Source organism: Bos grunniens, chromosome 15 (genome assembly GCF_055505025.1).
Source record: "Bos grunniens cultivar Pamir isolate PY7600 chromosome 15, Bosgru_T2T1.0, whole genome shotgun sequence".
NCBI classification, from domain to species: Eukaryota; Metazoa; Chordata; class Mammalia; order Artiodactyla; family Bovidae; genus Bos; species Bos grunniens.
In genome coordinates, this window is record NC_141179.1 from 47,505,250 (window position 1) to 47,646,893 (window position 141,644).

General features: G+C 43.3%; 7 protein-coding genes, 1 long non-coding RNA gene and 2 pseudogenes across 21 annotated transcripts; 4 read left to right on the plus strand and 6 right to left on the minus strand.

Annotated features, from left to right (window-relative positions):
- Positions 1-3,774: 3,774 nt before the first annotated feature.
- On the minus strand, positions 3,775-14,679 carry CCKBR (cholecystokinin B receptor). 2 transcript variants are annotated; one of them, XM_086338378.1, is made up of 5 exons: positions 14,361-14,679; positions 6,176-6,427; positions 5,775-6,024; positions 5,320-5,492; positions 3,775-5,195 (listed from the first exon to the last, which is right to left on the minus strand). In XM_086338378.1, the coding sequence occupies exons 1-5, from the start codon at positions 14,509-14,511 to the stop codon at positions 4,657-4,659; spliced, it is 1,365 nt and encodes a 454-aa protein (XP_086194504.1). In that variant the 5' UTR covers positions 14,512-14,679; the 3' UTR covers positions 3,775-4,656. The 2 variants fall into 2 exon arrangements, with proteins under 2 accessions (XP_086194504.1, XP_086194505.1); XM_086338379.1 differs by lacking the exon at positions 14,361-14,679 and adding an exon at positions 8,196-8,251.
- Positions 14,680-18,621: 3,942 nt separating this feature from the next.
- On the minus strand, positions 18,622-23,818 carry LOC147357896 (uncharacterized). Its single transcript, XR_015141531.1, has 2 exons — positions 23,626-23,818; positions 18,622-18,853 (listed from the first exon to the last, which is right to left on the minus strand). It is a non-coding gene; the product is annotated as an uncharacterized LOC147357896 (long non-coding RNA).
- A 5,952-nt stretch (positions 23,819-29,770) lies between these two features.
- CNGA4 (cyclic nucleotide gated channel subunit alpha 4) lies at positions 29,771-35,229 on the minus strand. Its single transcript, XM_086338380.1, has 6 exons — positions 35,119-35,229; positions 34,886-34,987; positions 34,577-34,683; positions 33,629-34,274; positions 32,510-32,859; positions 29,771-30,790 (listed from the first exon to the last, which is right to left on the minus strand). Exons 1-6 carry the CDS (start codon positions 35,178-35,180, stop codon positions 30,330-30,332), a joined length of 1,728 nt encoding a protein of 575 aa, XP_086194506.1. The 5' UTR covers positions 35,181-35,229; the 3' UTR covers positions 29,771-30,329.
- A 4,617-nt stretch (positions 35,230-39,846) lies between these two features.
- On the plus strand, positions 39,847-66,017 carry FHIP1B (FHF complex subunit HOOK interacting protein 1B). 12 transcript variants are annotated; one of them, XR_015141533.1, is made up of 12 exons: positions 39,847-39,946; positions 52,058-52,386; positions 52,516-53,154; positions 53,507-53,665; positions 53,862-53,948; positions 54,155-54,322; positions 58,144-58,223; positions 58,431-58,636; positions 59,028-59,807; positions 62,278-62,479; positions 62,616-62,778; positions 65,492-66,017. XR_015141533.1 is itself a non-coding variant. In XM_086338381.1 (12 exons), exons 2-12 carry the CDS (start codon positions 52,249-52,251, stop codon positions 65,854-65,856), a joined length of 2,964 nt encoding a protein of 987 aa, XP_086194507.1. In that variant the 5' UTR covers positions 39,847-39,946; positions 52,058-52,248; the 3' UTR covers positions 65,857-66,017. The 12 variants fall into 12 exon arrangements, 8 of the variants coding, with proteins under 8 accessions (XP_086194507.1, XP_086194511.1, XP_086194509.1 ...); XR_015141536.1 differs by having other exon boundaries at positions 59,028-59,225; XR_015141537.1 differs by having other exon boundaries at positions 58,431-58,594; positions 59,028-59,225.
- A 26-nt stretch (positions 66,018-66,043) lies between these two features.
- C15H11orf42 (chromosome 15 C11orf42 homolog) lies at positions 66,044-70,432 on the minus strand. Of its 2 annotated transcripts, none has more exons than XM_086338390.1 (3): positions 70,361-70,432; positions 66,733-67,531; positions 66,044-66,369 (listed from the first exon to the last, which is right to left on the minus strand). In XM_086338390.1, exons 1-3 carry the CDS (start codon positions 70,430-70,432, stop codon positions 66,182-66,184), a joined length of 1,059 nt encoding a protein of 352 aa, XP_086194516.1. In that variant the 3' UTR covers positions 66,044-66,181. The 2 variants fall into 2 exon arrangements, with proteins under 2 accessions (XP_086194516.1, XP_086194517.1); XM_086338391.1 differs by having other exon boundaries at positions 66,247-66,467.
- Positions 70,433-75,447: 5,015 nt separating this feature from the next.
- OR52W1 (olfactory receptor family 52 subfamily W member 1) lies at positions 75,448-78,709 on the minus strand. Its single transcript, XM_086338389.1, has one exon. The coding sequence runs from the start codon at positions 76,534-76,536 to the stop codon at positions 75,574-75,576; it is 963 nt and encodes a 320-aa protein (XP_086194515.1). The 5' UTR covers positions 76,537-78,709; the 3' UTR covers positions 75,448-75,573.
- A 22,353-nt stretch (positions 78,710-101,062) lies between these two features.
- On the plus strand, positions 101,063-106,165 carry LOC147357901 (olfactory receptor 52B2). Its single transcript, XM_086338392.1, has one exon. It carries the CDS (start codon positions 102,470-102,472, stop codon positions 103,436-103,438), a length of 969 nt encoding a protein of 322 aa, XP_086194518.1. The 5' UTR covers positions 101,063-102,469; the 3' UTR covers positions 103,439-106,165.
- Positions 106,166-111,983: 5,818 nt separating this feature from the next.
- Positions 111,984-112,459, plus strand: LOC147357902 (large ribosomal subunit protein uL23 pseudogene; annotated as a pseudogene).
- Positions 112,460-114,689: 2,230 nt separating this feature from the next.
- LOC147357903 (olfactory receptor 52B2-like) lies at positions 114,690-115,791 on the plus strand (annotated as a pseudogene).
- A 12,556-nt stretch (positions 115,792-128,347) lies between these two features.
- Positions 128,348-129,313, minus strand: LOC147357904 (olfactory receptor 56B34-like). Its single transcript, XM_086341971.1, has one exon. The coding sequence runs from the start codon at positions 129,311-129,313 to the stop codon at positions 128,348-128,350; it is 966 nt and encodes a 321-aa protein (XP_086198097.1).
- Between the last annotated feature and the right edge of the window lie 12,331 nt (positions 129,314-141,644).

Consider the following 141,644-nt stretch of genomic DNA (forward strand, 5'->3'; position numbering starts at 1 on the left):
CCTGCCTTTCCTTGCCCACGTGCAGTGTTAGCCCTGTTCCCTGACACTTAGATGGAATCTTGTATCCTGTCAGGTAATGTCTTGTGTTCTGCCTTTCCCTCATTACTTGAAGCCCATTTGTTTCACCCTGAGAAATTTACTCAAACCAGCCTTACCATTTAAATAAATGTAACTTCCTCAAGAGCCCTTTCATGTCTTATCTCTTACTACTGACCCGTCAGGTGAGTATTCTGGAGCCCCAAACTGTTTTACTAAGACAAAGCGCCTAATTTGATTAAGACAATGTGCCTGTTTGGTTAAGACAAAGTACCTAAGACAAAGGGCCTATTTGGTTAACTATTTCCTTTCTCAAGATGTGGATACACGGCTGGGCTAGAATTGTTTCCAAAAGACTGAGCCCTACCTAAAGGGAGGTGTTAATCTTCATGACTGGTGCTAGCAACAGACCAAGCATCTGACTGAACCAGTGCCCCATAAGGTTGGGGGACAGTGAATGAGATTCAGAGAACAGGAAGCAGACAGAGAACCACGGTTAGAATCTGCAATAGGGACTGCCGCTTCCAGCATGGCCCCACTTATAGGCATTACATCCCAGCCCAAAGCTTTGACCTCAGATGGGGCCTGCTTGCTTCTCCACCCTTTCCATTTTCTTTTCTTCCTTCCCACCTCTCCTCTCACAGAGATAACTTGAAGGAACAGTCTTTCCTTAAAGAATCCCTTGCTTTCCACTAATCAGACCTGAGTAACCAGATTGTATGGTTGTCCAAGGCTCTGGCTTGAGTTGTCTGTGAGAGTTGTCTGGCACAAGACCCCCTGTGCCTGTTCACTGTGAGACTGTCTCTTTTCTGGTTTGTCTCCATATCTGAGACTTAGCTGGAAACCTGCCTTCTTGGAAGGTTTGAGGGGGATGAGATTTCCAGCACAACCGCCATCCTCAAGTTTTGTGGAACTGGCCTCCCTTTGGTGGCTTCCTTCCAGGCATGGAGATGCTAGAACTGGGGCTTCTGAAGGATCAAAAAAAATAAAAAAAAAAGCCTCTTGATGAAAGTGAAAGAGGAGAGTGAAAAAGTTGGCTTAAAGCTCAACATTCAGAAAATGAAGATCTTGGCATCCGGTCCCATCACTTCATGGGAAATAGATGGTGAAACAGTGGAAACAGTGTCAGACTTTATTTTTTTGGGCTCCAAAATCACTGCAGATGGTGATTGCAGCCATGAAATTAAAAGACACTTACTCCTTGGAAGGAAAGTTATGACCAACCTAAACAGCATATTCAAAAGCAGAGACGTTACTTTGCCAACAAAGGTCTGTCTAGTCAAGGCTATGGTTTTTCTAGCGGTCATGTATGTATGTTAGAGTTGGACTGTGAAGAAAGCTAACCGCTGAAGAATTGATGCTTTTGAACTGTGGTGTTGGAGAAGACTCTTGAGAGTCCCTTGGACTGCAACGAGATCCAACCAGTCCATCCTAAAGGAGATCAGTCCTGGGAGTTCATTGGAAGGAATGATGCTGAGGATGAAACTCCAATACTTTGGCCACCTCATGCAAAGAGTTGACTCATTGGAAAAGACCCTGATGCTGGGAGGGATTGGGTGCAGGAGGAGAAGGGGACCACAGAGGATGAGATGGCTGGATGGCATCACCGACTCGATGGACATGAGTTTGGGTGAACTCTGGGAGTTGGTGATGGACAGGGAGGCCTGGCATGCAGCAATTCATGGGGTCACAAAGAGTCAGACACGACTGAGCGACTGAACTGAACTGAACTGAATACATTAATATATATTTCTTATAAATCACAATATTGCAGAAGACAATGTAATTCTTCCTATTTTACAGATGAGACTGAGACTCATTGAGATAAGTTGCACAAAATCACACAACTTTTAAAAGGCAGGACCACTGGTACCCAGATCTTCAAGGTTTGAAGGAAGGCAAAACAGCTTAATGGAAGGAAACAAAGCTTTAGAGGCAGAAACCTGAGCTCAGTTCCTGTCTCCCTTCTAGCTGCAGGGCCTCACGCAACTCCCTTAAGCTTTCTCAGCTTCACTTTCCTCTTCTGTCAAATGAAGAGAAATGTTCTGGAGAAGAGTTTTGAGAATGAGATGAATTAGTATATATAAACTCCTGTCACACAGAATCAAGAAGCATTGGATTTCACCCCTACCCACTCCATCACTCCACCTTCTAGGCCCAGGCTCAGTCATCTTCCCATGACATCATGCTGTTCCCTGCCCAGGATGGGAAATCAGGCAGGAACATAAATAACTATGCTAGAAGAGAGAAAGCAGTAAGTACTCTATGAGCAGACAAGCTTTGTGAGGATGACCAAGCAGGACTTCACGGAGACAGTGATATTAAAATCTAGACCTGAAATGTTCTGTCAGATCTCCAGAGATGGAAAATAGATGGAAGGACCCCAAATTCCACATCAGGTAACTAGATCGGGCACAGGGTGACGGATGTGTTAAGTATTCTGTAGAAGAAAAGACTGTGCAGTGTGGGAAATGGCATTATTCAGGCTGTGCCTATGTGCTAGGTTCTAGGGTAGCCCTGGACCACCATACTTGAGCTCATATTCCAGGCTGAGAGGCTTGGAGTATGAGCTCTCCGTGACCTCATGAGCTATGAGTACCAGCCCTCCCTTGCTGAGCTCCCCACCACCATCTGACGGACATTAGGAACCCGGGCCCAAGCCGGAAGGACTGACAGTGGGGGAGCCTCTTCAAGGCTGTATCTCCTTCAGAAAGGATGGTGGGAATGAAGATCAGAGAGTGCCGTGAAGGCTGTGGGCAAACCTACTCCCACCCCCTGGAAAAGCTGGCATGAGTGAGCAAAGCTCAATATCTTGCTTTCCACAACTCCGACCAGCTGGGATTCTATTTTTAACCAGTACTGTCTTAGTTGACAGCTTGGAACGCCTTCTCCCTCCTTTTCTTCCTTCCTCCTGCCTCTTGCAGCCGAGAGCCCTGCAGAAAGGATGGATAGGAGCAGCTCAGAACTGGTAAACAGACCACTCTCCTTTCTCACTGCCCTTTACTCCATCCAGTGTTTGTTCAATGTTGTTAGTGGGTGGATTTTAGAGGCATTATTGGCTGTGAAGCTAATGGAGCTTACATCTCAGGGATCCTCACTTGCAGGGATCTCTTCCAAGGCCCTGGACAGTGTCCTAGCAATTTTGTAGCTGTAATTTTGCATTTTTTTTCTTAAAAAAGGGACGCCCAATTTTATAAGCTCAAGGCCCACAAAGTTTGGGTCTGACACCAGAGGGTATGGCTTCTCTTCCACCTCCAGCTCAGTGTCTACTTCAATAAGATTATTCCTGTCTTGCTTTAATTTCTTGTATGACCTTGAGCTGCTTTCTTTCTTGTACTGGGCCTCAGTTTCTCCACCTGTTACAAGATGAAGTGTCAAGGAGCCCTCTCCTAGCATACCACACCTCTGTCTATTTCTGTGCGTTCCCTCGGTGAGATCATCTGTTCTTCCTGGTTTGTCACTGTATGTGTGCAGGGGTGATTTGCTATCTCTGCCTCTCTCTGGGGCTGGATCAGTCTTATGGTCAACAGGGAGACTGATTTCCAGGACTTTCATTTAGGTTCAGCACCCCCCTACCTCCTTTCCCACTGCACCTCTCCTTGTTGCTGGCCAGTAAAAGGTGCTTCCACAGGTAACAGTGCATTAAAAGGCCCGACTCTAATTCTGTATATCTGTTATGTTCTGGCCCCATATTATTACAAATACACAGTGAATAAACTGAGTCTTAACATACAGTGCTTCCTTTTTTCATTAAAATTTTAATAAGCATCTATTAATATAGTACCCTAACAAGGGGACCACTTTAGGACAGTGTGCTTAGGAATGATGATGTGCCATGCGTATTCCACCCCTAACCTTATTCTCAGCTTTGTGACTCTGGTGTGAGGTGGGTCCAGGTTGACCACTCAGAGAGAATTCACACAGCCTCATCTAGACTCAGACCATGGGGTTTTTGGCAGGTGGTCATGCACAGGAGTGAGCAGCAGGGGGAGGGACCTGACAGAGAGGACTCCCAAATCCCATGCCCCCTCACATGCCCCAGAAAAGTCCAAAAAGGAAATTGAGGGGGAAACCAAGTCATTTATCATTTCTTGAAAAAGTCCGGTGAAGGGATTATTTAACTGGAAAGGAATGAAGGGACTTCTTAGTGCAAAACAGCTCGTTGGTCCGGGGAGTGTGAGATTAGGCAGGTTGGTGTTTGCAGCACTGATGGGGAAGGGCACTGTGAGGTCAAACTATGGGCACAGCGGAGCATCTCAGGAGTCATTCCTGTGCCAGGCTCCAGAGCCCTGAAAGATTCAATGCCCCTGCTATACGTGTGAGAGGCAGGTCAGCCCCTGTCGGTTTCCACAGTGTGGAGACAGTCCACGGCTAGGGACGCTGGGTCTGTCCAAGGTCAGTGCCATGGCTCTGTGTGCCAGGCTCAGTCCCTCATTGAGTGCCTCCTTTTCTGTGTGAGGGTCTGGTTTGTTTCCTTAGTGTCAGGTAAGCCACCCTTTCCTGGCCATTGGGGTTAGTCAGTCTCTCGTGTCAGCTGGTCTGCGTCTCTTGTGTGTTTGGACGGGGCTGAGCTGGTAGGAATCCGTCTGTCCTGCCTCAGCCCCGCTCCCGCTCCACCCCTCAGCCAGGCCCCAGCGTGCTGATGGTGGTATAGCTCAGCCTGGACAGTGAGGCGATGGAGGGGGTGGGAGGGTCCTCGTCCGGCAGAGGTCTGGGGCGAGCCCTTGGAGGCCGAGGACAGCAGCGGGTGCAGGTGTCAAGGCAGGCCTGGCGAAAGCGACGGTGCATGAAGCAGTAGACCAGGGGGTTGACACAGGCAGAGGCGTAGCTTAGCAAGTGGATGAAGGAGATGGGCGCACCCGAAAGTGCACGATGTGCGCCTGGGCCGTCGAAGGCGCGCCACGTGTTGGCGCTATACACCGGCAACCAACACAGGAAAAAAAGCACAACGATCACCAGTAACATCCGCACCACGCGCTTCTTAGCCAGCAGCTTGGCCTGGGCAGGCCGGGTGCCGGATCCTGGGCCAGGCGTGGGCGCGGTCAGCGCAGACATCTCCAATGCAGGCCGGGAGCGCGGAAGCTGTACATAACAGCCGTCGCCGTCCTCACCCGCCAGCCGGGTCTCAGACCGGCAACGTCCGTTCGCCTGGGCAGGACCTGAGCACAGACAGTGGGCGGTCAGATTTGGAGGCTGAATCCTTCAAAGCCCGCACATTTCCGCCCCACCCACTTTATGTCCCGCCCCTTCCCAAAGTCCCGCCCTCTCCTGGATTTCACACACCTTGTCCTGTGCCACCGGGCAGCCCTCCCTGACTTCCGACCCGGCTCTGGCTCTCGCTGTCACTGTCACCGTCAAAGCGAAGCCCTAAGTAGAGCTCACGGGAGATAAGCCCGTAGGCCACCGCCATAACCACCCCAGGCACGAAAAACAAGAGCAGGAGCAGCAGTACCGACCTGGAGACAGAGCGCAGACCAGTCAGTGCGGATCCCTGTCCAGCTATAATCACTGATGGAGGAAGACTGAACTGGTGTATCTAGGGCTGGTGACCACGTCCTAGAGGTAGAGGTAGGATTCGGGGTACAGCTGGTAAGGGCTAGAGAACTGGGGAGGAGCCCCGAATGGGGATCCCAGGGTGGTGGGTCGTGATAATTGTTGGAGCAAGATTCTGGGTAATGCTTCTGACTGATGGAAATAAGAGAAGGGAATTCTCAGGAATGGGTAATAGGCACCCTCACCAGGTTTGGCGAACCCGCGCACTGGGCCACCGGTGCATGCATTGCAAGACACGAGGCCCCGCTGGCTGCACGGCAGTGTACACTGGGTAGGGCACCATGAGCAGTCCCGACAGCATCCACGTGGCTACGATCACACGAGCCGCGTGGGAGCGCGTCTGCCACACGCGTGCCTGCAGTGGTCGGCAGATGGCGCTGTACCGCTCGAGGGCGATGGCCACGAGGCTTAGCGTGGACACGCTCACAGACACCCCTAGGAAGGAAGAGGAAAGGGTTACCTAGGAAACTTGCGCTACACATTCCCCAGTGTGACTTCCACACTCCAGACGAAGACAAACCCCTACATTCGGCAAGGACTTTAGGGGAGGAGAGGGCTAAGGGAGGCAGGGCGATTGTTCACCTACCCATGAAGTAGGAAACCGCCTTGCAGACGACTGTGCCGAAGATAAACGTGCCCATGAGATTGGGTAGGAGGGTGAAGGGCATGCAAGCCACAGCCAGCAGAAGGTCGCTGACTGCCAGTGAGAGCAGGAAGGCATTGGTGACAGTCCTCAGACGGCGGCTCAGCCCCAGGACCACGATGATGAGCACGTTTCCTCCAACACTCATCAGAAAGATCACAGCATACAGGGTGACCCTAATGGCCAGCTCCAATTCTGGGTAGGAAAGAGGTGAGGTGGCAGCAGGGGGTCTGGCCCCCACTCAGCTGGGCTGTCCAGTCTCACTTATTCCCAACTCTTCAAGCCCTACTACCCAGCCAGATCCCCTGATTCCCAAATCCTCCCCCTTCCCCACTGGCCCAGGACCCACTCAGTAAATGGTGAACTTGAATTTGTTACCCTTTTAACCTCTAGAAGCCTAGTTGAAGTGGCCTAACTCTACCCTTCCTTAAGAAACCCTATCTGTTCTCAAGCTTTGCTCCAAATCCTTCTTTCTCTTTGCAGCCAAACTTCTTGAAGAGATTATTTGCATCTTTTCATCCACTCCTCAATCTATTACAGTCCAGTGACCTCTTCCCCATTACTGTTCATAAGTGTTCATTACACTTCTTTTCATGGTTACTAAGCTTTAACTACCAAATCCAAAGGTCCCTTCTCAGCCTATTCTACTTAATGACCTCCTGGTATCATTCAACCCTGCTGACTGCTATCTTTTGAGACACAGGTCTGATCGTGTCTTTAATGTCTTAAAAAACAACAATAATCACTAAACAGACAAGCCAAAAGACCCTTTACCTACTCTCAACTGTCTTCAGCTTGTCATCAAGATTCTCCCAGAACTGGCCTTTTCTTCCTCTCACCTCATTCCTGCAATGCACTCATTTAAGCCACCAGATGACTCAGTTTCTGGGAGGCATCAGGTGCACTCATGACTCTCCTTTGCTCACGTTGGTTTCTCAGCCTAAACTGCTCTTTCACTGCTCCCCCACCACTGTTCATACCCTCCTCCCCCCATTGAAAGTGAAAGTGAAGTAGCTCAGTCGTGTCTGACTCTTTAGGACCCCACAGACTGTAGCCTACCAGGCTCCTCCGTCCATGGGATTTTCCAGGCAAGAATACTGGAGTGGGTTGCCATTTTCCTTCTCCAGGGGATCTTCCCCACCCAGGGATTGAAACCAGGTCTCCCGCATTGTAGGCAGATGCTTTACTGTCTGAGCCACCAGGGAAGGACTCTCAATATTAAATTTGTTTTCTGTTATCTGGTGAACTACTTAACCATTGTCATTCAAGACTAGGACTGACTGCTCCCTCCTCTATAAGGCCTCTCTGGAAACCTTATTTGGAGCTAATCTCCCCTTCCTCTGACCCATGCATGTTCCCTACACACCTGTTAGAACGGCCTTTACTTTCTGCCTTGTATTTTAATTATCTAGAAACATTCTCTCTCACTCCACAAGCATTTGCAGAGGATTATCTTTACACTAGGCACTGGGGACAAAGATGAACATGACAAATGCCCCGAGAGCTGTCATCTGAGAGCTCACATTCTAGAAGTCTAGAGGGAAACTCAGACATATAAATAGATATCTGTCACACAGTGTGGTAAGAAGTGAGGTTGAAGAATAACAGAATGCTCTGGGAGCTCACAGGAAGGACACGTAGCACTGCTGGGCTAGACAAAGGGCTGACCCCGTTCACTTGTGTCATTGCCTGTTGGGGGGAAGGATTCATCACTGGGCTGCCATATCACAACCAAGACAAAACTGATTTGAATTAAACTGGACCCAGTCACCCCTGCCCATGGCCTCAGTGTGAGGGAAACTGGAGGTTGGAAGGAAAGAGGGCAGGGACAGAGCCTACCAGGTTGGGGAGATGGAAGGGCCCAGAGCTGCATCATTCTCCATAGCCCCATACATTGGCTGACTTTTGCCTTAACTCCCAAATTAAACTGTTTTTCCCCCCATATCAATAGTTACATACTTACCCAGAAGTTGTTGTAGACTTCAAGGAAGTACTATTTACAAGAAATCTCCTAACTGAAATGCCTGCAATGCAGGAGACACAGGAGATGTGGGTTCGATTCCTGGGTTGGGAAGATCCCCTGGAGAAGGAAATGGCAACCCACTCCAGTATTCCTGACAGAAAAATCCCATTGTCAGAGGAACCTGGCAGGCTACAGTCCATTGGGGTCGCAAAAAGTCAGACATGACTGAGCAACTAAGCAGTACAGTACCCTCTCTGAATCCGGGAATGACATTACTTTCTCAGAGCACACAGCAAGTGAGGAGCCGAATCAGAACAGAATCTTGTCTCTACATTTCCAAAATGCTTTGTCTCCTGCTGCTCCCTCACTTCTCTGTCATTCATCACGCTGCCACTACCAGACTCTACCCTGGCATTTCTTACCGTATTATGATGTTCATGTTCTGTCTCTGCCACTAGACTATGAGCTCTTGAGGGCAGGGGCAATGCCCACCTTGTTCTTCAGCATGTCCCTAGCATTTGGCATAATGCTTCCTGCACAGGAGGTGTTAACACCTGCTTGCTAATGAATCTTAACTGGATCTCTGTCACTGTCCACATACACGCATCTGCTCTGCTTCTCCTCATCCCTCCTTCATCTCTGTGCTTCTAAAGCTCCAGCATGCACTCTCCTTGCTGCCTCACTGCCTCTGTTTCTTTGGAGACCCATGTTGGAGAATCTTTTGGGTGGTACAGGGGAAGGGGTCAATAACAGGCTGTGATTTGGGATGTGTTACTTTTACTATTATACACAAACTATCTATGTCTCATTTAGAAGCTGGGATCCCTCTCTGCAGGGGAGGCTTATGGAAGGTGTGCGTGTGTATGTGTGTGTATAGGGGGAAATAAAGAACATTTGGGAGGGGGGATCTCTGTCAGAGAGGTCCTTGGACCCAAGAAAATAGAACAGGTGGTCTATCTTGCATTTTTGTGTGTGTCTCCTTTCAGTTCACTGCCCCTCTATGCCCTTCTCCTCTCCTCCCATCCCTTATCTCTCTAGTTCTGTCATCTCTCTCACATCCTCCTCTGTTCTCTGGATGTTTCTCTTCAACTAGATTTTTCTTTTTTTTGGCTGCACTATGGCGCCCTGGCAGTGACAGCACTGAGTCCTAACCATTGGACCACCAGGAGTTCCCTTTCTACTAGTTCTTGATTCAGTAACCACACCTAAAGTTTGGATGACACTATAAATTGTGAAAAGCTCATTTCTCATTCATTCATCTGGGGTACAGCCATCAGTGCCTTGACAGTCTACCTGTGGGTGTCATTCTGCTGGGGATGAGTATGTGCTAAATCACTCAGTCATGTCGGACTCTTTGTGACCCTATGGACTGTAGCCTGCCAGGCTCCTCTGTCCATGGGATTCTCCAGGCAAGAATACTGGAGTGGGCTGCCACACCCTCATCCAGAGGATCTTCCTGACCCAGGGATTGAACCTGTCTCCTACGTCTTCTACATTGGCAGGTGGGTTCTTTACCACTGTGCCACGCCAGCAGATCAGAAATCAGACCAGGGGACTCAGAAGACTGAAACAGTTCAGTTCTGCTTCTGGTGTCTAGAGCATCTGCATTTGTTCTGTCCAGATGAGGGCATACAAGTGTGGGTACAAAAATCCAGATGAGTCACATAAAACAAGAACAGGCTTTTCTAAGAAATGATTCCACAGAACAGTGAAGCTGCTGATGCCTCAGATCCTGCCGTTCACTGGTGTCTTGGATTTGGTTACCCATCACACAGACATCAAAGTAGTACCCATGCTTCTGTGGTGAGCATGGGTATTATCCAGCTGATTGTGAATGAGAGCAGAGTAAGCCTTGGGAATACTTGAGTATTAGAGATGATATCTGGGTGGGTGAGATTGACACATATTTCTGTGGGCAATATCTGGAGAAGGGTAACAGCTATGTGTCTATAGGTAATATCTGATTGAGTGTGGGTTACCTTTAAGTTTAGATAATATCTAAATAAGTGTTGTAACATTTGAATGAGCCAGGGTCTACAGATAACATCTCATTTTGTAGGTAACATCTACAGGAAGCATGGGTTACATTCAGAGGTCTGTATGTGAATGAGGGAAATATCCAGCTGATGGTGGTCCTAGATGACTGAGCAGAAGTAATATGAAATTGTATGTGGGCAATATTTAAGTGAGTGTAAATATGAGATGTTAACAGATTAGGATGTTAACCTGATTGAGTAAAATAACAGCGTCTGAGTGACCACAGGTAGTATTTGAGTCTTTGCAGGTATTATCTGAATATGTAAGAGTTATATCTATGACTTTATAGGTAATACCTGGAGATGGGTTCCTTAAGTAAGCATGAGTAATATTTGATTATATGTGGATAATAAAAAGTGAAAGCGTGTGTGTTTGATGGATGAGTAACATCGAAATGACAGTGGGTAATATTAAAGTAAGTGTGGGTGGCGTCTGTTTTTCTGTGGGTAGCTTCTTTTTTTCCCCATTTTATTTATTTTGTAAATTGCAGTATAATTGCTTTACAATGTTGTGTTAGTTTCTGCTGTACAACAACATGAATTAGCTGTGTGTATATGCACGTCCTCTCCCCCTGGAGCCTCCCTCCCACCCCTCCTCCTTCCACCTCTCTAGGTCATCACAGAGCTGAACTCCCCATGCTATACCGTAGCTTCCCACTAGCTATCTGTTTTACAAGTGGTAATGCATATCTATCAATGCTATTCTCGCAATTTGTCCCACCCTCTCCCTCACGTTCTGTGTCCACAAGTCCTTTCTGTGTGTAGTTTCTGAGTGAACATCGGAAACATTTAAGTGTATGTGGATTATATCAGAATAATGTGGGTAACAGCCACGTTTCTACTGGTAGCACTGGGTGAGCCTGGGTGAGATGTGTCTGTAGGGGTTATAGCTGAGTGAGTGTGGCTGACAGTCTCTGCCGGGTGTGTGTAGGCAGCAGCATCTAGATGACTTGGGCTCTGAATCACTGCACATTCTGCTTGCTCAAGGTCCCTTACTCTATCAACTAGCCCCTCTTCTGCACTTCAACCTTCCTCTCTCTTGGCCCATTCCCCATCAACATTTAAAAAATGGTTTTTTCTCTGCAATACATACACATTCAAAAGACAAACTATATGTGCAGGTGCATGTACACACACACACACACTTCCCCAACCTCATGTTATTTCTAGAACTATCCTGTTTTTTCTTTGTCTCTCTATCTTCAAAACATATGGAAGTTTTTATCTGCGTGCCTTGGTTCACTTCTCATAACCCCTTCTCCATGGCCCAAACTTCAACTGACCGTAGTCAGTAATAATACCCTAACCCTAACCCCACAGCTCCTCCTAGGATGTCCTTTCCATTGAATCCGAAGGATGTTATTCTGACCTTATCTGACTTATACTGGCAGCATGTGATACCTTGTTTGAAATTTTCCTTTTTTTTTTTTTCTTCCTTGCCTTCTTGTCTCTCTAATGGTTTCATCTAGATCTCCTTCATGGACTCCTCTTCTTCTGCTTGGCTTTTAAAAATTGGTCTTCCTCAAGGTCCTATCCCAGGACCTCTTTTTTTTTTTTTAATCTGACACAATCTTTGTATGATTTAATCTAGTTTCATGGCTTTCATTACCTCCTCTAGACAAACAAAAACCTTTCAAGTCTGCATTTCCAGCTTGTATCTCCCAGATCCTTGGATTTAATAGCTTACTGGGCAACTCCACCTGGATATTTCACTGGCATTTAAACTCAGTGGGTTCCAAATTGAATGGATAATGTCCTCCTTCAAATCTATTTCTGCTTCCTTATTATCCTCCATATACAGCACAACAACCATCTAGTTGTCTAAGTCAGAAACCTAGATGTCATCCCTTGACCTCTTCTTCCCTCTCCATTTCTAATAAATCATCAAGTTCTGTGGATTACACTTCCTGAAGTGTTTCTCCAATCCATCCAGTTCTCTCCATCTCCACTGCCAGTAGCTTAGCCTAAGCCAGTACCATCTTTCACCAGGGCCAATGTAACATAATAGCCTTCAAAGGGATGCCCCTCTGCCCATCTCTTGTCCTCCAATCCACCCTCTTTACTACAGAACTAATCCTGGCAGCACTACTTCACCTTTCAGCAGTTTCCATTGACCTCGGGATAAAATCTATACTCCTTAGACAGTTCCATACATTTTTCTGGAATCTCTCTAGGCTGGTCTTCATCCTGAGTGTTCATCATTCCTCTCTTATGGTACAAGTTCCAGGCGCTCAGAAACTGTGATACACTGAACGAAAGTGCCATGGATTTAAACTCCGGGCTGTTTATACATACTGTTCCTCTGCTTAAGATGCTTTTTGCCTTTTCTGCCCCTTCATTTGGCTGACTTTCCCTCAGCTTTTTTCTTTTTAAAATTTTCATTGGAGGATAATTGCTTCACAGTATTGTGCTGTTTTCTGCTATACATCACCACAAATCAGCCACATGTATACAATATGTCCCCTCCTTCTTGAACTTCCCTCCCATCTCCCACTGCCTCCCACTCTAGGTTGTCACAGAGTACTTCTCTCAGCATTTTAACTTTTATTTCAGTTTACCCTTTACCTCCTCAGCAGGCCAAATTTGATTCCCAAGGCTAAGCTAGGCTAGAGGTGCTCCTCTTCTGAGTTCCCACATCCCTCTCAAGTCACGGCCCTCTTTGTCTGGCAATTCCCTGCTTACTTGTCTGTCTCTGCGGCTGAACTGTGGGCTCCTTGAAATAAGAACGGTGTCAGTTTTGTTTTACTCCTGTCCCTAGTGCCTAGCACAATCTCTGATTCAATAAGTATTTGTTGAGTGAAAGTATCCAAGTGCAAGAATGAGAGAGTATATAACAATGAGCTGAGAAAGTATTTGATATTTTATGGAGGTAAATAAATCCTTCAATTACAATTTATTCCCACTTTCCCTTCTAGAGCATGGAATAATTTCCTTCTGTTTAATGCTGTTCCCTCTCCTGGAATCCCACTTATTACTTTTCTGCCTCCTGAACTCCAACTTCAAGATTCCCTCTGTGAAGTTTTCAGATCCCATCTCCTTTGGGTGCCCACAATTTTGTCCCTCTTATGGGAATTCTAAATGCTGACTGTGGTTTCTCAAATTGGTTTTTGTCTCTTTCCTGCATTGAAGATGAGAGTCCAGACTGGCTCTAGTTTAGTCCTGTGTGCCTGGCACCTAGCCTAGGGACTATAGTAGCAGCTGTCTAGTAACCACTTAAGGAAAGAAAAGGTATGGGAAGGGGAAAATATGACTGGAGGTGGGTCATCAAGAAAATGTAGATGTTGAGTGACGGGAGGAGTGAAAGTCATTTCCAGGACTGGGTGAGTGAGAGCGGCCTGAGGATGGGAGGGAAAGGTGGCACAAGGGGATGGGATGATGAATGGGGCAGCCAGGCTCTAGAAGGGTGAAACCTAAGGAAAGGCAGGTTGGAGAGGGGGCTTGGAAGGGACCTAGAGACATTACTTGGAGACACCAAAAGAGAGAGGGTATAGAGCCTTGAGAAGAACTCCAGCTTGGGAGGCAAGGAGATTTGAGGAAGAGGGCAATGGAGAGCAGATCCCAATCCAATGTCCAGCCTAATTCAGGTTAGGAGATCTCTTGGGGAAGGCAAAGGGTTGGGGTGGGCAACACAGGAGACTGTAATTGTTTGTAATTGACTGTAACTTCCCATTCCCATTGTAACTGCCTCTGCCCGCAGCCAGTCCCCTTCATCCCCCCAATCTTGCCTTTCTTCCTTCCTTTCCTTTCCCAGTGAGGCTCCCTGAACTGACTGCAAAAGGAAAGGAGAGACTTGGAAGGGATTGGCCAGAGGAGGTCCTTGCTTTCCCACTGTCTCTGTCTAGCAGTGGGCTGTGTCTTGGTGAAGGTGATGCGTTTTGGGGGTGACCAAGAGCTCTGGGGGTGGCGAGGGGGCTAGGGTGTGAAGGGACTCTGACCAGGTAGTGTGAAGCTGGGATGGAGTTTTATGAGCTGTGGAGGACAGATGTGTCAGGGGAGCTGTCTGGGGACGGAGGGAGTACTATGAAGGGATAGTGCGGGCTATCCCTTTGAGGAGGCTATGGGGGCCTCTGTGAGTGTTGTGGGGTGCAGTGAGAAGGAGCTCGCGGAGGGGGCTTAGGGAGGCACCCACCTCGTGTCCCGGCTCCGCGGATGCGTGGGGGCTCACAGCTGAGGTTGCCGGTGCCGCTGCCGTTGAGGAGGGGGCCCCCCGAGCGGCACAGGGAAGCCCCCGGCCCGGGTCCGGATCCCAGCACGCTCCGGTTTGGCTTTAGCAGCTCCATTGCCACGGCTCAGCCGCCGCCTCCCAGTGCTCGCCCGGGCGAGCTCCCGCTGCGGCTCCACCTGCTCCCGCCGCGATTCCGGCTGAGGCTCGCGCCCCGCCTGGTTCCCGCCCCCAGCCTTGGCCCCTGTCCCTCCGCTCCTCCTCTGCGCGCCCCGCCTCTGCTCGCCTCCCTCCCAAGCTCGGGACCGCCTCTGTCCAGCCAGGTGACTCTCCGCCCCCCTCTCCAGCTCCTGACTTACCCGCGCCCCTCCGCCCCTCGCCCGGGGGCTGTCTTGCTTCCCGCCCGGGGGGCTGTCCGCACTCCACCCCCTAGATTTCTCCCTTCTTCTCTTAGAGATTTCCTTCCCGTCCACTCCCCTTCACCAGCGTCCCGGTTCCGGGGAATTCTCGGGAGCGTGTGTATCTGTGTGTGTTGGCGAGGTTTGGGGAGAGGTTAGTAGTGGATGGAGAGGTAGCGGGGAGAAGGGAGGCTGGGTAAGAAGGCAGCGTTAAGAGGGACAGGGTAAGGCGCGGCTGCCGCAGGGTTTAGCATCTTTTCCTGGTGGGTCGGGGAACCAGGAGGTGGCCACCGAGACGCTGGGATCACCGGCTGCAGCGCAGACACCTTAGCCGGCGGGAAGCGCCACGGTACCCAACTATGCCGCAGTGGCCGCAGTGACCGTGACACCATCGCTGGTGGTTCCCTGCAGCTCTTTGCCTCGGGGCAGGGGTAGCCCCTGCATCTGTTCCCCGCACCCTCACCTCCTACATCAGGCCCAACACCCAGGCTTCCACGCAAAGCGCCCAAGGAACCCTCCCCAGCGGGCAAAGATGTGGAATGGGGCAGCATTCCCGCCCCGCTGGGGAAAAGGGCTGCCTGGAGGAAGAATGATTTGGGGATCGAGGGGCGGCCGGGGTAGCGGCGAGAACTCCCCGGGATAAACAGGAGTGAGGTGGGGTGAAGGTGGGGTATGGTTCGCCTCCCAGCCCAGCGCAGGCTTAACCCGGGAGGAGGCGGCTGACTTTCTCTGTGGTCTCCAGGCAGCGCCCACCCTCACCCGACGCACTGAAGCTCCCTGTTTGTTCTCAGCGCAGGTGTAGCAGCCGGTGTAGGGAGTCAGGTTCCCACGGTGGGGCGGGGGGTTGAGGGGGTTGGGGACTGGAAGGGGAGCACTGGGGTGCACCAGGAACACAGCTGAATGGGGCATGCGCAGGACTGCGGTCGGTTCAGCTACTTGGGTAGGACTTGCCTCCACTAATGTTTTCCCCCTGCTCGATGTCATTCTTCTTCATTCCAAAGAAACTTCAACTAACGGGGAATTTCATTCTCTGGCCTGACAGCAGTAGCTGTCAGAGGTGGGAGTTATCAAAGAGAACATTAGACTGGGGGCGAGGTCTGAGTTTATGGGGAATTCAGAGACTTATCCAGTCAGTCTTTGGAAGAGGACCTGATCCAGCTAGTACTGAGTTTATAGAGGCTAAAGATATTGAAAGAGGATTTAAGCCTGAGGTCAGTGGGAATGTCGTCAACCCAACCCCCCTTCTCCTGGCACTGCCTGCCTTCCCCACCATAGCAGCCCGATTTGCTGTTTGTTCAGCTCCAGCACAGGTGAGGGCTCAGATAACCTGCTGAACTTTTCCCATATTGGATGAAGGTAGGGTGTGGGGGCAGGGAAGCAAAGGTAATGTAGGTGGGAGGGGAGTGGAAATAGAAATAGACTGGCATTCACTTACTCAGCAATGTGCCAGGTATAGGGCTGTACACTAGCTGTCCAATACAGTCTGTGCCAATTTCCCAAGCTAGTAGGGGAAAATGATAGGTAAACCTATGATGACAACATATGGTCATAAGTGCACCCATCAAGATGCACAGATCAGAAATTTACAGATCATCTTGAATGCCGTACTCCCTTATGCTCCTGCACCCCTATGGTGAAGGTTGTGATGAAAAAAAAAAGAAGGATTTAGTCTCCTTTTTCACTGGAAGATAACCCTCAACTGTCAGTCCCTTCAAGAGTTGCCTGAGCTGAAGAAAGCTAGCTCATTCAAGATCAGGTTCCCTTTCTGAGGCATCCTACAGTCAATGACTGATCAGCAGAAAGATATAAAGATTCACTTCCCTTACTCTGACAGAGGACAACTTTGAAAGATGTTCCCAGCTCCTCTCTGGGGTTGACTGAGGTCTTTGTTGGGCTGCTCAGCTTCTCCCTTTCCCCGATCCCACGTTCATCCTCTTTCTTACACAGGTGTTGACTCCGAGAGCCCTCCTTAGTAAACATCCTCCACAGTAATCTCTGTCTTAGAGCCTGCTTCCTGGGGAACATAATAGCTTCTCTCCCATGTTCAATCAATCACGAAGTGCTGTTGATTTTAGCTACTGAGTGTTCCTTGAACCATTATGCTTGTATCTCTACTGACATTGCCCATTATTTCTTGTACTACTCTCCCAGCTTCCTAAGTTGTCCACATTTTAATGGATGCCTCTTTATATCCACCCTCCACCTTGTAACCAGAGTGCTATGTTTGGAATACAAATCTGATTATGCCATTCTTTGGACTTCTGCTGTGGGAATAAACCAAGAATTTTAATAGAGTCTATGAAGTCTTGGACTGCAAGGAGATCCAACCAGCCAGTTCTAAAGGAAATCAATCCTCAATATTCATTGGAATGTCTGATGCTGAAGCTGAAACTCCAATACTTTGGCCACCTGATGAGAAAAACACCTTGATGCTGGGAAAGATTGAAGGCGGGAGGAAAAGGGGATGATAGAGGATGAGATGGTTGGATGGCATCACCGACTCGATGGACATGAGATTGAGTAAATTCCCTTACATGAGACTGAGTAAGGGAGTTGGCGATGGACAGGGAAGCCTGGCGTGCTGCAGTCCATGGGATCGAAAAGAACTGGACACTACTGAGTGTCTGAACTGAACTGAACTGATGAAGTCTGCATGGCCTGACTACTACTGACCTCTCTAACTACCTTGTTTCAAATCACTATGGTTCTTGTTCTCTCCACTGAAGACACCGGCCTTCTTTTTGTTTAGTTTTCAGATATATGTCTTTTAGTTACATGTCCTCTGCATGTTCCCTCTGGAAGATTTCCTTCCTTACCCAATTAACTTCTACTCATCCTTCTGATCTCAGCTCAAGATCTCAGTATTTCTCAGGGGTGTTTCTCCCTGCTTTCCCTCTTGGGTGGGCAGAATTGCAAGATGATTCCTAATGACTGTCACTCTTGTATGATCTCCTTCCCTTGGGTGTGGGTGGAACTTGTGAATGTGATAAGACATTACTCCTAAGATTATGGTACGTGGGCAAAAGGGATTTTTGTGAATATAATTAACAATGCTAATTAGTTGACCTTATGATAGATTATCCAGTTTGTCCTTATCATATGAATCCCTTCAAAAGACACAAGTTTTCTCTGGTTGGCAGCAGAAGAGGAAGTCAAAGAGATGTGAAGAACAAGATTTGATAGAGGGTAGCTGGCTTGAAAATGGAGGGGGCAATGAGGCAACAAATAGGGGTGGCTGTAGTTAGCTTGAGGATGGAGGAGGGCATACAACAGTGCCTGAGAATGGCCTCTAGTTGAGAGCCATCTCTGGCTGACAGCCAGCAAGAAAATAGGGGCCACAGTCCTACAACCACAGAAATTGGATCCTGCTAATGACAAGAATGAACCTGAAAGCAGATTTCCCCCGAGAGCCTCCAGAAGAGAATTGAGTCTGACTGACACTCTGAGTTCTGCCTGGTGATAACCACTCTGAGCAAAGAACCCAGCTTTACTGTCTGTGAGCTAATAAATGGATGTTTTTAAGCTACCAATTTCATGATAATTTGTTACTGTAGCCCTAGAAAATAACACACCTCTCATCTCAGGAGATAGCAAATGCAGACTCTTGCAAGCCATGCAAGGAAGAAGTGAGGGCACTGGAAATTTGTTAAGATTTAGAAAACCTTGGAAAGATTGCAGTAGCAACTGGTGTGGAGAGCAACTTTAGGAGTGGGATCAATTGGGAATCCATGACAGTAATTCAGGGAAGAATTGACAGTGGTTTGAACTAAAGTCATGGAAGTAGTGGAGAAGATGGCTCTAAGAGATACTTAGAAGGAAGAGGGACAGAATTTATTTATTTATTAAATGTTTATTTATTTATTTGGCTGCATCCTTGCGTCTTTGTGGCATCAGGCGGGATCTTTTGCTGTGGCACGGGGCTCTCCAGCAGTGGCGCGCAGGCTCAGTGCAGCTGTGGCGCGTAGGCTCAGTGGTCGCTGTGTGCCTGCTTAGTGGTCTCTGGGCATGTAGAATTTCAGTTCCCTGATCAGGGATCGAACCCGTGTCTCCTGCCTTGCAAGGCTGATTGAGAGACAATTTAGAGGCCATTTGTTTGTGGAAAGTGACAGAGAACAATGAAATTTAAAATGAATAATAGTTCTGGTGAAAGTTTGATAATCACCTACTGTTCCAAGCATATTGTCTTTAATCCTCACAAAAAAACTACAAATTTGAGCACAATATTATCGATTATCATTTTAAATGAAAAAACTGGCTGTGAAAGAGTTTTAGTAACTTATCCAAAGCCACAAAGCTTTGGATATAAAGGTATAAAAAAGCCACAATTCAAAGCCAGGGAGTTGGGAAATCAGAATTCAGGTGGTCCTAGTATGCTGCTTCCCAGAACGAGTAGAATTTTTATTGTTTCTCTGGTCACCGTCTTCTCATTTTGCAAATTTTTTTTCAAATTTTCTTGATTCATAAATTCTCTTACTGCATCTCTAACTCTGGTGAGTGCCTGTACACACACACACTCACACACACACACACCAACTTTTACCCACAACAAATAACACAGCCCCTGACTTCATAGAGAAAGTAATAGCTATCAGACAGAAGTTCCCACCAGAGAATCTGGTCCACTTTGGACAAGTATAGTTTCAGATGCCTGTTAGACACATAGGTAGTAATTCCAGTAGAAAGCTGAATACATAGATCGTAGGAATTAATGCAAACCATAGAATTAACAAGAGTATGTTGAATAAAGAGAAATGAGGACCAGATGAGAAGTCTGGGAAAGACCATTGTTTGAAGGCTGGATAGAGAAAGATCAACCTGCAAAAGAGCCCAAGAAAGAGCATTTAGAGGGGTGAGGGGAGAACAAGGGGAGAAAGGCATCATAAAAGCAAAAAGAGACATGCTGAATATATTCAAATGCTGCTTCTGGACCAAGATAATGAGGATGAGAAATGTACTCAGAATTCAGGGACCTAGAGAGCCTTGGCCACAGAAAGAGCCATTTTGGTGAGGTCCTAGAGCTTCCCTGATAGCTCAGTTTGTATAGAATCTGCCTGCACAGCAGGAGACCCCAGTTCGATTCCTGGGCTTGGAAGATCCCCTGGAGAAGGGATAGGCTAACCACTCCAATGTTCCTGGGCTTCCCTTGAGGCTCAGTTGGTAAAGAATCTGCCTGCAATGTGGGAGACCTGGGTTTGATCCCTGGGTTGGGAAGGTCCCCTGGAAAAGGGAAAGGCTATCCTCTCCAGTATTCTGGCCATGCGGTCACAAAGAGTTGGACATGACTGAATGATTTTCACTTTTCACTAGAGACAAAAGATGGATCCGATGTACTGAACACTGAATGTGATGGGAGAAAGTACAGCAGGTGACTTTAGACAAGTCTTCTTGAATAGTAGTTATTAAGCAAAAGAAAAAGGGTAGTAACTGGAGGGGGATGTGGAATTAAAGATTTTAAAGATGGAAGAACTAGAACTTTTTTAGTGGCAGATCAAAATACTGCAATGTGTAGAAAAGACTGAAGGAGAGAGAAAGACAGAGACAGAAACTGAGAGGCAGAGAGAAATAGAGACACTAATGCAAGTTTCTTGAGAAAAGGCAGCGAAGTATGGAACCCAGTGTACATGTGGAGGGTTCTACTTTTTGATGTAAGTAGAGACTCAATTCAGAGAAGGCAATGGCACCCCACTCCAGTACTCTTGCCTGGAAAACCCCATGGACGGAGGAGCCTGGAAAGCAGCGGTCCATGGGGTTGCTGAGGGTTGGACACAACTGAGCGACTTCACTTTCACTTTTCACTTTCATGCATTGGAGAAGGAAATGGCAACCCACTCCAGTGTTCTTGCCTGGAGAATCCCAGGGATGGGGGAGCCTGGTGGGCTGCCATCTATGGGGTCGCACAGAGTCGGACACGACTGAAGTGACTTAGCAGTAGCAGCAGAGACTCAATTGTAAAAAGCTAGTAGAAAAGAATAATTTTAGAAGAAAATGTCATGGCAACCAGATTACAAGTATATAGATGAAAATGTCATGGCAACCACATTACGAGTATGTTTCCTAGATTTTTGTGGTTAAGTGTGGCTTTATGACTACATTCTGGACAGAGGTTGTGGATGGAAGCCTTAAGTACAGCTTCCAGATTAAGTTCTTAAAGGAAAGGAGTGGATTCTCTCTTCTTTGTTGCCCTTTCTTGCAGGTGACTGTGGGTGTGGATAAGCCACCTTCAGTCATGCAGTGACTAGCTTTATTTAACAGGGCAATTGAGAGAGTGTTCAAAGAAATTGAGGATATGAGAGTTTGCTAATCTTGGAAAAGGAGTTACGGAAGCTGAAACTCCTCTGAGAAGCTTTCCTTAACCCCACACATCTGGATTAGGTGCCTCTTAACCCATAGACTTCTGTAACACCTGTATCTCTCATTCATTATGGTAATTCTCACAATTACATGTCTTTAAAAAATTTATTTATTTTATTTTTGGTTGTTTTCCGTCTTTGTTGCTGCACGCAGGCTTACTCTAGTTGGGGTAAATGGGGTCTACTCTCTATGGCTTCTCTTGTGGCAGAGTACAGGTTCTAGGGCGAGTGGGCTTCAGTAGTTGGGGCACATAGGCTCCAGAGCGCCACCTCAGTAGTCCTGGCACATGGGCTTAATTGCCCCGCTGCATGTGGGAATCTTAGTTCTTGGACCAGGGATCCAACTCGTGTCCCCTGCATTGGCAGGCGGGTTCTTAACCACTGGACCACCATGGTAGTCCCACAATTAACATGTCTTGTAATCACCCCTTTGCTTGTCTATATTCCAAGTGTCTAGCATCTATCCTTTTCTCCAACAGTTTCTCAAACCACTCCCCACACTACTCTCATTTCTATTTTTTTATGCTTAAGGAACCTTGAGTTGCTTATAATTTTGTGGTGCCTTCCATATTGTTCATCACCTATGTACCTTGCTCAATTTCTCCCCTCTAACCAAGTGCAGATGGGTAATGGGAGGTGAAGATCAGGAGTTTGTGGGTGTAAATTGTTTCAAGAAGATGGTTTGTAAAGAGGAAAAAGTCATAGATACTAGTGGGGTTATCTGGTGGTTCAGTGGTAAAGAATCTGCCTGCATTGCAGGAGACTTGGGTTCGGTCCCTGGGTTGGAAAGATACTCTGGAGAAGGAAATGGTTACCCACTCCAATATTTTTGCCTGGAGAATTTCATGTGGGCTACAGTCTATGGGGTCTCAAAGAGTTGGACATGACTGAGTGACTGATGCTTTCACTTTTTTTCACGGGGGAGGAGGGACATACCATGAGAGGAGGAAGAAGGAAGAGAGATTAAAATGCAACACGAAGGGGAGTCAAACCTCATTGCTCAAAATCAGGAGATTCCATCTGTGCCAGGGATTAAGCCAGCATTTGGAGAGAATGTGAGATTGCTGAGGGCCAGGAAACAGGGGAACGTTAGATGACAGCAGAAGGAGAACTTCAAAGTCAATATGAGTAGACAGAGGACAGAGACCTGGACCCTTATTTCAGAACAAGTCAGAAAGCTAGATCAAGGAGGCAAGTGCAGGAGGCCCTTAAATAGGGCCAGGTTCAGTCCTCAGGGAAGCTGCCTTTCTGACTCAGGCCTTGTCCTGTCAAGGTTGTCAGTTTTCTGTTTTTTGGTGCCTGCCTGCCTGTGTGTGTGTGTGTGTGTGTATGTGTGCGCGCGCGCGTGCATGCATGCATGCATGCACATGTGTGTCTTGCAGGGGGTGCTGGTCCACCTTGCTTGACTCTTGTGGCTTAGAACAATCTACCTTTGCCTTGGAGAAGTTTGAGCCACCCATGCTACTGCTCAAGGTGGGCACATGATCCTTCTTTCAATATTCTATATCACAGTTGAGATAAGAGGGGAATGTTTAAATAAACAATACATCAGTAAATATGCAAGGGAGAGAATGCAAGAGAAAAGCACATAGTGTCGAATGCACAGCCAAATAACCTGCTTGATAAGGTAGGGCTTATTCCAGGTAGCCTGAAGGTCCACAAAACATCAACACTTTCCCTGGGGAGGCCAGTGTTCATGCACGTGGTCAGGAACACACTCTGCCTCCACAGCCCTGACCCTGACACACATGCAGCTGGGATCGAGAGCTAGGAGGGAAACCAGTCATTTACTCCTTGGGGAGCCTGCTGGCCCAGTGGCTTAATCTCTCCCCTGTGACTGTGTGGGTTGCCTCCTCCCCTCACCTTTCAAGGCCTTCTTTTCTCTGCATTTCTGTGATGTGCAGATATGCCTCTCTGCTGAGCTCCTGCCCACACACTCCCTGCCCACATCGAAAGTCCTTCCCTTGGCATGATTAAACAAAGAGGCAATGAGCTGAGAAGACAGACAGGCAAGAACCAGAGCATGTAGGGATGTTGGGCAGAGGAAAGAAACCAAGGGAAGGACCAGCCTTCCAGAGCCTGGGGCTTATGCTGTGGGGAGCAGAGCGTACACTGGGGACTGGCTCCCACTGGAAGGTTACATGTGGCTTCAGATGTGGGCTTTCACAGGTAGGCTACAGGGTCCTGGAGACCCCAGGTCAGGGCCTTACTTGAGGGCTAAAAGGGCCATAGGAAGGCTCACCCGGGAGGTTAAACAGAGAAGGCGTCTAGGAATACATTCGTGCCTCTGGGGCCCTGTGAGACCTGCTGGTGGAGGGCACGGCTGAGGACAACAAGCCAAGGTACTGAAAATGGAAAAGCAGTGGCAGACACAGAGAGGGTCCATGCATCCTGGGTGAAAAGCACAAGAGTTTTCAAACTGGGAGACGGCAGTTCTGAATGATCCCAGCCATTCCATGTGTTGCCCTCAACAGGTATTCATACCTTGGGCTCTGATTTAGCATAACTTCCTCAGTAATGTCTTTCAGCCGCACCACTGCTGTCTTCGCTAGAAAATTTGAATAAGGTTTTTCTTAAATCAGTCAAGACTCGGATTTTAAGATTCCATTTCTCCCTGGGTAATTCTCCCAGCTGTGCAAGGAAAGCACTCCTGAGGCCTGGGAGGGAGCTGGGAGGAGAGAGAAAGAAAGCGCTTCGCCCTCTGCTGGCCAGATTTAGCATTGCCAGCACAGCCCCTAGGCCCAAGGCCAAGGAGGGCTGCGAGGACCCTCAAAGGCATATTCTTACCTGCTGCGGCGGCTGCTGCTGCTAAATCGCTTCAGTCGTGGCCCACTCTGTGCGACCCCATAGATGGCAGCCCACCAGACTCCCCCGACCCTGGGATTCTCCAGGCAAGAACATTGGAGTGGATTGCCATTTCCTTCTCCAATGCATCAAAGTGAAAAGTCAAAGTGAAGTCGCTCAGTCGCGTCTGACTCTTTGCGACCCCATGGACTGCAGCCAGTATACTAGGCTCCTCCGTCCATGGGATTTTCCAGGCAAGAGTACTGGAGTGGGTTGCCATTGCCTGCTCCCATTCTTACCTGCTAGAGCGGTAAGAATAATGGTCTTAACTATTATTCATTGTTAAGCAGTTGCTTTCTGTCAGGCACTGATAGACAGTTTACATTCATAATCTCATTTACATTTTAATTCTCCAAGCATTTCTTTCAATTTTCTTTCAATTTTGTAGGAGGCTGAATCCCCCAGCTACTAAGTGATGTTTCAGAACTACCATCTGACTCTGATTGACTATCAGCACATTTTGGCCCCAAACTCTTATTTTTTGTGCTTTTAGGCCAGGCTAATACCTGCACTGACTTGGGCTATGCCCTGACCCAAGTTTCAACCCAGCTTGATCATCTACCTCTGATCCAAGCCTCAAGCCAAACCCTAGCTTCACCTGCAAGCTGGGATCCACCCACCTGTCCTCCTGCTCCTGGCTCCTAGTAAAAGAAAATTCAGATCTTCCCTGGATTGGATGGCCAGACTCCCTGTGAATCTGATTTCCTCCCAAGCTGGCTACTTTATTTCCATCTGTCTTTGCCATTAGCAGTCAAACCCTCAGTAAGAAAAAGGTGAAGCAGGGTGGGCTGAAGAAACTCCTGTGGGGAAATGGCTAATTGGGAACACTGAGGAGGAATGTACATCCCAAATCTTAGCCAGGCCAAGGTGTTCTGAGGTTAGTGACCCAGCAAGGGAAATGGGTCCTACAGAGGTGGGGATGGAGGTGGGGTGGGAAGAGCTAAGCCAGAAGCAGCTGAGCTATCAGCAGAAGGGCCCAGTTTTGAAACCCCTTAAGGAATCTGGTCGTGACTCCGGAACTCCTCCCACAGCTGCATGCATGAGGGCAGACAGCTGGAACTAACAGCTCTTCTCCAGAACAGTGGGTGGTCCCTTGTCTAGGTATGTAGCCTTGAGATCACACTTCAGCACACTGGCTTGCTGGTGATTCACAGGCGCCGCTCTGCACCATGACTAGCTCCCTCTCCCCTGGTTACTACCTGGTTACCACCGTTATAGCCTGCAACAGTCATTCTCAAGAAAAGGAGGAGCTTGCCTGGCCTTGGCCTCAAGCTGAGGCAGTTCCATTTCTTAACTCCCTAGAAGAAACAGACAAACCTAGGTTTCATTCCATGTGATTTAGGAGCCCTGTGTTACTGGACAAATTACCTAATCTCCCAGAGCCTTTGTTTCCTCATTTCAAAATGGGGAAATAATACCATGTTTCTCATAGTTATAAAGATTAGCTGAGACAATGCACTTAGCCCAGGACCTGGCATAAACAGCTTTACAATTTTGTTGCTGTTGCTTAGTCACTAAGTTGTGTCTGACTTTTTGTGACCCATGGACTGTAGCCTGCCATGCTCCTCCATCCATAGGATTTCCCAGGCAAGAATACTAGAGTGGGTTGCCATTTCCTTCTCTAGGGAATCTTCTTGATCCCGGGATTGAACTTGATCCCAGGAATCTTCTTGATCCCGGGAATCTCCTGCAATTCTCCTGCATTACAGGCAGATTCTTTACTGCTGAGTCACTGGGTAAGTCCAACTTTACAAAATCCTATGTAATTTTTTTAGCTGCTCTGTGGGCTTCAGTTTCCTATTTAGAAAAATTAACATAAAGCAATGTAAGTTTCCTAATATTGCTATAAGAACCAAATGAGATAATTTACATATAGCAGTTAAAAATGACTGCATTTGTGCTCAGGCAGTCATGTTTGACTCTTTATGACCCTATGGACTGTAACCTGCCAGGCTCCTCTGTCCATGAGATTCTTCTGGCAAGAATACTGGAGTGCATTGCCATTTCCTCCTCCAAGGGATCTTCCCCACCCAGGGATCAAACTCGTGTCTCCCAAGTCTCCTGCATTGGCAGTCGATTCTTTACCACTAGTGTCATAACTGTGTGTAAAAAATTGGATTTTTCCTTAATTCTCTAAATTAGACAATTGTCATCTAAACATTTAACCACCTATCTTACTGAAAGATTTAATCTCCCTGTGTTTTGTGACTTTCTTTCCATTCTCTCGTCCTCCAAATTTAGGGTCTTATAAAAATATCTGTGGATTTTATGTTGGACAGAGTATCTGGAGACCAGGAGGCTCTGTGGCAGTCGGACCATGTTGGTAATGCAGGTCTGCACCTCATTCACTCAAGCCTGAGCTCCCTCTAGTGGATGCTGCTTTGAGACTCCAGTATGCCCTGGGGCAAAGTGATCTTCCTGCAGTTTCCAAAGATTTGATCCTTAGAGTTCCTTCTAAGCCTGGGCTGAAAGTGTGGTCCAGGCTGCTTTCCTTCCCAGTAGCCCTGTGATAGGTAGAATTTTGGCTCCCATTATCTTTGCCCTCTGGTGTTATTTCTGTGATTATGGCGAAAAGGGACTTTACAGATATAATTAAGGTTAATAACCTGCTGACCTTAATTAAAATATTGAGATTATTTTGGATTATCTGGGTGAGCCTAATCTAATCATATGAACCTAAAAAGCAGAGGTCTCTCTCAGTCTTAGAAGCAGGAGTAAGAGATTTGGAGAATGAGAAAGACTTAACATGCCTTTAGTGGCCTGAAGATAAAGGGGCCATGTGTCAAGGAAATAAAGATCTCAGTTCCACGAACAAAAGACACTGAATTCTTCGAATAACCTGAATGATCTTGGAAGCAGACTCTTCCCAGAGACTTCAGATAACAGCCCAGCCCAACTGACACCTTGATTTTGGTTTTGGGAGGCCCAGTTGAGCCAGAGGACCCAGTTAAGCCACACTATGCTCAGATTTCTGACTCAGAATTGTGAGATAATTAATGACTACTGTTTTAAGCTATTTGTGGCAATATGTTACTTCAATAAAAGAAAACTAATATAATGTTCAAGAATCCCATTTCTTTCCTTAGTCTTAGAGAATCTCCTTCCTCAGAAGTACAGACACTTCTGCTTTTTCAACTCTAAGCCATCACAGACAGCTGGGCACAATTCACCCTTAGGTGAATTTTTTGTGAAAACCTTGGAGCCTTGTTTTTTTTCTTTTTTTATTATAGAATATTGTTATAATTGTTCTGTTGTGTTATTTTTAAATTTATTTTTTTTAATTGAAGAATGATTGCTTTACAGAATTTTGTTGGTTTCTGCCAAACATCAACATGAATCAGTCATAAGTATACATATGTCTCCTCCCTCCTGGGAGCCCTGTTTTTATAAACAAAAGCTAGGGCAGAGAGTTTCTGAACATTTCTGTTTTGACACTGCAATTTGAAAAGCTTTAAGTCTAGGGGATACAAAACTTTAGGTACTTTTTTACGATGAGAGGAGGGATAAAATGAACAAAACCCAAATGAATACCTCTGTGAAGTTTCCTGCCACATATATAAATGCTTAGCCTAGCAATTGACATACAGTAAATTACACTCTTTGGACTAAAAGATTGTTTTTGTTGATGTTTTGTTGTTGTGATTCCAGGAACTTAAAATTGTGTTCCCTGCTGCCCATCCTGGCTCAATTCTATCCAACTTGTTCCCTAATTGTCAAAATGCTGTTTCCCACACAGGAGGGGTGTCAGTCTGCAACTAGAGGGCCTCAACAAGGGCCTATTCAAGATGTCTTGTGGTATAGTTGCTCCACCATCTTCCCATCCTGGAAAAGCGGAGACACCAAAATGCACAGCTGACTCCAGAATTTTGCTCCTGCTTCTAGGATAGGCAAGATGGCCAGTTATCACCCTCCTTGTGCTCAGAATTCTGCCAGGTGGCAGAAGCCACCTGTTCTAGGAGAGCCTTCTCTTGGGACAAGTATGTACATTATAAATGAAAAGCTTATTTTTAGCACCCTGAATCCATCAGAGACCACCAAAGTGGCCTTCATTACCCATTCTAGCTCAGCATGACTGGAGGGCAGAGATGGTAGGAAAACCTCTTGAGAAACTGACACATCTTCCTCCAAAATTGGATCTTTGCCTGCTTCAACTCTCATCTCTGTTTGCCAAATAAATATTTAGGTACCTAAAACCTGGCAGAGTTTTAGCTCTGAGGACCCAGCAATAATCAAGAGACCCCATGCCAGCCCTATGGTTCTCATAATCGGTGAGGAGGATATCACAAAATAACCACAGATTTTGAAATGATCGAAAGTGCAGTGACCCTCATAATCTCTCCTGACACCTCGGCTCCAGCCTCAGTCTCAGTTTCTGTGCCCATTTGAAGAAGTTTTGTTTCAAGTCCTTCGTGTCTGAGTCCCTCTGTGTCACCTGTATCGTGACCAAAAAGTTGGTCGACGTAGAGGACACCAACACCTCTGGGACTGTCTCCATGACAACACATCAGCATATCCTGCCCTCAGAGCCCTGGAGACCCTACCCTACGTTCGTGTACCACTTATAATAATCATTCTTGATATTCTGTAACTGATTATTCAGCATCTTGAAATCATGAGAAAATTAAAGACCAATGTTGTTTACATTTCCCCTGTGGTCTGACTTTTGTGGGTGCTTAAAAGTCATATTATGAACCTTTCAACCACAAAACCTAAAATCGGGTTTTGCTTCCCACCTAATAGGAGACGTTCTCACCTAAAAACTTGCTACCACTATGAAATAAAAACTTTGTACCCATATTTTCTTCTTGCTCCTTTCTGCCTCCTGAGCAACCCTGGTGCTTCCCCATGTGCTCCTGTATGGCACAGTGTGCTCACTTCCTGTTGGGGACTGTAAGTAATAAATCTTCTTTCAGTGGCATTGATCTCTGAGTATGTCATCACTCAGTCAATGTAATATAAATTTATCAGTTTAATGTTGGTAAATTAAATTCCAAGCACATTTTAAAATACTGCCTGGCACAGCTCACACCCAAAGACTGGCCAGGCCCTGGAGGAGCTAAAATTATGGCAAGGGTGAATATGATTCAGAGATGACATTTGACTCTGCTCCACAGACCCCATAACACCTCTTCTGCCCCAAACCTGCAGACCTTCTTCTAAGTATGTCACAGTTTCTCCAGAACTCCCCAAACACTCATCTCCAGTTGTCCCCAATCATGATACTTTGCTCCACTGAGCCTCCATTCTCCATCCTATGTCTTGGAATGCTGTACAGAGAAGGAGGACTGGATTTCTGCCAGGACCAAGGCCAGCTCTGAGAACCATCATGGTAGGATAGGGCCAGGTTTACAGTCCTGGAAACTATTCTTCCCTTGGAAGAGATCAGTTCTGGGGGTCAGTTCTGAGGGTAAGGTATACCTGGTCCTAGGTTCCAGGGCTGAACTGAAGGAAGGAAAAGGGAGCAGGTATTTACTCTGGCTTACTAAGTAAGATTGAACCCCTCAGAGCTCATGAGGTTGAGGATACAAAACCTGCTGTGAGATGCAATGGTCAGGGTGTATATGTGAATGTGTCTATGAAAACATGTGCATACTTACAGCAGTAAGATACATAAGCTTGCTATACTGTGGCACAATGATTCTTCATTCATCAGTCCTCTCATCTCTTTGAAGCCAGCTACTACACAGCCTGTGCCCCTTGCCCCTGTAACCCAGAATTCAGACAGAATTTATCCTGGCTGGCTCACATTGGCTTTGGTTTTTTTCATCAACCCCATAAATGCTTAGTGAGGAAGCAACACTTTATTGAAGTGCTGTTTGCAGGGTACACTTGTGAACCCCCCATGTGGAGGAGCATTTAAAAGATACCTTGGAACAAGAGGGCTATAGATATGCTTTTGTGTGTTCACAAGTGTGTGCAGATCCATGGACGACATCTGTGTGTATTGATGTGTGACTCTCAGTATACGTGTGTTTATGAGGTGTGTGACTGAATGTACTTATATGGTGTTGGTATAAGACTTATGTAGGTGAGAAAGATGTGTGCTCTGAGAAGGGGAACTCCAGAGCATTTAATATGGATTTCACAGTCTCCTGGTCAGTGTGCATATGTGCAAATAGGTATGTGTGCATGTGTGCTTGTGTGCATGCATGTGTGTGTGTATAGTTCTGGTGAGCAGAGGTTGAATGTATGCTACACTCCTGCATCTCTAGGTGGTACATCTACAGACCCAGTTCACGCCCATCTCTGTAACCCAGCAGACAGGATGGCAGAGTTTCTGCAGGCAGATTTCCCTACAAGTCTGGATTCACTTGGTGGTGGGAGTCCTGGGGATAGACATGGGGTCACTCTAGGCCTGGAGGTCCCTCCTGGCCAGCTCTGCCCTCTCCATCTTTGGACGTTCCCTCCCCAGGTTCGCCCTCGTCATCAGCCTCCATGAGTTCCTCAGGCATTGGCCACTCCCGGGTCTGCCACTCCAGCCGCTCGATGCGATAGGCAATCTTGAGTGCACCGGACTCCAGCTCAGCCAGGAGTCGAGCGAACTTGGTTTGCAGATCATCGAGTTGCTGGTCTAGGCCTCGCAGCCGGGCCTCCGTGGCCTCCTGTAGGGCGATCTCGGCTGCCTCCGCGTTTACATCCAACTTGTTCATTTTGAGCAGGATCTCACGGCCCTTTTCCTCCATAACAGCCTGGGCCTGCGGGTACTCGCTCAGCACTTCCCGCAGGTCCTCCTTGCTCAGGCAGAACAGGTCCGAATAACCTAGACTCTTGATGTTGGCTGTGCGGCGATTCCCAGACATGTTCCCTGTGGCCGAGGAGCAGACAGGTGGGAGGACAGTTAGTCAGGGTGGGTGTGAGGGGGTATTTTCCGTCTGAACCCGGACCCCCACCTCCACATTTGTGCTTCTGAGCCTCTCTTTCTGTCTCATTAATTCTTTCATTCTGTAATGTACTGGGTGGGGACTAGGCTGTGTGCTGAGTGGGTATCAGTGACTTGCCTCCAAGAGTTCAGTCTAGAGGAGATAGACATTTGATGGAATAGTTACCTAACAGCACAGTCAATGCAGTGTAGATGAGCATCTGGTACTGTGGGAAGACAGGCAAAGAGCCCCAGACAAGCTTTAAGGCAGAGAATTCAGGGAAGCCTGGAGGAACTGATGCCTAGACTGAGTGGGAGGTAACCAGGGGAGGCGGGGAGGGCAACTAGGCAGAGGGAGGAGCATGAGCAGAGGGAAGGAGGTAGGAAAGAGTTGGGTGGTTACAGAGTACAGCAGGCATGGCAGAGAGGCCAGAGTGCAGCGTGTGAGGAGCTGGGGAGAGATGGAGAGAGCCAGGTCAAGGCCCACAGCCCTGGCAAGGAGTCTAGACCTTAGCTAAAGGACAGAAACTACTGAACTATTTTTAGCAGGGGAACTGTATGGTATCATTTGCATTTTAGAAAGCTAATGGTGGGTGGCTGGTGGGAAGATAGGTTCTGAATGCTGCGGAGTCTCAAAGCTAGAAGGACCTTAGAAAGGGCAAGGGAGCCACCATTTGTTGAACTCTTGCCACGTGCCAGGCCCCGCACTGGGAGCCTCACCCATACAGCTCATTTAATTCTTACAAATAACTCTATGGGTTTTGAATATCACCCCTCTTGGGTAGGTGAGGAAACTGAGGCCTAAAAGAGGTAAGTGATTTGTCCAAAGTCAGGTAGATAGGCCAACTGCATACCAGATACAGGGCTTGAGGGGGTCCTTGGCTGACAAGTGTGAGACCTTTAAGACAACTAGAGAGTGGGATCCCCAGGCTGAGAGCACATTCTAGTCTTCGTCAGTGACAGCGTGCTTACCCCTTTTAAGTTTTTCCCATCTCCTGTGGCCTTGGTGTCTTTACCTGTGCTGTCCTCCTTCACAGGCTGATAAGAAGAATAAATGAGCCGGTGTACAGTACCTAGCCTGGACTGGAGTTGATGGAGTAAACCGAAGTTTATTCCTTCTACCTCTCTTTCCATTTGGCTATGAGAAAGCTCTTTCTCATATTGACTTCAAGTGTGTATACTTATCACCCATGTCAGCTTGGACAAGTTCCCCAAATTCTCTGTGCTCCAATTTCCTTGCCTTTAAACTGTGAATAATAGTACCTACTTTATAGAACTGCTGTGAGAATTAAATGAATTGGTACACATGAAGAACTTTGAACAGGGCATGTAGTAAGCATGTAGAGACTATTAGCCATTATTATTACTAATTGCTATTATCTTGGCACTTTTCACTGATCTGTTGGTGCTTTGGGTGAATACTCACAGAGCAAGTCTGCTCTCTCTTCCAAGGACCCAACCTTCTCATGGACGTTGACTCAGCCTCTTCTCAGGGAAGAGACCCTCTGTGTCCTGCCTCTCTCTTGAGCCCTCTAGTGACTCAGGCAAGGGCCAGCTGTCCTTAATCTGTGGGCCCTGAAGTGCCATCTGGTCTCAGCACAGGGTTCTGCTGTCCCCCTTCCCCTCCTGTAGTCCAGTCTCCAGAACAAATGCTGAGGTGCCCACCTTTGATGTTGATGATGCTGATCTCCCCAAAGTAGAGCCCTGCACCAAGCACAGCATACTGGGTGACACCATCGTCCGCCACCACGGCCAGCTGACCCTCTCGGATGATGTACATCTCTCGGCCAATGTCCCCTTTGCGGCAGACATATTCACCCGGCGAGTAGGTCTGGGGCTGCAGCTTCAGCACCAGCTCCTCCAGCAGGCTGGCCTCACAGTTTTGGAAGATCTGTACCCGGCTCAGGGTAGGCAGGTGCACAGACACGGCCACTTCTGCCCGCAACCGCTCGGGCAAGTGCTGTAAGATGGCTACCTCATTGGTCATCTTCTTGTTGATCTGCAGGTGCTGGTACCTGGGGGGAATGGTAGTAGCAGTCCTCACCAGCCCCTTACGTGCCTCCCTCTCCATTTTCCATCAGGGTTCTCGGCTCAGCTTCAGCCAAGAACCCAACCACACTGAGCTCTCACAAGGGTCATACGAATACTTGACAGTTGGTTGATAAATATCTTAGTCCACTATCTCCTAGTCACAGACATATTTTGACCTCTTCTCTCCCATCCAGGGCCTGGAAGCCTTTACACAGTGGACAGAGCCTTAATTCCCGTCAGGCTTTACCCACCCACCATTCCATGATGTCTTGTACCGTTCCACTAAAAATATCTACTTCAGTCACCAAGCCCCATCTTCTTTAGAGGTCTTCTGTTCTATGTCCCTAACTTGGTGACACTTCCCCTTGTTCACCCTACAGTATGGACTCCATGACAGAGTCAACCATCTTGTTGTTGGTCATCCTCTGAGGAGTATTGCTCTTACCTCTTACACCTTCCAGGACCTTCTGAGTTCTACCAGGTGGTGGCAGTTCCCATTCCCTGGGTTCTGTGTTAGCTTTCCTTGTGTATGATTTCATCTCCCTGTCAATCTCTTACCCAACCCCTTTCCTTAAGTCCATACCCAGTTAATGGAGGACATCCTTTTCCAAGTTCCACCCAGTGAACCCCCCAATGAATACCACATCCTAAGTGCCCTGCCTGACCCACCAGGCAGTAAGAACCCAGCTACCTTCCTCAGAGTCTATCCTACACACCTCTTCCTGTCCTGGTCTGGAACCCCAGTATCCTCACCAGTCAATGACTCTCCGCTCCAGCCGGTGGTTGACATGATGCAGCTTCATGTACTTCTTCACCAGCGCGTGGTCTGGGTAGAAGGCTGCATCTGCTGTGTTCATGTTGTAGATGACAGAGCTCATGCTACCCATGATGGTGGCGAAACCCATGACTGCCAGCAGGAAGTCACCCACCATGAAGAGGTACTCCTCCTCCTGGGCTGGCAGCGGTGTGTCGCCCACAGTGGTCAGGATTAGCGTGGAGAAGTAAAAGCTGTAGAGGTACTGGCGCCGCAGCCGCTCAAAGCCCGGCTGTGCAGGGTCGGGGTACACCCAGACGTCACGCCCGAAGCCCAGGTACCGGGACAGGGCAAAGTAGAGGCAGCTGTTCCAATGGATCACCACAAAAATGTAAAGCATCAGCTTGGCGATGCGGAAGGCGTTCGGGTAAGCTGTGCGGGTCTCCATGCGGTCAAAGGCCTCAAAGAGGCGGGGCACTCGCAGAAAGCGGTTTAGCCTCAGCGTGGGTGTGTGTGGACCCAGACTCACGTAGGCAACATCCGTGGGCAACAGGGAAACCAGGTCCAAGAAGAAGCTCCAGGTGCGAACGTAGCGACTCGAGATCCTACCTTTGTCCACCACCAGGATGCCCTGTTCCAAGAATCCTGGTGGGGAAGGGGGCTCAGTCGTGGGTGGGGTCAGGTATGGGGCGGAGTCGGGGCACCTTCCTGCTTCCGGGTACAGTAATGAGGTTGAGGGTGGGTAGGCCAGGGCAGCACAGGGAGACAGTTACAGGGACAGGATGGGTTGGGCCTAACACTGCTCCAGGGTTTCTGGGGTGAGCACTGGGGTATTGTAAACACAGACATGTGACAGTGCTATGAGGGAGGGGGTCACTTTCTTGTTACTAAGAGGCTCTCCTTAGGAAGGGAACATGGAAGGAAGGTCAGTCCTGAGACTCACTGACCAGTGTGGAAGCGCACCACGATGTCCAGGAGGTAGAACAGGTCACTCGTGTAGTCCAGCACTAACCAGGCCACCAGATAACCATGCTGCAAGTCGGGGAAGCAGGCTCTGCGTGGTAGGGACAGAAGGGATTGGCTTAAGGGATCCTTCTGTGTGTGAGGTATTGTCCCCAAGCCGCTGAGCACTAAACCTGGGCCCTTGCATTGGCGCCGCCCTCACACACACCAGCCCCGAGCAAGGGCCCGCCCTCTTCCTGGGCCTCATTCTTTATCCCTGGTCTCTGCTTAGGGCCCTTCCCATAGCGGCAAACCTGCACACCACGATGATGAGGTTATACATTACTGGGAAGACCATTGTGTTCAGCCACCAGTAGTAGTAATCTCCAGATGGGTCCAGGACTGGCAGAGACTTCCTGTGGGCAAAAGAAGTCGGGTTTCAATTATCCATGGTTCGCTGTTGCCCTTGCCACCTGGTGCAGCAAGGAGGGATCAGGCTCCATCTGGTGAGGCAGACAGATAGACAGAGGGGACCAGGATTTCTCACCTGGCTTTGGTCAGGACAGAAGGGCTGGACTCTGTCGTCTTCACTTTGCTGTCCTGGCTCATGGTTCTGTGGCCTGCTGCCTGGGGATGAGATATCCAGGGCCTCTGCCTGCAGGTGGTTTCAGGAAGTGGGGGCTAGAGCCTGCCTTTCCAGAAGAAGCTGCCCTTGGTCTCCAGCTGCAATTCCTCCCTCTTTGGCTGCTGAAGCTCTTAGCAACGCCACCAGAGCCAGCCGCTACCAAAGTGGTGGAACCTGTGTGGCTCCAGCACTCCACCCTGTCTCCTAGGGCTCGGGTTTACACCTATCCAACTAAACATCTCTAATGAGGTCCTTGGAGACGGTGGGGGTGTATGCCTCAGAGGTAAGGCTAAACCTTGTCTCCCTCCACCTTCCTCAAAGCTGAACTACATAAGGGCTTTCTAGTGGGGAGACTTGGTTGCCTGTGTAGGTTTAGGAATTCATTGTTTTACCTTGTGCAAATTCCCAGCTTGAACCTCATTTTTTATTCTTTTAACATCTATGTACTGTCAGATATGTCAGGTATCAGGTGCTGAACTAGTCTCCAGGGACAGAGAATGCCTTTCATATCAATGTGAGCTCTCGTTCCATTACTTGCACCCTTGTCTACGTCCTTCCTGCTGCATGAGTGTGATGGGGGCCATCCTGTGGCATTTTGGTCCTCATCCCCCTCCTGTTACCTCTTGTGCCTGATCTCACCAGTTATTTCCTGTGTTTTCTAAATCCTTAACCTCTTCCAGTTTTCCCTTTCTATGAGCAGGCTTAAACTTCCCATACCAGAAAATAATTTTAAAAAATCCTAAAAATTCTCCCTCAACTTGATGTCCCTTTCACTAATATCATCTTTCTCAAAAAGTCATAATCAAAACACCTGCTATGTGCCACGTCAAAATTATGCAAAGTATTGGGGATGAAAGATGAATGAAACACATTCCTTGTCCTCCATAAACTCGAAGTCTAGTGGGGGAAGCGGCAGGTAGATAGGCAATTATATATTAGTCTGATGAGTACTCAATTAGGTGGGTACACAGAGAGTTATTATAGTGCATAGGAAAGGTCCCAATTGAGACTGGGTTCTGTAGGATGAATAGGAGTTAGTTAAGTGTAGAGATGGAAGAGTGAAGAGCGCTACAGGAAAGGCACAGAGATTTCAAAAAGCATAGGTGACTAGGGGAACGTCAATTGGTTTCTGTAGCGAATCTGAGAGCCTAGTGGTGAAAGATGAGGCTGAATGGTTGACAGACGACAGCTCAGGGAGAGCTTTGTCAGCCATGTTATAAAACTAATAGCTTATCTAAAGCAATGGAGAATTCATGAAATGTTTTGCACAGTTAAGTGATATGGCTAGATTTGTGTTTTCAGATAGTGTCTTGGAAGAAACATCTACGGTCTACAACAGTATATTTTATTTTCTTGAAAACTGCTTTTCCCATGACTTGTATTGATACCATAATTTCTTGGTTTTCTGTTTGTTTCTTCTTAGTCTCTTTCATAAGCCCCTCTGCCTATCCCTCCTGTTTTGGTGAGGTTTTCCTGGACTCTGATGGACTCTCTTTCTATCCTCCCAACTCTCTGTGGTCAGTCTGGGTCACCCACAGGATCTCCTTTCCCATTTAATGACTCCCAATAACTCTCTTTGAGCTACAGACCTATCTATACCACTAAGTGTTCACAGGATGTCCCCACTCAGATACTGCACAGTCACCTGTAGCCCATTTGGTCTTTTAACTGAGCTCATTATCTTTCCTATCTGCTCTTTCTCTTATGATCCCTATCACTGGCCTTTCAGCCAAAATACTTAGCACCAGTATTGTTACTATTACAATTGTATAATATTGTATAATATTCTGATACTCCTTCCTTGTGACTGTTTCAGTCAATAGAGTAAAGCAGGAGTGATGTTGTGTGGCTTCTGAGACTAGATCATAAAAGGCCAAGCAGCTTCCTTCTGCTTTTCTTAGAACACTCACTGTCCAGAAGCTGTCTCAGGATGCTGCCTCTTACAACCTGGCTGCCATGTTGTGAGAAGCTCAAGCCACAGGAATAGTCATGTGCCTGTACTTTGACAGTTCCAGCTGAGCTCAGCCTTCAAGTAATCCCAGTTGTCTCAGGCATCAGACATGTGAGTGAAGAAGCCTCCAGATGATTTTAGTCACCAGCCTCAAGTCACCCCCAGGTGTTTGAATTTTCCAGATGAGGTCTCAGACATCAGGGAACAGAGATAAGCCATTCTTGCCCTGTCTTATTCAAATTCCCAGAATCTGTGAGCATAATAAAATGACCAGTGTTTTACCCTACTAAGTTTGAGATGATTTGTTATATAGCATAGTAACCAGAGGACTTTCCTGGTGGCTCAGTGTCAAAGAATCCACCTGCAGTGCAGGAGTCCCAGGAGACGAGGGTTTGATCCCTGGGTCAGGAAGATCCCCTGGAGGAGGGCATGGCAACCCACTCCAGTGTTCTTGCCTGTAGAATCCCATGGACAGAGGAGCCTGGCAAGCTACAGTCTATAGTGTTGCAAAGAGTCAGACATGACTGAAGTGACTTATCATGCACTCAGTGCATAGTAACTAGACCATACATATAGAAAAGTACATATTTCCTAAGTACACAGCTTGATGAATTCCACAGAGTGAACACAGTCATGTAACAGGCACTCACATCAAGAGCCCCACTCTGCCCTCTTCTAGGCAGCGCTTCTCCAAGGGTGATCACTAACCTGACTCTTAATCCTATCATTTAGTTTTTCCTGTGCTTGTATTTGGAGAAGGCAATGGCACTCCACTCCAGTACTCTTGCCTGGAAAATCCCATGGACGGAGGAGCCTAGTGGGCTGCAGTCCATGGGGTTGCTGAGAGTCGGACACGGCTGAGCGATTTCACTTTCACTTTTCACTTTCATGCATTGCAGAAGGAAATGGCAACCCACTCCAGTGTTCTTGCCTGGAGAATCCCAGGGACGGGGGAGCCTGGTGGGCTGCCGTTTATGGGATCACACAGAGTCGGACACGACTGAAGTGACTTAGCAGTGCTTGTATTTGCTTCCCAGGTGGCTCAGTGGTAAGGAATCTGCCTGCCAATGCAGGAGACATGGATTGGATCCATGGGTTGGGAAGATCCCCTGGAGAAGGAAATGGCAAACCACTTCAGTTTTTAATCTTTCCTCTTACTTTTTCTCATATTCATCCAGTCATCAAGCCCTGGTGACCTAATAACCACGTATCCATTTTTTCTACATCCTTACTATTCCAATTTGGATCTTATCAATCTGATCATAACATTTTTTATGGTTCTCTATTACCCCAAGGATGAAAATCTAAACTCCTTAAGATGGTCTACAAAGCTTGGTCCATGTCTTCGACCTCATCTCACAGTGTTTCCTCTGCATGTTCCCTAGGCTCCAGACAAGCTGTACTAATGATAGTTTTCAGAGTACCTCCCACATTTTGTCCATTCTTTCTTGCCTTGTTATGTGCTGATCCTTTCCGCTGAAACTTCCATTACTTTTTCTTTTTAAATACTTTTTCTTTTGAACTAATTTTAGGCTTACAAAAAAGTTGCAAAAATAGGACAGAAAGTCCTTGTAAACTCCTTACTCGTGTTCCCCTGTTATCATCTTAACTAGAGCACAGTGATCAAATCCAGGGAATTAACATCGATGTAATACTTGCAACTAAACTGCAGACCTTATCTGAAACTTTCATTTCTCAGTCTTACTCTTGCTTGTTTCTAAAGACTGCTCAGACATCATCTTCTCCTAGACGGCTTTCCTAGGCCCCTTTGCTCTTCTTTCCCCTCATTCTCTAAACACTCATAGGACTTGTGTGTGAGGAGTGCTACTCCTCGATGTGTGTTGTTGTGTGATGAGTACTGCTCCTTGATGGCAATTACACTACGTTGCAATTGTCTATAAAGGCTGAGATCCTGAAGGGAAGAGACTGGTTATAATTGACCTGGAATTCTGCCTGACAAGGAGGATCTTACTCCATGTTCCTTGAGAGACTGAAAACGATAGTGCTCAAGGTATCAAAAGGCAGCAGGTGTTGGCGAGCCAACGCAGGGCAGTCATCGCCTGGGTCCTATCCAAGCCCGCAGGTGGTGCAAGAAATGAGCTAGACCACTCGCTGTCTGCCTTCTCTAAGGCTCTGCTTTTCCGCAGGTCTGGCTCACCTGCTAACTCCTCCCCTTAGACCTACCCGCCCAGTGTTAGCTCCACCCCCTCCACGCCTCCTCTTCCTCTGTAAGCTCCTTTAGGACCTGTGACCCCGCCCCTACCACGTTTGTCACTCTTTCATCCGGATCTCTGTCCTAAGCCCCGCCCTCCGGCCTTTCCCTGCCTCTTTTAGTCACGTCGCTCTTTAGGTCCCGCCTTCTGCCCTCTGGTTTGACCTTTCCTCCTCAGGCTCCGCCTCCACCCCGCGGGCCTCCTCCTCCCCAGAGGTCTTCCCCTGTGACAAGCGGGAGTCCTTCAGAAAGGCGGGGTTTGCAAGTGCGAGGGGGCGGAACCTGGGGGGAAGAGGCGGTATTCCTTGCTCGGAATGCCGTCGGCGACCCCGCCCCTGCGCTCGGCCGTTGCCAGGAAACAAGCATCGACGCTCTGGCTTTGGCCCTGTCCAGCCAATGAGCTGGCACGCCGCTGCCCAGCGGTGCGTCGCTGGGCGGTTACGTGTGGTGCGCGGGGGCGCGAGTTGCGTGTGGCGCGGGGCGGGGCGCGGCTGGTGCGCCTGAGGAGCGATGGCGGCCTGAACTCACCTAGCACCGCGGTGGCGACCGGGCCTGGTCAGGGTCGGGGTTCTGTGAGTGAACACTAAGTAAGGGCCAGAGGGCCCGGAGAGGCGCGAGAGGGGATGAGGGACTGGGGAATGACGGCACCGGGTTTGGTGACTGCCCTCCTTGTGAGGGGACAGGGTGAGGGGCTGGAATGTGGTGAGGGGCCGGGTGTGAGTGTCTAAGGTTGGGGAGCAAGATTAGAGCCTCGGGTGAGTGGGCAAGTAAGGAGCTGGGTTGTATGAAGGGCCGGGATGCTTTCTGAGGGGCCAAGTGAAAGGGACTTGTGAACACGGTTTAGTGAGGAGCTGGGGCTCCTGTGGGCAGGAGTGAGGGACAGCCCTGGCTAGACCAGAGTGAGGAGGGGTTGAGGCCTGTGCTGGGAGGGAGAATAGAGAGGGCTGAGGCGGGAACATGCTGATAGCTGGTGAATCAGGAGGGAGCTGAGGGCAGGGCATGGAGGGAGGAACGAGGATTGTGAGACCTAGATAAAGATGAGAGGTCGGTTCTGAATGGAGTGTCCTGCCCAGTGAGAGCAGTAGTTTTAGGTTGAGTTAGGATAGCTTGGGTGGAAATGTGCACTTCGCTCTTCTGCTTCATAGGCTCTACATATTCTGGAGGATCGAAACATGAAGATGTCATGGACAATAGTAACAATGATAATGAAAATAATTTTTGAGACTTACTCTTTAACAGAGTCATCGTTGGAATTCCTCATTTCCTCAAGTTATTTCTTGGGACTGAAGACTTGGCGATGTTCCCTCTCATAGAGATTTTTTTTGGTTATGACTGCCTGTGTTTGTTTCCTCTTCACCTGATTCTGGGCAACCTTACTCCACTGCTGCTCCTTATCTGTGCTGAGCTGTGGGGCTTTGACGGTTGCCTTCTATATTGGACTAGCTGCTTAAAGTTGCTAATTCTACTTTCATGAAAATAATATGGCTTGTTACATACAACGCTGTATTTAGACTTCCAAACAGGATGACTTACAGTTAAATTAAAACTAATTTATGTACAGTAAAGTACTCATATTTAAAATGTACATGTTTGATGAGTTCTGACATATGTTTACATCTGTGAAACCATCACCATTTTCAAGATACTGAACATTTCTACCACCCTCAAAAGTTTTTCTCTTATCCCTTTGAAATCATTCCTCCCTTCACGACATGTTAATTGGTTCAGTTTATTAGCGTTTTACAGGTCCCATGTTCCCTGCCAACCCACATGCACATAAAAATTTTGAATGTTGTAGAAAGCTGGGTTGGCAGTCAGATAATTGCCACTTCCATACTATTAAAATTCCCTCTCTACTGACAGTCTGCCACAGAGCAGATACCTTCCCAACCTCAGGAAGAGGTTCATCTTCCCAAAACAGACCATTCTCTGAGAATTAGGAGCAGCCCAAGTCCCCATTCCATTCAAGAATCTGAGCCTCAGAAACAACCGTCCTGTGGTGTTTTCATTGCTTCTCTCTGAAGACCTAGCAGATTTTCATGGTAGTGGAACCCTTGGCAATCTTACCTAGACAGAACCCTTAAAACTTACATGTATAATGAAAGAGTTTTAGGGCAGTGATTCCTAAACGTTGGGTTAAAAACAGTGCCAGTCCATGGTTAAGTTTTTATCTATTCAAGGTGGAAGGAGAGAAATAAAAACATATGGAACATGAGTTTTCCATAAAGATAAATTTATTCTTAGATTATCATTCCTATTCTTCTAGTGTTTAAGTGCTCTCTCACTGATGAAGTAGTGGTGACAGTAATTGATGGGTTTTAAAAAACTGATCTATTTGTCAAAATAAAAAGTAATGATCCTATTTTAAAAACTTTAAAATCTATGTCCACTGGATCATGAAATTCAGAAATTTAGAGGGATGGTGTGGCTGCTGTATTATGTTGAGGAAGCATGCTGCACATGCTTCCTCAGAATTACTGTTTGATATGGATTGCATAGTGATCTCAGGTTTTGCTGGAATTATATAGTTACCCTGTGAAGTATGTAAGGGCAGGAATTCTTATTTTATAGATGGAGAATCAAACTGGGGAGCCAGAGATCACAGTGATAAAGTGGCAAAGTCTGGACTCCAGATTTGGTCTCATGAGGGTGACTTGGGGTGGAAAATAGTTTGTAACATAGAGTGAAGGTGATGTGGCATAAAAAGCATGTGATTTATAAGAAGAGTTGTGATGACATGGAGGACATTATACTGGCAAAATAAATTTTTAAAAGATTTGTAGTTGTTCTGTTTCCAAAAGAGGTTAAAGAGACTTTGTGGGTGACATAGGTTTGAAGGTTTTGTTTAATAATGTGGCAAAAACAGGAACAGTTGTCCATAATACCTGGGTCACATTGCGATAATGGTAGGTCAATCAAGTTGTATGTCAGAGGGTTCTTAGGGACTGTGCATTCTTGATCGTCTGGAGAAAGCACTAGGTTGGTAAGCTTACTGTTTGCTATACTGAATCTCTGTTGAATTGTAGTGCTTTAAGTGTAATGGATTTTGCTTTATGATATATAGCTGAATGATAGATCTGAGAAAATGAAACATAGATGAGGATGATGATGTAGTGCTGGGGTCCAGCCCCGTCTGATCCAGGGTATTCGAAGGAGAGACGGCATCGGCGATCATCAGGAAACAGTAGATCAATTAAGCGTTAATTAAAGATATAAAGAGTGGTTAAATAAGGATAGCTCAGTGAGGAAATTCAGTGGAGAAAAGCGGCTGAAATAAGGATAGCTCAGTGAGGAAATTCAGTGGAGAAAAGAGGCTGAAATAATTCAGCCACAAGGTGAGAGAAAGAACGACATGGGGAGACCAAGTTTCAGTGAACAAGGCCTGCACTTTATTTTCCGAAGTAGTTTTTATACCTTAAGTTATGCATAGAGGATAATGGGGGAAGGGGTAGAGTCATGCAGTAAGCCAGGCTTTCTTCCTGCAAACTTATCATATGCAAAAGTTTAGGTGATTTGCATCATCTTCTGGCCTGGAGGCCTGTTAACATTTTAAGACCCTTTCTTCAGAAAACTTATTTTTCTCTAAAGGTGATTAGGCAGGCGCCACCCTCCAAAAGCATTAAAGTTGCATTCCTATAGGGCAAAGGTGTGGTGGGCTACAACAAAAAAGAATTAACTCAAGGGTCCAAGGTTACAAACATTAAAGCTACTATTTACACCAGTTATATTAATCAATACACTGCCATGGACACAGCAGGTAAGGGATATGGAGACTTAGCAGCAAACATTGGCCCAACAAGTGAAAAACCCTTCACCAATAAAATTTCTAATCAATCTTTTAACTGCTCAAAGGACTCTGTATTTAGACAGTTTAGAACATCTCATGCCTCTCACAGTTGGGAGGCTCTGAGCAGTCACATGTGGCCGGAAAAACCTATTCAGGCAGGCTAGAGGATTTCCAAAGGAGTTTGTAGGTTGAAACACTGTCACACCCAGGAACTTTATTAACTGGAGCTGTAAGTTAACTCTTTTTTTCAGAGAGAGGTAGTGGGGGACAGCCCCCCGTAAAGTCAGAGGTGTGAGAGCACAAAGCAGAAAGTAGGCAGACTCTGGTTTGGGGGATAGATGCTCGAGAATTTCCAGGGGTACTCCTGAGGCTCGATCCCACCTTTGCGTATGCCAAGCCTCCTTCCTCCTGACCTTTGCCACGGGCGGAGTTCCTCACACTGGCTCCTGGCGGTGATAGACTTCCAGTTGAGCTATTCCAGATCCTGAAAGATTATGCTGTGAAAGTGCTGCACTCAATATGCAATATGCAGTATGCACTCAATATGCAATATGCCGGCTCCCGCCAATGTAGAGATAGAAACATGTTTGGAGTGCTGTGTGTAACCATTTATTCCACCTCTGCTGTGTGCCAGCACTCTGCTAAGTGCTGGGAGGACAAATTCATTCATTTATGAATTCATTTATTCATTCAGCAGATACTTCAGCATATAGTCTGCCCTTACGATGCTCACATTTTATGAGATAACAAGATGTCAATAAATAAGACCTGGTCCTCTGTATCCTCAGGGAATTTGCAATCTGATTGGGAGAGGTGGACACATGAAAAGATAATTTCAATTTAGAGAGAGAATGTGAAATGTAAAAGTATATCATAATTAGATGATTACTTCTCTGTATCTAGTCTTAGTTTCTCTCTATGTTCCGGTCATTTTACTCAGTGATCTCCTGTATATGTTCACAGGTATCATAGTTAACATGTTCAAAACAGGACTCATTGTCTTTGCTTTGAATGTCTTCTTTTCTACCATATGGTATATAGCAGTCCAGGCAAGGACTTCAGTGTCATCTTCCATCTTTCTGCTCCTTTACCCCCTGTATGTAGTCAATCACTAAAATCTTAATACATTTCCTTTTATAGTCTCTCTGTTTGCTTCATCTTTTCTGTTATAGCTTCACAATTAAGGCTTTAGTTTACTTCCTTCTTGTCTCTTATCTGGACTTTTTCCCCCTGATAGTCTCCTGCCTTCGTATTTTTTTTTTTTTTTTTGTCATTTAATTTTTATTTGTTTTTTTTACTGGAGTATACTTGCTTTACACTGCTGTGTCAGTTTCTCCTATACAGCAAAATGAATCAGCCATACATATATCCCATCTTTTTTGAATTTCCTTTCCATTTAGGTCACCATAGAGCAGTAAGGAGAGTTCCCTGTGCCATAGAGTAGATTCTCATTAGTTATCTATCTTATACATAGTAGTATATATATCAGACTTTCTCTTTTCTAATCCGTCCCTGGAATGATCTTTCTAAAAATACAAATTTAATGGAGCTCTTTATGCTTAAAATTTTTGGCTGTTTGTCTTCTGTAGGATGACATCCAAATTCCTTAATATGGCATCATTTGGCCTCGACTCATGACTAGCCTCATCTCCTACCACTCTCCACTCTGTGTTCTAGCTTGAATAAATTGTTCACAGCTCCCTAGCAAACATGTTACTTTTTTAAGCCTTGAAATCTTTGTAATTTCTCCTTTCTCTTCTAGGAATGCCTTTTCTTCTCTGCCCAGTGAACTTTCCTCATCCATTAGGATCTGGTTCAGTTGTACCTCCTCTTTGACTTCTTTGTCACCCTCTCCCACAAAGAGGGTGGAGAAAGCCATGTGCAACATGGGATTTACTTTGGTAAGGGGAGTCAACATGTGATAGAGTTCACGTTGTGAGTTATGAGGGCTCTGCTAGAGTCAGGTGGGGAGATGCCTGCAAGAAGCAGAGGTGGTACTGGGGAGAGGAGGAGTGAGTTGGGACCATACACTGATATCCCATTTGTTTTATAGGTATAGGCTGAGCGATAGACAAGCAGAGAGGATATGTGTAATCTCAGTTCTAGATTGTAGGCTCTTATGAGGTGGGGTTTGTTTGTTTTTTCCTTTTGTATTCCTATGAGGTTTTAATCAGATCTTCCCACTTAAGCATCTAGGGTAACAGCACATTGCTGCCTCTTAGGTCAGTAAGAGGCAGAGCCTAGGAAGAACATTTGTAAGGGGATGAGAAGCCTTAACTTCACTGACCTGTTCTTAGAAGGTTGTTTGGTCTCTCTCTGTCAGCTGTAGGTGTTACAGGTGTATCCCTGCCCCCAGCTCTCTCCCTCTCTTTGCCTCACCCAGGGCAAAGGTTCATAAGTGGGGCTGAGCCACTTCCTGCCTTGTTCCTGCTGTTGGTGGACACTTGCTGAGTGTGCCTGTATGTCTGAATTGGGGGCCCTATGGTGAGTACTTGGCTCTGGCCATTTGGGAGGTCTGAAAGATCAGCTCCTTTTTTCCCTGTGACTGAGCTTGTAGGTGAATTTGGGAAGAGAGGTCTCCTTTTCTGTAGACTTTGCTATGGGAGGAACAGGCACAGTCATAGGGTGGTGATTCCATTCTCTTCTTTGTCTTGTTCTGAACTTTTCAGGGTTAACAGGGAGTGAGGGAGTCTTATATAGGTGACAGGAACACTGAACTTGGCTTTCTTTTAGGCTTTTGAAGTAGGTGAAGAGGGTCCAGGTTAAGTGTTAGCTTTTGAGTTCTGAGACACTGATTTAAGTGTGGTTCTTCTCTTTGAGGTCTTTGAAAATAAATGGGGGTGGGGTAGGGAGGGAAAGTCCTGGAGACCAGTTCCCCTTGGGTCTGTGATTAGTGCCTTATGTTAGTCAAGCAGTGGAGCAGAAGTGGTTCCCCAGGTACATCACAAGGTAGAAGCTGTTTGTTAGTCTATGGAATTAGGTTCTGGAAGCTGGAGGCAGTTTAGTTTTGGACACATTAAAACCTTACTTTGCTGAGACTGGTTGCTTGGCCCTTCTTCAGCTCCCCTGGGGATTCAGTTTGAGGTGGTGAGGATGGAAGTGTCAGAGTAGGTTAGATCTCTCCTTTCTGTCAGAGATGAGGATCTCTGAGAGACGGAAGACGAAAGTGGGAAGGAAAATGTCATTTATAGAGCACCTAGACTTCTACATAGATTATCTTATTTAAATCTTAAAACAGTAACAATATATATTTCATCAGGAATTTGTGGATGAGGAAACAGGCTCTGATGTGTGATTTAAGGTCATGCAGTGGGAAAATGGTTGAGATTCAAACCTTTGTTTGAGGGACTCCAGAGTTCATGCTTTATTTACTACTATGGGTTATTCTTGCTGGACCTTAAGGACCTCTATTCGTTTTCAGTCCTCAGATGAGGTATGTCTGAGGAAACATTCTGTAACCAGTAATGCTGTTGTATCAGTGAGGGTCCTTGAAGGTAGCAGATGGCACAAATTAGGTTTGGAAAGAATTCAATGATAAATGGGCTGTCATCTCTTACAGAAAGGAGAGATCTAACCTACTCTGACACTTCCATCCTCACCACCTCACAGTGAATCCCCAGGGGAGCTGAAGAAGGGCCAAGCAACCATTCTCAGCAAAATAAGGTTTTAACGTGTCCAAAACTAAACCGCCTCCAGCTTCCAGAACCTAATTCCAAAGACTAACAAACAACTTGTAAATATATACAAAGGCATGGGCAGAGTTTAAGGAAACTGACAAAGGATGATGCAGTATCCCGGGGCTAAGAATGTGACAAATGACAGGTCTAGGAACAGGGGAGATTTCTTCCCAGTAAGTGCGATTCCCAGTATCGCACTTGCTGGCTTTGCCTTCTCCAGCCCATGACTACTTGGGATCTTAAATACTAGGACAGACGCATAAGTACTTTTTCTAGTGCATCCGTGCTGGTGATCCAAATCAGTGTGGTTGTGTTTGATGGTTTATAGGAAACCATGTGGGGTTATACACAGACTGAGTATCCATTCTGTGGCACTTCCATTTTCTCCCCTCTGCTCTCTCCCTCACCCCGACTCTCTTGGGTGAGTGAGGGAGGGAAGAGTAGTTGGGTAGGGGGTAGTATTAGATATTAGCTTTCCTCTTTTTGTTTTCAGATTTACTGGAAGTGGCACTCATCCTTTATATTTTACTGTTTTCTTCCTTTCTCAGAGAAAGTGGTGTACTTCTTTTTCTCAGACTAGTACTATACTTGTTTTTTTTTTTTTGGTCAGGTATCCCCTTCTGATTTATCCACAACCTGTTACTTTGTTCAGACTTCTTTTCCTCACTTGACAACTGCCCTTGAGGCTCCCCATCTGACCGGCTAAAATCAACTGACTATTTTTAGTTTTCATTATTTTATCTCTCTGTAGACTGTGCACTATGGACAACCTCCAGTTTCCTGAAACTTCCTTTCCTTGATTTCTTGATTATGGTTATTTCTTGGATTTCTCCTTCCATTTCTGGCTACCTTCACTAGTCTTTTTTAAAGACTCCTCCTTTGCTTTTTTAAATCCTGGTTTTCCCCAAGATGTCACCTTTGGCTCCTTTTGTGATTACTGATCTCTTCGGATGATTCCATCCCCTTACTTAGCTTCATCTACTACATATAAGCTGGTGACTCCTGGATTTATAGCTCTAGTCGTGATTTTACTCTTGAGCTTGAGTATAATTTCTACTTGCTTTCTGGACATCGTGGATATCTTATCGGTGTCTAAAAACTTAACATGTCCAAAACTAGTGTTCCTAGTGTTAGTGTTCCTAGTCTGTTAGTGGAATTACCTTTTATTGAGACTCTTATACTTCATATTAGGGTCTTCTGTCATCCTCCATTCATTTGGTAGATCTTATTCTACTTCATGGTTAAGTTAAATCTGGAGGCTGATTATCTGCATTTGCATCTCATTCTTGCCACTTACCAACTGGGTACCTTTGGCTATTTAACCTTTCTAGGCTTTGATTTCCTTGTGTGTGAAATGGAGATAATAATACATCTATGGTTTTTATTAGGCTTAAATGAGCAATAACATGCAGTGCTTAGAATGGAGACTGGCACATATAAGTGCTCAATATGTGCTAGCTATTATAATTTTTAAATTCAGCATCTTGTTCCACAAATGTTTTTGAATGGCAGTTACTATGTTGGCATTGGAATTTCAAAGAAGAATGAATGATATGGTCTCTTTTGTCAAGGAGCTTGCTATTAGTGACAGATATTATAGGTGTAAACACTTTCATTATCACAGGGGACATGCTGTGGGACATAGAGGTGAATCTCAGATTTACCTTTTCTAATTCTGCTCTTACGACTTTAGTTCATACATTCCTTTTTTAAAATGGACTATTGAAACAGATTCTTATAAATTGTCTACTGCCATTAGTCTCTCTCTACCTTGTACTGCTAGCTGACATATTTTTAAAGGCAAATTTGATCTTACCATTTTCTTGTTTAAAAAGCTCCTTTATTCCAGGGTGTTCATAAATAAAACTCCTCAGCATGATATTCAGTGATATTTATAACCTTCACCCATGTTTACCTTTTAACTTAACATTGTCCTCTCTTCTCTAAATGGTCTGTGTTTAAGCCACACCAAACTTGCAACTGTTCTTTAAATTTACTATGTTCTTTCACAGTGCTGTATTTTTGTATATAATGTTTTTAATATGAAGAAGACTTTTTGCTCTGCTCTCCTTGTGACCAGTATCTCATTGTTAACGTTTTACATCAGGTATCACCTCTTTTCTGGAATCCTCTTACAGTTTCCAGGCAGATTTAGTTTCTTTCCTTAGTGCACTCATGACATTTTTGTAAATACCTCTTTATAATATTTATTGAAGTTTTTGTTTATGCTCCCCCAACTGTTTTTATCCATCTTTGTATTTCCAGTGCTTCCTTAGCACAGTGCCCCAGTACTGGTATGATGTACACTGAATTAATCAATGAGTGGGCCCTGCCTGCTCTTTAGGACTGGCTCTTCCCATTATGTCTTTTTGGGGAAAAAAAAAAAAAAAAAGACTTATCTTTTGTTCTCAAGAAAGTTTCCTTAAGCAAGCAGAGTTACTGCCTTTTAGTTGTGAGCAGATAGTGGTGAGAGACTGTGTATCTGGGTAGAAGGAGGTGGTGGTTAATGTAACTGGAGGGCAAAGTGTGGGTCTGTTGGCAGGTCTCTGGGTTCCTTTAGGCCTTGTTGAGTATAAAAAGGAAGGATGATTGAACCATGCCTTTCCTCTGAAGTTGTTGTTTTTTTGCCTCTGAAGTTTTTATACTCAGGAGGTATTGTTGAGAGCCATTACTGCTGAGAGGGTGGTAGATGTGATGAAGAAGGAACTGTGAGCCATGGCTGAGGCCAACAGATGTTTACCATGATGGTATGGTCACTCACCTAGAGCCAGACATCCTGGAGTGTGAAGTCAAGTAGACCTTAGGAAGCATTACTGCAAATAAAGCTAGTGGAAGTGATGGAATTCCAGCTGAGCTATTTAAAATCCTAAAAGATGATGCTGTTAAAGTGTTGCAGTCAGTATGCCAGCAGATTTGAAAAACTTGGCAGTGGCCACAGGACTGGAAAAGGTCAGTTTTCATTCCAATCCCAAAGAGAGGCAATGTCAAATTCAAACTACCATATACTGTACACATTTCACATGCTAGCAAAGTAATGCTCAAAATCCTTCAAGCTAGACTTCAACAGTACATGAACTGCAAATTTCAGATGTTTAAGCTGGATTTAGATAAGGCAGAGAAACCAAAGATCAAATTGTGAACATCCGTTGGATCTTAGAAAAAGCAAGGGAATTCCAGAAAAATGTCTACTTCTGCTTCATTGACTATGCTGAAGCCTTTTACAGTATGGATCACAACAAACTGAAAAATTCTTCAAGAGATGAGAATACCAGACCACCTTACCTGCCTCCCGAGACACTTGTATGCAGGTCAAGAGGCAACAGTTAGAACCGGACATGGAACAATGGCCTTGTTCAAAAATGGGAAAGGAGTCTGTCAAGACTGTATATTGTTACCCTGCTTATTTAACTTATATATGCAGAGTATATCATACAAAATGCTGGGCTGGATGAATCACAAGCTGGAATCAAGACTGCTGGGAGGAATATCAACAACCTTAGATATGCAGATGATTCTACTCTAATGGCAGAAAGTGAGGAGGAACTAAAGAGCTTTTTGATAAGGGTGAAAGAGGAGAGTGAAAAAGCTGGCTTAAAACTCAACATTGAAGAAACTAAGATTAAGGCATCCAGTCCCATCACTTCATGGCAAAATAGATGGTGAGAAAGTGGAGGCAGTAGCAGATTTTATATTCTTGGACTCCAAAATCACTGCAGACAGTGACTGCAGTCATAAAATTAAAAGATGCTTGCTCCTTGGAAGAAAAACTGTGACCAACCTAGACAGCATATTAAGAAACAGAGACATTACTTTGCCAACAAAGGTCTTTCTTGTCAAAGCTATGGTTTTTCCAGTAGTCTTGTATGGATGTGGTGGCAGAGGATGAGATAGTTGGATGGCGTCACCAACTCAGTGGACTTGAGTTTGAGTAAACTTTGGGAAATAGTGAAAAACAGGGAAGCGTGGCATGCTGCAGTCCATGGGGTCACAAAAAATCAGACACGACTTAGTGACTGAACAACAGCTCTTTCTCTAATGTGGGTGTTCTGTCACGTCCGCAGGAGTGAATGTTGAATGCATCTGACAGGAGTGGGTATATGTGTATTTATGGGAGTGTATCCTTGTATTTTTTTCTAGAATTAAAATTCTTTTGCTTTTTTGATTGGTTCTGAATTTTTACCTCTTAAGATTATTCAGCAAGTTAAAGATCTGTTTGTGTATTTCCTGTTGGGTGGGCTTCTAGGGAGGGACCTGTAATAGAAAAAGGTTTCTTCCTCAGAAGTCCCAGAGGACTAGAGTCAGATCTAGACTGGATTTCCTGATAGTTCATTGTTTGTTCATTCATTCATTCATTCATTCACTTGAGCATCTATACATTCAGCAGATAATTTATTGATCTCTAGGTACTGGTGATGCAACAGAGAAACCTTGTCCTCAGTGAGCTTACATTGTAGTAGGGAAGATAGATAAATGAATAGACAAATATTTTCAGAAAATAAAAAAGTGTGCAGAAGAAAGGATTAGAAAGCTAGAGAGTGAAGGTGGGAAAATGCAGTTTCGATAGAATTGTTAAGTAGAGGAAATGGCATTCAGAAAGAGTGATGTGAACAATGTGAAGATCAGGAAAAGTGCATTCCAGACAGAGGAAAGAGCTAGTGTTCAAGAAAGGCTCCTATGAGTGAAGTATGAGTGAAAAGGGGCATGTAGGAAGTTATACAGATTAGATTAAATAGTGCCCTAGAGGCCAAGGTAAAGGACTTGGATTATTACCAGTGTGATAGGGAATCATTGGAGGGTTTTCAGCAGAGGAGAGATGTAGTATAATTTATGTTTTAAAACTCTAGTTGCTGTGTGGGGAATAGATTCTCAGAGGGCTAAGACTGGAGGCATGAAGACCAGATTGGAAGCTATTGCAATAGTGAGGCATGTTTGGAGGGTATAGATTATAGGCTGATGGACTGGATATTGGAGGTAATAACAAGAAGAAAGAAGGATGATGCCCAGGTATTTGACCTGATCAAGTAGGTGAATATTGCTATCATTTATTAAGGTGGAGAAGGCTGGGGAAGTAACACAGGTTTGGTGTTGGAATGAGTTCTGTTGTACACGTGTTGACTTTAAAGTGCTGATTGTGTGTGTCGTTTTCAGTGGAGTGGTGGTTCTGAGTTCTTCCTGTTGGGTGGTAGAAAGAAGCAAACTTCTGTTAACCTCTCTATTCTTTCTCTTTGAATTAGATTTGTAGGCCTGGATTGGGCAGTGACCTCTGGGCTCACTGTTCCAGCCTGGTGTATCTTCTGGCTCCATGGACAGTTGTTGGCTCCTACAGACCGGATGAAGCAGACTAGAGACACAGGTGGAGAAAACCTCCAGCTGGCAAGTTCTCAGAGTGTGACTCTCTGGCCGCTGGCCGTGCCCAGCCTGCCTTATGGAGAGGATGAACTGGCTGAGCAGACTGGCCTCCCGGGGCCCTGGGCACCGTGTACCACAAGGGGCCAGTCTGCAGACCCCTGTCATGGCTGACCCTGAGACTTGCCTCATGGTTTTCAAGAATCACTGGTCCCAGGTAGGAGACTGTATACCAAAGGGCCCAGTCTACTACCTGCCTGAGTCCCTCTAAATTTCTGTGTTCTCTCACCTTATCATCTAGTCACCTTATTTTAGATTCCTTCTCTTATCTGTCCTGATTCCCCAGGTGGTGCGAATCCTGGAACGGCAAGGGCCTCGGGCAGCTCCTGGGGGTGCTGATGATCTCAGTGCCGTGCGCAACCACACTTACCAGATGCTGACACTCCTGGCAGAGGATCGCGCAGTGCCCTTGGTCCCCACAGCTCCTGGGCCCCTGCTTGAGTTTGCTCTGCGTGAGGATCTGCTAACCCGTGTGTTGACATGGCAGCTTCAATGGGATGAGCTTGGGGATGGGGTTGAGGAACGGCGGGCTGAGCAACTGAAACTCTTTGAGATGCTAGTGAGCGAAGCTCGCCAGCCCCTGTTGCGGCATGGTCCAGTTCGTGAGGCTCTACTGATCTTGCTGGATGCCTGTGGCCGCCCTGTGCCCAGTAGCCCAGCACTGGATGAAGGCCTGGTGCTACTTCTCAGCCAGCTGTGCGTGTGTCTGGCCCGGGAGCCTTCATTGCTCGAGTTCTTCCTGCAGCCACCTCCTGAACCTGGAGCTGCTCCCCGTCTTCTCCTCTTTTCTCGCCTTGTCCCTTTTGTCCATCGAGAGGGCACCCTGGGCCAGCAGGCCCGCGACGCCCTACTCCTGCTCATGGCTCTATCAGCTGGAAGTCCCACTGTGGGCCGCTACATCGCAGATCACTCTTACTTCTGCCCGGTCAGCACCTCCTGGGATGGGTGTAGGGTATGGTGTAGGCACCTTCCTATTTAGGAGGTGTGGAGGGGCTATGCACCGGGGCCCTCTCCTTTAGCAAGTAGCCCCCTGGGTTTGAATGTAACACCTGGAATTGGGGTGGGGATGAAACTTGGGCTTATGTGGATAAGGCAGGTATGAAGGCTTTTCATGGGCCAGTGTTCCCAGGTGATGTCTTGGCACCTTGGGTAACTAAATATCTGCTCTGGTAATAGCTTTTATCCCTGTTCCATAAAACTCTGGGTTAATAGTTCCCTGTTTTCGTTTTTTATATTGTCTGTGCCTTTGGTAACCTGTCCTTGGGGATGGCCCCCAGGTGCTGGCCACAGGGCTGAGTGCCCTGTACTCGTCACTGCCCCGAAAGATTGAAGTTCCAGGGGATGATTGGCACTGCCTGCGACGGGAAGATTGGCTTGGAGTGCCAGCCCTTGCGCTTTTCATGAGTTCTCTAGAGTTCTGCAATGCAGTCATTCAGGTGGGACTGGGGTTCCCAGGAGCTCTGGCCCTTGCTCATCTGGGGAAATGGGGTGGGAGAAGGTGCAATCTCTGGAGTTCTGATTTTCTTTCAGCTTGAGGGGAGGGTGCATATATATATATATTCTAACATTTTGCTCCCTTTCTGACAGTAGCACCCTTCAAAATTCTCCATCCTCTTTTTTGTACCCATACAGGTGGCTCATCCTCTGGTGCAAAAGCAGCTGGTTGATTATATCCATAATGGGTTCCTGGTGCCAGTCATGGGCCCTGCCCTGCACAAGGTGAGAGTCATGGTGGCAAGGCAGATTAGGGGATTAGGCTGAGGAGTGGTTACCTCAGTGCCAGGACCAGTGTGGGTGGCAGTGGGCAGGGTACTCCTCCCTTTTTCCCTGTCTGTTCCTGGTACCTCCTTAGAACTTAAGGAAAATGGCTTTGTGTATATGTGGGGAAGCCCTAAATTTCCGAACTTTACCTTCCCTTCGTTCAGACCTCTGTGGAGGAGATGATCGCCAGTACCGCCTATCTGGAACTTTTCCTACGGAGTATTTCAGAGCCCGCCTTGCTCCGTACCTTCCTGAGATTCCTGCTGTTACACCGGCATGACACCCACACCATCCTTGACACCCTTGTTGCCCGTATTGGCAGCAACTCCCGGGTATGGCCCCTACCTCTGTCCTGGCTTACCTGGGTGAGCCATCTCCTCTCTCCAGCCTTTGTTCTGGGAGGGTGTTTCTGCCCTTCTTTGGCCTTTGTCTCCAGTAATCACTTCAAAGTTAGGTGGCATTTTCTTTCTAGTATTAAACTTTTAACTATTTTGGGAACATTTTCAATGTGCTTCCCTGCTTTTGTAATATCTGGATATACACAGGACAGTTATATTTTATGAATGACTTTGGCCACTCATGGCTATAGGTTTTGCCATTGTGCAGCACTTGTAATATGGCATTGACCTGAGAGTCTCTTCAGCTGTGTAGTGCTCTGTGGTTTGTTGTGGGTGACTCGAGATCACCTCTTCAGGCTCTGAGCCTGCTTTATAACTAGTGTGTTTACCTGTACTTCCTTTTGAATTTTCTGTATTTGAACTGCTGTAACTTGGGGCACCCATCTGCCTACCTACCTAGTAACATTCCTTCCTCCTGAAGGTTTTGATCGAATGTTCAGTGTGTTCACTATATTGGTCTCTGGTACTGAGGATATAATGGTAAGCAGTTTTTGCTGACTTCATGGAGCTTCCTTCACAGAGTAGGTAGAGAAGCAAACACATAACTGAAATAATTGAAAGTTGAGGTCATTTTTATAAAAAACAGGCTGCTTAGAAAACAGAGAGTGAAAGTGGTAGTCATTCAGTTGTATCCAAGTCTTTGTGACCTCATGGACTGTAGCCTGCCAGGCCCTCTCTCCCTGGAATTCTCTAGGCAAGAATACTGGAGTGAGTTGCCATTCCCTTTTCCAGGGGATCTTCCTGACCCAGGGATCCAACCCAGGATTAAAATTTGAAAATGTGTTGGCAGGTGGATTCTTTACCATCTAAGCCAGTAGGGTAATCAAAAAACCTCTCAGAGGAGATGACATTGAACTGAGACCTAAAGGTCATGAGGGAGCTAGCCTACTAAAGAGCAAGCAGAAGAACAGTCTAGGCAGAGGGAGCAGTGCTTGCAAAGGACACAGTTGGGGAGAGGAAATGAAATGTATTTGAGAAGATAAAAGACCAGTGTGATTGGAGGTGTAGTGAGCATGGGGAAGAAAGGAGGGAGAGGTGGGTAAGATTCAGATCATGCATGGCTTTGTAGACCATGGTAAGAAGGTTAGATTTTAACCAATAGAAATATATATAAAATAGGAGTAAGTTGTCTAAGTAATAAAGACCTACTGTCCTTCTGGGGGAAATAAAGCATTTGTTTAGCCATGCACTTTATGGCATTTATTTTGGCTCTATCACCACTTTTATTTCCTTCTTTTATTACAAATAATTGAAGTTCTCTGGGTCTTTGTGTTTGAAGTAGAAGTTCTTGGATCACTAAGGGTTCTGGAAAGTTGTTCCAGTTACCTGAGATACCTGGTAGCAGGGTTTGAGGTAGGTAGGATTTCTGGATAGCTATGTTTTGTATACTTGACATTCTCCTGAATAGCTAAGTTTAAGGTATGTGTGAGATTTTTAGACTGACTCTGATTTGACCAGAGTTTCTGAACCAAGTGTACACCCTAAAATTGGAAAATGACAATAACTACAACAACAGATTCTAAGCTCTGCCTTAGGTCTCTTGAGTTATATTCTTTGGAAGTAGGCCCAAGGCATGTGAACTTTTATAACACCCCAAAATGTAAGTATGATACATGCCTTAGCTTAAGAATTATTGGTATAAACCAATAGGAAATAGTTGACAAAGCTTTAATTTTACAAAGATATTGAAAAAGTTTTATTTCTAATTATGCTGAAGTTCGACCATTGTCTTAAATCTGTTTGGCTTCATAGAATGTCCTGTTCATGTTTTGAGAATGTTGATTTCCTTCCTAGGGTTGATTTTTTTTTTTTTTTCCCCCTGTGCTGGGCTCTGTCCATCTTGTTTTTGTCTTAATCTTACCCTAATTTCTTTGATTCTCCCTCAGTGTCTTTAGTCTTTAGCACATATTTCTGTTAGTATTGCATTTGGTCCTCTGGTTTCAGGAGCCTTTCGTGGTCTTTGGGTATTTATTCTTGGCTCTCTGTTCTTGGAGGAACCAAATCTGTTCTGATTTCAGGATTCCCATGTTAAACATGCAGGTGCTTTCCCTTTCCTGTGTTTGGCCCTTTTAAGCTTGATTCCTATTGGCCTGATTTTGTAACCACTATAGCCTGACTTTCATGGCTTAAGGTGAATAATGCTGCTAGCTAGTCTGAGGACCTGAGTATCTGTATTAGTTTCCTATTGCTATCATAACAAATTATCACAAACATAGTGGCTTAAAACAACACAAATTTATTACCTTACCATTCTGTAGGTCATGTATCTGATACTGACCTTACCCTACTAAAATCAAAATGTCAACTGGGCAGTGTCTTTTCTGGAGGCCCCAGGAGAAAATCCATTTCCTTGATCATTTTAGTCCTTGGTCATATTTACTTAATTGTAGTTAAAGGACTGAGATTACTATTTTCTTGCTGGCTGTCAGCTGGGAACCATTCCTAGCTTCTAGAGACCAGCTAAATCCTTGACTTATGACTCCTTCCACCCTCAAAACCATCAGTGGTGGATGGAGTCCCTCTCACGGTTCAAATCTCTTCCTTTTTGACCCAACTAGAAAATATTCTTTGCTTTTAAAGACTCATGTGATTTAATTGGGCCCCTCTGGATAATCCAGGCTACTCTCCTCAACTTAAATTCCTTAATAACCTTAATCGTGCCTGCAAAGTCCCTTCTGACATGTAAGGTAAAAAGGTACAAGATCTGGAGATTAGGATCTGTACATCTTTGAGGGCCGTTTTTCTACCTACCATACAATCTTTAATGAGTCTGAGTGTTTTCATTAAAACTCATGTTTTAATGAGACTGAGTGCTAGTTAAAATGGTCATTTAGGGTAAATATCCATGCTGACTAAAATGTGAATTGCTATCTTATCTCTTTCCCACCATGACTGGCTTTTAACTTCCCCTCAGTCATTTGGTAAATGATGAACACCTAGACTGTGGAGGTAGTGCCCTAGACTAAGACCCAGTGTTTGTCTTCGAGGAGCTCAAGTATACTTGTCATAAGGGAAGTACGGAGACAGCACTTGGGGATTCAGCGGAGGAAGGGAGAACTTACATGTGTCTGCTGTCTTTGCCTGGCTGGAGGTGAACCACCCTTATTGCTTTCCTAAAACAAAAGATTTCCCTTGTTCTGGACCCACCTATTTTTTCCTTTTCCTGTCAGCTGCCCTTGAACTTTTCTTTATTCTACCTTCTCCGAGAGACACTGGTGTTGGAGAGGTGACTCACACTCCATGTTCACAGCCCCCACCCACTTCCCAGTTGGGATTCTTCCAGGTTCCCTCTGGTTTCTTGCTGGTAGGCATTCAGTTACTATGCTGCTATAGTCTGCTGACTGGCATTCACTTAGTTATCATGTTGTGTTGTCTCCTGTTAGACATTCACTCAGTTCCAGTATTTCCTGGGGTCTCTTCATGGGTATTCCTTCCATTTAAGTGTTGCTAGAATCTCTATTGCCAGGTATATATAGCCAGAGTTTGATGACAAGTATGTGGTCTATAGAAATGCATTAAATCTGGCACACAGTTGTTCCTATCTGTAAATAATGATGTCTTGACCACAAAGATAGTGTAATTATTTGTTTAATATTTGAATGATTGTTACATGCCAAGCCCTGTGCCATTGTTGTTTTAGGAGTGGTTGCTCGGGCCTCAGGTTGTGGGGGGCGGTTCCCATTTGTTAAATATCCTGAAGGGCTGAGAGCTCTTACAGTGACTCATCTCCGCCCCATCCCCCCCCACCCCCCCAGCTCTGCATGGTGTCTTTGAGTCTCTTCAGGACCCTTCTGAACCTCAGCTGTGAGGATGTCCTGCTGCAGCTGGTTCTCAGGTAGCTGTTGGGGCAGGGCTGAGGGATGGCTGATCCTGAACCTTCAGGGCTGTCGGTGCCTTGTGCACTGCTGGGGTGATGGGTTGCATGGGGGTTGCTTGTGCATGTCCTCTTGAAACCTGGCTTAGCCATGTAGTTCCACTGATATTCTCCCAAACCCTGTCCTTCCTTCCTGATCTATCCTTTCTTTTGTGCTCTCTTTCCCAGGTATCTTGTCCCGTGTAACCATGTGATGCTGAGCCAGAAGCCGGCTGTGCGTGACGTGGACCTGTATGGACGAGCTGCAGACAAGTTTCTCTCCCTAATCCCACGCTGTTGTCGGCACCATGCCTCCAGCCCACCTCGTCCAGAGCATGCCTCGTGGGCACGAGGTGGGCCTAGCAGAGAGGCAGGGAGAAGGGAGGACACAACGGGTATGGCCTGGGTCCTGGGTAGCCTAGCAAGAAGGCGGGGCCAGGGTGGAAGGAGGGAGGTGGCCGTGAGTGGCATTCCATCTTTAGGGAAGTTGGTGAGAGGTGTTGGAGGGTGGATCATTAACTCTACCAGAGAAATTTAGCTTCTGAGCAGAGCCGTTCCTTTTCTTCACTCTGGTCATGCTCTTCTGTTTCTGTTGTTTTCATGGTGATGGTGGTGAGGGTGGTGTTGAATGAGGAAAAGCTTAATTTGAGTGGTGGAGAGTCAGCTGTCCGAATCAGTCACATTTCTGCTGCTCTGTTGGCTTCTCTTGTAGTTACCCATGTTGTGTCATCCCTCCTCCTGCACCTCTGTCTCTTTGATCCCTCTTATGTTTTTTCCCCTTGGCAGGCCCTGGAAGCCCAAGTGTTGACTCCTCTTCTGTGGTGACTGTACACCGGCCCTCCACACCATCTCGTCTAGCCCTCTTCCTGCGACAGCAGAGCCTGGGTGGCTCCGAGTCCCCAGCCCCAGCCCCTCGCTCACCAGGGCTTGCTACGTCCCCAGCCTCCAGCCCTGGCCGCCGGCCCAGCCCTGTGGAGGAGCCTGGTGAGCTGGAAGACAATTACCTGGAGTATCTGCGTGAGGCGCGCCGTGGTGTGGACCGCTGTGTCCAAGCCTGCCGTACCTGGTCTGCCCCCTATGATGGCGAGCGGCCCCCTCCTGAGCCTAGTCCAGTTGGCTCCCGGACTAAGAAACGCAGCCTACTGCCTGAGGAGGGCAGGGACAATGCGGGGGGAGGGGAGGAGGACGAGCTGGGGAGTGGGGGGCTGGCTGGGGGTGCACGGGAAAGCCTTGGCCACCTGCCCCCTCCCCAGCTCAATGGGCTGCCAGGACCATGGCCTGAGGGGGCCAAGAAGGTTCGTCGGGTGCCAAAGGAGGGAGCTGGGGAACCACTAGAGGACACTTCTGAGGGCATGGCAGGACTAGAGGGCTTTGGGCAGGAGCTTCGGGAGCTGGAGGTGGCATTGAGCAATGGGGGTGCTGGCTCTGAGCCCCCTCTAGAGCCTTCACTACCTCTTGAGGAGGAGGAGGCCTACGAGAGCTTCACCTGTTCCCCTGAGCCCCCTGGCCCCTTCCTCAGCAGCCCTTTGCGGACTCTCAACCAGCTGCCAAGCCAGCCCTTCACTGGTAAGCTACTTAGCCTAGGTCTTCTCCTTTGTGTACTCTTTGCATGTTCTCGACCTGTTTGTGCTAGTTTCTGAGACTTCTTGGCCATGTCATTCCTGTGTACTTGCCTAGCTCCTCATCCATTTTGCTTGGGTCCCCTCCAGATACATATCATGTCATACTGTGTCTCTGTGTCTGTCTGTACGTCTTCCATGCTTGTGCTGGTTTGAGTATTGACTTTTGTCTGAGCCTTATATGTCTGTCCTATGTGCATGTTCCAACTCTTCCTCAGTCTGGCCGTTTCCTGGAATGCGTGATCAGGATATTTTGTGTTTGGTGTTTCCTGGTAAATCACAGTAATACATCTGAACCATGTGGAAGACATGGCCTGTCCTGTTTGTGAGGCACCTGTAAATCATGCCATTCCATGCTGTTCCCACCAGTGTATCTGTCTGGGTGTTGGGTCTCCTGTCAGCTCTTCTGTGGCCCACAGTCAGCTCTCTGATGTAGTTTCCTTCTTCAGCCCTGGCCTCCTTTCTCCCAGCCTCTTTAGAGAAGGGCTCAGTTTCAAGTTTCTCCTGTTTCCTATCCTTGTACCTTGCCTTGACTGCTCGGTAAGCCTTTCTAAGGGTTTATGGGTAGTGGTAAGAATTGCAGCAGATAGAGTGAAATACCTCTGGGTAAATTAGATCAGTGACATACCACAATCAGGGAAAATGACAGCGCTGGCCTTGACTCCTCCAGTTAAGTTCTTTTGGTTTCTTCCAAAGACCTTGGGGTTAGACCTGGCCTGAGTGGCTGGGCTAACTGCATTTTGTTTTTGTTTGACCCTGCTTTACCCAGCCCAGCTCGCACCTGGCTCTTGTCCCTCCTCTACATACCATCCTGGGGGTTGTTGGGGAGACACTTCTGGGAAGCTGTGTAGTGATTTGGACTAGACATTCCTTGAGTTAGTGTCCCATCTATGTCTTTGTTGCATGTAAATCACTTACTGTGATGCTGGTATATTGTGAGAACTCAGCATGTGGTAGTTCAGGATTATTATCTTGGGCGGATGGCAGATAGTAGTTGACCAAGGCGCCACATGTCTTCCTCACATGTTTGTAGTGAGGTTATTATGCATTGATCAGTACAATCAGTACACGTTCTAACTGGGCCTGGGATATACTGCCACACTGCTTGCACATCATCAGGGCTTTTGCTCTGGAGTAATAACAACTCTTGCAGACTATAGAGAATAGGTGTATTCATTTACTTAGCCTCTGCTTTGCTCTTTCCTTTTCTATGCCACTAGAAGGTGGTGTGCAGGTTTTACCACTTTATTGAAGTGTTAACTGAAGCTCTCTGTCTTTTTTCTTCTTCATAAACTCATCTGAGCTTTTTGTCTTGCAAAAAAGTCCCCTGGAGATGATAAGGGATATCTTAGGACCTTGCTAAACCAAGAGTTGATTTAGAGCTAAGGCTAGTCATGTGTGTGTGGAGTGAAGACTGTTCTATGATCTTTTTCAGGATTCAGTGTCTCTTGCCCTTCATTGTTCTCCTGGCTTAATTCCTAGGGCAGTTCATAGGCACAGTCCCTTTCTCCCACAAATCCCTGACCAGATAGACTGTGATGGTTCTACTGTACTAGTGTTGGTGACCTGGCTCAGTTGAGGCCAATTCTTCTAGAAGGTCATTCTAATCCCTTCTGCTAGTCTCTTTTCCACCAAAGAGTCTGTCCTGGATCAGTTTTCTCTGGCCCTGAACTAAGCTCTTTTTTTCCCTACAGATTCTATCTTACCATTTTCGTTCCCAGTTCTTGAACAGACCTGATTATTCCTTTGGTTCTCCAAAGATTTCTCCCCTTTTAAGTTGATCAATATAGTCACCTTCTTTGCCTTCATTTTGCTTTCTTGTGGCTTTATTTTTGACTCAGGTCTAGTGTTATTCTCTGTCTTGTGTGTGACTTTGTTTCTTCTTTTGGTTCTAATCACTTAGTCACTTGTTCTTTCTTCAGTTGTTCTCTTGGGTTAAGCTTTTTAAAAAATTGAGAAATATCATATAGCTTATAGTTATTATTGAATACTTAAAATTTGCTAGATTTTGACCTAAATGCTGTGTATCAGTCTCTCTTTGATCCTCTTAATAACCTTGTGATGTGGGTGTTTTTCTTATTTTAACAAGTAGGAAACTGTGCTTGGAGAGTTTTGATTCATCTAGTAATTTTACTAGTAAATGGTAGAGCTCAAATTTAATCAAGTCTGTCTAATTCCAGAGCCTGTGGTCTGGCTCTTCATCTAGAATGTGTATAAAGCTGGCATCTGGCCTTCTTGTGGGTCCATGTGGTGTCTGCCATTTTATCTTGTCCAGAATAGGTGTTCACAGGATATTTAAACATTCCCAGAGACTGAAATACAAATAATTTTCACCTAGTGGGGGATCTCGTTTTGGGGAGGAATGTGTGTGACGTGCACTGTGTTCAGGCCTTGTATCCTTGTGCCCACCTCCCCAGGCCCCTTCATGGCTGTGCTCTTTGCCAAACTCGAGAATATGCTGCAGAACTCCGTCTATGTCAACTTCCTGCTGACGGGGCTGGTGGCCCAGCTGGCCTGTCACCCTCAGCCCCTGCTCCGCTCTTTCCTGCTCAACACCAACATGGTCTTCCAGCCCAGTGTCAAGTCCCTGCTGCAGGTGTGCGATGCATGCGTGCATGGGTGCGTCCAGGCTCCACAGTGGGCCAGGCCCACAGCTGGAGTAGCCCTGGGGGTGCTGGGAACAGGCCTGGTGGGGCTAGAAAGCACTGTGTCAGTCTGAAGCCACCCAGAAATGTCATGAAGTTGTGCTTCATAGGTGCTGGGCTCTGTGAAGAATAAGATTGAGAGCTTTGCAGCCTCCCAGGAGGACTTCCCAGCACTGCTATCCAAAGCCAAGAAGTACCTCATTGCCCGTGGCAAGTTGGACTGGACCGAGGGCCCTGCAGCAGGACCTGCCCCCCGCCGATCTGATTCCCTAGGTGAGGTCTACCCTGCCACTGCCTCCCCATCTTCCCTAGGCAACTAACTAGCTCAGGTTAATTGAATTCTTATTAAGGTTGAAGCCTTGTGGTGAGAACTGGAGAGTTGCAGAGAGTGGACTCTTGATTTTATCTTCAAGTTTCTGGTCAGAGGAAAAATAGTTGTGTCCACTGAGAGCCAAATCAACAGTACCAGCAAAAACTACTCTAGAAGCTGGGGACAGGCAAGGGGACAGAATAGTTTCTAGATTGAGATTTTTTTTTTTTTAGGTTGCAATATTGTTAAAGTTTGGTAAAGGATATGACATTTGACATGGGTCTTGAGAGATGGGTAGGACTTGGGTGGCAAAGGAATGGGATGACTATTATTTGTTCAGGAGATAGCATGAACTGTTTAGCTGGAGCAGGGAATTTGGAAGGTGGTGGAACAGTTGGTAGTAAGGCTGGGAAGATATCATCACAGCAGAAGGTTCTCAGAGTAGAAGTTGGGATGGGTGGAAGTTGTAAACTTTTAGGCAGTGAGATACCAATTGGAGGTCCTATATGTGGGAGTGGAGAGATAAGTATGTAAGTTCATGTGTTAGGTGCATTGGAGTTAGGAGAAGATGGAGTCAGAAGAGCAATCAGGAAACGTCTGCCATAATGCAGATGTGACGTGTGAGGCTTGAATTAGAACAGTAGAAATAGGAAGAATTTGATAAGGTGGAAGTGGGAAAGAAGTATTGGCAGAGTTTGGCGAGTAGTTGTGAGATATGAGGAAGAAGGAAGAGTTATATATGATGTTTTAAATTTAGATCTTTTATCAGCAAGTATCTGAGTGCTTGAGCTTCCCAGGTGGTGCTAGTAGTAAAGAACCTGCCTGCCAATGCATTGGGCATAAGACATGCGAGTTTGATCCGTGGGTCGGGAAGATCCCCTGAAGGAGGTATGGCAATCTACTCCAGTATTCCTGCCTGGAGAATCCCTTGGACAGAGGAGCCTGGTGGGCTACAGTCCATAGAGTTGCAAAGAGTTGGACATGATTGAAGTGATTTAGCACACAGTGCATCTGCGTGCTTGCCATGTGGTGTTGTCTTTGGTACAGGAGACTCATGGAAGTGCAAGATGAGATCTTTACTTTCAAAAAGCTGATAATCTAGATGGGGACTAGAGGATTGTCATAACTGAGGGAGCAAGGTCCCAAAGGTGGTGGAAGTAAGTAGGATCCAGAGCACCAGGGAAATTTTTTCCCCCTTTGAGGCAATTGAGAAATCAAGGAGGACATTATATCTACCAGTGGAGTTTTGAGATGTAGAGGAAATTTTAGGGAATTGAAGTCATCCTTTATTTGCTAATCAAAGTAGGAGGCAGAATAATACACTGAGCAAGAAAGCAGAGGTGAGATGAGGGCTTTCGGAGGAAAGTGTGTAGGTTGGGAAGAGTACCAGGAGGGTTATTATATAGCTGTGAAGGCCCAATTGAAGTTTCTTAGCATGATTTCCTCGTGGTCTAGTGCCAGGAAGTAATCTTGCTTCCATAGTCCAGGTACTATGTTCACTGGGATATAGAGGTAAATAAGACAGAGTGTAAGCCCTTAAACTCACAGATTAATGTTTGAGGAGAAGACATGAGAACAAGTTATTGAAATGCAATGTGATAGGGCAGTAAAATGGGAAGTTGGTGGAGGCCAAATTAGAGGAGAGTTGGGGTTAGGGGGATTAGGCCAGGGATGAAAACATCAAGGAGAACAAAATTAAGGCAGAAGGGGCTACAGAAGCATGAGAAGAGCCTGGAGGGTTCCAGGGGGAGCAGATAGATGTGGATGCCAAAGCCAGGGGCTCTGTAGAGTCTCAAGAAGAGGTGGGAGGAAGTGTGTGAACCTGGTTATAATGGGCTCTAAAAGCCACATTTAATGTATCTGTTTAGTGTATATCTGTCACCAGTATTAGAGGGAGAGAATGGGAATGATATCATGATCTGGAGACTAAATCCCCAGAGTCTAGGCCCTAGGTCTTGGACAGGGACAAGAATACATCCAGGGCCAGCAGTGTCGGCAGGAAATTAGAGGAGAAAAGGCAGTATTTTCAGTGGTTCATTTGAACTGACATGTAGAGTTGTCTGGCCACAACCAGTGGGAGGGTAGCTTTGGTGGTTATAGGAAAGGAATTGGTGGAAGGCCAACTGGTAGCACAGGAGAGTAGATCTTGGAGGGATAGCAGTGTGTGACAGATCTGATAAAGTCACTGAACTCTGATTGCATATATAGCCCCTGTGGGTATTGAAGGAGCAGAGGATGTGGCTGAGGCGTCATAGATGGGCAGGGGGAAAGGGGAAGTGTTTGACTCCAGTACAGGAGCGTGCTGGGCAGCAGGAAGTAAGGGCATGTTACAGATGGGGGAGAAAGAGCTTAGTGATCTAGAATAGTGATTGGAAAGGGAGGAGCAGTAAGAGAATCCCTTAAGGTAAAGGGACCTGGAGAAGGGAGTGGTCCTGTCTGAAGTGTCTGAAGGGTTGTGAAGTGTCTGAAGGGTTGACTGAGCCTGATGGTTGACTGGTGGGATGGCTGGATAGAGGGAAGGAGGCTGAGCAGGCAGCACTTAAGTGTTAAGAGTCCTAGTTGAAAAGTTCATGAACCTGGGAGGTGGGGGTAGGGTGAGGTGGGGAACTCTCCTCTCCCAGGCCAAGGGATTCTGCCTGACCTCAGCACCTTCCCGACACTTCTGTTTGTTCCCAGTGAAGAGCCGGAGGCCGTCCTTGGGGGAGCTACTCCTGCGGCATGCACACAGTCCAACCAGGGCTCGGCAGGCGGCACAGATGGTTCTCCAGCCTGGGAGAGATGGTGGCGCAGGACTTGGCCTAGGTGGGGGCTCCCCTGGGGCTTCGACGCCGGTCCTACCCGCCCGGGGTGGGGCCCCTGAGCGCCAAGGTGAGGCTCTGCGAGTCAAGAATGCTGTCTACTGTGCAGTCATTTTCCCTGAGTTTCTCAAGGAGTTGGCTGCCATCTCCCAGGCACACGCTGTCACCTCGCCTTTCTTGTTGGATACTTCCGAGGAGGGGTCTGGCTCTCCTGTCTCAGGCTTCGGGCCCCTCAACCCTTAACTTTCTTCCATGGACAATCAGGGCCTTGAGTGGCCTGGGCTGGGGCCAGGGTGTAGGCTCCTTTTTATGTTTGGAGGCAGTGGCAAGAGGACTTTTTAATTTATTTCTGATGAATGTTTTCTGGAGAACTTGTTGCAATATGTATAAAAGGGAAATCTCTATTCTGTGCTCATTTTTCTTTCCCACCCTTTATCTGTGGGGCTGGGGCCCCAAGAAAGTTGTAAATAGATGGGGAAGTGGTCAGGGTGTGTTCTCTCTGGTGAGGACATGATGCCAAGGTTTCAAGGTACTTCTTATACCTTTAGAGGGTGAGGGGACAGGAAGCCTAGGGAAAAAAGCTGGGGCTTTCCTCCAGACCCCCACAGGAAGAAGCAGCATGGGCCCAGGATGTTTGGGGGAGCAGCAGTTGATGTTTATTGGGGACCAGTACCCCTATGTCAGATCTTGGGGGCCTCGCCCCCTGCATCTTTCGCCTCAGCTTCATTCGTCGCTGTCGAACTCCGAGGATAGACCCTGCAGCAGGGGCAGGGACATGGAGTGCCGGTCGGGGTCCCCGGGGCCCCCACCCTGGGCTCCTGGTGGGGGGTTGCGGGGGCTGAAGAGCCAGTTCTCTGCCAGGGTTGGGGATAGTCACAGCTTGACTCATGCCCTGGTCTTTCTGCCTCCCTGATCCCTCCCTCTGGTCTTCTGTGCTGTACCCACCCCCTCACCAGGACCATGCTTCCGTCTCACCCTCCCCTGGCTCCCTTACTCCATCCCCTTGACCAGGGTCCAGTGTGGAGTTATGTGTGGCCCACACATTCCTGGGCTATACTCCCCATGCACTTTCCCTCCACCGTATCCCAGCCCTCTCATCTTCATTTCCTCTATCAGTACCTGACAGCATCTGAGGCCCCCTTCGGAAGGGGTTTCGGCCCTTGTAGGAGAATCTGGTTGGTCTGCACTCTGGCCCTTCTTGGGGAGGTGGTGTAGGTGGGGCTGGGACAGGTTGGGGCACATCAGCAGCTTCGGGGATATCATCAGAGGCTGATGTAGGGGCCGGAGGTGGCATGATGCTGAGGTTGGGTCTGGCCCAGCTGGCCCCTTGGGGCAGTGGGTCTTTGATCAGGGGCTTCTGTGGTCCCAGCACTCCCTTGGGTTGCAATGAAAACTTGAGGCAGGAGAAGGCAATAGGCAGTGACCGTTGTAACCGGAGCAGTTGGGGCTCATGGGCTGTCGGCAGCAGCCCCAGCTGTAGCCAGGAACAGGAGAAGACCTGGTAGATGATGTAGATGCTGTGGGTGCTTCGGAGCCAGGGAAGAGATGGCTGTAAGCTCACCTGCCCTGGTGGCAGCAGCAGGAAGGCCATCTTCTTGCGTAGACCCCCCATGTGTAAGTGGATCCGGCAGGGCTGCCCATCCAGCAGTCGCATTTCTTCATAGGTTATCTCTGCTCGGCTGTTTGGTGAGTATTCTCGAGTGCAGTGTGCGAAGGCACCCTCAGAGCCTGCCTGTTCCAGGAGGTTTGGTAGCAGCCCCACTGGTTGTAGTGCCCGCCGGCCCTGCCGACCTGGCAGAGCCAGGCGGCTGTGGGCTGGGCGGGACTGTTTCACTAAAACACCCAGAAGGTCATAGCACGCTGCATCAGACAGAAAAGGTACTGCCACTACATTGGGCCCAAAGCGCTCCTCGATAACCTGCGGGCAGTCAGTATATAGGTCAGAGACTGAGTTAGGGGCCAGGTTAGAAGTTAGTTAATCTGGTAGCCTGCTCTAGATGGACCCTCCCTCTGCCAGTGTTCTTTACACTCCACAACATGCTCAAAGTGTGGTGCTTCTTGTTTGTCTCCCAGTTCTTCCCTATAGCAAAACCTGAATGTCTGCTGTGTGCCAGACTCTGCTAGATGCAAGAGACTTTGTCCTTGTCCTAAAACAGCTCAGAGAGCAAACTGCAGAGCAGATGATTTAACAGCCTTTGTCTTTGATTGAAGAGGACCAAAGATAGTTTCTAGGTGATAATACTTTAGCTTTGAGGGAATTAGTAAGCTAACAGAATGGTCAGTCCACGCAGAGGGAACGGCCAGTGAAAAAACTTGAACTTACAAACTAAGAGGGGCATAATCAGGAACATATAATTTCATATTAAGTGTATGGAGAGGGACAAGGATACAGGAGCTTAATTATTCAAGGCCTTATGTGCTAACTGATGGGAATTTTATCCGGAGGACAGTGGGAAGCCACTTGAAGGGCTCTGGTTAGGAGGGGCACGATTCAAGTAGGCATTTTAGAAAGTTAATTTTGTCTAAGAAGGCATAAAATAGAGAAAAGTCAGTTAAGAGCATTGTAAAATTCCAGGCAAGACATGGTAAGGCCCTGAAGTAAAACCCTGGGGGAAGATACTTAGGTTATAGAATTAGTAGGACTTGGTCACTTAAGGGGTGAGGGAAAGGCATCTTCAACGGTTATTCTTAGGTGATTGGTTAAATGTGTGCTGTTATTAACCAAGAGTGGATACACAAATAGGTTTGGAAGTCCATGCTTATACTATGTCTATAATCCCTTAGTATACACCTTCTGCCTGAGCTGAAGGATAGTTCTTGTGTGGATTTGAGGCCTCATGTTGGTAATACTAGTTCCTGTAGGCTTTTATGGATCACAGTTCCTCTTGGTTTGGTCCTTCTTGTCTTGGCCTTTTTGTGCTTGGTTTTTGCCATGAAAATTTATTAGGCCCTTATTCTTACCCTGAGGGCCCCAGTGTTATCCTAAAGTGCTCAGCTCTGTGCTAGGGTGAGTGTGTTCTTGGCAGAGTCATCATTTGAGACCACTGCCTGCTTCCACTGCACTTCTGGGTGGAAGTTCTGAGGACTTAGAGGCCTGCAAAGTTAGCCTCTCCAGGGGCAGCCCATGAAAGTGATGGTGGAAGATTATCTTCCTGGAGGTACCTTGGTGGTTTGAGTTCTGAATAGGGAGCCCTTGAGCCACATCCTGTTTAGTGAGATGTCCTATGAGTGCCCACTAACTCAGCAGTTCTGGAGAGGAGACCAGGTCACTCAAATGTGTCCTACTCCTTGAACTTGTCACATATCACCAGTGATTTATCCTGTATGTCTCTACCCTGACTTTCCTGACAATTTTCCATTTAAATAGGACAGGGAGTTTTTCTGATTTTCAGAGGAGGTGTAGCTTTCTGATAGTTAAAGAGCTCATTTACTTCACCCCAATTGATCAGGACCATCCTTTCCCGTTGCTGAGACTAGTTGCTCTCATTCTTGGGAGGACCTTGGCTCTTCTCTTTCTGCCTGGGAAGCTGACCTCTGTGGTGAGCAAGTACTCCATTTCAAATGGGAGTTACGTGCCATTAAGGCTGCTTTGAGTTTACTGGACACTTCAAGATGATTGTTTTAAACTTGGTGAGTTGCCTTCTGCAAATGCTTCAAATTCACTTTAATTCAGATAACATGACCAGAATTGATCCCTAAACTCTCTAATCTCAGAAATTAGTGGCCATCTAAATTTGGTGTGGTTTTTTGGACGCCGACAACTCAGATAGAGCTGAAATCTGCCTGCTCCTGAAAATCTGTATTTTTTGGTTCAAAACCCAAGTTTATCATTCTGTGGAAGTTAAACTGGAGGGAATATCTGTGAAGAGGTCGAAGGTAAAGTTCAGGTTCTTTAGAAAATGTAAAAGGCCTTTCACCATTAGCCCCTGTACCTCTTCTTCCTCATTTTCATCACTACTTCTTTGAACTCTATTCCAGAGGACTATTTGCAGTTCACTAATACACATTTTTATTTTCCCTTTCTTGGCTTTTGCACATAGTCTACCTTTAGTTAGTACACTGTTCACTCACTCCTGCCCCCTTCCCCTCCATTTAGGTGTTTCTTACTCACTCTTGGAGAAGGCAGTGGCACTCCACTCCAGTACTCTTGCCTGGAAAATCCCATGGACGGAGGAGCCTGGTAGGCTACAGTCCATGGGGTCGCTAAGAGTCGGACACGACTGAGCGACTTCACTTTCACTTTTCACTTTCATGCATTGGAGAAGGAAATGGCAACCCACTCCAGTGTTCTTGCCTGGAGAATCCCAGGGACGGGGGAACCTGGTAGGCTACCGTCTATGGGGTCACACAGAGTCGGACACGACTGAAGTGACTTAGCGTAGCGTAGCGTACTCACTCTTTATGTGCCAGGTATTCCTCTTCCCTCCATGTGAATAACTACTTGTAGAGCTAGAATGTTACTCACTCCAGGAAGCCTTCCTGACCTTCTAAGTCTATCCCCAACATAGCACTTCCTACTCTCATAGCTCTCCATCCATTGTCTTGCAAGGAAGCTTTTGTACCTATATTTGCAATTGTAATCAAATTGGACACTTAGTGCACTTAGTGCAGCGCCTCTCACAGGAGACAGCACTGAGTAAATATTAGTTATTATTGTCTTCACCCTTCCAACCTCTTCTTACTTACAAGCTGCTGAGACCTATGTAGGTTACACTGTGTTATTTCCTCTTTTGCCCTCTTTTCCTACCTTATCTTTGATGAGAGTCCAGGTGGCATCAGCTTCATCCAGTGTCAGCAGGTGGGGGGTACCAACCAACATGATGGGGTGTGGGAGGGGTTAGGCTGGGCAGTGGCTGCTGCAGGAACCCCAAGCTGCCCAGGGAGGTGAGGCCCCAGGTGCCAGACTCTGACCTACTGCAGCATGAGGTCATAGAGGTCCTGCTGGGTGTTGGGGCCTTGGGTGGGGAGAGGGCAATCACTTTCATAACCCCACTGTACCCACAGCCTGAGTGCATACTTTTTAGTCAACCCGTTCATTCTCCTGCTTTAGTGGGGGAGGAAGATTCAGGTATCCATTAGGATGTGTTTATATGTGTGTGTAGTTCTTGGTCTGAATTCTTTAAGGAAACAGGATCAAGCCTTTCCTCCGTGAAGCAATTTGCAATGCTCTGTTGTCAGTTGCAAGTGACTTCTTTGTGAGGTTGGATTGGGGTCTTGAAAGACATGGGAGAAGCACAGATCAGGACTTAAACTGAGAACAAAGCAGTGGCTCTGAACCTTGGCTGTACTTTGGAACTAACTGAAAGCTTTAAAAATTATTAGTACCTGGATCCTATGCCCAAGGATTTTGACTTAATTGGTCAGGAATATGCCTGGGCATCAGGAATTCTTAAAGCTCTCAGGCAATTCTAATGTGCAGCCTAGGTTGAAACCCTTTATTAATGAGTGGGTTACAATTGCAATAAAAACCAGATGTGTGTAGGAGGGTGCCAAGCTGAGCAGTGACAGTGTGGAGGATAAGAATTGAATTAGGATAGTGTTGCCTTAGTAACTGGAGAGAATTTTCAGGAAGCCAGAATTTCCCAGGTGAATTTAAGAAGAATTTTCTTCATCCTCTGTTCCCTTTCCTAGGCTGCTTTGTATCTGGTGGATGCTCTTTATGGCCCTAATCTTTGGTTTTCACTTGTGTCTCTGCCACAAAATCTCAACCTGTTGTTTTGCTGAAGAAGAGTGGTTTTTTCCCTGGAGAAGAACCACTCTAGAGAGTCTTTCTAGTAGCTACTTTCCCACTCCACTCCTGTGTGCCTGCGGAGACCCCTGGCATGTGGGGTGCATCCTCCCCTGTCCTTCCCCAGCATGTAGGGTTACCCCATGAAGTTGGCCATTGTCTGAGCTGGCTGAGGTGATATAAGTATGAAGCACTAGGAAGGGTCCTACCATGGTGGGAGTGTTGCCAGGAAAAGTTTCCTAGAGGAGCAGTGACTGGCCACAGGAGAGGGTCGGTCTAGCTTCCTAGACAGAGCTAGGATATCAGGTCTTTGAGCAAAGGTTTGACTGAGCATGCGCCATGGTCCAGGAGAAGAATTAATAGTCAAATATTTGTTAAAATTGTGTTAGAGACTATTCCAAACACTTCAAATGAATTATCTTAGTGAATCCTTTTAGTAATCCTTGAAGTAGATAGTGTCATTTCCATTTTATGGGTGAATTAACAGGCTCAGAGAGGTTAAATAAATTTAGTGCAAGGTATACAGTGAGTTATTGGAGGATCTGAGATTCAAATTCATGCCTGCCTGACTCCAGCTTTAACCATTAACCAGTAGTTCTTTTTTGGTGAAGGGAGAGATCAACATATTCCTTCTGCTCACCTGAGTGTGTTGGGAGAGCTTTGTGCAGGTGGAAGTACAGTGTGGTGTAGAGAAAAGGAAATGGGTAGGATGAGAGAAGAGGTGCAGTAGACCAAACCAGAAATCCCAAGGTTCTTGTTATGAGAAACCAAGTCTCTTCCTTCTGATGCCCCTCTGGCACATTTTTAATTATGGTTGATGAGGAGAGGTCACCTCATAAAGTATAGTTGGCACCTGTTTTCTCTTAGAAAGGAATTCTGAGTGAGGAGGACAGAGGTAGAGAGCAGACAAGGACAAGATGCTTGGGGGAAGGCTGGCCATAAGTGCAAGGAGACAGAGGCAGAGGGACAGAGACAGTGAGAGCTGCTGGGAGACAGGGGCAGGGAGTAATACACATCTGTCTCCTGAGGGGTGATCCAGATTGAGAAGCAGGTGGATGAAGCAGGTGCAGGGATGATGTACTGTTGGTGAAATCAGATGAGGCTCTCTTTTCAGATTTTTGTTCATAGCAGGGGCTCAGAGGTGAAATTGGGTACAGTTCAACTCCTTGGCCAGAATCCTACGCCTCTGTCTTCTCTCTCTTGCTGTCTTATTACCATGATTCTCCAGACTCCCTAATCCCTTATTGCCCTACCCTAAGTAAATCTGTCTTTCCTTTTGGCACATAGAATCTGAGACTGAAAATTGTTGAAGGAAAAGAGATGACAGCTGAGTTCTGGGTGGAGTTGATGAGCCCAAGGACTGGGCTGTTTGGGCCATATCCTGTTCATGGGTTTTGCCACCACTATAGAACCTTCTGTGGTCTCCCTTGCGAAAGGGGCACAGCTCGTCAGCGTATTTAAGGAGTGACCAGAGTGGAGAGCATGAGGGGAACAAACAGGTGGGGGCTGTTATCCAGAGAACAGTGCTGCTTTCTGCAAGAACTTCTAGGGTAGTATAGAATGGTGTTGGGAGCAAAGACTTTAGAGTGACAAAGAGTCCTAACAGGTCTCTTCACTTCTCTTGGGCTACAGGGATAATCCTACAGGTCCCTAATCCCTTATTTGAAATCTTTTGGGATGGGTGTGTTTTGGGATTCAGGATGATTCAGATTTTAGAAAGGGAATATAGTGCCTTTATGATACATAAAGTAATACCCCAGTGAGATTCAGGGCAGTGCCCTACTGTATTCAAATCTATCAATGTTTCTGTAGCTAAATATATGAATATTCACACTAAGTGAGATAAATAGATATTATAAATAGGATCGTGACGGGTCAGGTCAGATTTTGGGTCAAAGTTATGAACAAACTATTGTTTCTTCAGAGATTTTTTTATTTTGGAATTATAGATAAGGGATTATGGGCTTATAATTGTTCTCAGGTTGTTGTGGAGGAGTAAGTGTGCCAGAAAAGCCTTCTAAACACACCACATGGTAGGTATGTATGCAATCTCAATCCAAAACAAAATACAAATGTCCAAGGGGGTGGACTTTTTGACTTACAGTGGACAATGTACGGCTTTGGACTCAGCTGCCTTGGGAGTTGTGCACAACCACAGAGTGAAGGTGCCTTAGAAGAGAGGCTTCCTGTGGTGGGTGGGGAACAGGATTCATTGCTTTTGAACATTGGCTGCATATGATTTCCCTTTTCATGTACCAGAGGGGGAAGGTGTGTGTGTGCGCGTGCGTGTGTGTGTGTGTGTGTGTGAGTGACACAGGACTGTCACACATATCTTTATATTTCTTTATAATAATGTTGTAATAAATATCTTACTGCATACATGTTTGTTCACATCTCTAATTATTTTGTCAATATAGATTTTTTGAGGAGGTTTCACTAAGAGAAAGATGTAAAAGACTGATGACCCATTATTAGGGTTAGAATTTTATCAAAGTTATCTGCAAAATCACTGCCTGGATGGTTCTTTACCTCAGAACTTCATGAAAAAGTTTAGCCTTGGGAAAGACTGAGTCCACACTTGGGCTGAGAAAAACTGGATTTGCTCCTTGTCCACTTGGCTTCAGTGTGACAGCACTCTGAAAATCACACAGCTTCTGGGCTGTCTCTGTAGTTATTTGTTGATGAGGACCTGGAGATGGCATCACTTGCTTTTCTTCAGATCCGCAGCCTCCCGTGTGGCATCCCATGGTGCTCGGTCCAGCTGCCTGTGCCGAGTGGTCTGACTGCTCCCAGTTCAGGTCTTTGTGATTAACTCCAGTACCCACTGTTATGATCATTTTCCCGGAGAGCTTAGGTCTGGCTGTGCAGCCTGCAGCTTTCTCTGACTGCGTGACAGTGTCTCCCTACCTTTTATGTGAGAATATACTCATTCTAGACTTAACGCCAGGCTTCCCTGGTGGCTCAGCAGTAAAGAATCCTCCTGCAGTGCAGGAGATGGGTAGGGAAGATCCCCTGGAGGAGGAAATGGTAACCCACTCCAGTATTCTTGCCTGGGAAAGCCCATGGACAGAAGAGCCTGATGGGCTAGAGTTTCTGGGGTCGCAGAGTTGGACATGATTGAACACATGACTGACCACGCACCCAGACTTAATGCCAGCTTGAAAGATCTTTCTTTCTGTGTAAGGTCCTTGCAGTTGGGAGTTTTTTTTAACAGAAAGTGAATCCCATGTTAGGCAACACCACGACACTTCCTATTTAATATCTCTGTTCTCTGGCAGCCACAGCAGTGTGAAATATTCCTATTTCATCATATTGCACCAACATCGTGTGCTTCCCATGATGCTGGCCAGGACAAATGGAGGTGCTGATGAGAATTTTATTTGAGAATTCTATATTCTTGTTTGAGGATGCACAAAAGGGCATGTTGGTAAGAGAAGATAATGATCTCTGGCAAACAGGTGAAGTGGTTACAATGATTTTCTGGGCTATCAAAGTTTCTTTCAGTTGAACCCCTGACCCCTGAAGCTATAGGCCCAGGGACAGAAGTTCTAGTCATCAATATCTGAGACTTTGGCAGAGCAGTGAGGGTAGGGAGAATAATGGTTTACATATAGAGACCCAGAAGGTTCTCTGAACTGAGAATGTCTTCAGGATCAGGGTCTTGGAAAAATTTGGGAATCCAGGGCACCTTATCCCAATTATTAGAAAGTGGGGAATAAGCCTGCTTAACTCCTTCCCGAAGGATAGGCTGAAAACAGAATCAGGCTCCAGGCATAGAGGGAAGGCTATAATCCCAGATAGGTGCCCAAGGACTTCCAGAGGCCGTGTCCCTCTTTCCAGACCCCTGGGTCCAGGATCTGTAGAGAAGCTTTGGTGTAGGAACGTGGGCAGACTTAGGTTAAAATGATGGAGCAGAGTTGGGGGAGAAGGAGGAGGGTGGTTTTAAGTTAAATCGTGTATTGTGATCCCAGGATTATTCCCTGGCACCTTTTCTTATCTCCTCTGCATGGCAACATGGTTGCCCATCTCCTGTCTCCTCCCAAGCAGGATGCATGGCTAGACCAGTCTACAGATGCCACTGGTACACCGAGACTTCACAGCAAATATCTGTTGAGTGGTTGTCACAGTCATACACAGATCATGGGACAAAGATGACACCACACCTCCAGACCACAGACTCCTCTGAATGTCCCCCCTCTCCCACCCTCAGGCTCCCTTGTTTTCGTTGTTCATTAGAACTGGCTTTTCTTGAATGTGAAGATTTCTAGGAGCCGGTCCCTAATCTGCTTCGTGCGGGCCCCATAGATGAGAGGGTTAAGGGCAGGTGGCAGCAGCAAGTAGATGTTAGAGAGAAGGATGTGCACAGGCTTGGGGACGGTGTGACGACCAAAGCGGTGTGTGAGGTAGGAGAAGAGACCAGGCACATAGAAGGCTAGAATGACACAGATGTGGGAACTACATGTACCAAAGGCCTTGGCACGGGCTTCCCGGGTAGGCAGCTGCAGCACAGCGTGGGCGATGAGCCCATAGGAGCCTGTGATGCCTAGAATATCTATACCTGACACAGCCAACGAAAGCACCAGCCCATACAAATTGTTGGCTTGTGTGTTACCCACCACCAGCTCCACCACTGCCATGTGTGCACAGTAGGCATGGTCTATGGTCTGGGCTTGGAAGTGCTCAAATCGTGCAACCAGCAGAGGGAAAGGCACAACAATAGCCACAGCTTTTAGTGCCAGTGCCAGGGCTGCATACCCCACACGGGCTTTGGTGACTAGGATGGGGTAGTGCAATGGACGCCCTACTGCCACAGCACGGTCACAGGCCATGGCCAACAGTACACCGGATTCCACAGCCATCAGTGCGTGAACAAAGAACATCTGGACCAGGCAGGCAGCGTATGGCACAGGCCGAGGCCCGAGCCACAGCACAGCCAGCAGCCCTGGAGCTATAGATGTGGCTAAGCTCAGATCTGTGGCTGCCAGGGTGGCCAGGAGCAGAAACATGGGCTGATGCAGTGTGGAGTCTGTCTGCACCACTGCCAGCAGTGCTCCATTGCCCAGCAGGGAAAGCAGATACATGGGCCCAAAGACCAGTGTCAGCCAGGCCTGCACACCCCCTAGCCCTGGGATGCCAGTCAGTATGAAGAAGGTTGGGCATGAGAAAGTAGAGTTGGGCTGTGGAGCTTCTGTCATTCTGTGGGGTCAGAGCTTTTGGGCTCATGGAAGCATGACTCATGATGGGTGAAGGACAAAGGGAGAGATTTTGGGGGTGTCAGTGTGGCACAGATCCATCCATATGTGTAGGAGTCATGCAGGGCTGGGAGGCAGTGGTATAACCTTTGATTGGGGTTATATAGATATAACCTTGGATAATCAGGGTCACAACCCTAGCTAGGGTGAAATCCTTTTGCCTGAAAGTCCATGAGTGTTGGGGGAGCAAAGGGGGACAGTGGAAATGAAGTGGGGGTGTCACTGCTGCAGTGCTAGAATAGCTGGAGCCTTCCAGTTGGGGCTCATCAGCTGAGATGACTTTTTCTTCCTCAGAGTCCAAGTAGAGTCAGTCTCAGTCTCTGTAGATGGAGAGAAAGCCAGTGCTGGGTGGCGATCAGACCTCAGGCTGGTCCTGTTCCTGACTATCTTAGGCAGAACTCCTGGGCCCAGCTTCCTCAGCTCTACAGCAGGGGTAGGCACAATGATCTTATGTGTTGCCCAGCTTTAACATTCTGGGCACCAGCCCTCTAAGAAGAAAGGAAAAGAGAGAGAAAGGGAGAAACAGGAGGAGGAGGCAGAAGGGGCTTGGAGCAAAGTAGGGAGGCTGATACGATGGGAGAAAACCTGGTGGGCTTTTGGGGTTTGGGGTTCTTCTGTTATTCTTCACTCCATGCTGAAGTAATGAACTTGAACACGGGCTGGAGAATTGACGCTGCGCAAGCAACGGAGGTTTGACGTGGGAAGCAACAGAGAGATGGCAGTAAAGAAAGAACTTCTCTGTCTCCTTTCCTTCTTCACATTCCAGAAGGGGGGTCACATTCCAGAATTGAGTCTCATTCCTGGGGTGCCAAGGGCAGAGCAGTTGACAGAGGGGCAGGAAATGGCACTCAACACAGACTAGCAGCCAGAGGAGGAAGAAATATCTCTGGTGTTGGAGGAGGCAGGGTGAGTAGAACCAGTTTCTCCCAGAACCTAGCCCACAGCAGAAACTTAGTGAAGGTTGGATGGATAAATGAAGGAGGAAAAAAGCCCCAGAAGACTTGACTGAGGAAAGCTCCTAAGCACCATGGGTTTGCAGCTTCTCTTCACCTTGACTGCTGCCTGTGGGGCCCTTTATGTGGCTGTTCTACCTGCTTCCCTCAGGGCCCTTACCCCTCCCACCTGGGCCATATTAACTCTTCCTTGTACTGCGTCTGGTAGCCTGGGTAACTCAGGAAGTAGTGTAAAGAGGCAGAGATGGGGACAATGATCAAAGAGACTGACTTTTGGCATTGAAAGATCTGGGTTAGAGGAAACTTTCTCTGGGAGGTCTTTGCTGACTCATTGATGTCTGGAGAGAAAAGACCTTGCTTTCTTTCTTCTTTAATAGCATCAGTTCCCCTCTATTGTAATTGTCTCTCTTTCCTCCACTAGACTGAAAGAGTTACAGGCAGTGTTTCTTATTAGCCTCAATATAACCAGCACTTATCATAATATCTGGTAGTTAATTGTCAATAAATAAATGTTTATTGCTCTTAATTGTGGGACAAAACTGCTGGCCCAAACGGCCACCCAGACAGCATTTGCTGACTAACAGTGGTGCCTACAGTTTCAGAAGCCTCCAGTATCCATGGAAATGAAAAAGACTCACCATTTACCACAAGTCCACCGAGTAAAATTCTTTCTGCTATGATGACACATATTCTAAAAATCACCACAGTATGTAAGATAAAATAACAAAATCACAGGGACTATGGAAAAAATAGGAGTAGGGACATAACATTAAAATGTTCATCAGTGAAACATTTGAGAAAGAATGTGAACCTAGTACAAGTGGTAGTGCTGTTTTACACATGTTAAACCGTTAGGATGTAACAGAACTTGTGGGATGAGCCAAAGCAGTTCTAAGGGGGAATGTCAGCAATAAATGCCTGCATTAAAAAGCAAGAGAGATTCCATTTAAACAACCTCACTCTCCCCCTGCAGGAACTGGAAAAAGAACAAACTGAGCCCAAAGTTACCAGAAGAAGGAAAAGATTAGAACAGAAAGACATGAACAGGAAAATAGAAAATATTAACCAAAGTTAGTTCTTTGAAAAGATAAATTAATAAATCCTTAGCTAGACTCACCAAGGGAAACAAAAAAGAGATCAAATCAATAAAAGTATAAATAAAAAGGAGACATTAGAATGGATACCACAGAAATTCTAAGAATTATGAGAGGCTACTGTGAATGAACTATACCAACAAACTGTACAACCTAGAAGAAATGGAAAAATTCTTAGAAGCATAACCTATAATTCAAGACTGGATCAGGAAAAAGTAGAAAATCTGAATAGATCAATTACTAGTAAGGAGATTGAATCAGTAATCAAAATTCTACCAATGAAGAAAAGTCCAGGACCGGATGGTTTCACTAGTAAATTTTTGCCAAATATTTTAAATAAGAATTAACCCAGGCCTTCTTAAACTCTTTCAAAAAAGTTGAAGAGGAGGGACAACTCCCAAACTCATTTCATAAGACCAGCATTCTGATAACAAAATCAGAAAAGGACACTACTAGAAAAGAAAATTATAGGCCAGTATCCCTGATAAATATGAATGCAAAGATTCTCAATAAAGTACAGCAAATCAAACTATTCCAAAATCTTGCAGGACAAGGAAGACAAAGATATCATATGCACAAAAAAGAGAATTACAGGTCAGTTGAACATAAATGCAAAAATCCTCAATAAAATATTAGCAACAAATTCAACAATACATTAAAAGGATCATAAACCAGGATCAAGTATAGGGTTTTTCCTGGGATTCAAGGGTGATTCAGCATAAACACAAATGAAGCAATGTGATACATCATGTTAATAAAATGAAAAACGAATCACATGATCATCTAAATAGATGCAGAAAAAACATGACAAAATTCAGCATCCTCATGATAAAAACTCTTAACAAATTAGGCATAGAAGGAATATATCATAAAAAGGCAATATATGACAAGCTCATATCAACTTTTCACTGTACTCAATGGTGAAAGGTTGAAAACTTGTATTCTAAAATCAAAACAAGACAGTTTCACCACTGTCAGCCACTCTCACCACTGTCAGCCACTCTCAGCACCCATTTTCAACATAGCGCTAGAAGTCCTGGCTAGAACAAGAAGGCAAGAAAAAGAAATAAAAGGTATCTGAAGTGGAAAGGAAGAAGCAAAATGGTCTCTAGTTTTAGATGACATGATTTTTACATATAGAAAATCCTGAAAACAATCAAAAAGCTGTTAAAACTGATCAATGAATTCAATACACTTGTAGGATACAAAATTAACTTCCAAAAATCAATAGCATTTTATATACTAATGACAAATTTTATGAAAAAGAAATAAAAGAAATTGATCTCATTTACAATAGCATCAAAAACAATAAAATAGGGAAAAAATTTGACTAAGAAGATGAAAAGAGAAATAGAATATTCTAAAAGCTATTGATATAAGATATTGATGAAAGAAATTGAACAAGACAGATAAATGGGAAATGTGTTCATGGATTGGAAGAATTAATTTTATTAAAATGTCATTACTACCAAAAGTCATCTATAGATTCAATGCAATCTCTATAAAGATTCCTATAGCATTTTTTTTACAGTAGTAGAAAAAATCTCTTAAAATTTATAAGGAACCACAAAGACCTTGAATAACCAAAGACATCCCAAGAAAGAAGATCATAAAGCTATACTCTATAGTTATCAAAACAGTGGACACACTGGGGAAAGAGAGGGTGGGAAGAATTGAGAGAGTAGTATAGACATATATACACTACCATGTGTAAAAAAGCTAGGTAGTGGGAAGCTATCTTTTCTCCACTGAGTATTCTTAGCTTCCTTGTCAAATATTAGTTGACTGTATATACTTGGGTTTATTCCTAGGCTCTCAATTCTGTTTCATTGATCTATTTGTCTACTTTTCTGCCACTATCATACTGTTATTTTTTTTTCATTAAAATTTTTTATTTTATTTTTTAAATATAAATTTATTTAATTTGGAGGCTAATTACTTTATAATATTGTATTGGTTTGGCCATACATTGACATTTTCTTTATTTTTTTAATTGTAGTATAATTTGTTTACAATGTTGTGTTAGTTTTTTGCTGTCCAACAATGTGAATCAGCTGTATATATACATACATACATACAGGTATGACCTAAATCATATCCCTCATGATATACAGTGGAAGTGACAAATAGATTCAAGGGATTAGATCTGATAGAGTGCCTGAAGAACTATGGATGGAGATTCAGGACATTGTACAGGAGGCCATCCCCAAGAAAAAGAAATGAAAAAAGGCAAAGTGGTTGTCTGAGGAGGCCTTACAAATAGCTGAGAAAAGAAGAGAAGCTAAAGGCAAAGGAGAAAAGAAAAGATAGACCCATTTGAATGCAGAGTTCCAAAGAATAGCAAGGAGAGATAAGAAAGCCTTCCTTGGTTATCAGTGCAAAGAAATAGAGGAAAACAGTAAAATGGGAAAGACTAGAAATCTCTTCAAGAAAATTAGAGATACCAAGGGAAACATTTCATGCAAAGATGGACACAATAAAAGACAGAAATGGCATGGACCTAACAAGCAGAAGATAAGAAGAAAAGGTGGCGAGAATATACAGAAAAGATCTTCATGACCCAGGTAATCACAATGGTGTGATCACTCACCTAGAGCCAGACATCCTAGAATGAGAAGTCAAGTGTGCCTTAGGAAGCATCACTATGAACAAAGCTAGTGGAGGTGATGGAATTCCAGCTGAGCTATTTCAAATCCTAAAAGATGATGCTGTGAAAATGCTTTATTCAATATGCCAGCAAATTTGGAATACTCAGCAGTGGCCACAGGACTGGAAAAGATCAGTTTTCATTCCAGTCACAAAGGCAATGCCAAAGAATATTCAAACTACCACACAACTGCACTCATCTCAAAAGTTAGCAAAGTAATGTTCAAAATTCTCCAAGCTAGGCTTCAGCAGTATGTAAACTGTGAACTTCTAGATGTTCAAGCTGGATTTAGAAAAGGCAGAGGCACCAGAGATCAAATTGCCAACATCTGTTGGTGTTGAGGTCCTTTAATGGACGGAACTTGGTGGTCTGGTGTCGATGATAAGAAAGTAAAGGAGAGAAAGAGGCTGATATTCCTTGGTTTACACAGAAAGCCAATAAAGCCCCTGATACGGGACTTGTTCTGTTCACGGAGGCCTCAGGCGCCCTCTTGATGGGGTGAAGGCACGGAGCACCTTCTTGAGAGGGTCTTAGAAGCCCGAGCAGGAAAGTGAACTCAGAGGGCCTCTGCGCTCCAGGGGATCAGCCTGAGAGAGAGAGAGAGAGAGAGAGAGAGGGAAAGAGAAAGAAAGACATGGGGACCAGAGCTCTGATGGAGCAAGTGTGTTTTAATCAACATGGTGTGGGCATATATACCGTCTTACAAAGTAGTTATTCTCAGCAAAGATAAAGATTAAAATTCCAGACTTACAAAACATAGGCAATCCATATTAGAGAGATTTGTAAACAATCACTTTTACCGTATGGTTCACAAGAAGGAAGAGGGTACTTATCACCATATAGAAGCACTAATGAAGGAAATGCCTAGATTCCTCAGCCCCCGGGAGAGGCTTGCCTCTCCTCTTAATTCCAAGGAATAGAGAATTCCTGACAGATCCAAAGGAGCACACAGGAAGCCTCCTGTTAAATGCTTCCTGACAATTCCCCCTATTTTATTATGTTTGTAAAAAAGGTCTTGACCAATGAGTTTGGTTAGTATTAACCAACATTGTAGAAAGGTGACTGTAAACAGTAAATATAATTATCAAGATAATCACCAAAGTTACAGTTCCAGACCTGATTACTGTGGGTAATGCTTTGAAACCATCCTTGTGGGTCTAGCCCGGATAATTTGTTCAGCTAAAGTTTCCAAATTAGGGGAAGAGGGCAGATTTTTAGAAAAAGTTTTAAAGATTGTCTTTTGCAGTAATTGTACATTCAGAGAGGCATTATCATGTAAATTTTGTAAATGAAATTTGACTTGTTCCCAGTTGTAGGCACTATGGTTGAATTGAACAGGAGTAACACAAAATTGTGTAGCTTAAAAAAATAGAGTTAAGACAAGTATATAGTTTGCAATTAATACAAGTTACAGAATGTAAAAGTCTTATTAAATTGTAAATTTTCTATGGCTATAACAAAAGGAAGTGGGACATAGGCCTGTATAAAATATGACTGATTACAGTGAAAGAAATAGTTACTATGACCACGACTGATCCCTATGAAATGACCAGTCCAAGTCCCAAGTTCTTCCGCACTTGGTGCTTGCAGCAAGTTTCCAAATATCCCATTGTTCAGGCCCACTCTGTTTATCAAGGACGATCCTAGGACGAGGTGGGGCTAATCCACCGTCAGGCCACTCAAGAAGTCCTTTGTCATAGTAATGTTCCATCATAGTGTCAGTGACCTTCCATATCACACACAGTGTTGTTAATATCCTCTAAACAGTCAGATAACCACATGCCATGGGGTCCCCAATCAACAATTGTATGATTAGCCACAAACATTGATTTTCTTGATTTGGTTTGACATTTGTCCCAACGAACAGGAGTATAAGTAAAGTTTTTATAAGTAAACCCTTTGTTTAATGTTCTTTGTTCTTTCCCTAACTCTTTCCTTAAAGTCTCAGTAGTATAAACATGGTTTACAGACATAGAAAGGGCAGTAAATAATCCAAGCAATGTCTGAAAGTCTTTTGGAGGCAGGACGAAAGCCCAAGTTTGTCGGCTGACGTTTGTGCACAATTCTGCTGCGCCCATGCACAAGGGAAGGACTTCATAGCCTAAAGAAATGTTAATTAGTTTTCTTTCCTGCCCAGGGTGTGAGGGCCCTTTCATGTACTAGGGAGAAGGCATATGTATAGAGTCATTAGTTGAAACAATTGGTCCTCTCTTTGTCCATTCGACCACCTGTAATAGAGGGGGGTTGGGTATTAGTCCAAGCTTGAGCAGGGGGAGGTACAGGCCAAAAGACTAAGCATTGCCAGAAGAGTGTATTCAGGACTTGGAGGCAATCCCTGTTGAGAGACCAAATTTTCAGCTTGATTAGTAGGGGTTTTTATTTGTCCCCAAGTGGGGAGATCATCGGGGTGATGGCCCCAAGGGCAGTGCTTTCTGGAGATCCTTAGCGCAGACATAGCCCGTATTGGAATTTCTTCTTCCTGGGGTTCTTGTTTCATCTCCATTTTGAATGCTGGGGGCCCCCTTGGGTCGAATCTTAAGAAGAGGTTAAAAAATTGAAAACAAATAAAGCTGTATTAACAATAGTTATAGGTTTAGAAAATATGTTGGAATCTAGTAAAGTCTGCTTTAGATAAGGAAGACAGTAGTGTACCTGTGTATTCCCCCTTTTTACATTTTTTTAGTGTGTGATGTGTTTGTTTGACTATGTCTTGTGTCTGAATTATAAGGAATACCTGTAATATGTATAATAGAAAAAGATTGTAAAAACTGTTTAAAGTGTCTAGAAATATAGGCAGGGTATAACATGTTGTGTAGCTTTACCACGAAGAGGTGTGGCCCAGATAAAAGAGGAATTTTTGTCTATACAAATGTGTAGGAAAGAAAATGGAGAAAGTTCAGGGCAATGAGTTATATCCATTTGTCATAGTTCATTAGGTTGTAAACCATGAGGATTGATACCTTGTGTGATGGATCGAAGATGTAGGCAAATAACTTAAATAAGAGCATATAATTTATTTTGTTGAGCAGAATGAAATTTAGTATAAAAGACTTTATATTCTTTAAGAGGCCAGAATGAAGCTTTGGCATTTTTAGTCCCATCTATATAAAAAATCTTGGCCTGTGGTATAGGCTGTGAGCTGATAATGTGAGAAATAATAAATTCAGTATTTTTGAAGAAATTCCACAGCTCACCAGAAGGATAATGAAATTAAATTTCTCCAAAATATTCCAGAAAAGCTATTTGGAAATCGGTAGAAGTTTGTAAAGCGTTCTCAAGTTGAGATTTATTGATAGGTATTACAATTTTATGAGGATTGGAGCCAATTAGAGTTTTAGTCCTATTTTTTCCATTGATAATGATTACAGCAATTAAATCAAGGTAGGGTGTAAGTGACTTTATTCCCCTAAAACGGGTATAGATCCATTCTACTGGGTGTTCTTATTGGGCAAGAAGTCCTGTGGGAGAATGAGGAGAGGGGAGTATAAACAATTCTAGAGGTAAATCTATTTTGATGTGAATAAGAAATTGTTTTTGTAATTTATTTTGCATCAGAGTTCCTCTCGTGCCTCTTGAGAAAGTGAATGAGGGCTATTTAAGTCAGAATCTCATTTTAAAGTATTAAATAGGTTATTCAGTTGATAATTAGCAATGCCTAAAGAAGGTCTAATCCAATTAATATCACCTAAGAATCAAGATTGCCGGGAGAAATATCAATAACCTCAGATATGCAGATGACACCACCCTTATGGCAGAAAGTGAAGAGGAACTCAAAAGCCTCTTGATGAAAGTGAAAGTGGAGAGTGAAAAAGTTGGCTTAAAGCTCAACATTCAGAAAACGAAGATCATGGCATCCAGTCCCATCACTTCATGGGAAATAGATGGGGAAACAGTGGAAACAGTGTCAGACTTTATTTTTGGGGGCTCCAAAATCACTGCAGATGGTGACTGCGGCCATGAAATTAAAAGATGCTTACTCCTTGGAAGGAAAGTTATGATCAACCTAGATAGCATATTCAAAAGCAGAGACATTATTTTGCCAACAAAGGTCCATCTAGTCAAGGCTATGGTTTTTCCTGTGGTCATGTATGGATGTGAGAGTTGGACTGTGAAGAAGGCTGAGCACTGAAGAATTGATGCTTTTGAACTGTGGTGTTGGAGAAGACTCTTGAGAGTCCCTTGGACTGCAAGAAGATCCAACCAGTCCATTCTGAAGGAGATCAGCCCTGGGATTTCTTTGGAGGGAATGATGCTAAAGCTGAAACTCCAGTACTTTGGCCACCTCATGTGAAGAGCTGACTCATTGGAAAAGAGTCTGATGCTGGGAGGGATTGAGGGGAGGAGGAGAAGGGGACGACAGAGGATGAGATGGCTGGATGGCATCACTGACTCAATGGACATGAGTCTGTGTGAACTCTGGGAGTTGGTGATGGACAGGGAGGCCTAGCGTGCTGCAATTCATGGGGTCGCAAAGAGTCGGACACGACTGAGCGACTGAACTGAACTGTGGTAGTACAGTCCATTGGTACTGTTTATGAGGTCCAGTATGATTAGGATAAGGGAGAAAGAAAGCGAATCTCTCTAGGTTTAAAGGGTGTAAAGGTATATTAAAAAAGCAATCTTGTAAATCAATAATAATAATATGCCAATTTTGAGGAATAGTGGTAGGTGATTGGATTCCTGGTTGTAATGCATCCATAGGTTTCATAGATGTATTAACTTTTCTAAGGTCTGTTAGGAGATGCCATTTGTTAGATTTCTTTTTTGTGACAAAAATAGGAGCGTTCCAAGGAGAACAAGATTACTCAATATGCTTTAATTCTAGTTGTGTATCTATAAGTTCTTTAGCTGCCTGTAATTTCTCTTTCGTGAGGGGCCACTGCTCTGTCCAAATAGGCTTGTCATATTTCCAGGTTATTTTAATAATTGTATTGTTTGTTAAATGAGCAGTGGCCCCCAGGAAAAATGTGGAATGTATATCTGAGTTTGTCATATCTTATATCTTTTTATTAAAAGCATATATCTTACTTTTCCTTAGCAACTATGAAGTGTCTTGTATATTAGCATTTTATAGATTGGTGAATATATTTATTATATCACATTATAATGTATATTATATATAAATATACATTTATATTTATATATCAATATATTATACATTATATAATGTATTTATTAATAGTTTAAAATCTCTTTAGTTTTTCTGTAAGAAAAACTTTTTGTAAGAGGAAGTTAATGTTTAGTAATTAATGGTTTAAAATCTTATTTTATTTGGAAATGACCTAGCTATTTAATAAACTTTTGTTATTTAGTTTAGTACAACTCTAGAAATTTAAGTTATCCTAATCTTAAGAGATTATTTTAGATTATAATAACAGATTATAATAATAGATTTTTCTATTAAAAATATAATTATTTTTAATAGAGTTTATCTAAAAGTTTTTATCTCATATATATATATATATATATAAAGAGTTAACTTTTTGTTGACAAATTTAGTTTACCTTAAACCTAGGCATAATAAAAGTATTATATAATGTTGATGACTTAAGACATGTCTTAATTAGATTAGCAAACTATTATATTTAAATTATATTTATATTTAAATAAACATTATATATATTTAATATTTTTCAGTTCATGTGAATTTGAATTTAAATAGAGCTCATTCTAAAAACAAAGCTGGTATATCGATGGCAGCACTGCCAGATGTTGAGGGTTTCAGGTAAAAGATGGAATTTGCCCCAGGTTTTTGTTGAAGGGGACCTGGGGAGTCCCTGCTTGGAGTTTTCCGGAATAGGTTTTCTTTCAATGTCAGATTTAGACTTACAATCTTTGGCCCAATACATTCCTCTACGGTAGAGAGGGCAGATTTTTTTTTTTTTTTAATATATTTTTTCTTTTTTTTTTTTAAGCTTTCTTAGGGCCGTCCCTTTTTAAATGGTTATGTAAAGCACCCTCTATTTCCCTTTCTTAAGGCAGCAGCTATTTCAGTTACCATTTGCATCTTTTGAGTTTCTAATCCTAGATTGCAACGAGCCTTCAAATAATCAATAATAGTCCCTGTCTCACGAATTGGAGCTATAGCTTTTTGACATTCCTGATTTGCATTTTCATAAGCAAGTAATTTCTCTGGTTGCCTTTTGGCTTCTTCTCCCATTACAGTAGGGGAAACAGCAGTTTCTAATCTAGCTAAAAAATTAGCATACGTTTCATTAGATCCCTGAACTTTAAATAAGTGATGAAGTAAAGTAGAAAAGTGATGGGGCTTTCCAGCTGTATTACCCATGTCTCAGTACTTACTGGCCTCAATAGGCCCTGGGGTCACTCCGTCCAAGAATCTGCCTATGTGTACCACGTTCCTGTTCTGGGTGCCACTTGTTGAGGTCCTTCAGTGGACTGGAACTTGGTGGTCCAGAGTCAACGATAAGAAAGTAAAGGAGAGAAAGAGGCTGATATTCCTTGGTTTACACAGAAAGCCAATAAAGCCCCTGATACGGGACTTGCTCTGTTCACGGAGGCCTCAGGCGCCCTCTTGATGGGGTGAAGGCATGGAGCACCTTCTTGAGAGGGTCTTAGAAGCCCGAGCAGGAAAGTGAACTCAGAGGGCCTCTGTGCTCCAGGGGATCAGCCTGAAAGAGAGAGAGAGAGAGAAAGAGAAAGAGAGAGAGAGAGAGAGAGAGAGAGAGAGAGAGAAAGAGAAAGAAAGAAAGACACGGGGACCAGAGCTCTGATGGAGCAAAGGTGTTTTAATCAACATGGTGTGGGCATATATACTGTCTTACAAAGTAGTTATTCTCAGCAAAGATAAAGATTAAAATTCCAGACTTACAAAACATAGGCAATCCATATTAAAGAGAGAAATTTGTAAACAATCACTTTTACCGTATGGTTCACAAGAAGGAAGAGGGTACTTATCACCATATAGAAGCACTAATGAAGGAAATGCCTAGATTCCTCAGCCCCCGGGAGAGGCTTGCCTCTCCTCTTAATTCCAAGGAATAGAGAATTCCTGACAGATCCAAAGGAGCACACAGGAAGCCTCCTGTTAAATGCTTCCTGACATGTTGGATGATTGAAAAAGCAAGAAACTTCCAGAAAAAGATCTACTTCTGCTTTATTGAATACACCAAAGCTTTTGACTGTGTGGATCACAACAAACTGTGGAAAATTCTTCAAGAGATGGGCATACCAGACCACCTTACCTGCCTCCTGAGAAATCTGTATGCAGGTCAAGAAGCAACAGTTAGAACTGGACATGGAACAACAGACTGGTGTGTGTGTATATATATATATATATACCCCCATGTTCACTGCAGCATTATTTACAATAGTCAACACAAGGAAATAACTTAAGTGCATGTTGATGAATGAATGGATGAAGTTGTAAGATACACACTGGAATATTATTCAGCCATAAAAATGAGGAAATCCTACCATTTGTGGTAACATGGATGGCTTTGAAGGGATTACACTAAGTGAAATAACTCAGAGAAAGACAAAGACTATATGATCTCACTTATATGTGGAATCTAAAGAAAAAATAGCAACCAAAAGGAGAAAGAAAATATCCCCCAAACTCATAGGAAAAGAGATCAGAGTTTTGGTTACCTGAGGTGGAGGGTGGGGGAGGAGAAATTGGAGGAAGGTGGTCAAAAGTTACAAATTTTTAGGTATAAGTTAGTCCTGGGGATGAAATGTAAAACATGATGACCACAGCTAATACAACTGTGTGATATGTAGGAAAGTTGAGAGTAAATTCTATGAGTTCTAATCACAAGGAGAAATTTTTTCCCTTTTTTTTTCTTTTTATTGTATCTGTACGAGAAGATGTATGTTACTCAAACCTATTTGATAATCATTTCACAATGTATGTAAATCAAATCATCAGGCTGTTTGCCTTATACAGTGTGCTTTAGTGTTGCGTACGTCGATTATTTCTCCATAAAACTGGAAAAATTTCCTAAGTTTTGTTTTATGGTTCATAATAATGGCTATCTTGGTAATTTTTCATGGATACTTGATTAAAAAAAAGTTTGATCTCTTGCTGGGTGGTCTTCTACATATGTCAGTCAGATCTTATTTGATTGTGTTGGTCAGTTCTCCTACATCCTTGTTCATAATCTGTCTAGTAGTTTTATCAGTTGTAGAGATAGAAGAACTTCAATACTGAGGGGGCTGTTAGAGTCCTAAACTATAATTGTGATTTGTCCATTTTTCTTTCCATTTCTCAGTTTATGCTTAATGTGTTTTGAGGCTCTGTTGTTTGGTGTGTACATACTTAGGATCATTATATTTTCCTGGCTAATTGATACTTTTATTGTTATGTAATATGTCACTTATCCAACCAGTCCATTCTGAAGGAGATCAGCCCTGGGATTTCTTTGGAAGGAATGATGCTAAAGCTGAAACTCCAGTACTTTGGCCACCTCATGTGAAGAGCTGACTCATTGGAAAAGACTCTGATGCTGGGAGGGATTGGGGGCAGGAGGAGAAGGGGACGACAGAGGATGAGATGGCTGGATGGCATCACTGACTCGATGGACGTGAGTCTGAGTGAACTCTGGGAGTTGATGATGGACAGGGAGGCCTGGTGTGCTGCGATTCATGGGGTCACAAAAGGTTGGACACGACTGAGTGACTAAACTGAACTGAGTATGTCATTTTGTCACTAGAAATATTTTTGCTTTGTGCATGCATGTGTGCTCAATTGCTCAGTTGCATCTGACTCTTTGCAACCCCTTGGACTCCAGCCTGCCAGGCTCCTCTGTCCATGGAATTTTCCAGGCGACAATATTGGAGTGTGTTGCTATTTCCTGCTCCAGGGTATATTCCTGACCTAGGGATTGAACCGTCGTCTCCTGCATCTCCTGTAATGGCAGGCATAGTCTTTACCACTGAGCCACCTGGGAAACTCATTGTAGTGTACTTTATCTGTTATTAATATAAGCCACTCCTGCTTTTTTTTAAAATGAATGTTTGCATAATATATATATATATATATTTTCCTTTTATTTTCAACCAACTATGTCACTGAATATGAAGTGAATTTCTTGTAAACAGAATAGAATTCATTTTTTTTTGGTTAGTCCACTTTGCCAATCTCTGTTTTTTAGCTTGTGTGTTTAGACCATTTACAGTTCAGGTAGTTATTAATGAGTTGGGACTTAAGTCTGATATTTTATTATTTGTTTTCTGTTTGTTTCTCTGTCTCAGCCCTCTGTTTCTGTTTTCTTGCCTTTCTGTGGATTGCTTGAACATTTTTAGGATTTTTTTCATGATTTACTTTTTGAGTATATGGCTTTGTATAGTTTTCTTTGTGGTTGCTCTATTAAAAATTATTGTGGACAATTATTCATAGTCCACTGGCAACAACATTTTGGCACTTTTAGTGGTGAAACCTTCATTCCATTTAGGTCCCTTTACTCTTCCTATTTTAAAATATTATTGTCTTGAGTGTCAGATGGTGTAATCACTTTTGTTTTAATCATTGCATATGATATAAAAAACTCATGGGAAGAAGCATTTGCACACATTCCTGTTTTTTCATTATTCTTTATTCCTTCCTGATGCTCCAAAAAAATCTTTATTCTGACATATGTAGACACCCATGTAACCCACACTTCCCTCAATATATAGAATGTTTTTACCAGAGGAAGTGCCTTCTGCTTCCTCCTACCCTAGAGGCAATCGTTATTCTGATTTTTATCACCATGGGCTGGTTTTTGTCTATGTGGAACCTCATGAAAATGGAATCATGCAATACATAGCCCTTTGTATCTGGTCTCTTTTATGCAACATAATGACCCTGAGTTTAACCTGTGTTGTATGTTTTAGCAGTTTTCAAAAAAAATTTACATTGGAACATAGTCGATTAACAAGTTTGTGCTGGTTTCAGGTGCACGGCAAGTGATTCAGTTATACCAATACGTGTATGTGTTCTTTTTCAAAATCTTTTCTCATTTAGGTTATTCCTGAATATTGGGCAGCGTTTCCTGTGCTAAACAGTAGGTCCTGGTTGGTTATCTGTTTTAAATATAGTAGTGTGTACATGTCAATTCCAAACTCCCAATCCCTCCCCTGATTCTTCCCCCGTGGTAACCATAAATTTGTTCTCTAAGTCTGTGAGTCTGTTTCTGTGTTTTAAATAAGTTCATTTGTGTCATTTTTTAGATTCCAAATATAAATGATATCAAACAACATTTGTCTTTCTCTGTCTGACTTACTTCACTTAATATGACTCTCTCCAGTTCCATCCATGTTGCTGCAAATAACATTATTTCATTCTTCTTAATGGCTGAGTCATCTACTATGGGCTCCCCTGGTGGCTCAATGGTAAAGAATCTACCTGCCAATGAAGGAAATGCAGGTTCGATCACTGGGTCAGGAAGATTCCCTGGAGAAGTTTTGAAATGGGAACCCACTCCAGTATTCTTGCCTGGGAAATCCCATGGACAGAGGAGCCCAGTGGGCTAGAGTCCTTGGGGTTGCAAAAGAGTCAGACATAACTTAGCAACTAAACAACAATAACAACATTCTATTGTATATGTGTACCACATCTTCTTTATCCATTCATCTGTGAGTGGATATTTAAATTCCATATCTTGGAATTGATATCTTGGAAAAGATATCTTCCATATCTCGGCTATTTTAAATAGTGCTGCAATGAGCATTGGGGTGCATGTATCCTTTCAAACCGAGTTTTTCTCTGGATATATGCCCAGGATTGAGATTGCTGGATCGTATGGTAGCTCTGGGCTTCCCAGGTGGCACTAGTGGTAAAGAGCCTCCCTGTTAATGCAGGAGACATAAGGATGAGAGTTTGACCCCTTGGTCGGGAAGATCCCCTGGAGGAGGGCCTGGCAACCCACTTCAGTATTCTTGCCTAGAGAATCCCATGGACAGAGAAGCCTGGTGGGCTATGGCCCATAGGGTCATACAGAGTTGGACACGACTGAAATGACTTAGCACACACACATCATAGCTCTATATTTAGTTACAAAAGGAATACTCATGCTGCTGCTACTGCTGCTAAGTTGCTTCAGTCGTGTCTGACTGTGTGACCCCATAGACGGCAGCCCACCAGGCTCCCCCGTCCCTGGGATTCTCCAGGCAAGAACACTGAGTGGGTTGCCATTTCCTTTTCCAATGCATGAAAGTGAAAAGTGAAAGTGAAGTTGCTCAGTCGTGGCCAACTCTTAGCGACCCCATGGACTGCAGCCTACCAGGCTCCTCCATCCATGGGGTTTTCCAGGCAAGAGTACTGGAGTGGGTTGCCACTGCATTCTCTGAAAAGGAGTACTCATACTGTTCTCCATAAAGGCTGTACCAATTTACATTCCCACCAACAGTGTAGAAGGGTTTCCTTTTCTTCACACCCTCTCTAGCGTTTACTGTTTGGAGATCTAAGAGGAAATGCTTTCAGCTTTTTATCATTGAATATGATGTTGACTGCTGCTTTGTCACATATGGCCTTTATTATGTTGAGGTACATTCCCTCTATGCCCATTTTCTAGAAAGTTTTTTTTTTTTAATCATAAATGGGTGTTGAATTTTGTCAAAAGTTTTTCTGCATCTGTTGAGATGATCACATGGTTTTTATTGTTCAATTTGTTGATGTGGTATATCACACTGACTGATTTGTGGATATTGAAAAATTCTTGCATCTCTGGGTTAGATTCCACTTGATAATGGCATATGATCCTTTTAATTTTGTTGGATTTGGATTGCTACTATTTTGTTGAGGATTTTTGTGTCTATGTTTATCAGTGATAAACGTTTCTGTCACAAAAAAACACGTTTTTTGGTGATATCTTCGTCTGATTTTGATATCAGAGTGATGGTGACCTCATAGAAAGAGTTTGGGAGTATTCATTTCTGTGCAGTTTTGGGGGATAGTTTTAGAAGAATAGGTATTAACTCTTCTCTAAACATTTGAGAGAATTTGCCTGTGAAGCCATCTGGTCCTGGACTTTTATTTGTTGGGAGTTTTTAAATCACAGTTTTGATTTCAGTACTTGTGATTAGTCTGCTCATGTTTTCTATTTTTTCTGGGTTCAGTCTTGCAAGAGTGTGTCTTTCTAAGAATTTATCCATTTCTTCCAGGTTGTCCATTTTATTGGCATATATTTGCATATACGGGAAGGCGTTCATGCTTAGTTTCTCAGTCGTGTCTGACTCTTTGCAACCCCATGGACTGTAGCCCTCCAGGCTCCTCTCTCCATGGAATTTTACAGGCAAGATTACTGGAGTGGGTTGCCATTTCCTACTCCAAGGGATCTTTCTGATGCAAATATTGAACTCGCATCTCTTGCAGCTCCTGCACTGTCAGGCGGATTCTGTACCACTGTGCTGCCTGGGAAGCCCATCGTTGCTTGTAATAGTCTCCTATGATTCTTGGTATTTCTGTGGTGTCCATTGCAACTTCTCCTTTTTCATCTCTAACCATATTGATTTGAGCCCTCCCCCCGCCCCCACATTTTTTTTCTTGATGACTCTGGCTAATGTTTTATTAATTTTGTTTATCTTTTCAAAGAACCAGTTTTTAGTTGCGTTGATCTTTTCTATTGTTTTATTTATTTCTATTTCATTTATTTCTGCTCTGGTATTTATGATTTCTTTCCTTCTACTAACTTTGGGCTTTGTTCTTTTTCTAGCTGCCTTAGGTGTAAGCTTAGGTATAAGCTTAGGGTGTTTATTTGTGATTTCTCTTACTTCCTGCAGTAAGATTGTATTGGTATAAACTTCCCTCTTAAAATTGCTTTTGCCACATCCCATACGTTTTGGATTGTTGTGCTTTCATTATTATTTGTCTCTATGAAGAAAATGTTAGAGTTGGGGTGCTTCTAACAGCTGCCTCCAGAAGAAGGAAGCACGTGGTGTCTCCAGTATCTAAATATAAACACCCTGTTCAGAGCAGGACTAGTAACACCTCCTCATGCCAACATGGTCAAGCTCCAGCTTTCTCTTTTCTTCACATTCCTCTTCTCTCAGAAGGGATATTTTTCAATTTCCCATGTGATTTCTTCAATGATCCACTGGTGTTAGGTAGCATATTGTTTAATCTCTACATGTCTGCATTTTTTAGTTTTTTTTTTTTTTTCTTGTCAGATCAGATCAGATCAGTCTCTCAGTCGTGTCCGACTCTTTGCGACCCCATGAATCGCAGCACGCCAGGCCTCCCTGTCCATCACCAACTCCCGGAGTTCACTCAGACTCACGTCCATCAAGTCAGTGATGCCATCCAGCCATCTCATCCTCTGTCGTCCCCTTCTCCTCCTGCCCCCAATCCCTCCCAGCATCAGAACCTTTTCCAATGAGTCAACTCTTCATGTGAGGTGGCCAAAGTACTGGAGTTTCAGCTTTAGCATCATTCCTTCAATAGAACACCCAGGGCTGATCTCCTTCAGAATGGACTGGTTGGATCTCCTTGCAGTCCAAGGGACTCTCAAGAGTCTTCTCCAACACCACAGTTCAAAAGCATCAATTCTTTGGCGCTCAGCCTTCTTCACAGTCCAACTCTCACATCCATACATGACCACAGGAAAAACCATAGCCTTGACTAGACGAACCTTTGTTGGCAAAGTAATGTCTCTGCTTTTGAATATGCTATCTAGGTTGGTCATAACTTTCCTTCCAAGGAGTAAGCGTCTTTTAATGTCATGGCTGCAGTCACCATCTGCAGTGATTTTGGAGCCCAAAAAAATAAAGTCTGATACTGTTTCCACTGTTTCCCCATCTATTTCCCATGAAGTGATGGGACCGGATGCCATGATCTTCGTTTTCTGAATGTTGAGCTTTAAGCCAACTTTTTGACTCTCCACTTTCACTTTCATCAAGAGGCTTTTGAGTTCCTCTTCACTTTCTGCCATAAGGGTGGTGTCATCTGCATATCTGAGGTTATTGATATTTCTCCCGGCAATCTTGATTCCAGCTTGTGCTTCTTCTAGCCCAGCGTTTCTCATGATGTACTCTGCATATAAGTTAAATAAACAGGGTGACAATATACAGCCTTGACGTACTCCTTTTCCTATTTGGAACCAGTCTGTTGTTCCATGTCCAGTTCTAACTGTTGCTTCCTGACCTGCATACAAATTTCTCAAGAGGCAGATCAGGTGGTCTGGTATTCCCATCTCTTTCAGAATTTTCCACAGTTTATTGTGATCCACACAGTCAAAGGCTTTGGCATAGTCCATAAGGCAGAAATAGATGTTTTTCTGGAACTCTCTTGCTTTTTCAATGATCCAGTGGATGTTGGCAATTTGGTCTCTGGTTCCTCTGCCTTTTCTAAAACTAGCTTGAACATCAGGAAGTTCACGGTTCACATATTGCTGAAGCCTGGCTTGGAGAATTTTGAGCATTTCTAATCTCATGGTGTTGTGGTCAGAAAAGATGTTTGATATGGTTTCAATTTTCTTAAGTTTACCGAGACTTGCTTTGTGATTCAGCATGTGATCAATCCTGGAGAATATTGCAGGTGCACTTGAGAAGAATGTGTATTCTGCTGCTTTTGGATGGAGTCCTGTACAAATATCAGTTAAGTATATCTGGTCTAATGTGCCATTGAAGACCTATGTTTCCTTATTGATCTTTTGTCTGGATGATCTGTCCATTGCTGAAAGTGGGGTGTTAAAGTCTCCCACTATTATTGTATTTCTGTCAATTTCTCCTTTTATGGCTGTTAGAATTTGCCTTATATATTAAGGTGCTCCTATGTTGGATGCATATATAATTGTTATATCTTCTTGAAATGAACACTTTTTCATTATGTAGTGTCCTTCTTTGTCTCTTGTAACAGTCTTTATTTTAAAGTCTATTTTGTCTGATATAAGTATAGCTACTCCAGTTTTCTTCTGATTTTCATTTGCTTGGAATATCTTTTTCCATCTGTTTTAGTGTTTTTTTCATTTCAATTGCTGAATTGTGTGCCATTATATGAATATATCACAATTTGCTTATCCAGTCTTCTTTTGATAAACATCTGGATTGTTTCCAGTTTTTGGTTACTATGAGTAAAGCTCCTATGAACATAGCTTTTTTGTATGAGGCTTTGTGAATTTATGTTTTTATTTCACTTGGATAAAAACCTAAAGCACGGGTTTGTGGTTGTTTTTTTTTTTTTTTTCCTTATAGAGTTCCTAGCAACATATTTGCTCCAAAACTTACAAGATAGCTGGAAAGAATTACTCTCCTCCCAACAGTGTTAGAGTACTTTAGTTAAGTGCTCACACAAAGTGAAATTTGTCTCTCCAAGCCTCTGTTTTCTCATCTACCAAGTGGATATAAGAATCATGCTTTATCTCAGTGGGTTGTTCTGAGAATTAAATGCAGTAATATTTATATTAAACTCTAACACCATATTTGGCAGCGATTTAGTAAGGGCTCAACAGTCATTAGCTGTTATTTTTATTGCTGGGATTTCTGTCTCTGCTCTTATGCTGTGTCTTCAAATACTTTGTGTATATTTTGGAGCTAATAATTATCTCTAGAATTATTGCTCCCTCTTGGCATGAGGGGAAGGGTTTTCATTTCTCCTTTGCTTCATTGATTGAAGGAGAACTGATCCCAGGGGTGACTCTAACACCTGCCTCCAGAAGAAAGAAGCATGTGGTGTTTCCAGTCTCTAAATATAGGCACCCTGTACAGAGCAGGACTAGTGACACCCCTCATGTTAACATGGTCAAGCTCCAACTTTCTCTTTTCATCTCATTCCTCTTCTCTCAGAGCAAACAAGGTTTTCAGTTGTTCTCTGCTACTTTCTCAGGTCTTCACCAGATACTGTGATATTGTAGGTGAGTTTCATTGAGAGTGGTAGGGGGAGGGATTTTCAGGAGAGTATGTTTATGTGCCTATTTAGGAGTATCAGTAAAGGACGCAAATGAATTGGGAGAGAGGAGATGGGTGTGTAGGAGAAAAGAGGTCAGTGAGATAAAGGATGAGAGAGAGACTGCAGCATGACAGAGCTCAGGGTAGGGAGTGCTGGGGGAGATGTCAGTGGGACAAGGAGGTGACACTGGTTAGGAATGTGAATGCAGAAAGTGGCCAGGAAAAGCACCAGAAGAATATGGGAGAAGAGAGACTTGAAAGTTTTGAAGGCAGTTCATAGAGCAGTCAGAATCAGACTATACTAGGACAGAGGATATAAGTGGGGCTGTTCATGAAAATGGCTCAGATTTTGAGCACCACCTTGGAAAAACAACCAAAGTTACTGGTGAAAGGTTAACTGACTAATTCCATGGTCCATTTGTTCAAATGTTTTCTAAGTTCCACTAAACCAGATGCTGTGCTTAGTACTATGAACTCCCAAATCCCAAAGTAAGGAGGACTCTTAAGGAAAGGTTATCGGGTAATCTGTGTGTCAGGTGTGTATAAAACAGAAAAATTCTCATTCATTCTGCCATCCTACATTATGCAGAATGGATACAGAAATTGGGAGAAGAGCTTGTGTCTTGGAACTGGGGTCTTCCTTGTTTTTGCCATCACATCATAAGACTATTGCGATATTTACACATGATACACCACTATATGATTATTTAAATGTTGACAAAATCCTCAAAATGCTTATGAGGAGTGAAACAAATGGGATAGTGGGACATTTTTCTTGAGATGTTTATTTACTAAAAAAACATGAGTCTCTATTAAAGATATGTTAGTGAATTAAGGGCGTATCAGTGCCTCTGCAACATAAATAACACTGGCTTTAGATTATGAAGCATTTTACATGCCAGCTTTCAGTGCACATGAGCAAGAGTGAGGCTATTAGAGGTGTAAATCTGAATTTGCTCCAATTTATTAAAAGGGCAAGCCATTTATAAATGTTGGCACTTTATGTATTATTAGGAACAAACTTCTTATGACACATCCCCCAACTATGCTTCCATATACTGTGCTGCACACAGAGGCCAGCCTTATAATCTAGAGTAGAAGGGAGAAGGCTATTCTATCTGTTAGATATATGGCTTCAGTGTTTAGACCCTGTGCACTGTAAAGAACCTGAGAGTGGTGGAAAGCACGTGAGATCTGAAACACATGCCCCAGAAAAATGGCAAAATAAAATTAATACTTGTTTAAGTAAATGTCTAGATAATACAACTAGGCAAAAAGTATTTGACTCAACTCCTATACATTTATCTAACAATTATATCTGATGTGGTTTGTGGGTGCATTTTAGTATGTTGTTATGAGAGTTAGAAGAATCTTCCAAAATAAAGATGCATAAAGGCATGAAAGGTTTTTATATAGCCCCTTAGAGAGAGAGTTCAGTTCAGTTCAGTTCAGTCCAGTCACTCAGTCGTGTCCAACTCTTTGCGACCCCATGAAGTGCAGCAAGCCAGGCCTCCCTGTCCATCACCAACTCCCAGAGTTCACCCAAACTCATGTCCATCAAGTCAGTGATGCCATCCAGCCATCTCATCCTCTGTCATCCCCTTCTCCTCCTGCCCCCAATCCCTCCCAGCATCAGAGTCTTTTCCAACGAGTCAACTCTTTGCATGAGGTGGCCAAAGTACTGGAGTTTCAGCTTTAGCATCATTCCTTCCAAAGAAATTCCAGGACTAATCTCCTTCAGAATGGACTGGTTGGATCTCCTTGCAGTCCAAGGGACTCTTCTCCAACACCACAGCTCAATAGCATCAATTCTTCAATGCTCAGCTTTCTTCACAGTCCAACTCTCACATCCATACATGACCACTGGAAAAACTATAGCCTTGACTAGCCGGACCTTTGTTGGCAAAGTAATGTCTCTGCTTTTTAATATGCTATCTATGTTGGTCATAACTTTCCTTCCAAGGAGTGTCTTTTAATTTCATGGCTGCAATCACCATCTGTGGTGATTTTGGAGCCCCCCAAAATAAAGTCTGACATTGTTTCCACTGTTTCCCCATCTATTAGAGAGATAGTAGGCATAACCAAAAAAATAGAGTTGGGTGGGACTCATTGGAAGAAAAGAAGACACTAGGGAGAGAGAGCAGAGTCTGGTCAGGGGCTGCAGGGAAGAAGTGGCTTAACTTCTCCTGCCTGTACTGAATCTTCCCTATAATTCCCACTCCTAGTTCTACTCGGTCCTGGAGCTGAAGCTCTGATGCCCATCATTCTGCCGTATCCCTGGGGATTCTGTAAATAATGGAGATAATCTCTGTTTCTGCTTTGAAAGATACATGTTTTTCAAAGCACTTGAGGGAAGCCTAGCAGGCAGTTCTGACCCAACTAAGTCCATCAATGTGGACTTTCCTGGTGTACCACCCCAGCCCTCAGATCTTATTTTTTTTTTTTTTTTGCTGAACTGAGTGGCATGTGGAACTTCACTGACTAGAGATTGAACCCTCATCCCCTGCAGCAGAAGTGTGGAGTCTTGACCACTGGACTGCCAGGGAAGTCCCCCAGGTCTTGGTTCTGAGATACTATCTGAGAGATATATTTTCTTTTTTCTCTCCTTGGGCACTTCTCTCATCCCTTTCCCTCTTATTTACCCCTAGAAAGGAAACCCTTCCTTTGGTTAGGGTTAGATGATTTAATATTGCTGAATATTCATTAATGTGTTTTGCTTAATGAAAATAATACAATAGGATAATGGCCAAACAGGTTTATAAATAATAATGATCTACTATTCTGAGCCCTTTATATGAATTAACTCATTTAATCCTCTTAATTACCTCATAAAGGCTTCCCTGGTGGCTCAGATGGTAAAGAATTGGCCTGCAATGCAGGAGACTCAATTTTGATCCCTGGGTGAGCAAGATCCCCTGGAGAAGGAAACGGCTACCCAGTCCAGTACTCTTGCCTGGAGAATTCCATGGACAGAAGAGGCTGGAAGGCTACAGTCCATAGGATTGCAAAGTGTTGGATACGACTGAGTGACTAAAGCTTTCACTTTTCACCTCATCAAGTTCATTGTTATCCACATCTTACAAAGGAGAAAATGGAAACGTGCAGAAGTAAAGTGGCTTGCCTAAGATCCTCAAGTTAGTTAGGGAAGAACTGGGAAATTAACACAGAAGTTGTCTCCAGAAGTCAGGGTCCTCAAGTATAGTACCATATTCTCTCCCACTCACTGTGGCTCCTTGCCTCATCTCTGCTGTTCTTCTTTCTTGCTCATCTGCATCTGGATACTCTGAGGGCTTGAGCAGGTTCTCACTGTGAGACTTTGATGTGTGCCTTGTGCCTGTGATCTCTGACTCTTTCTTAAATGAGTCTAAACCTCTCCTGCTTAGAACCCTCAGCAGAGATGAGACAGAGCCCTGGGAAGGCACTGAATGAAATGGAAGTCCTTCTTCACAAAGGCAGACACCTTTTCCAGAGCCTCATAAACAGCCAACCAGGCCTCACAGTCCCTCTTTCAGTCTTGAATTTGGTGTCTCACTACTGACGTCATAAGACATTATTAGAATTATAGGCAGAGAGCCTGGTTGTTATGAGGTCATATATCAGGTATCGTTTATTGAAAAGGTGTATGTTAACAACTAGTAGGGTCAGGAGAAATGGTGAGAAAAATTTTCAGTAAATTTCCTTCTAAGGAAAATGAATTTGTTTTCTAGTGGGGCTCTTTTACTTTTATTTTTTTTTTTAATTGAAGGATAATTGCTTTACAATGTTGTGTTAATTTCTGCTGTACGACAACATGAAAAAGTATATATATATATATATAAATATATATATTCCCTCCCTCTTGAGCCTTTCTGATGGGTCTTTTGTTTATATAAATTTGGGGCTGATGCTTCAGAATAGAGGCAGAGCAATGCTACCAGTGGCCCTTCATCTCTGTGCTTATCCCGGGAAAGCTCAGCCTCTCCTCTGAATAGAGGTAAAACGAGTATCTAAAATATACGGGGCTGGAAGGATGTCAAATTATTAACTCCTCTGAGGCCCTTACTTGTTTGAATCTGGCCCTGGTCCCTTCCCTATGCCCAACTGGAGTCCCATTGCATCCTCTCCACAGCCCATTATGCTCTGAGCAAGTGCATCTGCATAGAGGCAGGGGGATGGACTCATAAACTGGGGCTTTCATTCCTTCAGATGCCCTCCTCGCTGGGACCATCTGAATGCCATTATCAGTAGGTCCATCTATTAATAGTATACCATACCCCAAATTCTTCCCTTATTCTCTCTATGGTCTCTTTCCTCCATATTCTCTTCCAGATTTTAAATCACTCATTCCTTCCCTAATCCTAAGAGCTGACAGTCCACAGCTTCAGAAGGAAATAAATCTTACCTGAGTGGTGGGAGGAGTGAAGGCAAAGAAAGCCCTTTGCCTAAATTTTCTTAGCCAAAGGGAAATCTGAATTTTTTGAGAGTGAAGGAACAAGTGGGATGAAAAGGAGGGCTATATTAGCAGAGCCAGAGAGGTGTGTATTCATTTCCTGTACTCAGGATACTTTTCCTTGGGTGCTCTTAAGGATAAGGAGATTTAAATACAACTTTTATGGAATCATTTTGGGGAAGAGCAAGCAATGAATATGAACCCCTCTCAATTTCACCAACTGCTCCACTCCTCACAGCCTTTAGGGAAAGTTTTAATTTGGGTCAGAATGAAGGAATATATTTTTCAGACTCCTTCTGGATTGCCATTTGCTGCTCCATTTCCATGAGTGTCAGGATATTAGGCAAATTTCATGTGAAATGTTCAAAGTAATAGCCAGATAAGTTTAATGTGATTAAATATAATCAAGTTAAATATAGTTTAGCTAATAGGTGTTCAGGAAGGAAATGTATTGTTATGAACACGGGCCATTACAAAGTGATATGTTTTAAGAAAATATTTTAAGGTTAAAATTTGAGTAAGCAGAGAGGAAAGGGAAGGGAAATTCAGGTTAACACAGAAGGGAAAAAACCTTGTGGGAATAAAAAAGTACAACACAGGTAAGAGGGCAAATGCTGGTTAGGTGGAAATGGTAGAATGAGGTCAGAAAGGTAGGATGGGACCAAAGTTTGGAAGCAGAGTGGCTGGATGCAGGGTGAAGCCTCTATTGATTCTTGAAGAGTGATCACCACAGAAGCTCTCCCTGCAGAAGTCATTTCTACACCCAACTGAGCATTGTCTAGGAGAACATTCCCCTGCAGAGTCCCATGGTTCAGAAACCAATGCTATCTTTTGTGATCTCTGATGTACTCAGAGGTGCTTTCTGTTCCTATGTCTTTCAGCAGACTCATTCGCTTCTGTCATTATAGAGGTGATCCTAAAGTACATCATGACTCACACCAACTTCACCATCTTCCACCCTTCAGTTTTTGTCCTACTGGGCATCCCTGGGTTGGAGGCTTATCATGTTTGGCTGTCAATACCCTTCTGCCTCATGTATATCACTGCAGTTCTGGGCAACAGTATCCTGATAGCAGTCATCATCACTGAGCGTAACCTTCATGAGCCCATGTACTTCTTCCTCTCCATGCTGGCCATCACGGACATCCTGCTGTCCACCACTACTGTCCCCAAGGCCCTAGCCATCTTTTGGCTCCATGCTCATGACATTGCCTTTGATGCCTGTGTCACCCAAGTTTTCTTTGTCCACATGATGTTTGTGGGGGAGTCAGCCATCCTATTAGCCATGGCCTTTGACCGGTTTGTGGCCATCTGTATCCCCCTGCATTACAAAACAATGCTAACATGGCCTGTGGTGGGAAGGGTTGCTGTGGCCATTGTCACCCGAAGTTTCTGTATCATCTTCCCGGTGATCTTCTTGCTGAATCGACTGCCTTTTTGCTGGACCAATGTCATCCCGCACTCCTACTGTGAGCATATTGGAGTGGCCCGCTTGGCCTGTGCTGACATCACCATTAACATCTGGTACGGCTTCTCAGTGCCCATTGTCATGGTCATCTTGGACGTGATCCTCATCGCGGTGTCATACTCACTGATCCTCCGAGCGGTGTTTCGTTTGCCCTCCCAGGATGCTCGGCACAAGGCCCTCAGCACCTGTGGTTCCCACCTCTGTGTCATCCTCATGTTTTATGTCCCCTCCTTCTTTACATTATTGACCCATCGCTTTGGACATAACATACCTCGACATGTCCATATCCTGTTAGCCAATCTTTATGTGGTGGTGCCACCGATGCTCAACCCCATTGTCTATGGTGTAAAGACTAAGCAGATCCAGGACGGGGTAGTCCACCGGTTCTTTGGTATTATGGCTTGGTGCTCTGCTTCCTCTCTGGGCTAATGGCTTCCTTTGACTCCTCACTCCCAGCTTTACCAAGGAAACTAGGTGTGAAGCACAAGATTTCCTGGACTGAGAGAGCTTTTCCTTCCCTTCCTCTCTCTCTTCCTTTTTCTTCATCTTCCTCCTGGGTTTTTCAGACACTCCAAGCCTCCTATCTCTGTACATCTATTGAATCTTGTGCAGATCTCAAAATGTATGTACTGAGTTATTATGGGTTTTTATTTGTACTCCTAATTGACTGTAAACTCTTTGAAATCAGAAGAGTGTGTGTCACTCGTATTTGTATGCTCAGTACTTCACAAAATGCCTGGAACATAATAGATGTTTGAAAAATGAATGACAGCACATTTACCTCCTCAAAATTAGAAAGTGCATCTCTATTATGCACTGAATGATCAGCTAAATTAGTCCACAAACCCAGTGACTAGTAAACCATCTCCTTACAAAGGTAATTTGGCATCTTAGAGATAAATAAGCTGCTGACACAGCACAGTTCTTATTTCTCACACCTTTGCCATATCTCAGAGACCAGGGAATAACAAGGGTGGAGGAAACAGGGTAGTCTTGATATTCTCTTATACATGGCTTCTGGCTAACCTCAATATTAGGAATTATAGAGCATTGTTCCTGGCCAGGTTGGCAAAATTGGAGTAGTTTCTTGAAGTTACCGATCTTGACTCTAATTCTTTCATGCTTTTTCAGAAAAGGCCATATATACTCATTTCCTCAACCACAAACTGTGCTAATGGGTCCCCCATCTCTCTCTCCTTCCTAGAATTCTCGTTTGAGTTTCAGATACATAAAAATCCGCCTATCAACTGGGTCTCTATCCTGGATATAGACCCAGACTGGATCTATATCCTATCATCTCCAGGATATAGAACTACCATTCTTGGTAGCTTTTCTTATTGTTCCTTTTCTTAGAAACCAGATTATGATAATTGTATCAACTTCATTGAGCTGGAAACCCTGGGGTGTTACTCAACTTCTTCCTCTCTAGCCTGCTCCCCAAGAATTGTTGTTACTGATATTGATTCTACTACTAAATAGATATCTGGGTAGTTTTTGGAGCTGTATCAGGATTCCAGTCCTGTCCCCATCATTTTCCAGCTGTGTGAACTTGTGAAATTTATTCAATGTTTTTAGTCCTCAATTTTTAAGTCTGTAAAATGAGAGTAGAAAGAGAAACTTGTGGGGTTGTTGAGAAGATTAAATGAAATAAACCATATATACAGCACTTATTTTTAGCTCATAGTAATAAGTATCTGAGAAATAGTTCACTAAGGCTACCAATATTATTAGGTTTCTTTTTAACACTGTTTTTACCCGTTACTTATATCCCCTATCATCTTTCACATCAGATATTACATTAGTTTTTAAATCGATTTCAATGTTTTTAATCTTTTACATTGTAACCTAAACTATAAATTGACCCAAAGTTAAGCATTCTAAAAGGCATGGCCAATCATACTACTTTATGTCAAATAGTTTCAGTCAGTCTTCATTACTTACAGAAGTGTTTTCCACAGAATATTCTGTAGAAATAATAGGTATCATAATGGATGTTTTACAGAAAAGTTCCATAATCAAATAAGCATGAAAAATGCTGACACTGTGAGTCATGTACATGGCTATGCAAAAGAGGGCTAGAGTTTTCAGCCTTTCTCACACATTTGTGACCATAGATATTTGTATCCATGTTTATATAACTTCTTGATAGCACATCAATTTACACTGGTAAAGTAATCTAGTGTTCGATCAGCCACAATTTGGAAGTCATAGGACCATAGAGTAATATCTAGACTAGTTCAGTTCAGTTCATTCGCTCAGTTGTATCCGACTCTTCGTGACCCCATGAATTGCAGCATGCCAGGCCTCCCTGTCCATCACCAACTCCTTGAGTTCACTCAGACTCACGTCCATCGAGTCAGTGATGCCATCCAGCCATCTCATCCTCTGTCGTCCCCTTCTCCTCCTGCCCCCAATCCCTCCCAGCATCAGAGTCTTTTCCAGTGAGTCAACTCTTCACATGAGGTGGCCAAAGTACTGGAGTTTCAGCTTCAGCATCATTCCCTCCAAAGAAATCCCAGGGCTGATCTCCTTCAGAATGGACTGGTTGGATCTCCTTGCAGTCCAAGGGACTCTCAAGAGTCTTCTCCAACACCATAGTTCAAAAGCATCAATTCTTCGGCGCTCAGCCTTCTTCACAGTCCAACTCTCACATCCATACATGACCACAGGAAAAACCATAGCCTTGACTAGACGAACCTTTGTTGGCAAAGTAATGTCTCTGCTTTTGAATATGCTATCTAGGTTGGTCCTAACTTTTCTTCCAAGGAGTAAGCGTCTTTTAATGTCATGGCTGCAGTCACCATCTGCAGTGATTTTGGAGCCCAAAAAAATAAAGTCTGACAATGTTTCCACTGTTTCCCCATCTATTTCCCATGAAGTGATGGGACCGGATGCCATGATCTTCGTTTTCTGAATGTTGAGCTTTAAGCCAACTTTTTGACTCTCCACTTTCACTTTCATCAAGAGGCTTTTGAGTTCCTCTTCACTTTCTGCCATAAGGGTGGTGTCATCTGCATATCTGAGGTTATTGATATTTCTCCTGGCAATCTTGATTCCAGTTTGTGTTTCTTCCAGTCCGGCGTTTCTCATGATGTACTCTGCATCTAAGTTAAATAAGCAGGGTGACAATATACAGCCTTGACGTACTCCTTTTCCTATTTGGAACCAGTCTGTTGTTCCATGTCCAGTTCTAACTGTTGCTTCCTGACCTGCATACAGATTTCTGAAGAGGCAGGTCAGGTGGTCTGGTATTCCCATCTCTTTCAGAATTTCCCACAGTTTATTGTGATCCACACAGTCAAAGACTTTGGAATAGTCAATAAAGCAGAAATAAATGTTTTTCTGGAACTCTCTTGCTTTTTCCATGATCCAGCAGATGTTGGCAATTTGATTTCTGAAATATCTAGACTAAGCATTAATTTAATAATCTAGCCCTGATTTACTTTTCTATCATTACCTCAAAACACATCACCATGTAGTAGTACATTAATACATAATATTAATGATAATAATAATTATAACAAAAGCTAATGTTTAGTAGGAGATCACTGTATGCTAGGAACCATGTTAAGTGCTCTGCTGCATTAACTCATTTAATCCTCATACAACCTCATGAGATAGTACTGTTGCTACCTCTGTTTTATACATGGGGCACCAAAAGCTCAGCTAGGATAAATAATCAAGACCACACAGCTGGCAAATTATAGGGCCCTAATGTCAACTCCTCTTTGAAGTCTTTGCCAATCTCCCCCAACTCAGAGGTGATCATCTTGTTTTCTGGGTCTCACAGCAATTTTATTTATGATTTCAGCTCATTATTAATCACTCTATGAAACCACAAGAACTTGAGTTCTGTGAGGACAGAGAATTTGTCTCATTCATTATTATGGTTCTCGAATCTGGCATAGAAGTCAATGTGTATATTAATGGATTGATTAATTTAAAATATTGGTGAGGTCGTTGACCTTTGGACCTTTCATTATTAAGTAGTATCTAATTTTATGACTGAGAATCATTTGGACATACACACACACTTCTTAGCTCCTCCTGACCTACTATTTCTTCTATATCCCCACAGGTTTCTATGTTCATTGAGGTCCAGTAATATAGGCAGGGCTTTAACATTTTGTGTACTGACTAGCAGCAGTTATATCCATTAGTCCACTCTGTGTCTGGATGTTAGCCAGAGAAATGGAATTGTTAGCAGGTGGAGTTTGGACAGACTGCTGTAGCTAGGAATAGATTACCCACCCTCTCTGGTCAGTGACCTCTGGAGACTAGTCCTAAGGGGATCTGCTTTGTCCAATTAAATGAGGTGCCTAAAGACTTAGTAGGGTAGAAACTCTTTCCTTGTCTAAGAGATTCCTGCAGCTGCGGTATAAATACTGTCCTATTTCACTCCACAGTCTGCATCTGGCATCTCCTTTCATGTGTTGGGGAAGCATGCATGAAACTAGGGTAAGTTTCTGGGAAGGGAATAAATATTTGTCTCATAGGATTTTTAGGTTTTCCTGGAATAAAATCCAATAAACTGTTGATCCAGACACTGTCTTCTCAGGCGCTCTGTATAAAGTAGTATAAATATACACTATTCAGAAGTGTGTATATTTTGACATATTGAACTGCTGAAAACATTTTTGGTACATGGTGCTGGGACTACAGCTAAATTCCCCGCCCCCCACCCCAGAATATTACAGTAGTATAAAAAATAGTGGAACATTGAAAAGTAGGTATAGTAAAACTCACAACTTAGTGTAAGTTGAAATATTTATATGAAAACTAGAATGTATTACAATTTTACTGGTTTTAACTGTAGCCTACCAGACTCCACTCTCCCTGGAGTTCTCCAGACAAGAATACTGGAGTGGGTATCCATTCCCTTCTCCAGGGGATCATCCCAACTCAGGGACTGAACCTGGGTCTCCTGCATTGCAGACAGATTCTTTACCATCTGAGCCACCAGGGAAGCCCAGAATAGAAGAAACTCAAATAATATTTTTCAAAATAAAATTATGGAAACATTTAACCATTAAAACCACGGAAAACATGTACAGGTGGCCCTGAAAAGCACAGGTTTGAACTGCACAGGTCCACTCATATGCAGATTTTTTTTCAATAGTAAATACTACAATACAAAACCATCCATGGTTGGTTGACTCCATGGATGTTGTTTAGTCACTAAGTTGTGTCTGACTCTTTTGCCAGCCCATGGACTATAGCCCCTCAAGTTCCTCTGCCCATGGGATTCTCCAGGAAAGAATACTGGAGTGGGTTGCCATTTCCTTCTCCAATAGGGAGGGTCCACTGTAAAGTTACATACAGATTTTCTACTATTTGGTAGGTTGATGCACATAATGCTTGCATTGTTCAAAGGTCAGCTCTATGTAGGGACTCCCATTTTTCCTTTTGTCTTGGGTTCCAATGTGGTTGAGTACAGCATTATCAGTCCAATCTTTATTTAAAATTCTGATGTTTTATTCATTGTGATAGTTCATATAATTTTTATTAAAAAAATTAAAACCATGGGTTCTGAAAAGGCTCAGTTACAGAAAAGTCCTGAGATTCTGAATCAAAGTGCGTACCTTTAATCAACACCTGCAAACTTCGTGCTGTGCTGGCTGAGGCCAAAGGTCAATGTTTCTACACAATTATTGGAGGGAGGAGCACACTACCCAATCCATCCTGGTGTTGTAAGAAGCCCCTCTCAGGGTAAAGTTCTTAGATGCACAAAGACAGGCGTTGGTACTAAAACTGAAGACCTCATGTGCTTGAGAATCTTCACAGCTTCTGTTGGACATAGTTCCTTTTTAGGAATGAAAAAAAATTCTCCCATTTTTGAGCCATTCTTTTATGCCATTCTACGAAATTTCATGTAACTTGAGGGCTTCCCAGGGCTTCTCTGGAAGCTCAGGCAGTAAAGAATCTGCCTGCAATGAGGGAGACCTGGGTTTAATCCCTGGGTCAGAAAAACCCACTCCAGTATTCTTGCCTGGAGAATCCCAGGGATGGGGGAGTCTGGTGGGCTGCCGTTTATGGGGTCGCACAGAGTTGGACACGACTGAAGTGACTTAGCAGCAGCAGGGCTTCTCTGGAAGCTCAGACAGTAAAGAATCTGCCTGCAATGAGGGAGACCTGGGTTTAATCCCTGGGTCAGAAAGACCCACTCCAGTATTCTTGCCTGGGGAATTCCATTGACAGAGGAGCCTGGCAGGCTGCAGTCTATGGGGTCACAGAAGAGTCATATACTAATGAGCAACTTTCACTTTTCACTTTATGTCAATTCTACGAAATTGCATGTAACTTTATAAATATTTTTAATGATATGGTTTTCTAAATATTTAATGTTCTGCTAATTTGATTTTGAATTGTAAGTGTCAAGTATTCTCTTTTGGGTATTTTTATGTTTTATTAGACGTGGTTATAAAGGAAAAATTGTATGTTTTTAGAATGTTTTTATGAGTAAATTTAATGTACTGAAAATAAAAATTAAAAAAGATTGTATTAAAGTATTTATCTAGCTTACTGATTTTTGGATACCCTAGTACATTTTGCAAATTTTTGGATACCCTAGTAAAATTACCCTCCACTTACCATGCGTTGCCATTTCCTTCTCCAATAGGTAGGGTCCACTGTAAAGTTACATACAGATTTTCTACTATTTGGTAGGTTGGTGCACCTAATGCCTGAGTTGTTCAAAGGTCAGCTCTACATAGGGGCTCCCATTTTTCCTTTTGTCTTGGGTTCCAATGTGGTTCAGTGCACCTTTCCTGTACTGAACCTCACCTTAATCCTGGCCTTAGGAGAGTCAACATCTGGAGGGCAGAGCAGAGAGTTATAAAGAAATGGAACCCTGGTTGATATCTTGAATCTTTACATAAATCTGATACTAGAAACATACTTTTCAATTTCAGGAACAGACATTTCCCTTTGTGCTTGCTCAAGCCAAATCGGGGTTGGATTTTCTCTTAATTATAACATAAAGTGTCTTATTAATAAACAGTAAAAAAATCTTATGCATTTTAATCTTCAATTTGCTTTTTCACTTAACTATATGCATGGTTAATTTGACTCTTTGTGATCCCATGGACTGCAGCATGCCAGGCTTCCTTGTCCTTCACTATCTTCTGAAGTTCGTGCAAACTCATGTCCATTGAGTCTGTGATGCTATCTAAATATCTCATCCTCTGTCACCCCTTTCTCTTCCTACCCTCTATCTTTTTCAGCATCAGGGTTTTTTTTTTTTTTTTTTTTTAAATGAGTCAGCTCTTTGCATCAGGTTGTCAAAGTACTGGACCTTCAGCTTCAGCATCAGTCCTTCCAATGAATATTCAGGATTTATTTTGTTTAGGATTGACTGGTTTGCTCTCCTTGCAGTCCAAGGGATTCTCGAGTCTTCTTCAGCACCACAGTTTGAAAGCATCAATTCTACTCCTTTTCAAAAAATGGAAACAAGACATTTCACTGTAATAAGTGTACCGTTATTCATTTATTGTCCTATTGATGAACATGGAAGTTGTAAAAAATTTTTTTACTATTGCCATGGTGTAGCAGTGAATATTCTTATAGATATATCTATATGTTTTCATGTGGAACCACCAGCTCTGGGGGCTGATCATTTATTTTTATGTTTTCCAATCAATACAAAACTACTATATTTTAATATGATACTGATTTTCATTTTTTACCTTTGAACATTTGTTCATATATATATTGGCCATTTGTTTTTCTTCTAGTCTGAATTGCCTATTTTGATTCTTTGCACATTTCCTATTTTTTCTTATTCATTTATGCCGACGTTTAGTATTCACGGGCTTCCCTTGTGGCTCAGATGATAAAGAATCTGCCTCCAATATAGGAGACTTGGGTTTGATTCCTGGGTCAGGAAGATCTCCTGGAAAAGGAAATGGCAACCCACTCCAGCATTCATGCCTGGGAAATCCCGTGGACAGAGGAGCCTGGCAGACTACAGTTCATGGGGTCGCAAAGAGTTGGACACAACTGAACGACTAACACTTTGGTATTTAAGCATGTTAACTTTTAGTGTATTACATGCTTTGTAACTTTTTTCCCTAGGACTTTTATTTATGTTTGACTACATTTTTGCATAATTAAATCGTTCAATTGTTACTGCTTATGAAATATGGTTTTATTATCTCGGGAAGAGCTTTCCAACTTCCCAGACATTTTCTTTTAATTTTTTTCTTAAAGTCTTAATTTTAATTCTTAACATTTTTGTAGTTTTTAAAACAAGTACATCTTTAATTTATTTGGAATTTCTGTTTTTTACTGAGATGGGAACTGATTTTATTTCCTTAACAGCAATAACGTAGTCCAACAGCCCAATACCATTAATTGAATAGGTCTTCCTTTCTTCACTAAGTTAAAATGCTACTTTGTCATAGTCCCTCCACTCCCTTTGGTTTCTCCTGTGTGCAGGATCTTGGTTCCCTGACCAGGGATAGAACACATTCCCCCTGAAGTGGAGGGGTGGAGTCTTAACCATTTGACCGCCAGGAAGTCCCAACTTTATCACATTTGAAATTCCAAATATAGGCATTTCTAGTCTCTTTATTAAGCAGTACTCATTCGCTTAATAACAGTAACTAGTGTTTAGTTTTTCTATGCCAGGCAGTTTACAGAAAGTAATTTAATCCTTGCAAAATAAGAATGAATAGTTCATTTCACAAATATGGATACATTTTTGAGATGTGAAAAACCTGTTCTTTGTTAATAATCAGAAAGTTGGAAAAAAAATCAGAATTTGAACCTGAGGAAGGTTTCCCAGATGATAAATATTTAAACTTTGCTTGAGAAAAGCTATGAAGATTGGAAAATTCAGATTTTGTGTGGAGAATAGATTATGGTCTAATTCAGCTGTGCTAGAGTGCATAAAGGGGACTGAAGCTAGAGAAGAGAGTAACAGCAGGATTGTGGAAGGCTTTGCATGCTAATCATTATATAGCTTTTTACAAAGATGGAGTCAAAGGTGAAGAAGGAAGCCTCTGCCTCTTCCAAAACTGAAGCCAAAGCAAAGGCGTTGAAGGCTAAGAAAGCAGGGCTGAAAGAAGTCCACAGCCACACACACACACACACACACACAAGATCCAGACATCACCCATTTCCTGATGACCCAAAACACTGAGTCTCTGGAGGCAGCCTCAGGAGAACACCTGTAAGGGGAAGCAAGCTTTATCACTATGCCATCATCAAGTTCTCTCTCACTACTGAGTCAGTCATGAAGAATATAGAAGAACATAACACACTTGTGTTCATTGTGAATATCAAGGCCAACACATGCCAGGTCAGACAGGCTGTGAAGAAGCTCTATGACACCGAAGTGGCCAAAGTGAATACCCTGATCTGGCTTGATGGAGAGAAGGCATATGTTCTACTGACTCCTGACTATGGTGCGTTGGATGTTGCCAATAAAATTGGGATCATCTAAACCTAGTCCAGCTAGCTAATTCCAAACATATATATTTAAACATTATATTTAGATTATCTATCTATTTAAATCTATATATCTACGTATATTGTTGTTGTTCAGTCGCTGAATTGTGTCTGACTCTGTGACCCTATGGACTGCAGCATGCCAGACTCCCTTCTTTTACTCTCTCCTGGAGTTTGCTCAAATCCATGTCCTTCGAGTCAATGATGTTATCGAACCATCTCGTCCTCTGCTGCCCGCTCCTCCCTTTGCCTTCAGTATTTCCTAGCTTCAAGGTCTTTTCCAGTGAGTCAGATCTTCACATCATGTGCCCAAAGTATTGGAGCTTCAGCATCAGTCCTTCCAATGAATAGTCAGGGTTGATTTCCTTTAAGATTGACTGGTTTGATCTTGCAGTCCAAGGGACTCTCAAGAGTCTTCTCTAGCCCCATAATTCAAATGCATCAGTTCTTTAGCACTCAGTCTTGTTTACGGTCCAGCTCTCACATCTGTACATGACTACTGGTAAAACTATAGCTTTGGCTCTTTGGGTGGACCTTTATTGGCAAGGAGATGTACTGCTTTTTAATATGCTGTTTAGGTTTGCCAAAGCTTTCCTTCCAGAGAGTAAGCATCTTTTAATTTCATGGCTGCAGTCACCATCTGCAGTGATTTTGGAGCCCAAGAAAAGAAACTTTATTACTGCTTCTACTTTTCCCCCTTCTTTTTGCCTTGAAGTGATGAGACTAGATGCCATGCTTCATTTTTTTGAATGTTGAGTTTTAAGCCAGCTTTTTCACTTTCCTCTTTCACCCTCATCAAGAGGCTCTTTAGTTCCTCTTCACTTTCTGCTGTTAGAGTGGTATCATCTGCATATCTGAGGTTGTTGATATTTTTCCTCACAATCTTGATTCCAGCTTGTGATTCATCCAGTCTGGCATTTTGCATGATGTTCTCTGCATGTAAGTTAAATAAGCAGGGTGACAATATACTGATGTTGGCAATTTGATCTCTGATTCCTCTGCCTTTTCTAAATCCGCCCTGTACATCTGGAAGTTCTTAGTTTGCATACTGTTGAAGCCTAGCTTGAAGTATTTTGAGCATCATTTACTAGCATGTGAAATGAGAGCAATCCCTTTCATTGAGATTGGAATGAAAACTGACCCTTTTGAGTCCTGTGGCCATTGCTGAGTTTTCCAAATTTGCTGGCATATTGAGTGCAGCATTTCAACACCATCATCTTTTAGGGTTTTAAATAGTTCAGCTGGAATTTCCTCACCTCCACTAGCTCTGTTTGTACTAATGCTTCCTAAGGCCCACTTAACTTCACACTCTAGGATGTCTGGTTCTAGGTGAGTGACTACACCATCATAGTTATTCAGATCACTAAGACTTTTTTTGTATAGTTCTGTGTATTCTTGCCTCCTTTTCTTAATCTCCTCTGTTAGATCCTTATTGTTTCTGTCCTTTATCATGCCCATCCTTGCATGAAATGTTCGCTTCATATCTATAATTTTCTTTAAGAGAAAAAAAAATGTGTGTGTATATATATATACAGGGAAAGTATATATATGTATAATATGGTGGCTCAGCTGCTAAAGAATCCACCTGCAATGGGGAGACCTGAGTTTGACCCCTGCATTGGGAAGATCCCCTGGACAAGGTAATGGCTACCCAGTCTAGTATTCTGGCCTGGAGAATTCCATGGACTGTATAGTTCATGGGGTTGCAAGGAGTCATACACAACTAAGTGACTTTCACTTTGATATATATATATATATATATATATATATATATATATATAAAATATAATTATGTAAGGGTTGTAAGAGGAAACATAGAAATATTTTTTTTGTTTGTTTTCTTTTGAGCATACCACCCAGGCTGCAGTACAGCTGATGGCTGTGGAGAGGTTGAGGTTGGGAAGCTAGGGGAAGAAGAGACTAGATTAGTTATGAAGCTATTGCAACAGAATGGGTGAAGGATGGCCAAAGCCTGAGTAGAAGCATGTAAGTGAGAATGGTAAGTTATGTCTGTATTCTAGACATTGCTGAGTTGTGATCAGGAACCTATGTCTATATTTATGTTTGCAGTGCTAGGCTAGGAAGTGAAAGCCTAACATTATATATGCTAAGTCAAGGCATTAGTGATTGATTTCATTATCTAATGTTTAACTTTAGTGAAACTTATGGCTGATTCTACTCAATGACTCCAAATTTCTGTGGTCTTCATAGACAGACTCCAAAAGCAGGCATGTTTGGTGCTAACCTCACCACCTTCCACCTCATTGTGTTTGTTCTACTTGGCATACCAGGACTGGAGAACTACCACACCTGGCTCTCCACTCTTCTGCCTGATGTACATCACTGCGGTCTTGGGAAATGGAGCCCTTATCTTTGTTGTCCTCAATGAATGCACTCTCCATGATCCCTACATATGTCTTCCTATCCATGCTGCCTGGAACTGACATTCTGCTGTCCACCACCACTGTGCCCAAGGCTCTTGCTATCTTCTGGTTCCATGCTGGGGAGATTGCCTTTGATGCCTGCATCACTCAGATGTTTTTCATCCACATTGCCTTTGTAACTGAGTCAGGAATCCTTCTGGCCATGGCATTTGACTGCTACATGGCCATTTGTACTCCTTTGAGGTACACAGCCATCTTAACCCCTCAGTTCAGTTCACTTGCTCAGTCGTGTCTGACTCTTTGTGACCCCATGGACTGCAGTGCATCAGGCCTCCCTGTCCATCACCAACTCCCAGAGCTTGCTCAAACTCATGTCTATCGAGTCAGTGATGCCATTCAACCATCTCATCTTAACTCTTACTGCAATCATAAAAATGAACCTGGAAATCTGGGGATGGAACCCTGGGGCCATTTTCCCTATCATATTCTTGCTGAAGAGGCTGCCACATTGTTGAACCAATGTCATCGCCCACTCATACTGTGAACTCATTGGGGTAGCCAAACTGGCCTGTGGCTGGCATCACCGTCAATATCCAGTATGGCTTCTCAGTGCCAGTGGCATCAGTTTTGGCAGATGTTACACTCATTGGTGTTTCCTACACTTTGATCCTCCAAACTGTGTTTAGACTTCCTTCCCAGGAAGCCTGACACAAGGCTGTCAATACTTGTGGTTCCCATATTGGATTCATTCTCCTTTTTTTCATCCCATCCTTTTTCATTTTCCTTACTTATTGCTTTGGCAAGAACATTCCCCACCATATCCACATCCTTCTGGTAAATCTCTATGTGTTAATTCCCCGCATGCTTAATCCCATCATCTGTGGAAGAAAGACCAAGGAAATCAGGGACAGTGTGGCTCACATGCCATCTGTTGTGGGGAAGTCTTGAGAAAGCTCATGGCTCCTTTGCAGTTTTCAAAGCAACAGGAAAAAAGAGAACTTACCAAGTTCTCAAATTTAGATGCTGTAGTGTGTTGCAGAAGAATGCACATGGGCTTTGAAATAAAATGCATCTGGATTTAAATCCTGGCTTCCTTACTTTCTGGTTTTTGACGATGGGTAGATTCCCACTTTTTGGCAATTTAGTCCTAACCTATAAAATGAAACATTGTACCTAGGCTCTAAGGCTTAAATTAAATATGTAAACAACATGATACATTGCTTAGCATTTAGTGGACTCTCAGTGTTAGCTATAATTCTAACTTGAAGTTTGTTGGCTGAGGAAGATTTTTTAGATTTCATGTATATGAGATTTCCAGTGTTTCCAGAGGCTCCTCTACCTCCTGCTTACCTTCCAAGAACATTATCACCTCCAACACCACTGCCATCATAACCACAAGTGTATTTTACAAATCAAATTATATAATGAATATAAAAGAGTGTTTTAAAAATTATACTGTTGGGTTAAGCAGGTTCCTTTAAAAACTAAGAATACAGCTACCATACAACCCTGCAATCCGACTCCTAGGCATATATCTACAGAAAAACATGATTTGAAAGGATACATGCAGCCTCATGTTCATTGCAGCAATGCTTACCATAGCCAAGGCGTGGGAACAACCTAAATGTCCATTGACAGCAGAATGAATATGAAGAAATATGAAATATGAAGCATTAGCATGAAAGAAGTCAGACACAAAGACACGTACTATAAAGCTTACGTGTGGAATCTAGAAAAACCAAACTAACAGAAACAATGGAATTGTGATTACCAGTGTCTGGCAAGTGGGAGAAATGAAAAAATGTTGGTTGAAGTGTACAAACTTCCAGTCTTAAGACAATTAAGTTCTGGGGATCTAATGTACAATATGATAATTATAGCTAATAATGCTGTATAATACACTTGAGAATTGCTTAGAGAGTAGATCTTAAATATTCTCATCACACAAAAAATGATAATCATATGATGGGGTAGAGGTGTTAGTGGTACTATGGTGGTGATCATTTTGAAATATATGAGAGTATCAAGTCAGTATATTGTACATCTTAAACTTACACATGTTACATGTCACTTATATCTCAATAAGCCTGGGAAAAAACACTTGGAGGAGAGCTATCAGTAGTCATTCAACTGACAATATTATCATTTTTTCCTTTTCTGTGTGAATGGCAAGTCATTGATGTTTTATTGTGTCAAATAACTAGAAATTTGAAGTTATGCTTACTAATACAGTCACTGATTTTCATAATTTTTGAATAATGAAAAGCATATTTAACTAATAGGATTTAATGGAGACTAAATGAGATTGTGTTTGGGGCAATTCTTAAGCTGCCAAGTACTCTATATAGAGTATTACAATTATTCTTATGCCCCCTCCAGATGGATACATGAAAGCAATTGGGTTAATCTGGAAGACTTGTCAGTGATTACTTCTCTTCTCCTCCTACACTTTGGAGTCTGAAATTGCTGATCATTGGTGGAAGAGTCATCATGACTTGTTGGAAAAGAATGCAACTTCTCTACACAACTATCTTTAAACACAGCTCTCAAGTCCACCCATCTTGAGGTTTTCTGCTTTCATGTCCTGCTCTGCATTAAACTACATATTCTGAGTGGTCACCTAATGGTTCCTACCACTGCTCCACAGCAGTGGAAAATCTGTCTTCCAAGGAACTGATGATACCCATGTGTGAATTCATCCACAAGCCTCATGAAGTCTGTCCTCAGTACATAGTCTGGAATTATATATATATATATATATATATATATAGAGAGAGAGAGAGAGAGAGAGAGAGAGAGAGACACTAAATCTATTGTCCTATGAGTCATTCATATAGAATTTGTTAGGCAGTGTTGGGGTTCAGAGTCCTGTGCTAGACACACTGACTTTTACACAGTTTTGCTGGAGAGAGAACAATGCTAAAAATTCATTTAGATCCCCCCACCAAAGGCACTTGGAATTATTTGTCCAAGCTTTGAAAATTATTGCAAAAATTTAAAAATTACTCCTTTATGGACTGTATGTGCTTCCCTGGTAGCTCAGTTGGTAAAGAATCTGCCTATAATTCAGGAGACCCAGGTTCGATCCCTAGGTGGGGAAGATCCCCTGGAGAAGGAATGGCTACCCACTCCAGTATTCTTGCATGGAAAACCTCATGGACAGAGAAGCCTGGAAGGATGCACATTCAATGTACATTTTCTTCTATTCTCTTTCAATTTCATCAACATCTTAGTTACATATGGTTATAGGGCTGTTCCCAGTGTACAAACAAGAGAAAAAAGAGGGAGGTTAGATAAATTGCAAAGACACTGTTCTGTGTTTTGCATTGCAGTTAACCAAAATAGAACACAGGTTGTAAGTAAAATTGGAGCTTACTATCTTACCAGATTGAAGAAAGACTAAGAAACTAAGAAGCGTAAGGATATGAAGTCTAGTCAAGGCTATGGTTTTTCCAGCGGTCATGGATGGATGTGACTATAAAGAAAGCTGAGTGCAGAAGAATTGATGCTTTTGAACTGTGGTGTTGGAGAAGACTCTTGAGAGTCCCTTGGGCTGCAAGGAGATCCAACCAGTCCATCCTAAAGGAAATCAGTCCTGGGTGTTCATTGGAAGGACTGATGTTGAAGCTGAAACTCCAATACTTTGGCCACCTGATGTGAAGAGCTGACTCATTTGAAAAGACCCTGATACTGGGAAAGATTGAAGGCAGGAGGAGAAGGGGACGACAGAGGATGAGATGGTTGGATGGCATCACCGACTCAATGGACATGCGTTTGGATAAACTCCAGGAGTTGGTGATAGACAGGGAGGCCTGGCTGCGGTTCATGGGGTCACAAAGTCGGGTACAACTGAGTGACGAACTGAACTGAACTGAAGGATATGAAACCATGGGAAGTATGGGAACTAGCCCCCTGCATTTGTCATCTGTTTTTTATCTGTGTGGCAAAACACTTGAAACAGATATTGTAAATCAACTATACTTCAATTAAAAAAAATTCATGACAGAAAGGTGTAGATAGGTCTAGACTCTGTTGAGATCATCTTCATCCACTCATCAGGGAAGGTAATATTATATTAAACTAAAAAATGAAGAGATTTTGGGGCAGGTGGTCTCACTCATTACCTTTCTTGCAGAAAGCTTTGTGTTTTCAATACAAATTGGCTCCATATACGGTGAGAGAGGTGAGCCTTTGTCAAGCCACAGAAGAATTTGTTAAATTCTTGCCATACACAATTGTTTTTTTACTACGCTGAATGAAAATCTGCTGCTTTTACTGTTAGACAAGAATTTGGCAACATTTAAAAAAACAGTTGCTTAATTCACGTGCTATAAATTTACCCTTTAAAGCATACAGTTCAATAGTTTTTAGTATATTCACAGTTGTGCAACTATCACCCAGTATCTAATTCCAGAAGACTTTTATCTTCACAAAAAGGAATCTGTTACCCATTAGCAATTATCATCATTCCCTCAGCGTCCCAGCCACCGACAGACACTAGTCTACTTTCCGTCTCTATGGCTTTGTCTATTATGCACATTTCATGTATACGGAATTATACAATATATGGTTTTTTATGTCTGACTCTTTTAATTAAGATAGTGTTTTTAAGGTTCATAAGTGTTTTATCATGTAATATAGTGTCAGTACTTCATTCTTTTTTGTTGTTGAATAATATTTCAATATATGGATATACCTTGTTTTGTTTATCCATTCATCAACTGATGGGCATTTCAGTTATATTCCATATGTGCAACTTTTAAATATAAATTCTTCTCATTGAAAACAATATGTATAGTTCTACTTATGTAGGAACTACCTCTTGTATTTATTTTCATTTATATTATTTAAAAAAACATTTATTTATTTGGCTGCATCAGGTCTTAGGATTTTTCATTGTGCACAGGCTCTCTAGTTGTGCCTGACCCTGTGATAGCTGAGAAGTTTTTCGTTGCATAGCCCTCTGGCTGGATCACCTCACCATTTTCAACAGGGACTGTTAGAGCTCGGCCTCATCTCCATGGCTTTGTTCCAGATACAGCTATTAACCCTTGCACAAGTGAAGAGACTAATGAAAGATAAAGACAGGCAAGTTGAGAAATCCAAGGATAGTGAGCCAGAGTATAGTCCAGGACAGAATCCTAGCGGGGTGGGCTGCCTCCCTGATTCCCCTCCCAGTGTCTTGGTATTGGCTGGTTTCCTTACTACTGCAGAGGGCACCATGAGGCGCCGTGAAGCTGTCATCAGGTTGGTGTGTCCTTCAGGGCTGCTTCCCTGCCCATGGCTGCCGTTGCCTCTGCTTAGGTGTTTGTGGCTCAGCGCAAATCTATCCCCATCCCTACTACTCCTGGGGTTTGGGGTCTGCATCATAGCTGTGAAATGACCTGATCTTGCACCGACCCTCCTTGGCTCCCTGCTTAAGTCAGGTTATTGTCTTACTCCAGCAGGAGGGACGCTTGGTGACTTTGGGGATTTATCTTGGTCATCTGTGAACCATCCCTTTCAAACCTAATCTTGGGAGGCAGTACCACCAGATGAACAGTTCTGCAAGGTTGAATTGTAGGTATAAGCTGTGTTCTCAGGAATTTCCTGGCTGTCCAGAAATTAGGGCTCTGAGCTTCCACTTCAAGGGGCACAGGTTTGATCCTAAGGTCCTGCATGGCTGGAAAAAAAAAAAAAAAAAAAGATGTGTTCTCCCTTCTATCCACAGTTGGGTTTCTCCCCAATTATTCTAGCAAGTAAAGTCAGTTTTGTTATAATGTGACATGTTACATTATAAAATCTTAAAAATCACCATGCTATGTAAATACCACATGAAATCCATAGGATTTATGGAAGAATGGAGTTAGGAGCACAGTATGCAAAAACTTTGTCAACAGCATGTTAAAAAAAGAGAGAAAAAAAATATAAACAGTACCAGAGTTTTACACATGTTAAATGATTAAGAACAATACAAATACTACAAAGAATACAATATTTTGAAAAAGACATGAAGTTTGTGGAAGTAGGTAAATAGATTGCAGCTTATGAGTTATTTTGAAGTGGTAGAAATAACTTTATCTGAAATAAAATGGAAAGTTGTGAAGTGAATGGAGGTAGCTGGTAGATATTTGGAGCGTGTGCTGAGTGTGTGTGTTTTGTGTACTTCTAACGTAGTTTGTTTTCAGCCTGATGCAGCTTTCTCCATTCAACCCGTGTTCGGTTCATTTGCTCAGTCGTGTCTGACTCTTTGCGACCCCATGAACTGCAGCACGCTAGGCCTCCCTGTCCATCACCAACTCCTGGAGTTCACTCAGACTCACGTCCATCGAGTCAGTGATGCCATCCTCTGTCGTCCCCTTCTCCTCCTGCCCCCAATCCCTCCCAGCATCAGAGTCTTTCCCAATGAGTCAACTCTTCACATGAGGTGGCCAAAGTACTGGAGTTTCAGCTTCAGCATCATTCCTTCCAAAGAAATCCCAGGGCTGATCTCCTTCAGAATGGACTGGTTGGATCTCCTTGCAGTCCAAGAGACTCTCAAGAGTCTTTTCCAACACCACAGTTCAAAAGCATCAATTCTTCGGCGCTCAGCCTTCTTCACAGTCCAACTCTCACATCCATCCATGACCACAGGAAAAACCATAGCCTTGACTAGCCGGACCTTTGTTGGCAAAGTAATGTCTCTGCTTTTGAATATGCTATCTAGGTTGGCTGTAACTTTTCTTCCAAGGAGTAAGCGTCTTTTAATTTCATGGCCGCAGTCACCATCTGCAGTGGTTTTGGAGCCCCTAAAAAATAAAGTCTGACACTGTTTCCACTGTTTCCCCATCTATTTCCCATGAAGTGATGGGACCGGATGCCATGATCTTCTTTTTCTGAATGTTGAGCTTTAAGCCAACTTTTTGACTCTCCACTTTCACTTTCATCAAGAGGCTTTTGAGTTCCTCTTCACTTTCTGCCATAAGGGTGGTGTCATCTGCATATCTGAGGTTATTGATATTTCTCCTGGCAATCTTGATTCCAGCTTGTGTTTCTTCCAGTCCAGCGTTTCTCATGATGTACTCTGCATCTAAGTTAAATAAGCAGGGTGACAATATACAGCCTTGACGTACTCCTTTTCCTATTTGGAACCAGTCTGTTCCATGTCCAGTTCTAACTGTTGCTTCCTGACCTGCATACAGATTTCTCAAGAGGCCGGTCAGGTGGTCTGGTATTCCCATCTCTTTCAGAATTTTCCACAGTTTATTGTGATCCATACAGTCAAAGGCTTTGGCATAGTCAATAAAGCAGAAATAGATGTTTTTCTGGAACTCTCTTGCTTTTTTGATGATCCAGCAGATGTTGGCAATTTGATCTCTGGTTCCTCTGCCTTTTCTAAAACCAGCTTGAACATCAGGAAGTTCATGGTTCACGTATTGCTGAAGCCTGGCTTGGAGAATTTTGAACATTACTTTACTAGCATTTGAGATGAGTGCAATTGTGCGGGAGTTTGAGCATTCTTTGGCATTGCCTTTCTTTGGGATTGGAATGAAAATTGACCTTTTCCAGTCCTGTGGCCACTGCTGAGTGTGTTACTAGTGTACAAAATTGCCCAAGGGCAAATGTGAAATTCAGTTATGCTCAAATTGTTTCAAAACATATCATTGGTTTTGGGACATATTTGTATGTTCAAACTAAGTGACACAGCAGAACTGAGTGTATGTAATCACTTTCTCCTCTGTCAACAGACTTCCTCTCTCCCATATCATGCACCTCAGTAAATGACTGTCGGCTTAAAAAAACTCTGTTCCACGTATTTATCCCTAGGTCTTTCCCTGGTACTTTCCAGTCTCACTCCTCTATCCTCAGGATCTGCCTATTATCTTCTAAGCTGCAGTGAACATGGGGCTACAGGTGTCTTTTCAAATCAGTATTTTTATTTTTCTTTGGATAAATACTAAGAGTGGACTTGTTGGGTGATACATTTGTTCTATTTTTAATTTTTTGAGGAAACCTATACTGTTTTCCATAATGGCTGCACAAATTTTCATTTCTGCCAACAGTATACAAGTATCCCCTTTTCTCCACATTCTTGACAAAACTTTACTATTTCTCAAATTACTTACAATTGAAAGTGAAAGTTACTCAGTCATGTCTGACTCTTTGAGACCCCATGGACTATATAGTCCATGGAATTCTCCAGTCCTGGATACTGGCGTGGGTAGACTTTCCCTTCTCCAGAGGATCTTCCCAATGCAGGAATTGATCCCAGGTCTCCCACGTTGCAGGCAGATTCTTTACCAGCTGAGCCACAGGGAAGCCCAAGAATACTGGTAACCTACCCCTTCTGCAGTGGATTTTCCTGATCCAGGAATCTAACCAGGGTCTCCTACATCACAGGTACATTCTTTACTAACTGAACTATCAGGGAGGCTCAAAAATTTTGTACTGTTTCTCAAATTGCTTACAAAGGGACTATTTATAAGGATGTGGTCAGTACAAGATCCTAAGTGATCCTAAATGCAGTTATCTAGGGCTCATAAGTAACAACACATGTCACCACCTCTAGCTGTGAAGGGTTGAGTGACTGGATTCCTGAAGTAAAGAGCTGGCATAGAGAAGGTTACCTCTAGAGGAGTTTCTTTTTTGGGTTGATGTTGTTGAATTTATTCTATCTTTTCCAGTGTGAGTTATGTTTGTAAACATTTATGTTACTCTTTCATGTTGATTTTCCTCAAAAATTTTGTATTTGGTAGTAAAGAAAAATTGCACTAAACAGGATGAACAAAAGGAAGTTGAGTTTATTTGATACTATTGCCAGCAGTGGGAGAGACAACACAGACCAGGTCTAGAAACTCAGTTCTACTAAAACAAAAGGTGGAGTTGGGCTGGGGTAAGTGTCAGGAGAAATGGGTTTCAGCTCTGGGCTGCGCTAGTGGAAAAATAGTGGAGGACTTTAGGGAGAGGTTGATCAGTAGGGTTTGTCAAGCATATGGAGTTATTCCTGAGATTGCAAAGGCTTTTGTCTGTGATTAGGCCATCTGTCGGAGAGGGCGATGGCAACCAACTCCAGTACTCTTGCCTGGAAAATCCCATGGATGGAGGAGCCTGGTAGGCTGCAGTCCATGGGTTTGCTAGGAGTCGGACAAGACTGAGAGACTTCACTTTCACTTTTCACTTTCATGCATTGGAGAAGGAAATGGCAATCCACTCCAGTGTTCTTGCTTGGAGAATCCCAGGGATGGCAGAGCCTGGTGGGCTGCCGTCTATGTGGTTGCACAGAGTCGGACACGAATGAAGTGACTTAGCAGCAGCAGCAGCAGGCCATCTGTGCTTGCTAATTGCTGCTCTTAGAAGTTAGTCTCCATAGAGGATGAGAGATAGGGTGCTATCTCCTTTGATGTTTATATTTTAGGAGAAAGTTCCCAGGTCTTGAGAAAGACATTTATTTCTAGGTTGTAAAACTGAGAGAAGATTGAGAGAAGGTTTATTTATATGGCAAAAAGTTAGAGAAAGAATTTACAAGTTTTCTCAAGCAAATGTCCTAAGAATGGGGAGGCTAGATGCTAACAGGGAAAAAATCTGTCTAAAGTTTAGACCAAGTCATCTTGGTTATTGGCTAATTGTTTTTCTTTCTAGTTGGCAATCTCAGAATGCTGCTGTATTTGTTTGATGCAACCTGTTGTCGGGGAGGTATGGGGTGTGCCAGGGGTAGATTTACGGTTAAGCTTTTTTTCCATGTCTCATGGGGCATGAATATTTGCATCCATTTGGGTCGCCGTCCTATTTTCTGACCCAGTCACCACTATTCTGGAACACTTAGCCCTCTTATCTGATTTTTGGCTCACTTCTTGGTCTAACGGTGTATGTGCAAAAGGTTCTCCTGCCTACCTGCTCCTACTCTGCTACCCATTAATTAGCAAGCTGATTTTCTCATGCCCCTGCCCCTGCTCTTTTAGAATCAGATATTTCTGAATCTGAATCAGTATTATGTTTGTAGCAGTCCTTTTCCATGCACCTTTTGGGCTTCCATTCTTTCTGATAATTCTGTTATAGATGTCTTTCTTCTTTTGGAGTTTCTTTACGTTTTTCTCTATTTAAAATGGCTCTGCATTTGTTTCGTATTGTGTTTTAGATCGACTTACTCTTGACTATCTTGTCAGTATTGCTAGGTTTAGAGTGGAAGGAGGAAGCTGCCGTGAATGCTGTTTGTCATGCAGATTCAGAGATCTTTAGAACTTATTTGCTCTGAAATCTTTGAGACCTTCTTCATGGCACATTATGTTATATATTTCTGAAAATATTGCATGGAGAGAATGTGATGTACATTTTCTGTTTTCAGAAGTTAGTACATTCAGAATGTATTCAAACCCAACTTTCTATAACATTCCACCATTACAGAGGCTGGGAATGTAAAAGACTTAACTTTTGAGTCTTTCTTGCAATCAGATCTGAACATCAGACTCATTTCTGGCCCACCAGGTATGAGTGAAATTCTGTCAAGACTTCCTTTTAAATAACTTCCTTCTTGTCTGGAATGTGGAGATGAATGTGGAGTAAGGTATATATAGTTTAGAATGACAGAGCAGAAAGTTGAAAGAGCCTGATTCCTTCATGTCACAATTGTTGCTGTTGTTCAGTCGCTAAGTCATATCCGACACTTTGCAACCTCACTGACTGCAGCACTCCAGGCTCATCTGCCCCTCACTATCTCTTGGAGTTTGCTCAAATTCATGTCCATTGAGTTGGTGATGCTATCTAACTATCTCTTCCTCTGTCGCCCCCTTCTCTTTTTGTCTTCAATCTTTCCCAGCATGGTACAACAGTGCTGCTTTAATAATTCTGAACTGCCTGACTGTGGTGTGTATGTGTGTGTGATGAGAAAAATAAACTCCAGTGTGGCTGGCCACTATTATCTATTGTCTCATATACAGCCAAACACAACCCTAATAGTTTGTTACCTAAAGTTAAGGAGACACATCTCTCTCCTTCTTGATGTTCTGTGCCATGTGCTGGCCAGCCCTTTGCCATAACACTTCTGTTCACTCTTCACTCACTCTCCAGAGTTGGAGGACACTCTTAAGTGTCTTAATCTGAGCAGTTAACGAAAAAAAAAAAAAAGTTGAATAGAGCTCAGTCCCTTTCTCTATCCCAGTCTCTAGACCATGTGTCTCTATGGCTCTCAACCATGTGGTAACCCCAGTTTTAAAGGTCCTATATCTGCAGGGAATCTGCAGTTGGGGAAGGTCAGTTTGATTCAAGAAATTGCTAACATTCAGCTAACTGACAGCATATTGAAGAAGAGGGTATACAAATCTATAAAATTTAGGCATTCAAATACATGTTTTTGTTGTATTTTCCTTTTTCTACTTGCAGCCAAGGCAGACTTCTGGGAAGATATCACTATGCACTTAAGAAATAAGGAATTATGTTTCACCTATGTGAAGGTGGTGTATCTGCTGCTACTGCTGCTAAGTTGCTTCAGTTGTGTCTGACTCTGTGTGACCCCATAGACGGCAGCCCACCAGGCTCCCCCGTCCCTGGGATTCTCCAGGCAAGAACACTGGAGTGTGTTGCCATTTCCTTCTCCAATGCATGAAAGTGAAAAGTGAAAATGAAGTCGCTCTGTCTTGTCCGACTCTTAGCGGCCCCATGGACTGCAGCAAACCAGGCTCCTCCGTCCACGGGATTTTCCAGGCAAGAGTACTGGAGTGGCTTGCCATTGCCTTCTCCAGGTGTATCTACATATATTATTTAGAATTTTTCTGCTTAAGAGGTTTGTCTATTCTCCCTTACATATTTATTTATTGGATCATTTATTTATATCAGAATGGAGTCATGGATATTTATTTTGTACTTTAGTTATAATCCAATACTAGAACTTCTGACCTGTAAAGAGCTTTTTATCATCACTCCTATCCTTACAACAACAACAACAACAACAGCAACAACAACAAAAAGCTGAAAAAAAGGAAATTCAGTGATTTTTCTTGGACTCATCAGAGAATTGACATTGCAGGCTAACTTCTACCCCCAAATTTGGGGGGACAGATAAAGACAGAGAATACAGAGAATCTGGCTAATAGGAGCAGTAGCTACTGGAGCCATAAACCAGTAGGAAACTTCAAAGGTAATTTAGACAAATCCTGGAGGATGTGTGTGGACTAGTATGAAAATGAGAAACACTTGGAGCTGTAGTCTTAGGGAGGCTCCACACTTTAAATCCAGCAATTCTAGCAGATTCTTATAGTAAAGAGCCAAGAATGGATTGTGAAATAAGCCCAGAGCATGCTCCATGTTAGAGGCCTCCTCTCCAGGCGAAAAGACTTTATTAGAGACATATCCTACCTGGAGTAGGGGGTATTTCTCTAACTCCAGGTTGTTTGTTAGTTCTGTGATTTCAGTTTTCTGAGCTGAAAAACAGTCCAGAAAAACAGTTGATTTTTGGTTTGTTCAGGTTCATCTTGATATCAGGATGGGAGTGGCAACTTCTAAGTTCTTTTTATATGTTGGAACAGAAAAGAAATCTGTCTGATTTTTCTTTGACACTCAGATCTTGGCCACATAGTTTTTACTAATTTGTTAGTTTTCCATTCTCTCTATACCCTTATTCTACCTGGGAGGCTTGGTCTGAATTATCCTTATCAGCCTGTTTGTAGAATTGGAAATCCAATCTCTTGGCTGGTAAGATTAGAAGAAATTCCAGTACTTTGGGGATTTATTTTTCCCTCCCCCAAATGTTAAAGGATCTCAGGGACTTAGTCCAAGCACCATATGGAAAGAGAAACAGGCAGTTTGATCCATGCATTAGTACACTACTTTTTATCAGCTGCAATGCTTCTGCTCTGGGTGTATAGGATCACTGTTAAAGAAACAGGTGAAAGCAGATGGTTCATAGATAAGCCTTGTTCATAGATACAATAAAGCCTTTCTATTTAACTCACTCTGTCAAAGGAAGATGATTCAATTCCTTGAATATTCATGGCCTAAGTTTTGCTTGGGTTCCAAGCTCACTCTACAACTTCCTTCCTATTTGACCTTAGGAAAGTTTCTCAACTTTCTTGCCTCATCTGCAAAATGTGTAAATAACAATGAGTCTTGCTTCACAGGGTTGTTCTGGGGATTAAATGAGTTAATATTCGTGAACTGTCTAGAGCAGTACCTTGCTCTAGTATAGTACTATGCTCTTGCATAGTATGTACTATGCAAAATAGGTGAATTAATTTGAATTGATGATCCTACTGGAAGTGAAAGTGAAAGTGAAGTAGCTCAGTCGTGTTGGACTCTTTGCGACCCCAGCTCCTCCGTCTATGGGATTCTCCAGGCAAGAGTACTGGGGTGGGTTGCCATTTCCTTCTCCAGGAGATCTTCTTGACCCAGGGATTGAACCCGGGTCTCCCACATTCCAGGCATGCTTTAACCTCTGAGCCACCAGGGAAGCCCAATCCTACTAATTGTGATATTGAAATTTTTTCCCAGAACGACTGGGCTCCAAAGCCTGTGTGCTTTCAATACCGTTGATAACTTTCTGCTGTTTAAAGCTGGCTCACTTCCTAGACATATGCTCACCCAGACCAAACAACCTTTGGAAGCCCACCCTCAGCTCCTGGGTCCTAAGGGCATACACCATAGGGTTAAGGGCTGGGGGGATGACACTATGCAACACATTGAGAAGAACAGGGATGATGGGAAACTGTCTTCCTGCCAGATGGGTGACAGACACTACAATAACAGCGGTGTAGAAAAAGAGAATGAGGGTGAGATGAGAGCTGCAGGTACTCAGGGCCTTAGATGTTGCTTCAGCAGAGTTCAACCTCAGCACTGAGCGAATAATCAACATGTAGGAAGCAAAGACCAGACCCATGTCACTCCCAACCACAAACCAAGCCAAGGCCAAATGGTAAAATCTATTAATAGTGATGTCATCACAGGCCAGACTGGTGACCCCCAAGTTAGAGCATAGGCAGTGGTCAATCTCATTCCTGGAGCAGTAGTGTCTCTGGGCAGCAAGTACAGGCACTGGGATGATCAGCAGGCCATTCCTGAGCATCATAGACAGTGTGACTTTGATCACAAAAGTCTCAGTGACTATGGAAGAGTACCGAAGGGGATAGCAAATGGCTACATACCTATCCACAGCCATGCAGAGGAAGATGCCTGACTCCATGCACATGAAACAGTTGATGGCATACAACTGAGCAAAGCACTCAGTGAGACTGATGGTCTTGGCATTAAACCAGAAAATGGCCAGGATTTTGGGCATGATGGTAGTAGCCAGTCCAATGTCCACCACAGCCAAGATACCAAGGAAGTAATACATGGGCTGGTGTAAGGTAGACTCATGATGGATGGTGATCAAGATGAGGAGATTGGCACCAAGAGCTAAGAGGTAGAGTAGAGCCAGGGGCAGGGAGAGCCAGTGTTGCCAGCTGTGAATGCCTGGAAACCCCATTAGAACAAATTCAGACACTTGAAACCCTGAGCCATTGGTTATACTTAGGGTAGTATCCATGTCATGGGATGTCTTCTTCTCAACATTTATCTGTGAATTAAGGGAAAGCAAGAATAGACTGCGGTTAGCCCAGCTGAGGGTCAAAATTCATGTAGAGGAATATAGGATTCACCAGTGACTCAGTTCTTTTTAGCATAACATGTCCTCAAGTTGCTTGAGACCCTTGGAAAAAATTCAGATAAGAACAATGGAAGAGCCAAAACAGGTTCTAAGATAGAGCTTTTAGCAGAATAAAAGTGAAGATTTATGTCTGTGTTTTCTTGAAATTTTGAGCAGTGATTTTTAATATGTGAGGGTTATGAACACAAAGAGAACACATATGCATATGTAAAGAATCCAAACTTTTAGGAGGTAAAGTTTAAGGGCAGAACTGTTTTCCCTGTTCTTGGAGGTCTTAAGAAAGAGAATAAGCCACAATGAGAACCTTGCTTTTCTCTAAACAGCACCTGAAGCTGACAAATTGTTTCTGACAAAACCCATCTCATTTAATCTTCATCAAACAGCTGTTGCTATTCACACATGCATAGAGGATACAGCACTTAAATGATTAGTCTAGATAAGAATCATATATTGAAAACACTAATAAGTGGTAAAGCTTCAGCAAAATTTTAACCTTTTGCATTTAATTTCAGCACCCTTTTCATCAAATCATATCCAAAAGTTCAATACCCTTTAGGAATACCATTTGTTCCTGTTTTTATTATGAAAGTAATGTTAGAGGTATACTTAAAGCAATATTTTTATTTTAAAAATTGTATTAATTTAAAATTTTATTTTAAATACAATTTTCAAAGGTTACTTTCCACTTACAGTTATTACAAACTGTTGGCAGTGTCCCCCATGTTGTACAATACATCCTTGAGCCTATCTCACACCAGTGGTTTGTACCTCTCAAATCCCTACATTGGCCCCCACTCCACCACTGGGAACCACTGGTCTGTTTTCTATATCTGTGAGTCTGTTAAAGGAATATTTTTAAATCATCAAATTTATTAATAAAATATATAAAGAGAGAAAATGACCAAAAAACTTCCACCTACTTCCAGATTTTTGTGTGATATTTGTAGGAAATACGGAAGGCATGTACTGCACACATTAAGGCTTTTTTGTTTAAGTGATTTCATGTCTTATTATTGGTCCTTCAATATTTGATCTTCCTTGTTCTGACATTCTTGATTTTGTTCATTCTTGAATTGTTGTGTAATATACTCAAGTGTTTGCACCAAAAATTGTACATGGACATTAAGCTTTTGGAATCCATTAATATCTTAGATTCTTTATCTGTGAATACTACCTTACCCTATCAAATATTTAGGTGTCAATATTTCCTTTCCACATCTCTGTGTTTGCTTCATTTGATGGCATTAAGAGTAAGATCAAGGCTCTATCCTTCACCATCTATATGAAGAATGAATGACCATGCCATTTATAGATTACAATAAATGTATATTTCCCATGAAATTGATGAAGAAAAATAATATAGTTTCACTTTTAGAAAACAAAAAAGCTAAAAAATAACTTTAAATGCAAGTAAGTATAAATCAAAATCTCAACAAATGTAATGATGTTTAACAGTTAACAACATTTAATTTTCAGCATTTTTGTTTGCAATCTTTTCATACAGTTGAAGTTTCACATAACTAGAGTTCTGTGCTTTTTCTTAATATAGTACATATAAATTTCCTAATTGGAGAACTCTTTAAAAGCATTTTAAGTGTTAAAAAATTTATAAATTTTATAAATTATCAATGGCCACTAAAAGTTTTCATATTTTTTTTATAATATTTTCACTAGCTTTTGTTTGGCTTTACGTGTCTATGTATGTATTTTATTTTGATATTTATATTATTTTCTTTTTTTTTCTATGTGTGTTTCAGCATAATTAGAACTCTTTCACCAAAAACTTATGAAAGGTATGTATCGGACACTGTAAATTTCCCAAATTCATATGAAAAAATTTTGTCTATATTTGCATTATTCTGGGGGAAGGGACCGTGTAGCTTTCATAAAATTCTCAAAGCATTCCGTTTTACCAACAGGAAACAATTACAAGAAATTATTCTTTACTCAAAATTATGACCAATTCACCTCTTATGACTTTCCATCTTTTAATGGTTGACCTTCTGATTCTGTGTCTTAACTTATGTACATGGAGTTAATTTTACTGTTAATGAGAAGTATTTAAATAAGTCAATTTCTAATAATCATTAGAAATGTCTTCTACATTTCTCTTCAAGTGATTATTATGCCTTCTGTGTCACATAATAAACCTTTATATGCATACATTTTCCTGGGCAATCAACTATTTCTATTTTTTATGGTTAATTTTGTGCCAATATAAAGCTGAATTAAAAGTTCTAGTTTTATATTTAATATACAATAGAACTATATCCTTTTATTACTTATTCTCTTTAATTTCAAAATCTTTTTCATGTGTTTATTTTCCAGATTAACCTTAGAATTCCCATGTTGAGTTCTAAAATAATTTTATTTGGAATTATGTTAAATTTGTAGATTAATTTTGACAAACAGTTTGCATCCTTATGCTATTAAGTTTTCTCATTCATAAGTATTATTTTTGTCTGCATTTGTTAAATCTTAATGTATATGTGCCCAAACTCTAAATCTTCCCAAGATGAGGATAATATCATTGCAGTGTTATATGGGACAGCAACACCCATGCTGAATCCACTGATGTACACTTTAAGAAATAACAATGTGAAAGATATGCTAATTAAGGTGGTCAAAGGAAGGATAATGGCCTGATGGCCTTAGATATCTTGTCTGGTGTCCTTGTCAATGAGTCACCAGTCTTTTACTCTTTCACAATTGTCCACAAAGAAGAACTGAATAAAAGATGAACCTATCTATGACCCAATCAAATAAATTTTTTTTTTGTTGTTCTTCTGTACCATTCTTATTATGACAAATAGTGTTTTGGGATGTTTTAAATGAATGTGACTTTTTTTGTATCATGTATTCCAATGTTTATTTTGACTGATGGAAATTCATTGACTTTATTTTTTTTTTCAGTGTAATTATATTGTTCTCTTTAATTTCCTTTTTCATCCATTGTGGTAAACTTGTGCCATCTTTAGAACATTTTATGAGTGTCTGTATTACATCCACCAATTAATGATTGCAGATAAAGTATATTTTGGATTTATTATATGTTGAAGTTATATTTGTTTTATTTTTGTCTTGTGTATTAGCCATTTTTCTAAACTGTTGTCAGTTCTTAACACTGATATTCTTTTTCTGATGTTCTAGATAAAGCAACAAGTTGATTGCATACCTTGTTATTTTCTCTTTTTATGGATATTAATTCATCTTAACTTTTGCTTCATATCTCAAAGAAATGGTTGAAAATTCATTATTAATGTGAAATAAGTATGATGGAAAACTTCTTCAGTTTTTTTGGTCAGATTTTAATAGGAATTCAGCTTGAATGTGACTTTAAAGTTATATGTCTTTCTTTTTTTTTGGATGTAATAAAGTAGTCTTTTCTTTGAAGTTCCTTTTTGTTCTGAGAATCTTGAATATAGGATTTTTATTATAGACCCCTCTGTTTATCATTTTATTCACTGACAATTTTAGAACTCAGTGTCATTTCTCTCCTCTTTCCTAAATTATGGACCTAAAATGTGGAGAGCCTGAGAGAAGGAAGGAACTAAAGGTGAAAAATCAAACAAGAAGAGCTAACTATGGAGGCCATAGATAAGTTATATAATCAAAATCAGAGATCAGGACAGAATTATGAGAACACAGGATGCATCCATCCCCTTACCCAGAATGCAGGTCATACATTCATTGGTTTGCTCACTATTTCAGAAGGAGCTCTGAAGAGCTTCTCAGGCTGCAATGCCTTCTGTAGATGCTCCTGCTCTCCTTGCTTAGTTGCTTGTGTTTGGCCTTTTGTTATTCAGGACAGATTCCTGTCCTCACTGGCCACGCCCAGAGTTTGGAGTTTTTGTATAAATTTGATCCCTGAGATGTCTAATCCTGGTGTGCTGCTTTGTAGGCTCTCCCTACTGTATTTCAAGCATTCTTCAGGATCTTTTTTTTTACACTGTGGTAGGAATAGAACCCAAGGGCTCTTAGGGGTTAGCCACTTAATGTCTGGGAGTAGTTTCAACTCTAGTCCCAGGGCAGTCCACCAGATGGACAACTTTTCAGCTCAGGATCCGAGGGATTAGAACATCCTTGTGTGATGAATAGTGCTCTTCATTAAAGAAAGTTTTGAAGTCTCCCCATATCAAAATGTATCTTTACTCCATGCCCTTTCCACAGATTCCCGCCCCCCCCCCCATTTCCTGCTTCACAAATGTGAATAACCCCTTTGTGTCACTGCCCTATCCTCACATCCTATATGCATCTCATCTCACTGCAATATAATTTTTCAACATCACATAGAAATTGCTTTTATTAATGACTTCAATTGCGAAAAATATGGCATAATTTTTAGAACTTAATTTTACCTGAAACTTCTTTATTTTTCTGAATTGATTAAGTTCCTCCCATTGGGTCCACTTGCATTTATTGTCCTTCAAGATATTGTACATTTCAGTTCGGTTCAGTTCACTCTCTCAGCCATGTCAGACTCTTTGCGACCCCATGGACTGCACCATGCCATGCCAGGCTTCCCTGTCTGTCACCAATTCCTGGAATTTACTCAAACTCCTCTCCATCGAGTGGGTGTTGCCACCCAACCATCTCATCCTCTGTCATCCCCTTTTCCTCCCACATTAAGTCTTTCCTAGCATCAAGATCTTTTCAAATGAGTCAGTTCTTCGCATCAGGTGGCCAAAGTATTGGAGTTTCAGCTACAGCATCAGTCCTCCCAATATTATTCCGGACTGATTTCCTTTAGGATGGACTGGTTGGATCTCCTTGCAATCCAAGGGACTCTCAAGAGTCTTCTCCACACCACAGTTCAAAAGCATCAATTCTTCAGCGTTCAGCTTTGTTTTTGGTCCAATTCTCACACTCATACATGACTATTGGAAAAACCATACCTTTGACTAGATGGACCTTTGTTGGCAAAGTAATGTCTCTGCTTTTAAATATCCTCTCTAGGTTTGTTATAGCTTCTCTTCCAAGGAGCAAGCATCCTTTAATTTCATGACTGCAGTCACCATCTGCAGTGATTTTGGAGCCCCCCAAAATAAAGTCTCTCCCTGTTTCCATTGTTTCCCATCTATTTGCCATGAAGTGATGGGACCAGATGCCATGATCTTAGTTTTCTAAATGTTGAATTGTTTTTTTTTTTTTTCCTAAGCACCCCCAATGTTTTATTTTTCCCTAACCTCATGCTCTTTGTTTCATATATGATATTATACATGTTGAGTTTTAAGCCAAATTTTTCACTCTTCTCTTTTACTTTCATCAAGAGGCTCTTTAGCTCTTCTTCACTTTCTGCCATAAGCATCGTGTCATCTGTGTATCTGAGGTTATTGATATTTCTTCTGGCAATCTTTATTCCAGCTTGTGCTTTATCCAGCCTGGCATTTTGTATGCGGTATTCTGCATATAACTTAAAGAAGCAGGGTGACAATATACAGACTTGACACACTCCTTTCCTGGTTTGGAACCAGTCTGTTGTTCCATGTCCAGTTCTAACTGTTGTCTCTTGCTTGCATACAGATTATTTCAGTTCAGTTCAGTTCAGTCACTCAGTCATGTCTGACTCTTTGCGACCCCATGAATTGCAGCGCGCCAGGCCTCCCTGTCCATCATCAACTCTGGGAGTTCACTCAGACTCACGTCCATCGAGTCAGTGATGCCATCCAGCCATCTCATCCTCTGTCGTCCTCTTCTCCTCCTGCACCCAATCCCTCCCAGTATCAGAGTCTTTTCCAGTGAGTAAACTCTTTGCATGAGGTGGCCAAAGTACTGGAGTTTCAGCTTCAGCACCATTCCCTCCAAAGAAATCCCAGGGCTGATCTCCTTCAGAATGGACTGGTTGGATCTCCTTGCAGTCCAAGGGACTCTCAAGAGTCTTTTCCAACACCACAGTTCAAAAGCATCAATTCTTCGGCGCTCAGCCTTCTTCACAGTCCAACTCTCACATCCATACATGACCACTGGAAAAACCATAGCCTTGACTAGCCGGACCTTTGTTGGCAAAGTAATGTCAGCTTTTGAATATGCTATCTAGGTTGGTCATAACTTTCTTTCCAAGGAGTAAGTGTCTTTTAATTTCATGGCTGCAGTCACCATCTGCAGTGGTTTTGGAGCCCCCCAAAATAAAGTCTGACACTGTTTCCACTGTTTCCCCACCTATTTGCCATGAAGTGATGCGACCAGTTGCCATGATCTTCGTTTTCTGAATGTTGAGCTTTAAGCCAAACTTTTCCACTCTCCTCTTTCACTTTCATCAAGAGGTTTTTGAGTTCCTCTACACTTTCTGCCATAAGGGTGGTGTCATCTGCATATTTGAGGTTACTGAGATTTGTCCCAGCAATCTTGATTCCAGCTTGTGTTTCTTCCAGTCCAGCGTTTCTCATGATGTACTCTGCATCTAAGTTAAATAAGCAGGGTGACAATATACAGCCTTGACGTACTCCGTTTCCTATTTGGACCAGTCTGTTGTTCCATGTCCAGTTCTAACTGTTGCTTCCTGACCTGCATACAGATTTCTGAAGAGGCAGATCAGGTGGTCTGGTATTCCCATCTCTTTCAGAATTTTCCACAGTTTATTTTGATCCACACAGTCAAAGGCTTTGGCATAGTCAATAAAGCAGAAATAGTGGTGTATTACATTGGTTGACTTGCGGATATTGAAGAATCCTTGCATCCCTGGGATAAAGCCCGCTTGGTCATGGTGTATGATCTTTTTAATGTGTTGTTGGATTCTGATTGCTAGAATTTTGTTTAGGATTTTTGCATCTATGTTCATCAGTGATATTGGCCAGTAGTTTTCTTTTTTGTGACATCTTTGTCAGGTTTTGGTATTAGGGTGATGATGGCCTCATAGAATGAGTTTGGAAGTTTACCTTCCTCTGCAATTTTCTGGAAGAGTTTGAGTAGGATAGGTGTTAGCTCTTCTCTAAATTTTTGGTAGAATTCAGCTGTGAAGCCGTCTGGACCTGGGCTTTTGTTTGCTGGAAGATTTTTGATTACAGTTTCAATTTCCATGCTTGTGATGGGTCTGTTAAGATTTTCTGTTTCTTCCTGGTCCAGTTTTGGAAAGTTGTACTTTTCTAAGAATTTGTCCATTTCTTCCACGTTGTCCATTTTATTGGCATATAATTGTTGACAGTAGTCTCTTATGCTCCTTTGTGTTTCTGTGTTGTCTGTTGTGATCTCTCCATTTTCATTTCTAATTTTATTGATTTGATTTTTCTCCCTTTGTTTCTTGATGAGTCTGGCTAATGGTTTGTCAATTTTATTTATCCTTTCAAAGAACCAGCTTTTGGCTTTGTTGATTTTTGCTATGGTCGCTTTTGTTTCTTTTGCATTTATTTCTGCCCTAATTTTTAAGATTTCTTTCCTTCTACTAACCCTGGGGCTCTTCATTTCTTCCTTTTCTAGTTGCTTTAGGTGTAGAGTTAGGTTATTTATTTGACTTTTTTCTTGTTTCTTGAGGTATGCCTGTATTGCTATGAACTTTCCCCTTAGGACTGCTTTTACCGTGTCCCACAGGTTTTGGATTGTTGTGTTTTCATTTTCATTCGTTTCTGTGCAAATTTTGATTTCTTTTTTGATTTCTTCTGTGATTTGTTGGTTATTCAGCAGCGTGTTGTTCAGCCTCCATATGTTGGAGTTTTTAATAGTTTTTCTTCTGTAATTGAGATCTAACCTTACTGCATTGTGGTCAGAAAAGATGCTTGGAATGATTTCAATTTTTTTTAATTTACCAAGGCTAGATTTATGGCCCAGGATGTGATCTATCCTGGAGAAAGTTCCATGTGCGCTTGAGAAAAAGGTGAAATTCATTGTTTTGGGATGAAATGTCCTATAGATATAAATTAGGTCTAACTGGTCTATTGTATTGTTTAAAGTTTGTGTTTCCTTGTTAATTTTCTGTTTAGTTGATCTATCCATAGGTGTGAGTGGGGTATTAAAGTCTCCCACTATTATTGTGTTATTGTTAATTTCTCCTTTCATACTTGTTAGCATTTGTCTTACAGTGCTCCCGTGTTGGGTGCATATATATTTATAATTGTTATATCTTCTTCTTGGATTGATCCTTTGATCATTATGTAGTGACCGTCTTTGTCTCTTTTCACAGCCTTTGTTTTAAAGTCTATTTTATCTGATATGAGTATTGCTACTCCTGCTTTCTTTTGGTCCCTATTTGCATGGAAAATCTTTTTCCAGCCCTTCACTTTCAGTCTGTATGTGTCCCCTGTTTTGAGGTGGGTCTCTTGTAGACAACATATGTAGGGGTCTTGTTTTTTTATCCATTCAGCCAGTCTTTGTCTTTTGGTTAGGGCATTCAACCCATTTACGTTTAAGGTAATTACTGATAAGTATGATCCTCTTGCCATTTACTTTATTGTTTTGGGTTCAAATTTATACACCGTTTTTGTGTTTCCTGTCTAGAGAATATCCTTTAGTATTTGTTGGAGAGCTGGTTTGGTGGTGCTGAATTCTCTCAGCTTTTGCTTGTCTGTAAAGCTTTTGATTTCTCCTTCATATTTGAATGAGATCCTTGCTGGGTACAATAATCTGGGCTGTAGGTTATTTTCTTTCATCACTTTAAGTATGTCTTGCCATTCCCTCCTGGCTTGAAGAGGTTCTATTGAACGGTTCTATTGAAATCCTAATGGGAATTCCCTTGTGTGTTATTTGTTGTTTTTCCCTTGCTGCTTTTAATATTTGTTCTTTGTGTTATCTCAATAGATGCAGAGAAAGGCTTTGACAAAATTCAACATCCAGTTATGATAAAAACTCTCCAGAAAGCAGGAATAGAAGGAACATACCTCAACATAATAAAAGCTATAGATGACAAACCCACAGCAAACATTGTCCTCAATGGTGAAAAATTGAAAGCATTTCCTCTAAAGTCAGCAACAAGACAAGGGTGCCCACTTTCACCATTACTGTTCAACATAGTTTTGGAAGTTTTGGCCACAGCAATCAGAGCAGAAAAAGAAATAAAAGGAATCCAAATTGGAAAAGAAGAAGTAAAACTCTCACTGTTTGCAGGTGACATGATCCTCTACATGGAAAACCCTAAAAACTCTACCAGAAAATTACTAGAACTAATCAATGATTATAGTAAAGTTGCAGGATATAAAATCAACACACAGAAATCCCTTGCATTCCTATACACTAATAATGAGAAAACAGAAAGAGAAATTAAAGAAACAATTCCATTCACCATTGCAATGGAAAGAATAAAATACTTAGGAATATATCTACCTAAAGAAACTAAAGACCTGTATATAGAAAACTGTAAAACACTGGTGAAAGAAATCAAAGAGGACACTAATAGATGGAGAAATATACCATGTTCATGGATTGGAAGAATCAATATAGTGAAAATGAGTATACTACCCAAAGCAATTTATAGATTCAATGCAATCCCTATCAAGCTACCAACGGTATTCTTCACAGAGCTAGAACAAATAATTTCACAATTTGTATGGAAATACAAAAAACCTCGAATAGCCAAAGCAATCTTGAGAAAGAAGAATGGAACTGGAGGAATCAACCTGCCTGACTTCAGGCTCTACTACAAAGCCACAGTCATCAAGACAGTATGGTACTGGCACAAAGACAGAAATATAGATCAATGGAACAAAATAGAAAGCCCAGAGATAAATCCACGCACATATGGACACGTTATCTTTGACAAAGGAGGCAAGAATATACAATGGATTAAAGACAATCTCTTTAACAAGTGGTGCTAGGAAAACTGGTCAACCACTTGTAAAAGAGTGAAACTAGAGCACTTTCTAATACCATACACAAAAATAAACTCAAAATGGATTAAAGATCTAAACATAAGACCAGAAACTACAAAACTCCTGGAGGAGAACATAGGCAAAACACTCTCGGACATACATCACAGCAGGATCCTCTATGACCCACCTCCCAGAATATTGGAAATGAAAGCAAAAATAAACAAATGGGACCTAATTAAACTTAAAAGCTTCTGCACAACAAAGGAAACTATTAGCAAGGTGAAAAGACAGCCTTCAGAATGGGAGAAAATAATAGCAAATGAAGCAACTGACAAACAACTAATCTCAAAAATATACAAGCAACTCCTACAGCTCAATTCCAGAGAAATAAATGACCCAATCAAAAAATGGGCCAAAGAACTAAATAGACATTTCTCCAAAGAAGACATACAGATGGCTAACAAACACATGAAAAGATGCTCAACATCACTCATTATCAGAGAAATGCAAATCAAAACCACTATGAGGTACCATTTCACGCCAGTCAGAATGGCTGCGATCCAAAAGTCCACAAGCAATAAATGCTGGAGAGGGTGTGGAGAAAAGGGAACCCTCTTACACTGTTGGTGGGAATGCAAACTAGTACAGCCACTATGGAGAACAGTGTGGAGATTCCTTAAAAAACTGGAAGTAGAACTGCCTTATGACCCAGCAATCCCAGTGCTGGGCATACACACCGAGGAAACCAGAATTGAAAGAGACACGTGTACCCCAATGTTCATCGCAGCACTGTTTATTATAGCCAGGACATGGAAACAACCTAGATGCCCATCAGCAGATGAATGGATAAGAAAGCAGTGGTACATATACACAATGGAGTATTACTCAGCCATTAAAAAGAATTCATTTGAATCAGTTCTAATGAGATGGATGACACTGGAGCCTATTATACAGAGTGAAGTAAGCCAGAAAGAAAAGCACCAATACAGTATACTAACACATATATATGGAATTTAGAAAGATGGTAACAATAATCCTGTATACGAGACAGCAAAAGAGACACTGATGTATAGAAGTCTTATGGACTCTGTGGGAGAGGGAGAGGGTGGGAAGATTTCGGAGAATGGCACTGAAACATGTATACTATCATGTATGAAACAAATTACCAGTCTAGGTTCGATGCACGATACTGGATGCTTGGGACTGGTGCACTGGGACGACCCAGAGGGATGGTATGCAGAGGGAGGAGGAAGGAGGGTTCAGGATGGGGAACACATGAATACCTGTGGTGGATTCATTTCGATATTTGGCAAAACCAATACAATATTGTAAAGTTTAAAAATAAAATAAAATTAAAAAAAAGGAAAAGCAGAAATAGATGTTTTTCTGGAACTCTCTTGCTTTTTCGATGATCCAGTGGTTGTTGACAATTTGATCTCTGGTTCCTCTGCCTTTTCTAAAACCAGCTTGAACACCTGGAAGTTCACAGTTCACTATTGCTGAAGCCTGGCTTGGAGAATTTTGAGCATTACTTGACTAGCATTGAGATGAGTGCAATTGTGCGGGAGTTTGAGCATTCTTTGGCATTGCCTTTCTTTAGGGTTGGAATGAAAACTGACTTTTTCCAGTCCTGTGGCCACTGCTGAGTTTTCCAAATTTGCTGGCATATTGAGTGCAGCACTTTCAGAGCATCACCTTTCAGGATTTGAAATAGCTCAACTGGAATTCCATCACCTCCACTAGCTGTGTTCGTAGTGATGCTTTCTAAGGCCTACTTGACTTCACATTCCAGGATGTCTGGCTCTAGGTCAGTGATCACACCATTGTGATTATCTTGGTTGTGAAGATCTTTTTTGTACAGTTCTTCTGTGTATTCTTGCAACCTCTTTTTAATATCTTCTGCTTCTGTTAGGTCCATACCATTTCTGTCCTTTATCGAGCCCATCTTTGCATGAAATGTTCCCTTGTTATCTCTAATTTTCTTGAGGAGATCTCTAGTCTTTCCCATTCTGTTGTTTTCCTCTATTTCTTTGCATTGATTGCTGAGGAAGGCTTTCTTATCTCTTCTTGCTATTCTTTGGAACTCTGCATTCAGATGCTTATCTCTTTCCTTTTCTCCTTTGCTTTTCGCTTCTCTTCTTTTCACAGCTATTTGTAAGGCCTCCCCAGCAGCCATTTTGCTTTTTTGCATTTCTTTTCCATGGGGATGGTCTTGATCCCTGTCTCCTGTACAATGTCATGAAGCTCATTCCATAGTTCATCAGGCACTCTATCTATCAGATCTAGGCCCTTAAATCTGTTTCTCACTTCCACTGTATAATCATAAGGGATTTGATTTAGGTCATACCTGAATGATCTAGTGGGTTTCCCTACTTTCTTCAATTTCAGTCTGAATTTGTCAATAAGGAGTTCATGATGTGAGCCTGGTCTTGTTTTTGTTGACTGTATAGAGCTTCTCCATCTTTGGCTGCAAAGAA

Bases quoted from the DNA above. Each gene is read 5' to 3' on its own strand.
- LOC147357901 (XM_086338392.1), top strand. From the start codon at position 102,470: ATGACTCACACCAACTTCACCATCTTCCACCCTTCAGTTTTTGTCCTA.
- FHIP1B (XM_086338381.1), top strand. From the start codon at position 52,249: ATGGAGAGGATGAACTGGCTGAGCAGACTGGCCTCCCGGGGCCCTGGG. The intron at 53,155-53,506 runs GTCAGCACCTCC...GATGGCCCCCAG, and splicing joins ATCACTCTTACTTCTGCCCG to GTGCTGGCCACAGGGCTGAG. The intron at 62,779-65,491 runs GTGAGGTCTACC...GTTTGTTCCCAG, and splicing joins CCGCCGATCTGATTCCCTAG to TGAAGAGCCGGAGGCCGTCC.
- LOC147357904 (XM_086341971.1), bottom strand. From the start codon at position 129,313: ATGGATACTACCCTAAGTATAACCAATGGCTCAGGGTTTCAAGTGTCT.
- C15H11orf42 (XM_086338390.1), bottom strand. From the start codon at position 70,432: ATGTTGGTTGGTACCCCCCACCTGCTGACACTGGATGAAGCTGATGCC. The intron at 67,532-70,360 runs GTAGGAAAAGAG...GACTGCCCGCAG, and splicing joins GGACTCTCATCAAAGATAAG to GTTATCGAGGAGCGCTTTGG. The intron at 66,370-66,732 runs GTACTGATAGAG...CCCCTGCTGCAG, and splicing joins GGGGCCTCAGATGCTGTCAG to GGTCTATCCTCGGAGTTCGA.
- OR52W1 (XM_086338389.1), bottom strand. From the start codon at position 76,536: ATGACAGAAGCTCCACAGCCCAACTCTACTTTCTCATGCCCAACCTTC.
- CNGA4 (XM_086338380.1), bottom strand. From the start codon at position 35,180: ATGAGCCAGGACAGCAAAGTGAAGACGACAGAGTCCAGCCCTTCTGTC. The intron at 34,988-35,118 runs GTGAGAAATCCT...TTTTGCCCACAG, and splicing joins TCTGTCCTGACCAAAGCCAG to GAAGTCTCTGCCAGTCCTGG. The intron at 34,275-34,576 runs GTCAGTGAGTCT...CTTCCCCACCAG, and splicing joins CGTGGTGCGCTTCCACACTG to GATTCTTGGAACAGGGCATC.
- CCKBR (XM_086338378.1), bottom strand. From the start codon at position 14,511: ATGGAGCTGCTAAAGCCAAACCGGAGCGTGCTGGGATCCGGACCCGGG. The intron at 6,025-6,175 runs GTAGGTGAACAA...CTTCCTTCCTAG, and splicing joins GGCGGTTTCCTACTTCATGG to GGGTGTCTGTGAGCGTGTCC. The intron at 5,196-5,319 runs GTGTGTGAAATC...GTCTGTGCTCAG, and splicing joins GCCCGGTGGCACAGGACAAG to GTCCTGCCCAGGCGAACGGA.